The sequence below is a fragment of the Leopardus geoffroyi genome, chromosome C1 (genome assembly GCF_018350155.1).
Source record: "Leopardus geoffroyi isolate Oge1 chromosome C1, O.geoffroyi_Oge1_pat1.0, whole genome shotgun sequence".
NCBI classification, from domain to species: domain Eukaryota; kingdom Metazoa; phylum Chordata; class Mammalia; order Carnivora; family Felidae; genus Leopardus; species Leopardus geoffroyi.
In genome coordinates this window covers 187,023,075-187,165,439 of record NC_059328.1, presented here as the reverse complement: position 1 = coordinate 187,165,439, position 142,365 = coordinate 187,023,075, and the positions used below count along the sequence as shown (strand labels likewise).

The 142,365-nt window shown below is 40.6% G+C and overlaps 2 protein-coding genes across 6 annotated transcripts; both read right to left on the bottom strand.

The window, feature by feature from the left end:
* Positions 1-21,280: 21,280 nt before the first annotated feature.
* On the bottom strand, positions 21,281-37,322 carry BZW1 (basic leucine zipper and W2 domains 1). Of its 5 annotated transcripts, none has more exons than XM_045480678.1 (12): positions 37,001-37,322; positions 35,757-35,830; positions 33,822-33,998; positions 31,750-31,844; positions 30,701-30,766; positions 29,950-30,085; positions 29,172-29,281; positions 28,857-29,027; positions 28,230-28,376; positions 27,733-27,871; positions 26,226-26,348; positions 21,281-25,800 (listed from the first exon to the last, which is right to left on the bottom strand). In XM_045480678.1, exons 2-12 carry the CDS (start codon positions 35,818-35,820, stop codon positions 25,769-25,771), a joined length of 1,260 nt encoding a protein of 419 aa, XP_045336634.1. In that variant the 5' UTR covers positions 35,821-35,830; positions 37,001-37,322; the 3' UTR covers positions 21,281-25,768. The 5 variants fall into 5 exon arrangements, with proteins under 5 accessions (XP_045336634.1, XP_045336632.1, XP_045336633.1 ...); XM_045480676.1 differs by having other exon boundaries at positions 37,038-37,322; XM_045480677.1 differs by having other exon boundaries at positions 37,034-37,320.
* Positions 37,323-53,366: 16,044 nt separating this feature from the next.
* On the bottom strand, positions 53,367-140,747 carry AOX1 (aldehyde oxidase 1). Its single transcript, XM_045480674.1, has 36 exons — positions 140,504-140,747; positions 138,484-138,541; positions 136,897-136,993; positions 135,545-135,653; positions 133,836-133,962; positions 130,492-130,553; positions 128,014-128,103; positions 125,593-125,673; positions 123,333-123,477; positions 118,788-118,880; positions 114,474-114,625; positions 112,398-112,491; positions 110,283-110,392; positions 108,475-108,659; positions 107,679-107,853; positions 106,063-106,155; positions 104,748-104,917; positions 104,026-104,140; positions 102,341-102,463; positions 100,487-100,583; positions 99,891-100,015; positions 98,852-98,985; positions 96,352-96,439; positions 93,381-93,467; positions 92,806-92,997; positions 89,952-90,179; positions 85,527-85,622; positions 81,114-81,242; positions 79,324-79,398; positions 78,518-78,570; positions 76,481-76,595; positions 72,818-72,883; positions 72,517-72,705; positions 68,774-68,941; positions 56,276-56,351; positions 53,367-53,718 (listed from the first exon to the last, which is right to left on the bottom strand). Exons 1-35 carry the CDS (start codon positions 140,555-140,557, stop codon positions 56,298-56,300), a joined length of 4,029 nt encoding a protein of 1,342 aa, XP_045336630.1. The 5' UTR covers positions 140,558-140,747; the 3' UTR covers positions 53,367-53,718; positions 56,276-56,297.
* Positions 140,748-142,365: the final 1,618 nt, after the last annotated feature.

Genomic DNA, 142,365 nt, shown 5'->3' with positions numbered 1-142,365 from the left:
GCTCTAAAAATCTGAGCTCTGCCTATTATCTCTTCTTCCCCTTCCATACTCTGGCAACCACCAATCTTTTCACTCTGTAGTTTTGCCTTTTCTAGAATGTCCTATAATTGGAATCAGTATTTGGCCTTTCAGATTGGCGGCTTTCACCTAAGTAATGTGCATTTAAGGTTCCTCTCATCTTTTCATAGCTTTATAGTTCATTTTTTAGTTCTGAATTAGTATTCTATTATCTGGGTGTAGTATAGGTTATCTACTCACCTACTAAAGAACATCTTCCTAGTTTGACAATTTTGAATAAAGCTGCTAAAAATGCCCATGGACGGGTGTGGGTTTTTTTGTTTTTTTGGACCTAAGTTTGCAATTCTTTTGGGTAGAAAACAAGTGATTGCTAGATTAAATGATAAAGATACATTAAGAGTTCTTTGTAAGGCACCTGGGTGGCTCAGTCAGTTGAGTCAACCAAGTTGACTCTTGGTTTCCATTCAGGTCATGATGTCAGACTGCATTCGAGCCCCACATCCAGTTCTGCACTGACAGTGTGGACCCTGCTTGGGATTTTTCTCTCTGTCCTTCCCCTGTGTGTGCATATGTGTGGTCTCTCAAAAATAAACAACAACAAAAAAAAAAGTTAACTTGTAGATTTGGGATAAAGTCCTTTATTAGACCTGTGTTTTGCAAATATTTTCTTCCAGTCTGGCTTGACTTGTTCTCTTGACCTTTCACAGAGCAGCAGTTAATGTTTAGAGAGTCTAGATTGTCAGTTTTTTTCATGGGCTATGGCATTACTGTCTCTAAAAAGTCACCATACTCAAGATCATCTAGCTTTTCTCCCTAGGAGTTTTAAAGTTTTGTGTTTTGCATTTAAATCTAATCCGTTTAATTTTTGTGAAGGATTAATCTTTGCATGTGGATGTCCAGTTCTTGCATTGTTTGTTGAAAAGAGTTTTGGGGTTTTTTAGAAATTTAAAAATAAAATTAACGCTAAGAGATTTTAAGCAGATTTTTAGGGCGTAGTATAAATTTTTGTTGCCAGAATAAGGATCTCAACTCCAGGTCCATACTATCTAGATTGAAAATTAGCCCTTACTATAAGCTGCATGACTTTGGAATGTCACTAAGTCTGTTCTTGACTATATTATTTGTAAAACTAACGAATATTACGGTATTTATCTCAGAGTTACAGGTATGTTTAATAGATGAAAATCACAAGTGGAATAGTGGCCTGGATTATACAAAAGCTATTAGCTCTGGAAGGAGTCACATATTCTTAACTGGTATTTTGCATGTTCCTTTGGTCCCCTGCAATACAATAATCTTAGGGTTAATCCGCACTCAAAAATTACATTAAGGTGGCCTGTGCAGAGGATTTCTCTGAATTTTTTCTTAAGAGTACACTCTAAATGATAGTACATTTTAAATAAATTGACCTTAGATAATCTCAAATTACATACTGTAGTCCTAGTTTTTGAGTTACATAAATTTTGCCATTGCAGATGGTGACCTGCATATTCAGTTGTACTAATTAACAGCCTTTAAGATGTAAGAAAAGTGGATTGGTTACATGTTTGAAAGTGAGATGCATTAGATTGAATGACATAAACCTTTAAGGGCCTATAGATCTTTGGGGTGCCTGAGTGACTTGGTTAAGTGTCCAAGTTCAACTCTTGATTTTGGCTCAGGTCATGATCTCACGGTTTCGTGAGTTTGAGGCCTGAATCGGGCTCTGCGCTGTTAGTACATAGCCTGTTTCGGATTCTGTGTCTTTGTCTCTCTCTGCCCCTCCCCCACTCGCAGTCTCTCAAAATAAATAAACCTAAAAGAAAAAAACATGGGTTTAGATATCTTTAAAAGCAAGGCAGTTCAGGCTTTGAGGCTTACCCTGCCCCTCGGGAATGGCGTCCTAGGGCCAATTGCTAATATCCCGTTGGTCAAAGAAAGGCATGTGGCTGGGTGCTAGCATCTGCATCGGAGGATATTACAAGATTACATGGCAAAAGGTGGGGACAAAAGCAGTGGTAGAGAATTTGGACCATCAATGGAATCAATCATCCATCTTAACTGTTCCCAGTCTACAAATAAGTCAGAGTGAGCCTGTTAAAACTCAATGTCAAGTTACCCATCTCAAAAGCCAAAGGCTTCCATATCAGTCTACCAAAGTCGTTATAATCACCTTTACGATATCTACTGTCTGGGACGCCCGGGTGGCTCAATAGGTTAAGCGTCTGACTCTTGATTTTGGCTCAGGATGTGATCTCGTGGTTCGGGAGATTGAGCCTTGCATCAGGCTCCACACACCATACACAGCCTGCTTGGGATTCTGTCTCCCTCTCTGTCCCTCCCTTGCTTGCTCTCTATCTCCCTTCCAAAATAAAAAAAAAACAAAAAACTTTAAATAGATAATGATATCTTCTATGCCACTACATCTTTCTGACAACAATGCCAGCTACTTTCTCTTCTGTAGTTCTGTGGCCTCACTGGCCTCCTTATCCTCAAACATACCAAGTATAGTCCTTCCTGTTCTGGATATGCACATTTCACTCTCCTTCAGATGTTTATTTCAGTGAGTCCTTCCCTGACTACTTAAAATTGCCACAACCTCCCTTGTTAACACCATATTTCCCTTCTCTGCTGTTTCTCTCTAGGAGTTTACTTTTACACCTTTGAGAGGTGAGCTCCGTGATCCCAGAGATGTTTTAATTTGTTCACTGCATATCCCATGAACCTATAACAGTGCCAGGAAGATTGAAGGTGCTCAGTAAATATTGAATAAATAGGTAACTTTTTTTTTTTTTTTTTTTTTGGAGTAAAATTCTTAGGAAATTAGGGAGAGGCCCATGTAGATAATAACCCAAGGAAGATTATGCAAGCAGAGGAGATAGTAATTGCCACAGAAGCAGAAGCATCCTTCGTATGTTCATCGTAGAGCAAGGAGACCAGTATAGTTGAAGCTGAATGGGTGTTAGAGTGTTAGGAAATGAGGTTAGAGAGAGATCCAGGGGCTAGATTATGTAGGGCTTTGTAGATCATTGGGGGGGGAGGGGGGTGTTAAGATTTTATTTCTAAGTAATCACACCCAACGTGGGGCTCAAACTTCAACCCCAGGATCAAAAGTCACATACTCTACTGACTGAGCCAGACAGACACCCCTGCTTTGTAGATTATTTTGTTCTGGATGAGATAGGAAGTCACCAGAACGTTCTGAATGGTTGCAAAAGTGGTTGCTTGCAGTCCTGGATTATACTCTACTAGTGGAAGAAAGAATATTGCCTCCCTTTCAACAGTTACAGGAAAGGATTCCTGGAAAAGTTACCGTGCCTTGGTTTTGCCTTAGAATAATCCCAGAGGGGTTGGGAGAAGCAGAAGGGAGGAGAGGGGGAGTATAGACCAAATAAGATTGGCTGTGAGATAATAATAGTTGAAATTAGGTGATGAATCAATGAAGGTTCACTGTATTTTTTCCTCTATATGTTTTAAGCGTATATGTTTGCTATCGTAGTGAGAAAGTAGGTAACATGTAAATAAATGAATGGGTGTCACTGCATTCTAGTAAAACTTTACAAAAAGTAGTGGGTGGCTGGATTTTCAAAAGATGTTTAACTATGTGTCTTAGTATATGTTCTTTGGGTTTATCTTTTTTAGAGATGCATTCAGCTTCTCAAATCTGAAGGTTTAGATCATTTGCCTAATTTGGGAGTTTTCAACCATATGTCTTTGAATACTTTTTCGGCCTTGCCCACTTCTTTCTTTCTGGGACTCTTGACATGAATACTAGATCTTTTGTAATAGTTCAAAAGGTCCTTGATCCTCTGGTCATTCTTTTCCCATCTGTTTTCTGTTATTTAGATTGGATAATTTCTATTATTCAAGAATACCGATTTTTTCCCTCAATTCCTTCCTTTCTACTGTTTAGCCCATCCCATGGGGGGTTTTCCCCCCAACTGTCGTGTTTCTCAGCTACAACATTTCGATCTGGTTCCTCGTGTCTCCTATTTATTTGCTGAGACTTTCTATTTTTCCTTTTTTTTTTTTTTTCAAGTGTTTTTGTAATTGCTCATTACAGCATTTTTCTGATGACTGCTTTAAAATCATCGTAGGGGGGCACCTGGGTGGTTCAGTCAGTTGAGTGACCAACTCTTGATTTCGGCTCAGGTCATGATCCCAGGGTCATGGTATCGAGCCCACGCTCAGTGTGGAGCCTGCTTAAGTTTCTCTCCTTCTGCCCCTCTCCCCCAAACTCGCTTTTTCTCTAAAAAATTCAAATCAAATCAAGTCATCATCGGGTAATTCCAAGATCTGTTATCTTGGCATCTTTGACATTTTTAAATTATATTTTCTTGATTCTTGGTCTGACAAGTAATTTTTTTATTATTATTGAAACCTGAGTATTTGGGGCATTTATAAGACTCTGGGTCTTACTTAAATATTCTATTTCACTAGGACTCCTCTGATACTACCCTGGTGGGAAAGGCAGGGGAATGAGGAGTCCAGGATCTCCACTCAGCTTATGTTAACACCCAGGTCAGAGAGGAGTTCCACCTCACCTCTGGGCAGAGTTGCAATTCTGACTCCACACTAGGCCTCCAGCCCTGCATGGGAGGGGCAGGATTGCTTCATTACCTATTACCTCAGATGGCCTGACTGACCTTGAGTGGAGTGGCCTCAGTCCATGTTGTCTGTGGACAGCATGAAAGTTCTGACTCTCCACATGGCCTCAAAATGCCACACCAGCAGGAAGAGGGAGGGGTATCTCATTACTACAAATGAGGATGAAAATCTCCAGATGGATACAACAGGGAGGAGTGTTATCACCCAGCAGAGATGAAAGCCTTAGCTCCCTACTCAGCCTTCTCTGGTACCACCTAGTCAGAGGTTGAGTAATTTTGTCAGAACCTTGGTAGGGTGGAAATCTCAGATCCCCACTTGAATTTTGCTAGCAGAAGTGGAAGTAGAACCATGTTTTTTTCTGTGGTGTTTGGCTGGAGTAGAGCAATCAATTGTATTTTTAAAAGTTTTCTATTAAGGGGGCGCCTGGGTGGCTCAGTCAGTTAAGCATCTGACTCAGGTCATGATCTCACAGTTGGTGAGTTCAAGCACTGCATCCAGTGAGCTAAAGTCCCGCTTCAGATGAGCACAAGCCCTGCTTTGGGTGAGCTCATGCACCACTCTGGGTGAGCTCTCTCTCTCTTTCTGCCCCTCATGGGATTCTGTCTGTCTCCTATTCTCTCTGCCCCATACTCACTTGCACCCCCCCCCTAAAATAAAGTATTGGGGCACCCGGGTGGCTCATTCGGTTAAGCCTCTGACTCCTGGTTTCGGCTCAGGTCATGATCTCACAGTTTTAAGATTGAGCCCTGTGTTAGGCTCTGTGCTGACAATGTAGAACCTGCTTGGGATTCTCTCTGTCTCCCTCTCTGTCTCTGCCCCTCCCCCATTTGCTCTCTCTCAAAAATAAATAAATAAACTTTAAAAAATTTAAGCGAAGTGTCTGGTACTCAGTAAGTTGTAGCAATTACTAAAAAAAAAAAAAAAAAAAAAAAAGTTTTCTGTCAAGGGGCACCTGGGTGGCTCAGGTTGAGTGTACAACTCTTGATTTGGGCTCAGGTCATGATCCCAGGGTTGTGCAATCAAGCCCTGCATCAGGCTCTGCACTGTGGAGCCTGCTTGAGATTCTCTTCCTTTCTTTCTCTCTCTCCCTCTGTTCTTCCACCATCTCAAATTTGTTTTTGTTTTTGTTTCTCTTTTTTTCTTTTCTTGGCTGCTCTTTTCCTGGCCCTTTGGCTAGAGAGAGCAGACTTTATTGAGGATTTTTGTCTGTGCTTATTGATGTTTCCAGGTTGCCAACTTCTCCAGCATCAATTCTAGGATAAAGAAAAGCCAGGGAAAACTCACAACCATGTCATTCCTAAGATCCAGATAAGGTCTTCTTACTTTTGTTTTATATATAATGCTTAGGGATTTTAGTTATACTTAGTGGAAGGAGCAAAGTACTTCAATCTGTCTTTCTGGAAAGGTCTCTCATACTCTTTACATTTCTGATCTCCATGTTTCAATTTGGGGATTTTCTTCTGGTCTGTTTTCCAGTTTACTAATCCTCTTTAGTTTGTCCAGTCTGCTGTTAATTTTATCTATTGAAGTCTTAATTTCAGATATATTTTCCTCTAAGATCAGGAATAAGATAAGGTTGTCCACTCTCACCACTTTTATTCAACATAGTACTGGAAGTCATAGCGTCAGCAATCAGAGAAGAAAAAAATAAAATGCATCCAAATTGGTAAGGAAGACATGAAACTCACTATTTGTAGATGGTATGATAATACATGAAGAAAATCCTAAAGACTCCACCAAAAAAAAAAAAAAAAAAAAAACCTACTAGAACTGATAAATGAATTCAGTGAAATCACAGGATAAAAAATCAATATACAGAATATTGTTGCATTTCGATACACTAATAATGAAGTAGCAGAAACAGAAATTAAGAAAATAATCTTGGGGGCACTGGCTGACACCAGCGGAGCCATCCAACTCTTGATCTGGGGGCAATAAGTTTTAGCCCCATGTTCAACGTAGAGATTACTTAAAATCTTTTTTGAAAATCTCATTTACAATTGCACCAAAAATAATAAAATACCTCGGAATAAACTTACACAAGGAGGTGAAATACCTGTACCTTGAAAACTATAAAACATTGATGAAATAAATTGAAGATGACACAAATGGAAAGATATTCCATGCTCATTGATTGGAAGAATACTGATAAAATGTGCATATACCCAAAGCAATCTATAAATTTAATGCAATCTCCCTCAAAATACCAACAGAATTTTTCATGGAACTAGAACAAACCACACTCCAATTTATATGAAACCACAAAAGACCCCAAATAGCCAAAGCAATCTTGTAACAGAAGAACAAAACTGGAGTTATCACAATCCCAGATTTCAAGATACACTACGTTGGTGTAGTAATCAAAACAGTATGATACTGGCATAAAAATAGACACATAGATCAATAGAACATAATAGCCCAGAAATAAGCCCACAATTATATGGCCAATTAATCTTCAACAAAGGAGGCAAGAATATACAATGGGAGAAAGACTGTTTCTTCAAAAAAATGATAATGGGAAAAGTGGACAGCTACATGCAAAAGAATGAAACTGGACCACTTTCTTACACCATACACAAAAATAAACTAAAAATGGATTAAAGGCCTAAATGTGAGACCTGAAATCATAAAATTCCTAGAAGAAAACATAGGCAGTAATCTCTGACATCAGCCAAAGAAACATTTTTCTAGATCTATCTCCTTTGGCAAGGGAAACAAAAACAAAATTAAACTATTAGGACTATACCAAAATAAAAGGCTTTTACATAGTGAAAGACACCACCAACAAAACACAAAGGGAACCAACCCACTGAATGGGAGAAGATATTTGCAAATGTTATATATGATAAGGGGTTGATATCCAAAATATATTAAAAAAAAAACTTATATAACTCAACACCAAAAAAACAAATAACCCAATTAAAAATGGGCAGAAAACATGAACCGACATTTCTCCAAGGACACCCAGATGGCCAACAAATGCATGAAAAGATGCCCATCACTCATCATCAGGGAAATGCAAATCAAAACCACAAAGAGATACTGTGTCGCACCTGTCAGAATGGCTAAAATCAAAAACACATGAAACAAATGTTAGTGAGGATGTAGAGAAAAAGAAATCCTTTTGCACTATTGGTAGAAATGCAAACTGGTGCAGCCACTGTGGAAAACAATATGAAGTTCCCTCAAAAAATTAAAAATACAATTACCATATAATCCAATAATTACACTACTGGGTATTTACCCAAAGGAAACAAAAACGCTAATTCAAAAAGTTACATGCACCCTTATTTTTGCTGCAACATTATTTACAATAGCCAAATATGAAAGCAACCCAAGTAACCACTGATAGATGAATAAAGAAGATATGGTACATACACACAATGGAATATTATTCAACCATAAAACAATAATGAAATCTTGCCACTTGCAACAACATGGATGGATCTAGAGGGTATAATGCTAAGTGAAATATCAGAGAAAGACAAATACCGTATGATTTTACTCATATGTGGAATTTGAGAAACAAAACAAAACAAACAAAGAAAAAAAGAGACAAGCAACAACAATAAAAAACCAGATTCAACTACAGAGAACTGCTGGTTACCAGAGGAGAACTTATGGTGAACACTGAGTAACGTATGGAAGTGTTAAATCACTATATTGTACACCTGAAACTAATATAACACTGCGTGTGTGTTAATTACACTGGAATTAAATAAATAAATAAAAGAAACCTTAGCCTCAAGTGAAAACCAAGTGGTAAACAATTGCAAACTGTTAAACCACAATTCTTTAGATCAGAAATTTATGAATACATTTTATAATTTTTTTTCATAGCACAACTTTCAGTAAATCACAAGCAGGTTTACCAACAGACCCAAGCATCCTCAGTGTCTGTGCAATAAGAAGCCAAAAGCAGACAAACCTATGTTCAGTAATCAATGCTTTAATATTCTATCCTATTTGAGAAAGACTTAGCCAATGAATTCAACCCAATTCATCATTTAGCTTAGCAAAACTCCAAAATTTCAAATTTTGAAAGCTTTAAATAAAACTTATTACTCAACCTCCTTGTTCTTTTTTTTTTTTTAATTTTTTTTAACGTTTTTTATTTATTTTTGAGACAGAGAGAGACAGAGCATGAACAGGGGAGGGGCAGAGAGAGAGAGACACAGAACTGGAAGCAGGCTCCAGGCTCTGAGCCATCAGCCCAGAGCCCGATGCGGGGCTCGAACTCACGGACCCTGAGATCGTGACCTGAGCTGAAGTCGGATGCTCAACCGACTGAGCCACCCAGGCACCCCACAACCTCCTTGTTCTTAACAATTGTCCATGAAAACTTTAGGAGATAGACAAAACTATCATTTGAAGTCATCTTTTTGCTGACAAAATGCAACACAAGTAACACAAGTTTATTTGACCTTTAGTAAACTTGATAGAATAAAAGTTTAATTTTAATGCTGATAACTCTAAAGACATGTCTATTTTAAGTAAACCAACAAACTTAAATTACCTTTAATACCGAATATGTTGCACCTGTGTCCACTAAAAATCCATTATTCCCCACCATCAATTTCATTTGGGACTCCTGTGGGGAAGTCTGAAGTGGGTGGTTTAAAGCTGGGGAACTCTTGGGCCCCTTCATGTTGACTTGAGAGGAGCTACAGTTTGAACCTCATAAGGAGGTGGCCCAATGGCTTGGGGTGCATTTTGCTTTTTGATAGTGAGGGCAAGAAGCAGGAGCTAATGGCATGGGGGACACTGAGGACTGTATAGGAGGGGGCAGAGCCAGGCATGCTGGGGGTGGAGCAGGAAGTGGCAGGAGTGGGGGGCAGAGGTGGCAGGGGGTTCAGGAGCAGAGCCCAAGGTAAATTTAAAATTTGGACTAACATTCCTTTACTTCCATCTACTATCTTTCCCTCCTGCAAAACAGGCTTTTTCTCTGGTTGTTTTTCAGCCCTCTGCACCATCTATTCAAAATATGTCCTAATGACTTTAGTTGGGGACAGGAGTATTCCCCATCTTCCTTGTCAAAAGTTAAGAACAAAGAAACAAATCTATAACTAAGCCCAGAGTTTCGCTGCTAGCATTTGTTCTCCCCCAAAAGTCAGGAAGCCTTTATCAACTGAACCAAACAGCTTCCTAGACAAGCTAAGAGAGCCAAACCCAAACCCCCTGTTTGGAGGCAAGTGAATAGAAGGAAGAAATCCAAGAGAGCCATTCATGGCCATTCTTTCCTCTGAGCTTAACACATATATAGACCAGCTGGTATTCCAATAAAAATCATTTTCCTCTTGGTCATAAGTTTATAACTAAAAGTAGACCAGTCAGTTGATATTCTCTCTCGGGGGCTTTGGGAGGGGATAGAACTAGCATTCCCTATTTCGTGTATACAAACGCACACAAACACAATTCCAACAGAGATCTCCCCAAAGCGACCCTGGCTTCTCGTTCACCTCCTTCCTCTTTCCAATGGTACCTTTACAAATTACAAGGGCTCCTGCCACAACTCAAGCTATGCTAGCCTGAACAAACAGATTATGAAAACCCAGAACAAATGGTTCAAAAGAACTCAACAGCAGGAAACCAAGCACCGATGGGGTCCAATGTGCAATTATCAGGGGAACTTACCAGGAGTCAGATTTCTAAGGCCCGCCAATTCTAATTTGTTTTTCTGCTTCACCAAATGCTGCTAAGGCAGTCAATGCCGGCTCAGGGCAAGCAAGCAAGTCCTCCAAACACAACAGGTTTCAGCAGCTGCCAAGGACTTCTTTCTGTCCTCCCCATCCAGGGTCAACTAGCAAGGAGTAGCTGACTCTGACCTCTCAGGGCCACTAGCCTGAGAAGCAAATGAGTGAGCCCTGGTACGCAGCTGAGGCCAACTGCTCCCTCCAGGGAATCCCTAGTGGGCTGGACACATGGAAAGCATAGCTCCTGCCTGGCTCCCCAAAAGTGTAGCGGGGCCATCTATGGCACTTAACAACAAAATAAGCCTCAGTTTTTATAATTATCATTGCCACCTTTCAAATGCCAGTGATGTTGTATAAGCCAGCACATCCGCCCTAACACCTGAATTCTATCCCAGTTCACAGGTGAGAGTCTTAGTGGTGGTGCCACAGCATTCCGGGGATTGTCAGCACCCTACATATGGTCCTTGTTAACTACCTGGTCAGTGATCCAATCAAGAGTCCTTTCTTGGAAACCCCATTGTGTAGGACCATTTCTTGGCCCAAATGCTTTAGTTTGGGGTTTTTCCAGAAGCAGAAGCTCTGAAACATGATTTCAAATACAAGTAGTTTATTTGGGAGGTGATTCCAGAAGGCACCAGTAAGAGAGTAAAGTGAGCAGGAAAGGGATGGCATCCAAAAACAGAATGCATTATCAAGGAAGTTCCTATTGTGAGTACCTGGAACTTAATGCCTCTGTGGACTTCTGGGAGCTCCCGAAGAAGAGCCTCTAATTATTCTACCAAAGGGGCAATGCTGAGGACTGCTAGGGTGGAGAGAATAAATTCTTGGCACTTCAGCCTGCCAGACCTAGAGTGGGCTCTGATAGCTTCAGACAAAGAAATGCAAATGAGATACTGGTAGTTGGAAGTTAACCTCCATTCACTGTAATGGGAAGGCCTGAGGGAAATGGGCAGGGCACCAATGGTATCTGCTATAGGATCCCAAGTGAAAGACCTGGGGTCCTCCTTGGCAGACTTTCACCACCCATTTCCCTCTCAGCCCATGCAGCTACCTGAAATTCTGCTAAATCTTTCAATTTACTAGTGGTAAATTCCCTAATACTTTGAAGGGTCACTTCTTTGGCCCTCCCTCTTCTTTTCTCAAGGATGTTGGCCCCTCAAATCATCACAGCCTTGATAACTCTCCAGTGTTTGCAAACTTACATCTTTTACAATTTGTTCAGGTTTTCTAGTTATTATTAGAGAGTTTGTTGGGAATAAGTTTTCCTGCCTTTGCCAGAAGCAAAAATCACAGCCACAAAATATTGGAGAGAAAAATGAGCATGGGAAGATCCTCAGACTTTGTTTAAACCAACAGAAACTTTGGTACTTTCTTCTAAACAGCAAAACTTAGGGTTTTCATTTTGTATGTAGATAAGCAACTAAACATTTGTAAATCTATATTGCCCACTGTAAATTCTTAGTTTTCTTCCATCATGTGAAATTTATTCTACTGCTAGGTTTGCAAATGTGGTAAGTGCCAAGCATGGAATAACTCCCAATGCTCTGCCTTTACAAAGAGCTTTGAATTGCAGGTTCTAGAAAGTTCCCTTTCATATTGCTCATATGCCTCTGAAAACCCGTTTTTAATCCCTGAGTCCAAATCAATGGCATTATGTAATGTCATATATGTGTGCCTCTCTTGATCAGATGGGGGCCACCAGATGTGGGGCAATGATGAGGTGGGAGCCGGTGGTGTGGGCAGTAAAAGAATTCACCTGAGGCAGAACAAAGGCGATAGAAGTTTATTGAATACACAGCAAAGGAGTGGCAGGAGGATGGCAGAACAGCAAAGCAGAGACTGTCAGCCAAGAGGTGGGGGCTGTTTTTAAAGAAGGAAGGTGAGGAGGTATGGAACATCTGGAATTTTCCCTTTTTTGGTAAGTGTGCCAGGTTCTAAGTAGCCCACTGGTTAGTTAGGGCCTATGGATATTTTGAGGTGGGTTGCCTGATGGGCCTGTCTTTATTTAGCTAGGTGGTCACTGTGGGCCCTTTTGACTTGATAAAGTTAAAAGCAGCCTCCACAATATACACGTTGCCTTAAATTACTCTTTTGTCTGATAAATTGAAGGCATCCATATATTAAGTAATTTATTTAATATTTTTTTAAACTTGTTTTATTTTTTAACATTTACATCCAAATTAGTTAGTATATACTGTAACAATGATTTCAGGAGTAGATGATTTAGTGCCCCTTACCCTGCCTCCCACAACCCCTCCAGTAACCCTCAGTTTGTTCTCCATATTTACGAGTCTCTTCTGTTTTGTCCCCCTCCCTGTTTTTGTATTTTTGTTTCCCTTCCCTTATGTTAATCTGTTTTGTCTCTTAAAGTCCTCATATGAGTGAAGTCATACGATTTTTGTCTTTCTCTAATTTCACTTAGCGTAATACCCTCCAGGTCCATCCACGTAGCTGCAAACGGCAAATTTCATTCTTTTTGATTGCCGAGTAATACTCCATTGTATCTATATCCCACATCTTCTTTATCCATTCATCCATCGATGGACATTTGGGCTCTTTCCATACTTTGGCTATTGTTGATAGTGCTGCTATAAACACGGGGGTGCATGTGTCCCTTCAAAACAGCACACCTATATCCTGTGGATAAATGCCTAGTAGTTCAACTGCTGGGTCATAGGGTAGTTCTATTTTTAGTTTTTTGAGGCATCTTCATACTGTTTTCCAGAGTGGCTTCACCTGCTTGCCTTCCCACTTATTTATTTATTTATTTATTTATTTATTTATTTATTTTTTCCCCCATTTATTTTTTTTAAGAGAGAGAGAAAGAGTATGAGTGGGAGAGGAGCAGAGAGGGAGACACAGAATCCGAAGTAGCCTCCAGGCTCTGAGCTATCAGCACAGAGCCCGAGGCCGGACTCAAACTCATGGACTGCGAGATCATGATCTGAGCCAAAGTTGGACACTTAACCGACTGAGCCATCCAGGTGACCCTGTATTACACCATTTATTAAAAACTGATATTTTCAACATAGATATTTTATTATGCAAATAATAGATTAATAATTCTCATTGTAAAAGATTCAAACAATATAAAATAATGTAGATCAAAATATATGAAAGCCCAGCTTTACATATCTTCCTCACCCCCATCCCTGAGATAACTGGTATAGATATCCCATTTCCTTCCAGTTCTCTCTGTATGCATTTGTTTCTGTATATATGTACACATTTTAAAACTTTACAAATAAGATTGTGCCTGTTGCTTTTTTTTACTTATCAAATACAAGTTTTCTATAAGATAGGTGTGGCAGATTTTTTCTAAAAATGTCTTCCACAATATCTCCAACTCCACATGTTCTTTGGAACTGATAACTGCTTCAAATAATAGACAATAGCAGAAGTCACACGAGGTCAATAAAAGGTCATGCAGCTTCCATCTTGTTTTCATCAAACACTTGCTCTCAGCAGCTCCCTCTTGAGAGACTACCTTTTGGAATCCAGCTACCATGCTATGAGAAGACAAAGTCACTGAGAAGGGCCAGACACATGTAGGTGCTCCAGTCAACAACCCCAGTATCCAAGTCATCTGAGACCATCTTCCAAATGTTTCCAGACCTCTGTCATTTGAGTTACTTCCCTCTCCCAACTGTTTGAATTTTCCTGGATTAGGAATCCTAGACATGAGATAGAGGCAATTGGTCTCTACTGTGCCCTAATTCCTGAACCACAGAATCTGTGAACATAATAAAAGTTGTTATTTCATGTCACTAAATTTTGGGGTGATTTATTATATAGCAATATATAATGGAAATAAATTCCTAGGATTGGAACAGCTAAATCAAAAGATATGCTTATTTAAAAATTTTATTATAATGCCAAATTTCCTTTCACAAATAACTAACTCAAGAAGAAACAGAATAGGAGTACCTGGCTGGCCCATTTGGTAGAGCATGTGACTCGATCTCAGGGTTGTGGGATCAACCTCCATGGTGGGTGTAGAGATTATTTAAAAATAAAATTAAAAAAAATTCTTTTTAAAACAAAATATTTAAAAAATAGGATAGAAGAAGAAATAACTGGATAAATTTATAGCAAGAGATTGAATTAGTAATTGAAAACCTAGCACAAAGAGGGGTGCCTGGTTGTCTCAGTTGGAAAGGCATGAGACTCAATCTTTGGGTCATGAGTTCAAACCCCCATGGGGACAGAAATTACTTAAATAAATAAAACTTAAAAACAACGACAACAACAACAACACTTTGCACAAAGAAAAACTCAGGCACAGATGGCTTCACTGGTAAATTCTACCAGTGTTTACAAAATTACCATCAATCCTTTGCAAACTCTTAGCAAACACAGAAGAGGGCCACTTCCCAACTTATTCTGTGAGGCCAGTGTTAGCCAAATACCAAAACCAGACAATGACCTCACAGGTGAAGAAGACTACAGACCAATATACTTTATGAATACAGATGCAAAACTCTCAAAAAAATACTAGAAAACCAAATACAGCAGCATATGAAAGGATTGTACACTGTGACCAAATGAGATTTATCCCAGGAATACAAAAAATATGGTTCAACATATGAAAAATCAATCAATGCAATACACCAAATTAATACAATAAAAGACAAAAAATACTTGATAATCTCAATAGATGTGGGAAAGGCATTTGACAAAATCCAACACCCTTTCATGAGAGAAACACTCAATAAACTTGGGATAGAAGGAAATTCCTGGAATATTATTCACTCAAATAAAAGAAGAAAATCCTGCTATTTGCAGCAACATGGATGAACTTGGAGGACATTACACTAAGTGAAATAAGCCAGACACAGAAAGACACATATTATATGTTCTGACTTATATGTGGAATCTAAAAAAGTTTAGCTCCTAGAACCACAGAGTAGAAATCGTAGTTGCCAGGGAATGAGGGATAGTGGATGCAGGAGATGTTGGTCAAAAGATACAAACTTTCAGGCATAAGATGAATAAATTCTGGGGATCTGCTATGCATCATGATGACTATAGTTAATATTACTATTTCAAATACTTGAAATTTGCCAAGAGAGTAGATATTAAGTATTCTCACGACACACACACACACACACACACACATACATGCTAATTATGCGATGTGATGGATGTATTAATTAACTTGATTGTGGTAATCATTTCTCAATGTTTACATATACATTATTTAAGTTTTTTAATGTTTATTTATTATTGAGAGACAGAGAGAGACAGAGCACAAGCAGGGGAGGGACAGAGAGAGAAGGAGACACAGAATCCGAAGCAGGATCCAGGCTCTGAGCTGTCAGCACAGAGCCTGACACGGGGCTTGAACTCACAAACCGTGAGATCGTGACCTGAGCCGAAGTTGGAAGCTTAACTGACTGAGCCACCCAGGCACCCACAATGTATACATATATTAATTACTTTGTACACCCTAAACACATACAATTTTTTTTTGGTCAACTATACCTCAATAAAGCTGAAAAAAAAAGGAAAATTCCTCAATCTGATAAAGGGCATCTATGAAAACCCACAGTTAACATTGTACTTACTGATAAAAAGACTAAAAATTTCCCTGTAAGATCACAAACAAGAAAAGAATGTCCAATCTTGGCATTTCTATTCAATAATGCACTGGAGATTCTATCCAAGGCAAACAGGCAAGTCTTCCTCAGAAAGGAAGAAGTAAAATTCTCTATTTGTAAATGATATGAACATGGTATGTGTCAAGAAAAATCCTAAGGAATCTACTGAAAAAAGTATTAGAACTAATAAATGAGTTCAGGAAGGTTGTAGGATACAAGATCAATATATAAAAAACAATTGTATCTCTATGCACTAATAGTGAATAATTTGAAAATGAAATTAAGAAAATTTCATTTACAATAGCACTAAGAAGAATGAAATATTTATGGATAAAGTTAACCAAAGAAGTGTGAAGCTTGCACACTGAAAACTACTAAAATACCATTGAAAGAAATTAAAGACCTAAAAAAGTGGAAAGACATTTCATATTCATGGGTTGTAAGATGGCAATAGTCATAAACTGATCTAAGATATAACAATTCTTACAAAAATCTCAGCTTCCTTTTCTGCAGAAATGGAAATGCTAAGGAACCCAAAATAGCCAAGACAATTTTAGAAGAGAACAAAATTGGAGGACTCACACTTCTCAATTTCAAAACTTACCACAAAGCTACAGTGACAATCAAGGCTGTATGATACTGTCATAAGGATAGACAGATCACTGGAGTTGAAATGAGAATCCAGAAAGTGGGCAATTGATTTTTGAAAAAAGGTGCCAAAACAATTCAAAGGGGAAGAATAATATTTTCAGGAAATGTTGGTAAGACAACTGGTTTTCCACATGCAAAAGAATGGGGTTGAATCCCTACTTCACACCACATATAAAAATTAACTCAAAATGGATCATATACCTAAATGTCAGAACTAAAACTGTAATACTTTTGGAAGAAAGCATAGGAGTAAATATTTTCTTTTTTTTAATGTTTATTTTTGAGAGTGAGAGTGCACATGCATGAGCTGGGGAGGGGCAGAGAGAGGAAAACAGAGGATCTGAAGCAGGCTCTGTGCTGACAGCAGATGGCCCGATGTGGGGCTTGAACTAACAAATCAAGGCAGGGCTCAAACTAACAAACCAGTGCAGGGCTTGAACCAACAAACAGTGACATCATGACCTGAACCAAAATTGGTTGCTTAATGGATTGAGCCACCCATGTGCCCCAGGAGTAAATATTTATGAACTTTGATTAGGTGGTTACTTTGATATGATAACAAAAGTGGGGTGCCTGGGTGGCGCAGTCGGTTAAGCGTCCGACTTCAGCCAGGTCACGATCTCGCGGTCCGTGAGTTCGAGCCCCGCGTCGGGCTCTGGGCTGATGGCTCAGAGCCTGGAGCCTGTTTCCGATTCTGTGTCTCCCTCTCTCTCTGCCCCTCCCCCGTTCATGCTCTGTCTCTCTCTGTCCCAAAAATAAATAAACGTTGATATGATAACAAAAGCACAGGGGATAAAAGACAAAAGTAGATAAATGGGACTTCATACAATTTCAAAAACTGGTTTTGCATCAAAGGACAGCATCAAGGGGTGCCAGAGTGGCTTAGTCAGTTAAGCTTTTGACTCTTGATCTCAGCTCAGATCTTGATTTCAGGGTGTGAGTTCAAGCCCCACATTGGGCTCTGCGCTGGGCTTGAAGCCTACTTAAACACACACACACACACACACACACACACACACACACACACACACACCAAAAGACAGCATTAAAAATATGAAAAGACAAACTACAGACATAAAATATTTACAAACCATATATCTGATAAGGGAATTATGCCCTGTATGCAGAATATGTAAAGTGTTATGACTCAATAATAAAAGGTCACACAGTTCAAAAATAGGCAAAATATTTGAATAGACATATCTCCAAGGAATATATGCAAACAGCCAATAAGATTTGCAACATTATTACTCATCAGGGAAATGCAAATAAAAACCAAAATGAGATAATGCTTCATACTCACTAGGATGGCTATAATCAAAGAAGTCAACAATAAGTGTTGATGAGGATGTAGAGAAATTTGCTAGTGGGAATGTAAAACTTGTGCATCCATTCTAAAAAACATTTGTGTCCTTCTTCAAAAAGTTAAGCATAGAGTTGCCATGTGGCCAAACAATTCCATCCTAAGTATATACCCAAGAGAAATGAAAACATACATCCACACAAAATGTTGTACACAAATACTCATAGCATCATTATTCATAATAGTCCAAAGGTAGAACCATCCCAAATGTTGATCAACTGAAGAATGGATAAACAAAATGTGATATATCCATACAATTGAATATTTGGCCTTTTAGAAAAAGCAATGAAATACTGATGCATGGCACAACCTAGACGAAGCTTAAAGCCATTATGCTAAGTGAAAGAAACTAGGTATAAAAAGCCACATATTGTATGATTCTATTTATGTGAAATAATGTCCAGAATAGGTAAAGCCATAGAGATAGAAAGTAGGTTAGTGGTTGGTACAGCTGATGAGATGAGAAGGGGAAATGGGGAGTGACTGCTAATGGTTATGGGGTTTCTTTTTGGGATGATGAAAATGTTCTGGAATTCAGTAGTGATGATGGTTGCACAATTTTGTGAAGGAATTAAAAAGCAATGCATTGTACACTTAATTTTTTTTAGACCTAATGTATTTTTTACCTGAATAAACCAAATTCCTTTTTTTCCCAGCCTTTTGCACATGCTCTTTCCTCTTCAAGGAACGCTCTTCTCCATACCTTTCCCTACTCCTAATCCCATGTAAGAAATGTAGTCTGCAGAGCTCCAGCCTCATCATCACATAGGACAAGAGTGTTTGAAACAAGATAATAACTTAAAAAATGGCACACCTACCACTTGATTTTTTTTTTTCCCTATGAGGATTGATCTATTCAGCTTTTCATCTTGAGCCTATTTTGAGTCTGTCCCTTTTGCTATTTCTCTTTATATTTCTAAACAACTATTTAGGATTACATTCAGCTGCATGTAACAGGAGACCGAAAATAAAAATAACTTAAACAAGATATTTTCTTTATCATCTGAAAGAAGTCCAGACATAGGTTGTCAGAGATGGAACACTGAAAAAGTTTGTGTCAAGAACTCAGGCTCTATTTTGTAGCTTTGTAATGCTCAGCAAATCATCCCTCATCTTTATGGTCCAAGAGCCCTGTTTGATCTCTAGTCATCATGCCCATTTCCAGCTATAAGAAGGAGAAAGGGAAGGAAGAAGACATGGCCTCTTCAAAGGCACTGGAAATAGCTCATCCCGCCATCTAGAACTTAATCATGTGGCCACACTTACAAGGGAGGCTGGGCTGGGAGATGTATTTTCTTCTTCTTCGTCTTCTTTTTTGAGATGTTTTTTGAGCAGTCATATGTCCAGCTAAAAGTTGGGGATTCTAAGAAAAAGTCAGAGAATAATATCAGGGACAATTGTTAATCTCTGCCACACAGATGTATAATGCTATGGATCTGCCGATTTTATTAATTTGTTTTTTGCATTTTAATATAGTATTATTACCTGTGTCTGGTATCCACCAGTCCATAGCCCCAACTTCTTTCTGCAGATGGTAAACCTTCTGTTTTCTGCTGAATTTAAGTCCAGTCATGTGGCGGTGTAAGGTAAGGGGAGTGGACAAAGGCGGCTACTCCTTTTAAAGACTCCGATAAACTCATGTTTTCCACCCTGCTCCTCACTCCCACCCTTAAAAGAAACCAGTGCCCCAACTTCTGAGCCTTCCCTTAGACCTGCGGTATTGAATTAAGTTATGGTTAGCTCTCTGCTGCACCGCAGGGGCTTAGCAGAACAGACAAAGCTAAAACCCCGCCAATTGGTCACCTATCTGCTTTCCTTCTCTCAACAGAAGATGCTTATCATATGCCATTAACCTTTGTGGAGTTATAACTTTTTTATTTTTAGAATGGAGTTTGGGGAAGACACTTGACCACATGCACACAAAACATGACTTCCATTGTTACTACCAGGTCATGACGATTTCAGTTAATCTTGTGTCTCTTTCTACGGTTGCTAAAGTAAAAATATCATGTCAATGGTTTTTGGGACTTTCATTACCTTCTACTGGTTCAAATCAAACAGGAAACCTGTATTCAGGGCTTTAGCAGTGTCGGTGGCATTTAGTTCCCCCACAAACACATCCTTGACAACAGCCACAGTTCATGGAGAGATTCTTCTGATGAGCACTGTTTAAGTACCTTCGTTTAAGTAGATTATTGTAAACTTCTCAATCACTCCACGAGATAGGCATCAGTCATAATTCTTATTTACAGATGTAGAAAACAAGGCTCAGGGTTGAATTATTTGCCCAGCCACACAGCTAATAGAGGGGTATCTTTCTCCAACTGTTTCACATGCATGGTCTATTTGTTCAATGTTAGGGACTTGCAAACCATGTTTTGAGTGTGATTTGTCTCTCATGGTTGTTTTAAGGGTTTACAGACTATGTAAGCCCTGAAACCAGATGCTCCAACCTGCCAGTACCTACCATGCCTTTGGTTTTGCTCTCACCTGTGATTAGCTCCCTCCTGTAGGCCTGAATTTTGGCATCTAGTCCTGTTTGTTACCACAGTGCTAAAGCTCAGCAGAGCACCTGACAACACACATTTACGAATTGTTGACAGGTTCTTAGTCCAGCCAGGTCACATCAGTCACAGCAATCCTTGCCATAGAACAGAAGTATCTTGGATTCAACCTTACCAAAGTTGCTTCTAAATATTCCAAAATCACAGAACAACTTTCATTGTACATGCAAACATCCATTCTAGTTTTTCACATCCTCAACTTCAGTATTCTGACTAGATCCAGGAAGCACGGTCGTCCCTGTTCTCATTTCTTCACTTACATAATATTTAATGCTTACTACTTGACAAGTACTATCGGATGCTGGGCACTGAGGCGGGGGGATGGTGTGTGAATAAGTGAAAAAGGAAGATTTAGCTAAAAAATCAATCACACAGGTCCCTCCAGCAGAAAGGTCTTAAGTAGTTTTACTTGAATTTAAAGACTACTCCGGCTGTTAATAGACACTGGTGGCATGAATTAGCGTTGGAGTTGAAATGGACAGAACTTGACCCATCAGATGTGAGGGCTGAAGGGAGGGGAGCTGAAACTTTCCAGGGAGGGTAGATGGCACTAGTATTTCATGAAAAGAAATGATTGCAGTTTTTGAGCATTTGGAGAAGTTTGAAGTACATGTGAGCCAAACAACAGCCAAAGTGGTCCAGACAAAAAAAAAAAAAAAGAGGAATAGGCCTTTCAATGGTATTCAAAACGCCAGGGGGAAAACTGGAAGGACTAGGACAAGGACTGGAGCCAGAAGCAACTCCAGTGCTTATAGGTTATTAGCATACAACAACCAATGCAACAATAGTCATTGCTTCTCTAAGTTAACAAGGAATCTCATGAAATTTTATTCAACTTCAAGGGTACAGACAAGAAGCCAATTTCACAGTTAACACAAATAATGCAGCAATGGAATTACTGGTTTGGATGGCTGGACTGGAGGTGGTCCAACAACTATCTGTAGTATCAGCTATCCAGTTTTCTCCGCTCTTCAACTGTTTGCCATGCCGGGGTCCGTTACTCCTAACTAGAATGGAAATGAGGTGTATTTACAGAGAAAATATTCTTAAGATGCCAGAGAACACAAAACAGATTTTTGAAGTAATAGAGGCTGCAGTCTGTAATGGGTCACACAATAGGTTTACCTCTAAGTCAAGTGTTTAAGCACAGCCTTCGAAATTTTAACTAAAAAAGAAAAAAAAAAAAAGGTTTAAACTTTTTTCCCTTCAGTATTGTAAAATGGTCACACAGACCAGAAACTCCTGAAATGGAACAGCTCAACTGTATCTGATAACTTTGTAACACCCCAAATTCACTGTATACACTTAATGCATAGTTCCCAAGCCTGCACTAATACAACCATAAACATTCTGATCATAGTTTGAACAAGGTCTTGGTCCCTCTAGACAGTCTACAAAACAAAGGACTTGGCAGATTTTTTACTAGTGTTTCCTCTAGGGCACTACAAACAGTTGAGCTTTTAATTTATATAAGGTTTTTAAAAGTTACTAAATTGACAGTGACTGAGTGCATCTGTAAAGTATCCTCATCCTTTTTTCAATTATTGGGAGAGAGGAGACTATAATTCTAAAGAAAAAAATATAAATGCATGGAAATCAAAAAGGTTGGATTTGATATGGCTGCTAATTGCCCAGTTAAAACGGGGGGGGGGGGGGGGGGAGGGGGAAGTAGGGAAGGAAAGGGGGTTGGGAAACCTTTCTGATCCACACCAAGTTTTGTAGTTATGTATAACTGTATGGGTAAGACTGGGTTTAGGTCAGGGGTGCCTGGGTGGCCCAGTTGGTCAAGAGGCTGACTCTTCATTTTCAGGTCAGGTCATGATCTCACGGTTTGTGAGATTGAGCCCCATGTCAGGCTCAATGCGTAGACAATGTGGAGCCTGCTTGAGATACTCTCCCTCTCTCAAAATAAATAAAAATAAAACATTAAAAAAAAAAGATTGGGTTTAGCTCATATCCACTGCAATTCGTTTTTAAACAGAAGCCAATTATAAATTCATTATTTTGAAGTCAAAAGTACTTATCACATCTACTAGAGTCCACCTAAATAAAGCCCACTGAACAACCTATTATTTAATTATATTTTAAACCTTTAGGCCTCAGTAAGCTGATAAACAGAAACACTTTATATCAATACTAAAGGACTACTTACTACTTTACATAAAAAAATCATAGCAAGGCAATTTACCAGAACTCTCACAAATGCTTTACCTATTTTACATGGCACCTGTATATAGCATCTGAGGAAAATTTTTACAAAGGTCATTCAGTAGTCCAAGTAATACTGCACACTAAAATTTTGGCATCTGTTACACTTAAAGCCAATCAACAGTTCTGTCATTTCCTGAATCTCCTGTAGTTTCATCAGTAAAATTTCAATACCATTATCTAAGCATTATGCCTAGCAACTTTAATTATAAACTGCTACACAGGGTTTTAATTCATTTTTATAGATTAGAATTCCAAATGATTCTACTTATGATACAGTTACAATCAACAATCTGTTAAAATCTTCAAAACCAATGGGAAATGATTAAAATACTGCCTCAGGATATGGATACACATAAATATATATCTGCCAATGAAAATGTTTATCTTTAGGTCCCCTCCCTTTTAAAAAGATACATTAGGTCACAATAGGGGTGATACCACCCGAGAAGGGCTCCTCCCCAATCACCCTTATTCTTTTTCATGTACAACGCAGATACATCTCTTAGTCACACGCATTTCCTCTCCCCACCATCACTATGCTATGTCAAAATTTCCTGTGGCATTTTTGTTTTTGGAGTTTTTGTAAGAACAAACAAATATCTCTAGGATAATACTCCCAGAATAATTAAGAAACTTAGGATCAGCTCTAAACATTTAATTATGGCACTTAAAAGACGACTTATCCTTGGAAACTGACACCAAGTTAGGAAAATCAGCTAACATTATCCAATTATAATTACAAGTACAATTTTAACATCTAGATTAAGCAGTAAATATTTGAGGCCATAGGTGGGCATTGGCAGCCAAGTTCCAAAATTCCACTTATAATTCAAAATGAAAATCTGTAGTCTTTAGGAAGCATTCCCTTTCTTTATACTATCACAGGTGATTTATCCATTTACTATAACATTGTAGTAAGTAAATACTACTTTGTCATTATGAAGAAAAAAACTATGATCAGACAAAGATCATAATGTAGTTCTGGAAGACTACACACTCTTTCACTATACACAGTATATAATAAAATAGGGTACACTTTGTACGACAGTAACATGCAATGGTTTGGCTATAGAAATATTAATGTAGTTTCTGCTACACTGGAATTCTGTGTGGGTGTTACAGTTAGGGAATCATGGGATGAAAAGGATGATTATTAAATGCTTGCACAGTAGAGACGTTGTCTGAACGCATAACGTACAGCTATTCCTAGGTATAAACATGGAATACACCAAAAAAAAAAAAAAAAACAAAAAACTAAAGAAGACTGACCTATAACCTAGGCGTAAGGATGGACTTTATTATTTTTGAAAAAAAGTCTTTTGAGGACTACAAATTACAAAGTAAAAGCAGATCACTATGTAGAAACCTAGTGAATACATTTTGCCTGTGCATTAAAACTATCAAAGTTATTCCTTTAACAATTTCACCCCATTCATAATGGTATCAGTTATGTTCTTCATAAGGTCACTACACCTTTACTTCAAATTATATTACACATATTCCCTCAAGATGAACTTTTAAACACCGAATTCTTGGCTCCTAAGAACGGCACCTTTGAAAGGGGCAATTTCCATTCAGTCTGGTGGCATCATTCTAAGTTGGTTTCTTTTCCCAACAAAAAAAAAACCCTTTCAAAATGTTCACTTTATTAATATGAAGTCTCTCCACCAAAGTGGTGGTCATTTTTTGTTTTCTAATGACTACATATTTATATATATATTATATATATAACACATATATATATATAACATATATATAATATATATATGGGTAGCAGCAAGAAAAGAAAGATGGAAATTAAAAGGCAGCCACTGAAATAAATGGATCAATTGTATATAAGAGATATTTGGCTCATGGCAATTTAAAAAGATGGAAACTAGGGTATGTTAATAGCCAGATGCTTGAGTTATTTAAAAGGATGTCAAGAGAATGAAGTTGATCCAACATGATCAAGTGGGAATGTATGATCATTGCACTTCATTCTTTACAACAAATACTCTAAGGCAAGAGGAAATGAGTTACATTTAGAGTCTCAGAACATGCTGACCACTTAATATTTAACAACTTCCTGGGATTTGATAGTCACTTTCTTTACTCATACTATTTTTATTTTTTTTTAAAAAGTAATCTCTGCACCCAATGTGAGGCTCGAATCCATGGTGAGATTAAGATTCACATGCTCTCTTCTAACTGAGCCAGGTAGGCACTCACATTATTTTATGAGTCCCTTTCCTTTCAATCTAAGTGCATGACGAGTGTAAAATACTTTAAATGACAAGATTTTTCTAAGGTACATTTGAAAATGGCTGTATGAAAAGAATATCCATTGGTTTTGCCTGGAAAGATACAAACTGAATGCAAAAGTTTTTAATGAGAACAAGCTCAACTTTCTTCTTCCCACCACCTCTGTCATACACAATTTCCCAAACAACTCACTTTCAAGCTTGTTCTCCATGGCTTTACTAAAGAATAAAAACCAGAGAGCAAACAATTGAGCTCAAGGACGTCCAGGGTTAAAAATGCAAGAAAATACCAACATGCAAGCAACGGTCCAAATACTCAAGATTCATGTTAATGAATTCAATTACTGTATATGAGATTTTCATTGATGAGCAGGGCTTTGGGCATACCAAATTATCACACAAATCATTGCCTTTTGAGACTTTGGACACTTTTACAGTTTAATTTGCAAACAGAATTTTTATAACAAATTATTTTTAACCAAATCATATCTTGAAAACTGTTTATATAGAAAACCCAGGGAATAAAGTGAACTGTTCATTGTGGAAGGCCTTAAATTACATTATTACAGTAGAAAATACAGGAGGTAGAAGATAACTGAAAAGACTAATGCAACATTAGATTCAAATCTATAGCTCCTGTAGCTACTTAAAACATGGTTTTAGAAACTAAACCCAACATTTCCAGTAACCATAGAAACATTTAAAATAAAATTTGCCATGAAAGCCCTTATATCATGCTTGATATAGGGAGGTAGGAAGATGTAAGAACCAGGACACATGAGACATGACATTTTATCTACAACTCCTGTTTGCTTTACTGAGGGTGTAGTTTCAAAATTCAGTCACCTTCTTCAGCTTCAGACTCAGATTCTAGAAAAGGGGAAAAGATGCAGTCAAGCATTATATAATAAAAGAAAACAAAAGTCCCCATTTATAACTTTGAAGATTTTTAATATAATTAAGATATATTATTAATAATCCCCCACTTATGAGGATATTCACAAGCCTTCATTTATAAATCTCAAAATTCATGAATATTAAATAGTCTCAATCTTTTCAATTTTCCTCCTCAGAATGTCTAATGGCCACGCCATCAAAATACTTCAATATTTAAAGTCAAGCTCTCCCTACCTGCCTTAAAGTAAATGAGTATTTGCAGATCTGTCAGAAATGAATGAAAGTCTGTATTCAAGGTACAAAATGGTATATGAATAAAAAAAGGTGGCATATACAATGGCCACATTAAAATTAGTTCTCCGGCTTACCAAACAAACTGCACCAAGTAAAAGACTTACCTTCTTCGGCATTTTTGAGCCACTCTACAAACTTTTTCATTTGCTCAAGGAAGACACTTTTCCCCTTTGCAACATGAGCATCTTTATACCACTTCAGAATGGGCTCTTCACTCAGGACTTCAGCTAGAAAGAGAGTCATCATTACATCTGGGAGTTTTTCAGGCAGAGTCAGATGCCACGTAAGGTACAGATGTGTGCATGGTAAAAAATAGCCTACTGAAGTCAAGTAAAAACAATAATTGTATTCAGAACACTCAACTGGTTTCTTCAATTTTTAAAGAAAAATAGAAAAGATAAAATGAGAAACCTACATAAAGAAATGTTTTGTCAACTTCTTGCCAACATAGGAACCTACAGCTAGGAAAAACACTCACTAAACCAGTGACTTTCTCAACTGAAGGCAACTTTACACACCCCATCCCCGTGCTGGGACATCTGACAATGTTTAGAGACATTCTTGATTATTACACTGAGGAGAAATGCTACTCAATAGTCTATAAGGCACAGGATTGTTACGAACAAGAGTTAAATGGCACAAAATATCTGGAATACGAAGGTTGAGAAACCTTGTGATTAAGTAATCAGTGATACTTGATCAATAATTCATTAAACTCAGCAGGTTAAGCATCTGACTCTTGGTTTCAGCTCAGGTCATGATCTCATAGGTTCTGAGCTTAAGCTGATGGCGTGGAGCCTGCCTGGGATCCTCCCAGCTTGCATGTGTGTGCACACTCTCTCTCTCCCTTAAAAAAAAAAAAAAAAACAACAAAAAACACCAAAACCCAAAAAACAAAAAAAACAGGGGTGCCTGGGTGGCTCAGTCTGTTGAGTGTCCAACTTTGGCTCAGGTCATGACCTCAGTTTTTGAGTTCAAGCTGTGCATTTGGCTCACTGCTTTCAGCACAGAATCCACTTCAGATCCTCTGTTCCTCTATCTCTGCCTCTCGCCCGCTCACGAGCATGCTCTCAAAAACAGATGTTTAAAAACACCCAAACATTATTAACAACGATAGTAATCTACATATATTGCAATGGGCTCTCTCCCAACAAAGTCCTTATCTTTATCAACCACTTTAGATCAGTTTTCTGAAATAGGGATCACAGAAAAGGGAATAATAACTGAAATAGAAGGTTTCACCAGAGCATTTTGAACTGATCTTGAAGGACAAGATGGCTAATGGGGTAGAGTGAAGAAGGGAAGTCAACTTGTCATGGGCCAAAGACTACAGAGATGTGAAGAGTGTGTCTGGGGAAGAGAACTGGTAGAGAACAGGAGACAAAGTTTGAGGCCACACCAAGAAGGTTTTAGATTTTAACTTATTAATAAGGTTTAAAGATGTTTTGGATATTAATACACTAAAAAGCACCCAATTCAATTAGAGACAATTCAGTCCTATGATTAGAGTAAAATATTTTATGGAGCTAATGTTCAGACTCACTGAAATTATTAGAGGAGTATTTTAGGATTTTTATTAAATGTATTCACAAAATCCAAAATTTAAATTACCTTTATAAAAAAGCACCACTATTTTCTGGAAGGCTTTCATGAAATGAATGTTGTCATAGCAATACTCCTGAATCTTCAGTAACAGAGTCAGCTCAGACTGACCTTGAGTAGTAAAGGCAGCAAGTAGAGGGCTGTATTGCTTTTAAGGGGAAAAGAGAAAAAATGTAGTCACTTCTTACAATGACCAGCCATTTCAAAATTCCTAAAATACAGAACATAACAGATCTTTCAAAATCACTGTAAGTTATATTCTATGTAATGGAAACTTAAATTAAGCAGAAGGCTCTCTAAGCAACTAAGCCAACCAAGCTATACTGTCTGCACCAGGGATTCCGGACAACTGTCAATACAATGTTAATATTTTAGAGAATAAATAAGGAATGCTCATATTTTCCAATACTCCCTCAAAAGCAAACAACAAATTTCAGGCCAATGCTATTTTTAAACATGTATTTGTTTTTAAACCGTGAGCCAAAGAAAGGTGAAGTCAGACTTACCTTCAAGTGCTTGATGGCTTGCTCCGCTACAAGCTCCTCCTTTTTGTTCCATTCCACAGTGCTCATTACGCTGGACCAGACTATTCCAATGACAACGGGTTCTGGGATGTTGTTTTTTTTCATCTCCTCCTTGACATACAAAATTATCTGCAAAAAGAATCCCAATTTAGTAAATCAGTTTTGATATGTATACTCTACGCATCAATCTTAGATACATAAACATAAAAACATAAAAACACAACTGGCAATGGAACCACACGTGTACCACATATAATCAGAGAACTTTTAGAACTGGAAGGGATGGACCTCTAGTCCAAGCCTTAATTTACACACAGGCAAACCAGCTGGAAAAGGATGGAGATGGAAACATAAAACCTATTCACTGGCTTGAACCCTACAAAATCCCCAAGCCCTATAATTTCTGGGCACTAGTAAAGCATTAAATGTGAAAAAGGCTAATGAAAAGCCCCAGCACATAATTCAACAGCCACTAATTAAAACTCACTCTGGTGAAATGCCTTAAAGCTTCTCAAGTGAATAAAAAATCATAGAGATGGCTTATTTTTTCCAAAATTTTATTTAAGTTCTAGTTAGTTCGTAAAGATAGTTTAAACAAAAATATCTTACATCCTTAAATGGATCACCACGGGACATCTGTTCTTGAAGTTCTTTCTGGAGTTCCTTTCGAGCTCCTATGGTTTGTTGATTCCGAACATATTCTGAAAGTTCTTTCAAGCCTGCCTCAGTAAAATACTTCGTGAAGTGTTCAACACTTTGTTTATTGGCAGGAAAAAGTTCCTGAAAGGAGAATTTAATCTGGTCAAGTGGTCTTTAAATCGTATCAATAAAAAACCACTTCTTTTCACAGATTAGAAATGAGAAAGTTCCCTTGTTACACTTTAAGTGTTGGCAAGAAGGGGAAGAATGAAAAAAGTTACAAACCATCAGTCTGTTATCCATGCTGACTTTCCGAAGACTTGCAGCTACTGCATTGATGTCTTTTTCATTTATCCATGATTTAAAGAGCTTTACAGCAAAAGCTGCTGAAACCCCTGTAGAACAAAAGAGCTTACTTAGCAGAAACAAGTGGATTTCAACCATTCTATCTCCCCATTTCAACCACAGACTTACTCCCTTTATCCCCAAACTTCCCTCTGCCACTAAGCTGCTTACCATTTCACTCCAATTTCTCTATTGTCTCATTTGCTAGTTAGGTACTTTTAGTTATTAAACTGCTTTCTAATGTGTAAAATGAGTGTAACAGTTCTTACACTTGACAGGGCTGTTGTGGGAAATAGGGCACATTAAGCACTCAGTAGTCTAGTTTTAAAAAAGTTTTGTTTTTATTTTAACAGAATTATTTAACTATGAAAATTACATCAGGCAACTTATTTTCTTTTTGGCTTGACATTTTCCCTAAAGTCACTTTCTCTGACTTTCCCAAGTCTCCCAATTGGAATTAATCTTTCTGGGTTTCCCTGGCATTTCTCTTTTTAAGTTATAACCACATCTGGTATATACCTAAAGATAGCCAAAGGTATATATTAAATATCTAATGAGTTTTATTTTATTAAATTTAAAGATAGTTAAAAAACTTAAGATTACACAAATTAAATCTATGTAAGTTATATCCTAGTTTTTATATCAGTACATCTTTCATGCTCTTTGGTATCCTCACCTTCACACAACTAAAGACAATTCTTTACTAAAGGCTGATTACCTTCTTTAACCAAATTCTCATTATAAAGGCTATTAAGAATGGATGCATTAAGTGTTCCATTAGCCAGAAGAACACCAGTCAACATAGCCAGCTTGTTCCTCTCCGACTCTGAAAAACCCTTTAAGAACAGCAGCAGCTATAAAAGTGAATAGTTAAAGGTTAAAAGAGCAACTGTATTATATAAAGAGACATAGTAAAGCAACCTATACTGATTAAAAGTGTGGGCTCTGGGGTCTAACCATCCAAGTTTTAGTCTCAGTTATAGTAACATTAGCTGAGTGATCCTGAGCAAGTTACTTATCCGCTGTGCCTCAGTTTCCTCACATATATATATGTGGATAATAAAACTTGCCTCACAGGGTTTCTGTATTACATGACTTAATAATTAGAACAGGTTGAAACCTGATGTTACTATTAACATTACTACATTTTTTCATCTACCTATATACAGACTATCTAAGACTTTAATAGCGAGTATGCTAAATTTCTTTCTCAATCTGCTTAGCTCTGATCTTACTGTATCTTTTGAACAAACCCCATTTTGGTCTTTAGTTTTTTGCCACTTGTTTGGACACAAAGCTAGGAAACACTGTGTAGCAAATTAAACTAAATGATACACCCCCAAATCACATTTCAATGACAGTCTACCTAAATACCTAAAATCCTCTCAAATCTGTGGCAAAATTAAGATTTAATGTTCCCCTCTTTGACCCCAACCTTCTGTATCCACAAAGCATACTGTTGTTCATACCTTTTTTACCTCATCTTCAAAACCTTTCTCCAGGTATTTGTAGCGCCTGATTAACTTGTTAAAAACCTATGAAGAACAGTAATGAAATTTAATAACTTGATATCTACAGATGCAAGATTCCTAAAAGATCTGAGTTATCTCATAGTATCTTTAGAGCATCAAAGGGAAACTTCCACTGGATATAAGAATTTACAAGCTATTTAAAAAGCCCACTTGGGAAGAATCTGTCAACTCTCAAAACTTACAATATAACACTTTAATAGCCACCCACGATAGATTTTTATTGCCAGATATTAAAGCAAGGACTATTTATTGCTTAAATACAAGTCATTTACCCATCTGTAGGATTATTAACAGAATAAGATCAGAGAATATAGTTCTACTTTCCCAAAGACAGGTAACAAATTTCTAGGTTAGGAGCACTTGAATTCTTTGCTTACAATAACACAAACTATGTATGAAACCTTTGAATGAAATTTTGATTGGTAAGCTAATCTGCCTATTAACTCATTTAAAAAGTTACAGGCAGGGGCGCCTGGGTGGCTCAGTCGGTTAAGTGTCCGACTTCGGCTCAGGTCATGATCTCATGGTTCGTGGGTTCGAGCCCCGCGTCGGGCTCTGTGCTGACAGCTCAGAGCCTGGAGCCTGGTTCAGATTCTGTGTCTCCCTCTCTCTCTGCCCCTCCCCTGCTCATGCTCTGTCTCAAAAATAAACACTAAAAAAAATTAAAAATAAAATAAAATAAAATAAAAAGTTACAGGCAGAAATAATTGAATGAAATGACAAGGAAATGATTTTCCTTTTCAGTTTGAGGGTATTCCTTAAAAATGGATTAATTCCAAAGGGACAAACAGGAAAATAATTCAATCTTTTCTACTTTGTTTTCCTCAACACATTTGAAATTTCTAGTTCATTAATATTACACCAAAAAGTATCTCTAAATCTTCAGTTCAGATTCCTTCAACTTTCTATTTGCAACCTCTTAAAAGCAGACTACTCCTATTCAGACGGATAATAGCTAACTGAAATAAATATATAGTTTCATTTACCTGAGCAAATGCTTGCATGGTTTCTAGGTCTTCTTGTGCTGCGAACACACAGACATCTGTACGCATCATGTCATCTGCCAGTGTACCACCTGGGGCTAAGGTATATTTTACAAAAAATTTGCAGTGACCTTCATTTAAAATTAGTAATTATTTCAATCTTACTTTCTGGAAGGATTCTCATTAGAAAATAAAATAATACAAATTCTAAAAGATGATCTGAGAGCAAAGTCACTATCTCAAAAGCAACATGGTTGGTTGGTGAATAAAGTGAAACAACTTGAGAGAATAACCCCCTTCAGCAACCCAGTTAAACTCACTGCATTAACCATTCAACAGTACCAAATCTGTCACTCAAGTGGAGATGTTTTAAGTTGCTTTTGATAACGTAACTTTCCATACAGAAAACAACCCTTCAAGCTTCCTAAGAGGCTGGGCCATAAAAACTTACAAGTTAGTCTTTATCTTTCATATACATTTGTAAGTATTTATGGATAAAGTGAGTCTGATATACACTTTGAAATATGGGGGAGGGGGATGAAGTCAGGGGGAAGACTGTTAACAATTAAGTAGGGTAACAGCCAAGAAGTTCATTTTACTATTCTCTTTAGGATATATTTGAAAATTTCCTTAGTAAAGGTTTAGAAAGGACTTTAAGAGCAGATTTAGGGTTAGTATTGTAAGTAGAAAATAGGTATTTCTTACTACAAACTGCTAATATAATGGAATATATTAGAACATATGAACATTAAGTTCCTTGGTTCCACCACTGAGTAATTATTTGACTGCATGTAAGTTACTGAAGCCTTTTAAGCCTCCATTCTGCAGGCTTACAAATAAGAGTTCTGATTCTATCAGCTTGGCCCTGAGGATCAATACCATATCACTGTGAAAACATTTTGAAATGTCTTAAAGAGCTATGGAAATGAAATTATCATCATCATTTGAAGATATTTAACTAAATGGCACATTCTTTTAAGACATCCTGAGCTGGTGAGGGTGGAGGTGGAAGTTAGAGCAGTGCTGTGCAACAGAAACATAATGTGAGCCACATGATGTAATTTTATATCTTCTAGTAACTTCATTAAAAATATTAAAAACAGGGACACCTGGGTCACTCAGTTAAGTGCCCAACTTTTGATTCCGGCTCAGGTCATGATCTTGCAGTTTTAAGAACCCCACGTGTGTCAGGGCTCTCTGCTGGGCGTGGAGCCTACTTAAGAGTTCCTCAGAGGGTGCCTAGGGTGGCTCAGTCAGTTAAGCGTCCAACTCTTGATTTTGGCTCAGGTCATGATCTCACACTTCATGAGTTTGAGCCCCACACTGGGTTCTGTGCAGAGCCTGCTTGGGATTCTCTCACTCTGTGCCCCGCCCCCCAAAAGATAAATAAACATTAAGAAAACCTGTAAACTGTCTTAGTTATTCCTTATAAAAAAATGAGTTTCTCTGCCCCTCTCCCTGGCTCAGGCTCTTTCTCTCCCCCCCTCCCCCCCCCCCAAAAAAGGTGCAATTTTAATATACTCTAATCCAACATATCAAAAATATTGATTCTAACATTTAAGTATTCAAAATATTATTGACATGTCTTACATTCTTTTTTATATCAAGTCTTTAAAATTCAATGTATATTTGACACTTATAGGACATCTCAATTTAGATTAGCCACACTCTAAGTGATTGTGGCTAATGTACTGAAGAATGTAGGATTAGTCCTCAGGCATACAGAAGTAGTATTTCATAAGACTACATAAGAGGCTAAGATTTCTCCATTAATGGAGAGTGTTCAAACACAGTTTGGAAAAATTACTGATTGGGGATGTAGTAGGGATGTACATATCAGAAAAGTCATCTCCAAATGTTATGATTTTCTAACAGATTTCAACTATAAAGCTAGACAGAGCAAGATAATTTGCTAAACTACTATGACCTGGGGGCGGGGGGAATGGAAAAATCCTAAGAAAGTAAAAAAGCCAAAAACAAAGCCACCCCAATTTGACAGGTTTGTCAAATAGTCCATGTTCTGGATTCCACATAATCTCTATACATCACATTTCCCACAAAACCCAGACACTTACCCAGCATTCCGCCAGCCACCAGAATGTCAAAGAGTGTTTCTGCATATCGGCGGTAATCAAGTTTTGCTCCAGAAGCATCAAGAAACTTTGCTACTGCTTCCAAATCAGTACCAGTTTCAGTTAAGCCTTGAATAATACAGTCTTGAAACTGAGTAGGGTCAAACCTCTCTTTTTCATCTGGGGGGAAAACCCCACAACATTTAGTTTTAAAAGGCTTACCAAAATGCCATGAAACCACCACCTTATGAAAGTGTAACTACTGAATAAGTTAACCACATGTATCACAATCTCATTTATTTCAACACCTGAAAAAAACAAAACACAAAGCTTACCCAAGACCTGCAATGCAAGCAGACACAATAAAAGACTACACATATCCTCTGCAAATGCAAGGCATGACTGCCTAGTCACAAGAATTGCGTGGCTTTTCTCCTACTATTTTTTTCACACAAGTCTCATAAATGATGAGTTAAATGAGCTAGTGTGTTCCTACTGCCAGGAGGCAATTTCTACTCCAAATGCTCTCCTATTGCCTCTGGGCTCTTCTGAAATTTAGGACATCCTCTAAACTTCAGGTAAATTTTATTCTTGAGTGAAATTCTGTCTAAATGCTGGAGCTCTTGATTCTTTTCTTTAAATGCCCATAACACTTTATGTTTGTATGTTTGTTTTAAATCATTCATTTGGTACTTAACAGTGCTTTGGGGACATACCCAGCTTTGTTGACTTCCCTATCTAGGTTAGATGCTACCTTAATTTTCACACAGCCCTAGAGTGACCAACTCCTCCCTGTCTGCCCAAGACTTTGTGTTAGCACTGAAAAGCCTAGGTCCTGGGAACTGTCTTCAGTCCCAGGCAAACTGGGATGATTGTTCATGCTACCCAGGACCCCACCATGAGGAACTAGGAGGGCATGAGTTATCTTAATGTGGAACTGGGGAAGTGACACCTCTTCCTGATGCTAGTAACAATAAAATGACTTGGTATCACCACATCCTCAAGGGGATACAGACTTTTCCCTATTACTGCTGAATTGCTCAGTTTCCAACTCCTCTTCCTCCTCTTGAGAAAATTTATTTAGCAGGTTAAATCTAAAGAAATCTGGAAAGACTAAAATCACTGTTTAGTCTCCCCACTACAAGAGGACAGTCTATGATCAAGGATTACAAAAGATTATGTAATATATATCTCAAAGTGTCTGTTACCCAGGGTAGAAAAAAACAATTTATAACCTGTAGCTGACCCAGTTCTATTTCCTCAAAATCTCCTGTAAAATAAGGTCAATATGGCTTTTGAACAATAACACTGAAAAATCCTGGTGAAAGTATTAAGCCCAATACAAAATATATCTGAGACCACACCCCACTTAACTTTGTGTCACCAATAAGTGCTTTGCTACAGAATATTCACCTAACTACCCACTAATAGAGAGAAGCAGTTAACAGAATTCTAGTACTTGTCTGTGAGAAATATTTAATTTCAAAAGACATTACAGTGTGAACTCTGTATCATAATTAGCTTCCATGTGTAAAGTCTGGTTTTTCTCTCAGAAATCTTCACAAAGTTTGGGAAAAACCAGCAATAGTATTAGGAGCTCCCTTTCATAAATTAACTTTTCCCCTCAAGCAAGTCTGCTTAAATAAAATTTAGCTAGTGAAAATGCACTCCATACTTAAAAAAAAAAAAAAGGTACTTTATCCTCAAAATAAAAAGACCATTCACTATAGAGATATATATGTTGATACTAAAAACTAAAGGCTTAGAAAAGCAGTAAAAATAGTAAGGGTATATCTGAAATGGCAGTCAACTAGAAATTCAAGTTCCTTTCTGATATTTTTCTCTCAAAAGATTTACTATTAAGCAATTGCCTGGCAGAAAAACCAAGATATCAAAGTTGTTCTGGAAGTTTGGAGAGAGACTTTAAAACATATTTACCTCTTTTTCTGGTTTTAAAACGCTGGCCTGATAGCGTTGGCTTTTGCTGCTTTTGATTATTCATAAAAGACACCCTAAGAAAAGGAAAATAAAGCCTTAAAAATATCAGTGCCATAACATTTTGTTCTAAAAACAAAACATCAAACCTTGGTGTAGTCACAATATAAATCAAATATAACACTTTCAGCCTGGCAGTACCTGGGGCAAACACCAAGAATTAATGTAACTTCAAATCCTGCATTTCTCCCTACAAGAAACTCTGAAGATGTACGGTGAAGTACACTTTTAAAAGACCTTATAGCAGCACCATAGTGACTAGGGGCAAATCACCCATCATAAACATAATTGTTTGGTTTCCTCCTCGTTCCTCTTTGAATTCGCCTGCATATTCCACTACTTCTAAGCACCACAGAAGTCTAAGCGAGATTGCCACCATTGCCGCGAGGTATCCAAAACGTGTACGTCAATTTTCAGACACCGTCAAAGGGTGAATCCTTTCTACCGTGGGCCTATGAGCAGCACCACCCTATGAAGTTGTGCCCGTGACTGCAGCGGCCGCTTGCACCACTCCAGCCTGCAAAATGAACTGAGAGCCGGCCTAGCCTCCTTTGCCCCGTACCCTGCAATCCAAGTCTCCTCCCCGAGCACGTGTCTCTCTATCCACACCCTTCCTGTGTCTGCCGCTCGAACGAGATAACCCACCCCCCACCCAGAACCCCCTCGGCCCCTGCGGGGCGCCGCAGGGGCGAGCTCTCGGCCCGCAGCCCCTTCTTCACTGACCCCGTCGCCGGTGGTGGCGGCCGCCGCAACGAGCGGACCACAGGCGCCGAGGCGCTTCGCGCCGGGGGCCCCGCCGCCCCGTACATCCGCCCGCCCTCCAGCGAAAGCAGCGGTGGTGGAGGCGGCCGCAGAGGTGGTGGCTGCTCCCCCGCCCCTCCCGCCAGAACCCCCCACGCGTACATCACCCAACAGAGGCCGCAGCGGCTTTGTTACCCAGGCCAGGCAAGGCCGCTGGGGGGAGGGGGGTCCCTCGGTCTCTGGCGCCGCAGCGCACCCCCGGGCCCCACGTCCCGGTCCGGGCCGCAGACCCTCGACCTCCCTGCTGAGGTGGCGGCAGTGGCCCTCGAATCCAGGCCCCGGATCCGGCCTGGCCTCAGGCGGCGGCTCAGACCCATTCAAGCCGGGCCACACCAGACCTGCCGGCCCCCACCCCCCTGCCCTGTCTGGCGACTGAGGGCCACAACCTCGTCCCGGGACAGGCGAGCGTCGCGCCTCACCGACTTTAAGGCGAAGAGAAAAGAGCCAGAAATCCCCGATGTGGCAGCAACTGCGGCGGTGTCTCCTCTGCGACCGGAACTAACGCGAGGAGGAGGGAAGAGGTGTCACCCCCGCCCCGGCCGGCCTCCTATCGCGAGATTTCTTCCTCAAGCGTCCTCCCCGCGTCCCCCCTAGACGAGGCCTTGAGACTCCGCCTTTTCCATTCCTTGGGATTCGGGGTGGGAAAGTAGGAAAGGACAGGGAGAAGGGTTTTCAAGTCTTCTTTGTTCCTTTATTAGGTTCAAGGTTTTGCGGAAACTTATCCTATCCTAGCCTGTCTTTCTTCCTTCTCTGCCCCTTGCGGCCTCGTAGCACACGGAGGGGTTAGAAGAACAAATACCCCGCCCCCCATCCCCGCCAATCCTGAAGAATTTGGATACGGCCGCCCGGAGTCCCTCCCAGTAGACCCCCCCCCCCCCGCCGGAAGTCGAAGCCTGAGTACTTGGTGCACTCGGGCCCTTTCTAGGGCGGTGGCTGAGCTTGGCCAAGGGTCCTTAGCTGACCTCCGCTCCCGTTGGGGTTGGTAGAACTCGCTCAGGCTAGTCCGAAGCGGGGCGACTTTGCTTTGCGGTGCTGCTGGCTGGCTGGGGTCGTGCACTGCCTCTCTTAGGAGGTTGGGAGATCCAGATGGAAGGTTCAGAAGAAAATTCTGCCCTCCAACTGTGGCCGCTACTCCTTGCAGCGGTCTTTTGTCGTTTTCTCCTGAGTGTGGTCCTTGCGGGGACCTGGAGAGCCTCAGAATCCCTTGGAGGACTTTTTAAAACACAGATTGCTGGGTCTAACCCGCACAATTATGTAGATCTGTTGTAGGACTCAAAAATGTGCTTTTCTAACAAGTTCCCTCTGATGCTGATGATGCTGGTCTAGGGACTACACTTTTGAGAACCACTGAATTAGAGGATGTATCATCAGAGAGTTGAGGGACAAGGTAACGCGTGTGAAAAGCACTGTGGGCATTAAAACTGCAGAGATGCACAATGTCTCCAAGATCTAGCCTCATGTTTTTATTCCGTTTGTATCTTAGTTTGTTTGCCTCTCCATTGTTATTATCCTTCTACCAAAAAATCCCACCCAAACCCTAAAAACAGGGTCTGTTGCTACAGTCATCTTCCCTGCACTCTGTTTCTCTCCCTTATCAAACATTTTTGGTAAATCAGTTTATATTAGTTGATTTATTTAACTCTCTGACCTTTGCTGCCTTCCCCTCTCAACATCGTGGACAATTACTCTCTCAGAGTTCTTCCTCAGAAATATTGCCAAATCCAGTGATCCTCATGTTCCTTTCCTCCTCTGAGCATTTAGAACATTACCCATCTCCTTAAAAACTTCGTTCCAATTATCCTGGTTACCTCCCTGGATAGTCCTTTGCAATTGCTGTTCCTCTTTTCTGTGCTCATTCCTTTTATCTTATTCCACCTTGCTTTCTTACCTTATACATTCATAGGGATTTAACTTTGATTTTTTTATTTTTTAAATTAAAAAAAAAAAGTTTGTTTTTGAGAGAGAGCATGCATGAGCAGGGGAGGGGCAGAGAGAGGGGAGACAGAATCCAAAGCAGGCTACAGGCTCCTAGCTGTCTGCACAGAGCCCAACACGGGGCTAGAACCCACAAACAGTGAGATCATGACCTGAGCTGGTCAGACACTTAACTGACTAAGCTACCCAGGTGCCCCTGGATTTAACTTAAAAAAATTTTTTTTCTAATGTTTATTTTGGAGACAGAGACAGAGCATGAACAGGGGAGGGGCAGAGAGAGAGGGAGACACAGAATCTGAAACAGGCTCCAGGCTGTGAGCTGTCAGCACAGAGCCTGATGCGGGGCTCGAACCCACGAACTGTGAGTTCATGACTTGAACCGAAGTTAGACGCTTAACCAGCTGAGCCACCCAGGTGCCCTGGAGTTAACTTTTCAAAGAATGCCAAATGCTATTGAATCATTACATATTTGTCAAGGCTCTCTATCCTTCTAGGCTGAGGGAATGACAGTGGGAAGTTCCTGAGGTAGGAAAAACCTGACCTGTTGGAGGAACTGAAAGGGGCTAGTGTGACTGGATCTTGGTGGGAGATGGGAGGACTATGGGGAGCGCAGAGAAGTGGCAAGAGTCAGATTCCTCAGTGTAAGCCTTTTCCCCAAGGCCTATCTGGTAGCTCCACTAAATGCCAAACTAAACACTCTTTGTACCCTTACCCCTAAACTGTTTTTCTCACTTCTGAAGTTCTGTTAAAGGCACAATGTTTTACTAATAAGAATAGTTACTGTTATGTGGCAGATATATGTGTCATGTATTCTTCTAAGCACTCCACCTTATTTAATCCTCAAAACTACCCTATGATTGGGGCACCTGGGTGGCTCAGTCAATTAAGCATCTGACTTCGGCTCAGGTCATGATCTCTTGGTTCATGAGTTTGAGCCCCGCATCAGGCTCTATGCTGACAGCTCAGAGCCTGGAGCCTACTTTAGATTTTGTGTCTCCTTCTCTCTCTGCTCCTCCCCTGCTCATGCTCTGTCTCTCTTTCAGAAAAATAAATAAACATTAAAAAAAAAAAACCTACCCTATGATCTAGACTCCATCATTAGCCCCATTTAATAGATGGGAAGACTGAGGCATAGAGAGGTCAAGTAACTTACCCAAGGTCATATAACTAGTAAATGGAAGAGCTTAATTTGAACCCAGGCATTCTGGCTGCACTGCTGTAGCATCACTGTCTTGCCACCAAGATCTTATTTATCCATTCAACAAATAGTTGCTGAACCAAAGACCACTAGAGACACAGAGGTAACAAGTTAGACCTCTGACCTCACAAAGCTTATCTTCTATATTTGTCACATTTCTCAACTCAATCATCTTTTTCCAGTAATATCTTCATTTAGGCCTCTATTACCCCTAAGTAACTGGGGCTTTTGCAATAACTTTCTAACTGTGCTATCCCTTTCTCCACCCTTCTAGAATAATCTTCCCAGATGCCGCCTGAATCATATCTCTTCACTATTTACATGCTGTGGTTTGTACTCCAGATCACCCAGGGATAGTTCTGACCAATGTTTTTCACCTTTACTTCCCATCACACTGGTGGTTCTTAACCTGTAATTGCCATCCATCGTGGGGTGTAGCAAGCATTTTTGACTAAAAACTATATTAAATTTAGCAAGTGATTTCCTTTAAAAAGTAAAGCAGATGGAAGATTATCTATTATAAGGTCATTCTCACTCATTTGCATGCTGATATATGTTCCTGGAAGTGAGAGAGGGAGGGGGTCATTTGGAATCGTATATGGCAGGCAGCCTAGTTTACCTATGCCCTTGGGAAATGTTTATAAACTGTATCTCGAGCAGAAAAGTTTCCAAACACCTGAACTCTATGCTTTAATCAGACTGAGATGTCCTTTCCTCATTCTTTACTGTCAAAATCCCATTTATTATTTCAAGGCTTATCTCAAATACTACCCTTCCCTTAAGCCTTTCTTAATCACTGCAGCTGATGTAAACATATTCCTTTTCTGAACTTTGCACTTTGTGCTTTCTGATATTCAATCTACTTTTGTATTTGCAGTTGTCTTTTATTCTATACTGAAATTCTTTATGGCAATGGCAATTTCTTACTCATTTTAGTAGTGCCTCACTGTATAGCAAGCATCATGCTTTAGTAAGTATGGGATGGGTTTGGTATAGCTAGTACTTCTCCTGGAGGAGACCTGACCATGGAGGAGAAAGAAGGGTGAGAAGGAATTTCAAGCTGGTTTTCTTTTAGGGATGCTGAAATACAGACATTTATTTTTATTTATTTTTTAAAATATTTATTTATTTTTGAGAGAGGGAGAGAGAGAGAGAGAGAGTGTGTGTGTGTGTGTGTGTGTGTGTGTGTGCAAGTGGGGGAAGGACAGGGAGAGATGGGGACAGATGATCTGAAGTGGGCCCTGTGCTGAGAGCAGAAAGCCTGATGTGGGGCTTGAACCCACGAACTGTGAGATTATGACCTAAGCCAAAATTGGACCCTCAACTCAACCAACTGAGCCACCCAAGTGCCCTGCAGTATAGATATTTAAAGGAGAATCTAGTCCCTGGGTGTTTTTGAGATTTCACATGAGTCACTTAACCTCTCTGTAAAATGTGAGTACTGATACTTTACATGATAAAGACCCTTCGAATGCTCATAACTGGGGTTCCATATCTTTTAGTAGATTTGTTATTTGTCCTTAAACTGAATGTAGTTCCTAACAGTGTACTGCATGCCTACTTGATAAATGCTGTACTAGTGTAACAATTTAAGGAGCTTAAAGTGTTAAGTTTAAGGAGCTTAAGGTTAATGAGCTCAAGGAGAGGAGGGATAAATCAGATCTTTGAGGAAATGCCTCATAAGACAAGGCCCAAGTCTGCCTTAAATTGCCTTTTGTTTTGTTAGTGCTGTGCAGGACTTTGTTATTCAGACTTTCTGTGCTCAGTTAAGAATCCTGTAATGGCTAACCTTGCAAACTCCAGCATGTCAATAACAAAGTTTTGGGTAAAATGTCAGCAACATTCAGGACAATGTCTTACAATAGAAGTATTTTGGAACTTTTTTTCATCATTATTAGGCCAAATTCGGTTCCCTACTTACCCCCTTTCTCCTTTCCTTTCCTTTCCTCTCCTTCCTTCCTTCCTTCCTTCCTTCCTTCCTTCCTTCCTTCCTTCCTTCCTTCCTTCCTCTCTCTCCATCCCTTCCTCTCTTCCTTCCTTCGTTTCTTTCAGCTCCATGCCCAATATGGGGCTCAAACTCAGGACCAAGAGTCACATGCCCTACTGACTGAACCAGCCCGGCATCCTTGGGTTCCCTACTTTATAATTTTTTTAATTTATATTATTATTTTTTAATGTTTATTTATTTTTGAGAGAGGGAGAGAGAGAGGGAGACAGAGCATGAGCAGGGGGAGGGCAGAGAGAGAGGGAGACACAGAATCTGAGGCAGGCTCCAGGCTCTGAGCCCGACATGGGGCTTGAACTCATGAACCACAAGATCATGACCTGAGCCAAAGTTGGACACTTAACCAGCTACTCAGGCACCCCCCCTGGGTTCCCTACTTTATTTTATTTTATTTTTTTCAATATATGAAATTTATTGTCAAATTGGTTTCCATACAACACCCAGTGCTCATCCCAAAAGGTGCCCTCCTCAATACCCATTACCCACCCTCCCCTCCTTCCCACCCCCCATCAACCCTCAGTTTGTTCTCAGTTTTTATTTAAAAAAAAATTTTTTTTTCAACGTTTATTTACTTTTTTTTGGGACAGAGAGAGACAGAGCATGAACGGGGGAGGGGCAGAGAGAGAGGGAGACACAGAATGGGAAACAGGCTTCAGGCTCTGAGCCATCAGCCCAGAGCCCGACACGGGGCTCGAACTCACGGACCGCGAGATCGTGACCTGGCTGAAGTCAGACGCTTAACTGACTGCGCCACCCAGGCACCCCTGTTCTCAGTTTTTAAGAGTCTCTTATGCTTTGGCTCTCTCCCACTCTAACCTCTTTTTTTTTTTTTTTCCTTCCCCTCCCCCATGGGTTTCTGTTAAGTTTCTCAGGATCCATATAAGAGTGAAAACATATGGTATCTGTCTTTCTCTGTATGGCTTATTTCACTTAGCATCACACTCTCCAGTTCCATCCACGTTGCTACAAAGGGCCATATTTCATTCTTTCTCATTGCCATGTAGTACTCCATTGTGTATATAAACCACAACTTCTTTATCCATTCATCAGTTGATGGACATTTAGGCTCTTTCCACAATTTGGCTATTGTTGAGAGTGCTGCTATAAACATTGGGGTACAAGTGCCCCTATGCATCAGTACTCCTGTATCCCTTGGGTAAATTGCTAGCAGTGCTATTGCTGGGTCATAGGGTAGGTCTATTTTTAATTTTCTGAGGAACCTCCACACTGTTTTCCAGAGTGGCTGCACCAATTTGCATTCCCACCAACGGTGCAAGAGGGTTCCCGTTTCTCCACATCCTCTCCAGCATCTATAGTCTCCTGATTTGTTCATTTTGGCCACTCTGACTGGCGTGAGGTGATACCTGAGTGTGGTTTTGATTTGTATTTTCCTGATGAGGAGCGACGTTGAGCATCTTTTCATGTGCCTGTTGGTCATCTGGATGTCTTCTTTAGAGAAGTGTCTATTCATGTTTTCTGCCCATTTCTTCACTGGGTTATTTGTTTTTCGGGTGTGGAGTTTGGTGAGCTCTTTATAGATTTTGGATACTAGCCCTTTGTCCGATATGTCATTTGCAAATATCTTTTCCCATTCCGTTGGTTGCCTTTTAGTTTTGTTGGTTGTTTCCTTTGCTGTGCAGAAGCTTTTTATCTTCATAAGGTCCCAGTAATTCACTTTTGCTTTTAATTCCCTTGCCTTTGGGGATGTGTCGAGTAAGAGATTGCTACGGCTGAGGTCAGAGAGGTCTTTTCCTGCTTTCTCCTCTAGGGTTTTGATGGTTTCCTGTCTCACATTCAGGTCCTTTATCCATTTTGAGTTTATTTTTGTGAATGGTGTGAGAAAGTGGTCTAGTTTCAACCTTCTGCATGTTGCTGTCCAGTTCTCCCAGCACCATTTGTTAAAGAGACTGTTCCATTGGATGTTCTTTCCTGCTTTGTCAAAGATGAGTTGGCCATATGTTTGTGGGTCTAGTTCTGGGGTTTCTATTCTATTCCATTGGTCTATGTGTCTGTTTTTGTGCCAAAACATATTTTTTTTTTAAAAGTAATCTCTACAAGCCCAATATGGGGCTTGAACTCACAACCCCAAGATCAAGAGTTGTATGCTCTACCGATTGAGCCAGCCAGGTATCCCTCTTTTATGCCATTTCTTTCATTTGCCGCATAGAATGATTTCATTAGTTATTTGACTATTAATAATATTTACTATTATTTACTATTAATAATATTTGTTATGATCAAGATTATGAAAAATAAAAAAATAAGCATTAGTAATTACCTATTTTAATAAAATTTGGTAAATAAGCTATTCTTTTCTTTTTTAAATGTTTATTTATTTTTGAGAGACAGTGCACACAAATGGGGGAGGGGCAAAGAGAGAGGGAGGCAGACGGTCCAAAGCAGGCTCTACTATCTGTGCAGAGCCTGACACAAGGTTTGAACCCATGAACTGTAAGATCATGACCTGAGCCAAAGTCAGGTGCTTAACCAACTGAGCCTCCCAACACCCCAGTAAGTTATTCTTTTAAGACACCTTCCCTTGAAACAGACATCTCTTATTTAGATTTTTGAGGCTTAGGCATTCAAGAAACCTGGCATTCATTCTCTTTCTCTCCACATAGGAATGATGGTAGGTTAAGGTGAAAACTCTTTGCTCCTGTAAAGTGCTTATTCAGAAAATAGTTTGAGGTAATTTGCCAAGTAAGTAATATTTTGGATGAGCATAATTGCTGCATTTTAAGTTATGTAACATTCAAGGCATTTATTTATTTTTTTTTCAACGTTTATTTATTTTTGGGACAGAGAGAGACAGAGCATGAATGGGGGAGGGGCAGAGAGAGGGAGACACAGAATCGGAAACAGGCTCCAGGCTCTGAGCCATCAGCCCAGAGCCTGACGCGGGGCTCGAACTCACGGACCGTGAGATCGTGACCTGGCTGAAGTCGGACGCTTAACCGACTGCGCCACCCAGGCGCCCCTCAAGGCATTTATTTAAAGAAAAGCAAACAAGGTTAACTATAATGGCATATGGTATAACCGTTAGTTACAGGATTATTTAGGAAAGGCTGTTTATTGCTTATCAAGTCTTATCTCTTAATATATTAAAATTCATTTAAAGAACAAGAAATCTTATTGATGACCCAGATCTAAATGTCTCTGTGTTAGAAAATTATCTCGAATGTATGTTGAACTATTGCCTGACATATTTAGATGGCCATCTTTCTTTGCTCTCTTTATAAACACAAATTTCACATTTTAGGGTCAGTGTGTGATATAAAGTTATTAGCCTAAAATGAGAAAGCAAATAAACTAAATAGAACTTAGTTGCTGCTTTATTATTATTGTTGTTAGTAGTGGTAGCAGCAGCAGTAGTAGTAATAACTACTGCTGATAATTAGTAGTAATAGAATGGTCTTTATAGGCCTTCATTCAGAGAGGATGTTATTGTTTACAAAATATTTTCACATGGATTTTAGAATTCTTCATAGAAACTTTGTGGGTAAGTAGGGCTGTTTTACTTTCAAAGTAAGCTAAATATATTTGATGATGATCATTCTTCCAAAAGAAGGCCATGGACTACTTATTTAGGAAATCTATTGCCAATTTATCTGATGAGAAAAGTACAACCCTTTTACTCATCATGCATTTCCAATTCTACTCTTAAAATGTTGTATTAAAACTGTCTTGGAGGATTTCCTAGGTCTTTCTGGGACAAAAATCATTTTCTTTTAAAACATAGGTTTATTTTTCAGAACCTAACTAGTACAGGTGGTGGTAGCCTTAGAAGGCTTTATACAATTAGGCTTGCCCACAACAGAGGTTTTCAGCTTTTGGTGAATCATTATAGGAAGTGCTAAAACGAAATTCTGCATCAATTCTCTACACCTGTTACTTTGAATGTAAGTCACATTTTAATATACACAGATTCCATGAAGAGTTTTTAGAACCCAGGTAAAAAGTGTTATGAAATAACATTAAGAACTTTGGTGTTTTATGACATTTTGAGAATCACTTTCCTAGAAAGAACAACATATATGCAACAGATTTGTCTCTCAGAAATGGCATTTGCTGAGAACAGTTAGGAAGGTCTCTGCTTTTCTTTGGCAGAAAAGAGGTAAAAAAGTGAAATGCTCTAGGACCTTCACTTTTATCTTCTACAACATGTATCTACTAAATACCTACTATGTGCCTGGTGTCAATGGCGGTCAGAAGACAATGAATTACGGTTCTTATCATGTGCCCTGTCCAATGATGGGCACAGATGATAATGACAAGTACAGTACAGTTGTGAAGGTATAGATGGAGAGGTTTGCACTAGAGGCCATTAGGAGGTGGATGAGGCAGTGGGCACATCCACAGGGCTGGGAAGGAAGGGGTTTCCAAAGGATTCTGAATAGGAGATCTCCAAGTGGGTCTTGAAGGAAGAGAAGAGGTTGGTCAGATGGAGAAGTAGGGGCAAGAAGCAGCATGTGGAAAGGCCAGAAAAGTGATGATGGCTGCCAAATTCTAAGAGCAGGGAGCAGCTTGGTGTGTGTTGCATAAGAGTGTGTGTGTATATGCATGTGTGTGTTGGGGAAGGGATGGCAGAGATGAAGGGGAGTTTGGTCTTAATCTGTGTGGTTTTCTGTGTAGTAATTTACTTTACAATACTTTAGATATTTAGTAAAAACGATATGATATATTTAAGCATATTTAACTATTATCTATGCCCTAGATGTAGTCAGTTTCCACCCTTTTTTTAATGTTTATTTATTTTAGAAAGAGAGAGAGACAGTGTGAGCAGGGGAGGGCAGAGAAAGAGGGAGACACAGAATCCAAAGCAGGCTCCAGGTTCTGAGGTGTCAGCACAGAGCCCAATGCAGCTCAAAGCCATGGACTGCAAGATCATGACTTGAGTCAAAGTCAGACACTTAACTGGCTGAGCCACCCAGGTGCCCCAACTTTACATTTGGAGAATCCAAATCATGAATCTGACCTTCAAAATTGTTTCCATAAGCATTTCAAATAATTTTCTAAAACTTCATCATAAGGTTTTGTTAACTGGTATTTGGATAATTGGATGTTAGAAATAAGGTAAATGGTAGGCTAGAAAGGTTATATTCATCCTGTGAACCTTATCTGAAGAAGGTGGAAGAATCTAGTAGGCAGTGCTGGGACAGGGCTGTAGGTCTGGAGTGCTACTGGTCCTGAGTGCCTTCTTCCCAGGGGATGCTATCATTTTCTCAGCTAGAAGGTTAGAAGATTGTGCCACCAGAGTGTTGTATCCACCCAGTATGAACCTACCATGCAAGACGTTTGACCTATCTCATGGTGGCTATAGATATTTATTAAAGAGCCAGTCAGGGGGTGTCTGGGTGGTTCAGTCAGATAAGTGTCCAGCTCTTGGTTTCAGCTCAGGTCATGATCTCATGGTTTGTGAGCTCGAGCCCCATGTCGGGGCTCTGTGCTGATAGCACGGAGCCTGTTTGGGATTCTCTCTCTCCTTCTGTCTCTGCCCCTCCCCCACTAGTGTGCTGGCACATGCTGTCTCTCTCAAAATAAATTAAAAAACTAACACACACACACACACACACACACACACACACACACACCAAAAACAAAAACAAAACAAAAAAACAAACCCAAAACCCAAGAGCTAGTCAATTGCCTAATTGCCTCAGGTCAGTTTGTGACAATCTGATCAGCAGTGGAAACTACTGAAGATTATTATAGTATGACACCAGTGGACCGTCAGCATTTTAGAAAGGTCACTCTGGGTTAAAGGAAGCTGTAGTGGTCTAGAAAGTGAGACCTTTTGGATTCTGTTTTATCTAACTTGATATACCCACCTACAACCTGTGTTTTGTATACTTGCTTCTCTTCCTCTTCCTCCTATAGATTTTTAAACTATGCAGATTCTGGCAATGCCCCTCTGGGGTAGTGTATCAGGATAGAGTAGTTGTGGGCAGCTGGGTGTGGGAATTTTGAAAAAGCTCCTTAGCTGATTCTGATATGTCTATGTCTGCTTCTTCCAGATGGAGGATTTAATGGCATGGAGAGAAGAATGTCAGGGCTAAGGAGAGAGGACAGAGGGTTTGTTTGTTTGTTTGTTTGTTTTTAGTTTTTAGTGTTTTTTGTGTGTATGTTGGGGGGTTATTTTTGTGTGTACACAAAAATATGTCTTCAATGTTTATGGATTGTGAGCAACTTAAGAGGTTGTGGAATTTGAAATAATAAGCTACCAAACTTTGATTCATCTAGTTTTTGGTTAAAAATATAAATAACCATTGGTCACAATGGTGTTTGAAAGGCTTAGGGGAGGAAAAAATCAAGTACTTTGCTTTTTCAATGTACTGGTCTCTATAAGCCTTGGAGAACATTGATATTGCAGCAATTCCTTGAGCACAAGGAACAAAGAGACCAGACAGGTGGGAAAAGGTCTTGTTGAAATTGGTACAGGCTCTGTTTTTGTTATATTTGCAAAAAGAGGGAAGAAGTTTGTTCTTAGTTATATTTGTTCTTAGATACATATTTAGTGTTAATTATGTTGGGTTGTTTGTTCAAAGTTAAGGCAAATTTTTTTTTAAGATTTTATTTTTAAGTAATCTACATACCCAATGTGGGACTTGAACTTATGACTCGGAGATCAAGAGTCACATGCTCTACTTATGGACCCAAGCAGGTGCCCCAAAGTTTTGTTTTGTTTTGTTTTAAATGCCACTAACCATGAAAGATTTATTTGCTCTCTTTGAAAAACAGTACACAGAGCTTGTTGTTGCTGTTTTTTAAACTAAACTCTACACCCAATGTGGGGCCTGAACTCATGACCCCAAGATCAAGAGTTACATGCTCTACTGACTGAGCCAGTGAGGCGCCCAAGACAAAGTTCTTTATATCTTCTCCCTGGAATGTAATTGTCTGCTGGTTACATTTAGTCAAAAAATTATATTTGTTGTAGAATATCAAATATATTCACTTAAATTGTAAACTAACTATATTAATCAGATTCACCGCTATATAAATTGTGTAGGCTTTTCTGACATTTGGAAAAAATCTCAAAGTTCTATGTCTGTTTTTTCTTGATGCATATCAGCATCTAACTTTGAAACTATTAAACTATGGCTGTTATAATATATGGTAAGCAAGTGTCAAGGATACAGTCAATGAGGTAGCCAGGATGATAAAGCAAGTTCCGAGGAAGAAATAAGAAATCGTTATGGAAAAAAAGAATGTCAGAATAAGGTTGCACAGCCTAAAAAAACAAAACAAAACAAATAAACCCCAAAATAAGCAAACAAACACCCAAAAATCAAAAGCCAAAAACTAAAACAAAACTGGTTAATATCTTACAGAGTGAAAAAACTAAAACCTTTGGAATTATCTTTTCAACTATACCAGACATCATTTGCAATTTATCAATGTTCTGCAAGTTAACACCTATATTAGTTTCCTACTGCTGCTATAAAAAATTACTGTAACTAGAGAGCTTAAAACAATACAGATTTATCTTACAGTTCTAGAGGTCAGATATCCAAAAAGAGTCACACTGTATTAAAATCAAGATATGAGCAGGGCTGTGTTCCTTCTGGAGATTCTAGAGGAGAACCTATTTTATTGCCTTTTCCAGCTTCTAGAGATTGCCTACCGCAAGACCTGGCTTTTCAGGAGTTCGAACCCTAATAAACAGTAAGTATATAAATTTCCCTAGAGTAATATTGTCCAATATAACTTTCTGAGATGATGAATATAGTCTCTTCTGTGTCTCTTCTGTGTTGTTCAATATGGTACTCACTGGCCACACGTAGCTAGTGAGTACTTGAAAGGTGGCTAGGACAAATAAGGAAATGAATTTTTTATTTAATTAATCAGAATTTAAATTTAAATAGCCACATGTGGCTAGTGGCCACCATACTGGACAGAGTATCCCTAGAGCATCAGAATACTCTAGAATGGGCTTATTAAATAGTACTGAAGTATGACATTGAAAGGTCACACAGTATTTTTTCCCCCTCATTTCCAGGTGTTGGAAAGTTTTTCTTAACATATGTAAGTAAAATAAATAGTGACTCTAACAGATTAAAATTCAATAATAATAACAATAACAATAAAATCCAATTTCAATAACAATGTGATTTCTTTGTCAAAGAACTATAGCTTCCTTCCTTTTACTTTTCTTAGTTCTGGCTCCTGGGTTTCTGGGTTACACAGTATAGGTTTCATAAATACTTTGAATAGAGCATTTCTGTCTGCTTTTCCTTAGTCAAAGATGTGCAAGTATCAGTTTGAGATAGAACCTGTGGTAAAGGATGAGTAAAACATAGTTCCTGCCATCAGGCTAGAAAGGGAGGATACACATGTAGACAGATAGATGGTGTGATAGACGAACCAGTTACAATACGGGTGGGATGGAGAAAGGATCACTTCCACCCAAAACTGTGTCTGTTAGCCTTAGCAAGAAGGTTTGTTGGCATAGTGGGTTGAATAGTGTTCTCCTGAAGTTCACGTCTACCTGGAACCTCAGAATATGACTTTGTTTGAAAATAGAGTCTTTACAGACATAATTAGTTAAGAGGATGTCATACTGGATTTGGGTGGGCCCTAAATTCAATGGCTGGTGTTCTGCTGAGAGAAAAGAGAAAGGGAGATGGACCCAGATACACAGGGAAGAAGGCCATGTGACAATGGGGCAGAGTTTGGGATGATGTAACGACAAGCCAAGAAATGCCACAGAACTCCAGGAATCACCAGAAGAGGCAAGAAAGGGTTCTTCCCTAAAATCCGTGGCCCAGCTAACACCTTGATTTTGGACTTATAGCCTCCAGAACTGTGAAAGAATAAATATTTAGGCCATCTAGTTTGTGGGAATTTGTTATGGCAGCCCTAGGAAACTAATAAACCTGGCAAGATACTGGCTAGCCTATGAAATTGAGGGCAGAACTGAAGAAGCAGGCCTTGAGATGCACAGGGACAGGGGTGCCTCTGAGGACCTAGCAGCAAGCTTGTGGACTTGTTCCCCATAGCTGGCCATCCAGGCAATCTGTTCCAGTGGCCTTTTAACCTTGTGTACCTTCCTCAAGAGTCTAACTCTCAGGAGACACTCAGACCCAGCTTCATCCTATGCCTTTCCCAGTAGCCTTCTTGGAACACATGGAGTAGAAGATAAGAGACTTCCCAAAGGAAAAGACTCCAGGCAGATAAAAACAAGTGTTGACTGCTACACAAATTATAGTACAGTTCTTTTTGGAAGAAGAAACTGTCTTGTTGAATGGTACTCTTTTACTCAATGAGGGTAGGTGGTTACAGATGTTGAGAGAGATTATCCAGGAAGCTATGTGCAGAAGGGTTTGGAGCAAGACCAGGTAGACAGCTGGTAACATCATCTAAATATGAAGATAAGGAGTGTGGAGACATCTGTCCTACTATGGTGGCTATGCCAAGGAAAAGAACATTCTTGTTTTGTACTCCATGATATCTTGGTATCAGCTCATTCAAGGTTGTGTAGGGAGACTGAGAAAATGTCTTTATTTTCTGTCTCCAACTATATCTGCCTGATTTTCAAACTCCTTTTTGGCATCTTATGAATCAGAAATCATATCTTTCTTCTATTTGTCTACCTAATTATACAAGACAGATCAAATATTAATTTTCACTGTTCCAGAGGTAGAGCTGGGAGCAGGTTGCTTTTCCTTTACACGAGAGAACACCTGCTCAGAGAACTGAGGTTAAAAAGGTCAGAGTACAAATGCTTCCTGTGCCCCAGACCCATGGGAGAGAAACAGGAGGATCCACGGAGCAATGGTGGGTGTAAAGGGTTATATTCCTCACTGTTACAGACACTAGGGTGCTGCTGACATGGGGAAGGGGGTAGACAGAGATGGGGGACTAGCACCTTACTCAGTGGGTCCAGCATTGTAATCCAGGTAGAAACCAGGTGCTTGTCCTGACACCTTAGACTTCCCCTACCATCCTGACATTTGGTCATTATGTCCCATGCCTGTGTGGAACCAGCTGAGAGTAACTTTAATCTTGACAAGAGTGGCTGGGCATTCTGGGACCTTCTATTCCTGAAGGAAAAAATAGTAGCTAATAAAAGTGGTTACATTTTGTGCTTGTGTGAGAATTGGCTGGATGGGGATGGTATGAGAGTTAGTCCTTGTACTGTATACCTTTTTGTATTTTTGAATGTATTACTTATTTAAAACCGTTAGTATCCTTTAACAACACTTACTGAGCCCAAAGAACTGATTTCAAGTATGTGGTTTCAACTATGCCTTTTTGAAAAAGTATTTGATTGATATCCATGCAATTAAGATTTTAGTGCATCAACTCACATAAATAACTTTTCTGCAGACCCCTTTATGTTTATTCCTTCATAGTTCTCAACTGTGGCAAATAGAAAATAAATACCTAGTAACCATCCGTAGTCCTGACAGACCAAATTTTACAAAATATGAATTATATTTACCATTGTTTAAAATGATAGAGATGATAAAACAAATTTATCATTTCTTATTACTTTCTTCTTTAAAACATTTTTTAAAAATGTTTATTTATTTTTGAGAGAGAGCAAGAGATAGCGTGTGAGTGAGGGAGGGGCAGAGAGAGAGGGAGACACAGAATCAGAAGCAGGCTCCAGGCTCTGAGCTGTCAGCACAGAGCCTGATGCGAGGCTTGAACTCACAAGCCATGAGATCATGACCTGAGCTGAAGTCAGATTCTTAACCGACTTAGCCACCCAGGTGCCCCTCATTTCTTATTATTTTTAATAACTTTTGAATCACTTTGCCCTGGCTACTCCCACTAAGTTCCCCAGCTCTTCTGCTCACAAAAATCTTGCATAATTTTTTTTCCTGCCCATGACCCTTCTGTTCTTGTCTCTTTTCTCTTTGTGCTCCAGTCCCACTTCCTCCCTTAGGCTCCTGTGGCCTAGTGGAGTCTCCAAAGTCAGCATAGAGGCCTGTGGACAGGCCTGTGGACAGCCGTGTTGTGTCTCAGTCCCTGCAAGCAGATTTACTCACTGCCTCCAGTGACCTACAGCCTCCTGCAGGCTGTACGACAATCCTGATCTTGGCCTTCACTCCCAAGCCACCCAGCACTCTCAGTCAGCCTCACCTCAGTCACTTCAGGAGTCACTGTAGACAATGGCTTGGAGAGCTTTATCACATGAGTTCTGGCTGACAGAGACTTTCTGGTCAAATAAGGCCCAGTTCATATTCCGGTTTCTCCTCCTCTGAAGTCCTCCAAAACTCAGATTAATGGAATTTGGTGGATACTGCATTCTAAAGTACAACATCGGGGTGACTACAATTAAACTTGCGCTCTGTGTTTACCTACTTCAGAATATGGGAAGTTGAGCAGTGAAGTATTTCTGAAACTGATACTAGATTGGATGTTTTTTATAAACAAAAAAATTAAAGGGTTTTATGATACATTGAAAATGTTTTTACATTGCCCTTTATCTCCAAATTCCAAAAGAATGTTAACCAGTTGAATAGCTGATCTACATGAGGAAAATACAACTCCTTTGTTGTCCAATGCCCAGACATGGACGCATAGCTAATCCACAGTAAGAACAAAACAAAATTGTAGATCTCTTGTGGTGTCCCTACCTGTGGCCACCCAATCAAACACATCCTTGAGGAAAGTAATCACATGTTTATTTACTGAGAAGTGTCTTCCACTCTAGGATCACAACCTGTATTACTAGTCAGTCCAGTTAGATTGGAGGGATACACAAAGAAAAAAATTTACTTTTAGAGCAATATTTACGTGATGTCTTCACAAACAAATCAAACTTAAACTTGGCTACTGTGGATATTGCAATGCTTATCTGGTGACCTCTAGGCTAAAATGTCTAAGCAAATAATGATTTATCTTGTTAGCCTAATCAGGTTTGAATAATGTTTCTAAAATTTGTCTTTTCTTCCACAACAGTGTATCAGTTTGGATTAACAAACCATCTTTTCACTTGTGAAAAACTGAAACACCTGGAAAAAAAAGAAAAGAAAGGAGAGTAATTATAAAATGTGCAAATCCCCCAGCTTTTGCATGCAAGGAAAACAATAAGTAGTTGAAAACTTGGATTGGTAAGCTTTACGGATATGAATAAGAATGTTTAGGTAGTTACTTATTCTTCCTTGGCCTCCATGTCTTCATTTATAAGAAGCTGGATGAGCTCAAAGGTTTTCACACATTTTTAGCAAAGGTTGAAAATGTTATGGGAAAACACCCACACATATATGATTTTAGTGTGGTATAAATTTAATGTCAATGTTTAACACTTGCTTATATAGCAAATATGTGAAAACGATAATGCTACTTTGAAGAATGCAAAAACCTGAAATGGCAGGTAAAGATTGACAGTTAAAGACTCAGAATGCAATTTATATCTGCATTTTATTATTTTTTAAGTTTATTTATTTATTTTGAGAGAGTGTGAGAGAGAGTGTGTGTGAGCACATGAGCAGGGGAGGGGCAGAGAGACACAGAGAGAGAATCCCAAGCAGGCTCCATGCTGTCAGTGCAGAGCCCCACGGGGGTCCCAAACCCACGAACCCATGAGATCATGACTGGAGCCAAAACCAAGAGTCAGACACTTAACCTAGAATCACCCAGGTGCCCCTGCATTTTATTTTAATTGCACAGCATGGAGATAATTCTGACACACAAATAGTTGTAAGTGGTAAAGTAGCAAAAGAGATTTTTATGGTTTGGTTTTGATTTTTGTTTTTTAAATTTTTCTAGAACTGTGAGAATGGTCTTTATTTTGAAGTTTGTACAAAAACTTGACAATCCAGTTCATTCATTGGCGGTCTCCAATTTGTTAAAATTTGGCATTTAGCTGGGGCGCCCGGGTGGCTAAGTCAGTTGGATGTCCGACTTCAGCTCAGGTCATGATCTCACAAACTGTGAGTTGGAGCCCCGCATTGGGCTCTGTGCTGCAGCTCAGAGCCTGGAGCCTGCTTCGGATTCCGCATCTCCCTCTCTCTCTGCCACTCCTCTGCTCTGTCTCTCTCTCTCTCTCTCAAAAATAAATAAACGTTAAATTTTTAAAAAAAAAAAAAAACCATAAAATTTGGCATTTAGCACATCTGAGTGTGTATGTGTAGCTTTCCTTTAGTGAGTACGGTGTCAGGCATGATGCTGAGTACTTTATAAACCTTGTTTTATATAGGGATTAGAGTGAATTTGCCATCACGTCCACATTGAATTTTAACACTTGAAAAGAGAGAGGTAGAGAGAGAGAATAAAGAACTAGATAGACATTCTGCCTTCTATACATGGGTATATGTGCTTTCATTACTATTTTATAATAATTTAAAATATAGTTTAAAACATTAGCTGTTTTGATTTTTGTTATTGTGAAAGGAGAAACAAAAATATCATCAATTATTTAGTCTGATTTAGCAAAACTATCCATGCAAGTTCTTATGTGACAAGTAACAATGGAATTAAACATATATCTGTTAATATGCATGGGTTGTTTTAGACATTTAATTGGAAAATTAGAGTTTGATGAAAATGTTTTTTCTCTGAATCTATGACATAGTTCTCTTCTGCTTTCATTTTTTCTAATGTTGCCCAGTAAGTGTGCACAAAAGCAGTTTAGTTTTACAACAATGAAAATTTCTTTTTGTCAGCAGACATTTCCCAGGCACTTTTGGTGGCCACCCTCCAAAGTCTTCAGTGCTCTGAGTTTTGTGTTAAGCTGCAGTACAAAACTGTAGCAGTTAAACACAACAAATGCAGCTAGATACCTCTTTTGTTTTATTTTATTTTTACTTTTTAAAATGTTTATTTATTTATTTATTTAGAGAGAGAGTGAGCAGGGGAGGGGCAGAGAGAAATGAAGAGAGAGAATCCCAAGCAGGCTCCACACTGCCAGCACAGAGCCTAACACAGGGCTCAATCTCATGAATGATGAGATCATGACCTGAGCTGAAATCAAGAGTCAGACCCTTAACCATCTGAGCCACCCAGGTGCCCCCAGATACTTCTTTAAATAGCACTAGTTCATTATAAATGCAGGAAGCAATAGATTTTAATGTAGTGCTTTGTACTCAAGACATGATTCTCAAAAGAATTAGGGAGTAGGATCTTTAAAATATCTTAATCCACAACGTTCTTGTTTTAAATTTTATTTTAAAATGAAAAGAAAAACTGGTGCAGGTGCCTGGCTCAGTCAGTGGAGCATGCGACTGTTGTTCTTGGGGTTGTGAGTTCAACTCCATGCTGTGTATAGAGATTACTCAAAAATAAAATCTTTAAAAAGATAAATAAATAAAATGAAAACAAAAGCTGGTACTATGTTTTTCTTGGGTAAAATACCCTGAATTTCCTTGTCAGCATCCAAAGCCATGTATTGTTTAGTGTTAAAAAATTAAAATGTTGAATAAAGCTTAAAAATGAAACTAGATTTATACATTTGTGCAATCCTAAATTTCCATAGAACACAGTTGGAAAAGCTACTGGACTGGCTCATCTTTTTTTTTTTTTTTTTTCCTTTTCTTTCTGAGTAATTATGTTTCAGCTTAATGATCTTACCTTTTAGGAAATGACAGCAGTGTTACGCTATAGGGATAGACCAAGGTTTAAATGTCTTAGGGTCATCTCTTGGGATCTAAGAAAGAAACCAAATTAGATACTTAATGTTCATAATGCCATTGCAATATTTCATGAGAAGAACAAAGTTTTGAAAATCCTTAGGTTTTGAAATTTTTTCTGACAGAAGGAGGCAGGATTTTCCTGAGGAATGGGACGGTACCATTCCTTTCAAGTGATAACTCTGAAGAGACAGGGATTTGGTGTTGTGATCTCTGCTACACTTAAATGTCGTTTAAGAGGGCACTTCGATGTTACCTATTTTCTTTGCTTCCCAGATGTGAATCCCAAAGAGAATTCCAAATCTTGTGAAAATGTTTGGGGGAAGACAGTGGGAAGGGAACAGTGGGTAGGCTGAGTTACTTGCACTGGAGCCTACAGACTTGGTCTCCTCTGCAGTGATTTGAGAACAGCTCTGTCTATACCTTTAGCCAAATGATTTGTGTGGTTCAGTGCCCTTGCTAATTAACTCCCAGGCTCATTCTACTATCCTCGGCTACAAGCCCCCAAGACTTTGACCTGTTTATCTTCCTCCTTGTGGTCCTCAGTTCCTGTCTCCTCTGCTGGGAATTCACTCCCTTACGTCTGGCAGTAAGCAGATATTCCTTCCCTCTGCTGTTGTCCTGTTTTTGTTTGAAGAGTTGACTTTTATTACAAAGGTGTTAAAAGAAAAAACAAAGTTCCCATAAATAATGAAGAGTTATGAAGATTCCAAAAAGCTTTTCTTCTAATATTTCTTTCACAAAAATACAAAAAGAAGACAAAGAACAAAAATGAACAAAAAACCTCAACTCTGTAACCTGTATCCTTACAAATTCTGTTCTGTTTGTTCTTAATCTGTATTGAAATGTAAATGGGGGGGGGGTAGGTTTGCTGTTCTCAAAGGGCCTCCCTGCATTCTTTACTTAACTGGGGCTCAGGGAGTTGCTTGGCTATCTTGTTTAGAATCAGCCTGTTGCACCTGGGCAGGGCAAGACATCGGACAAAGCGCCTCAGTCTGGTCTGAGGTGATTTCAGGTCAGCTCCTCTGCTAAAGGGAATGGAATTTTTAGTCTCTTCCAAAACCTACTTCCAATTCTTTTCACCAGGCCTGGGCTTCTGGGGTGCCCTTCTGCTTTGGAACACAGATCAGTAGTTATTCCCAGCCTTCTTGAGTCTCACCAACTCCCTAGGTCCTGGAGTGAGGACTTAACCTCCTTCCTTCTTCCCTTCCTTCCTTCCTTCCCTCCTCCTTCTTCTTCTTCTTCTTTTATTTTTATTTTTTTTATTTCAAAGGTCCCAGGTATGGGACTTAAGCTGCTCTTCCCTGGCTTTTGGTGATCTTCCCTTTATCTTCTCTTTTGCTTGGTGCCCTCATCCTTTTCCTTCTCTATTCTATTTCTCCCTGTTGGTTCTCTACAGCTATAATTAAGGCAATTTTCACTATGAGTATCAAGACTGATTCTGCTTTTCATTAAGTCTCTGCTTCTGAGATCTATCTGACCCAATCTCTTTGGTCCAAGGTCTAGTACAATAGATAGTTGCCATCAGTTCAGGAATTCATCATCATCATTGTGCAGTAAAGGATTAAGTCAGCAGGCCTGGGTAGTCCAAACCCTGCATATTCCAAAGAAAGTTTTAGCTCCTGACCAGCTCCTGGGAGGTAACACCAAAGCCCTAGCAATCCCACCTGATAAGATGTCTTTGTTTACCTGGGGCCTTGTGTCATGTGGTATCATTTGACCTCTGGAAGAGCTGGACACTGAGTAACTAAGATCAGTATGCAGATAACTTACGCCTACACGACTGATCTCTAATAAAAACCCTTGACACCAAGGCTCAGGTAAGCTTCTTTGGTTGGAAAAACCTTGTGTATCTTCTCATACATCATTGCTGGAGAATTAGGTGTTGTCTATGTGACTCCGCTGGGAGAAGACAACTGGAAGCTTGTGCCTGGTCTCTCCTGGACTCTGCCCTATGTTCCTTTTTCCTTTGCTGATGTTAACCTCTATCTTTTCACCATAATAAACCATAACCATGAGTATATCAGCTTTCCTGAATTCTGTGAGTGCATCTAGTGAACCATCGAATCTGAATGTGGTCTTGTGGACTTTTAACTCAGTCTTCTTCATTATCATCACCATCATCATCCTCACCGTCAATGTGTGCATTGACCACTTACTATGTGTGACAACTGCAAAATGCTTTTCATGTGTTAATTTTTTTTTTTTGAGAGAGAGAGAGAGACAGCACATGAGTGAAGGGGGGGACAGAGAGAGAGGGAGGAAGGAGAGAGAGAATCTTAAGTAGCCTCCACACCCAGCGCAGACCCCAACTTGGGGCTCCATCTCACAACTGGAAGATCATGACCTGAGCTGAAATCAAGAGTCAGACATGTAACCAACTCAGCCACCCTTGTACCCCACCATGTGTTATCTTAATCAATCCTTACAACAACCTGGAAGGTAATTCAAATTATTCTCTTCACATACCTGTCCCCCAGTTTTATAGATAAGGAAACCAAGTGATCAGAGAAGTTAAATAAATCATCAAAAGTAGAGCTGGCCTTCTAACCCACATCCTTCTGACTCCAGGGCCTATGTCTTAACCACTAAGCTAAAAGGGTACATCGTGACTCCTTTCCGTTGCTAGTTAAGTGGCTGCTTTTTTTCCTGTTTCACATTCTGCGTTGCTTATTCCCTCTTTTCAACAGCTTTGCCCTGTTCCTTTTTAGGTGCTGTCCCTACCTCTTCCCTTCCCCTGCTTCTCTCAACTAAAGGAGTAACCTTCCAGAGACCAGGTAGGAGGGTTTTTAGGTACAAAAACATACATTCAGTAACCGTGTCAGGTAATCCCCCTTCATAGTAAGAAAGGCCACTCTGTGAAATGTCACCAAACGTTGCAGGGAACAGATTCAGTCCCTGCACCCTGGGGCAAGCATGCTCAACATGGAACCAGTTTCATAGCCTATTAAGTGCTGGTGAAACCTCTTCCAAGACAGCGTGAGAGGCAGGGAGGTGAAGAATGTGATGAAGAATGAAAGAGCCTGCGCCTGTCTGAGTGTGTGTGTGCATGTACATGTATGTATGTGTGTGTGTTTGTGTGTCTCACAGGGACAGAATGATAGACAGCATTCTGACAAAGGCACCATGGGAGACTTCACTCTGAGTCACCTCCTGAGTCGTGCAGTTTGTGTCTGTGCTCCATCTCAGAATCCGTGGGACTGAGGTGTGTGTGTGTGTGTGGCTTTTAAGGCCTTGCCAAGGATCTGTGGCTTAGCTTCCAGCAGAACTGGGTGCAGAATGCATGTTTCTACGTGTTATTGGGGTAGGTTCCAAAACTATAAAGAAACAGAATGCAATCTTGTAGGACTGCCAGTACCTCTCCCTCTGCTCAGAGAAATGCAAAGCAGTGCACAGGGTGTGGGGTTAAGGACTAGTGTTTGGGGGCCAACCAACCCACACTAGTGTAGGTAAACCTGGCTGCTTCACGGCACAGGAAACGTTCACGTGTCTCTCCTTCATCTGGCAGGGACAGCTCCCTTTACTGAACTAACAGGTGGCACTTAAAAGTGCCATTAAAATGCTGCCAACTCTGAGTCTGGGCATCCAGAACTGTGAACGAAGCAGGAAGGCAAAATGGAACATGGGGGTGGCAAGGCAGTGGCAATGCGGAGGGAAGAGAGTAGGTGGGAGGAGGCTGCATTAGGGTCTGCACGGCAGGGAAGGTAAAGGCCTTCAGAAACTGGACACCTGTCAACCGTACAGAACATGGATGGGTGTCGCCACTGGAATTGGGCGCTGGTCTAGAATGAAAGGACGGCTTCTCAAGGAGATACTCTAGAGCCAGGCCTCAGCCCAGCACATGACACAACCACTTGTGGTGGCTGCAAGTGTTCCTTGTGAGTCAGCATTATGAAGCTGCCCCTTCCAAATGCCGGGTGAACTGAAACCTGTTTGCAAACTTGTTTCTAAGCTGAAGGTCTGATTTTAGCTTCCAGGAGATGGAAACTGAATCTGCTTATTTGCTTTATGTGGCCTCCCGCTAGGTCAGCCCCCACACACCATGTTTTTGTAGTTACTTTATATACATATATATATGTGTATATATATATATATATATATATATATATATATATGTATGTATATACATACATATATATATACATATATATACATATGTATGTATATATATATACATACATATATATACATATATATATACATACATATATATACATATATATATATATACATACATATATATATGTTTATTTTTGAGAGAGAGACAGTGAGCACAAGCAGGGGAGTGGCAGAGAGAGACAGAGAGGGAGACACAGAATCTGAAGCAGGCTCCAGGCTCTGAGCTGTTAGTGCACAGCCTGATATGGGGCTCAAACCCACAAACCGTGAGATCATGACCTGAGCTGAAGTCAGACCCTTAACTGACTGAGCCACCCAGGTGCCCCTTGTAGTTACTTTAATAAATACTTTTTGCCGTGAGTGATAACAAGGTGTTTGTATTTGCCCTACTGTCAAATTCTCCAAGGAAGTATTTTTCTTTCTTTCTTTCTTTCTTTTTTTAAATGTTTATTTAGTTTTGAGAGAGAGAGAGAGAGAGAGAGAGAGAGAGCAAGAGGGAGAGGGCAGAAAGAGAGGGAGACACAGAATCCAAAGCAGACTCCAGGCTCCAAGCTATCAGCATAGAGCCTGATGGGCAAACTCACGAAATGTGAGATCATGACCTGGGCCAAAGTTGGATGCTTAATCAACTGAGCCACCCAGGTACCCCACCAAGGCAGTATTTTTCTAATTTTTACGACTGTGGAACTCTTCATGTCTCTGAATCCTAAAGATTTTTTTTTTTTTTTTAGGTGAAATCACTGTTTCTAAGAAAAAGTTCTAATTTGAAAATGTTAGGTATTTTCTGTGTATCTTTAAAAGAAGTTTCCTTTTTTTTCCCTTGTGGAATTTTAAATGACTGTATAAAACACATTTCCAAGAAATACATTTTTCTTTCTCCCATCACCAAGAAAGAGATACATAGAGATGATATTTTTGGGCATGTATGGCCGAGCCAGGCTGCTCTGCTGGGCTCAGAGCAGAAACTACCACCAGCAACACCATTGTAACCAAGTGTTAACCACCTAAGAAAGGGCACATGGGTAAAAACCACAATCAACAGCTCTGATCAAAGTAACCAAAGACACAGATGTAAACAACCTTTGATATAGTAAACGATTGTTCAAATAGAATTTTTTTGCCTGCTTTTTGTTGCAGCTTGAAACTAATGATCTGCAAAAATGAGGCTGCTAGTCTTTTTTTTTTTTTTTAAGTTTATTTATTTATTTTGAGACAAAGAGTGCACTCACAAAAGCTGGAAGGGGCAGAGAGAGAGGGAGAGAGAGAATCCCGAGCTGGCTCCCCACCACCAGCGCAGAGCCAGACTTGGGGCTCAATCCCATGAACCATGAGATCATGACCTGAGCTGAAACCATGAATTGGACACTCAACTGACTGAGCCACCCAGGCACCCTGAGGCTGTAGTCTTAAGAGTTGTTTTTTGCTGTCCTTAGCAGGTCAACTCGATTTAATGTGGAAATCTTTTTAAGCCCTTTGGGAGAGGCATATTTTGAAGAAAGTGATTAATAGTTACGGGTATTTGGTGGAAACTTCACTTTAATATTTACAGAGTGACTTATATTTACATAATATTTTTACATGCGTTATTTTATTTAATTCCAAAGGAAAAGTACTGAGGGTTTGACCATCATTTCTGTTTAAGAAATAGTTATAGGCAGGCAGTTATTTACCTTATGGTTATAAGGAGGTTATTAAAAGAGGAGGTTTTAGACTCTCCAGTGCATGTTCTAGTACACAGAAATTCTGAACCTCTCGCCTTCCGACTTGTCAGAGCAAATTGTGTTTTGACAACAGTATTCAAAGGCCAAATACTAAGGGTGTTAATTATCTGTTTCTCAAAAAATGTTTGTTTTTGTTTTTTTGCATAGTACAGTGTTATATGCCAGTGTGAATCATTATATACAGCTCACCCTTTAAAATTTTTTTTTAATGTTTAAGAGAGAGAGAGAGAGAGAGAGACAAAGCATGAGTAGGGGAGAGAAGAGAGGGAAACACAGAATCCGAAGCAGGCTCCACGCTCTGAGCTGTCAGCACAGAGCCCGATGTGGGGCTCAAACTCAGTGGACTGTGAGATCATGACCCGAGCAGAAGTGGAATGCTTAACTGATTGAACCACCCAGGCGCCCCTATGCAGTTGATCCTTGAACAACATGGGGGTAGGGGTGGCAACCCTCCGTGAAATTGAAAATCCACTTATAATTTTGACTCCCAAAAACTTAAGTACTACTAACCTACTGTTTACTGAAATGAACTATCTTATTGTAACATAGCTGATTAGCACATATGTATCATATACTGTATTCTTATTATAAAGTAAGATAAAGAAGAGAAAATGTTATAAGAAAATCTTAAGGGGACACCTGTGTGGCTCAGTTGGTTAAGTGTTGGACTCTTGATCTCAGCTCAGGTCTTGATCTAGGGTCGTGAGTTTGAGCCCCGCAATGGGCTCCACACTGGGCATGGAAGCCTACTTAAAAAAAAAATATCTTAAGGAAGAGAAAATACATTTACCATGCTGTACTGTAATAAATCTGGGTATAAGTGAATCTGCACAGTTCAAACCTATGTGGTTCAAGGATTGACTGTATTTCAGTTAAAATAGCATGTTGTAGTTTGTTTCAAGGTAAATCTGATACAGGCTCAGATTTGTTTCAAGATGCTTTAAAGAGACTGGTCTGTGTGAGGAGCCAGGCTATGAGAACTTTAGGAGGCTTATTGTGTGAATAAATCATAATTTCTAAAGAACTGAAGATGGAGACTTGGATTGTGATAGAAGCTAGATGCCAGGGAAGCTGGAACAAAGATCATTCAGGTTTCACCCTCCTGATGTGAAGATAAGTGGTATGGCCACAAGTTTTTATTTGTTATCTCTATGCCAGAAAGAACAACAAACAGCCTGTTAGTTACAAGTTTTTTCTACCAATATCAGAGACTTACAAGGTAAGGCCATTAAAAAAATTTTTTATGTTTATTTATTTTGAGAGAGAGAGGGAAAGGACACGAGCGCAAGTGGGGGTGGGGAAGAGAGAACAGGAGAGAAAATCCCAAGCAATCTCCACACTGTCAGCACAGAGCCTGATGCAGGGCTCCTTCTCAGGAACCGTGAAATCATGACCTGAGCCAAAATCAAGAGTTGTACACTTAACTGACTGAGCCACCCAGGCGCCCCCAAGGTAAGGCCATTTTTGAGGGCTACTTGGTCCCATTTTACTTTGAATCTAATGAAACTGCCACAGGGCCTTTGCACTAACTGTTCTCTGTCTGGAACATACCATTACCAGCTTTATGCTTGCTCCTTCCTCAGCTCAAAGGTCAATGTCCTAGAGAAAATTTCTCTAATAGACCATCAAAAATAATCTAAAATAATCTTTCCATCACATTATAGCCCCCTATTTTTCTATTTTGCTTCAGAGTATTTCTCACCACCTGAGATTGTATTGTGTGAATGTGAGCTCCATGTAGGCAGAGATTGACTGGCTCACTGTTTCTTTAGTTCCCCAGCAGTGTCTGGTGCATGGAAAAATGAATGAATGATTGCATGATGAATGATCAGAGCTGGGGCCAAATCTATGACCTCTTTGACTTTAAGAAAAGGTTAAGGCTAAATTAGTAAAGTTTTGTTCTATTGATGAACAGGCATCATCCGGAGTCAGCTAAGTACTTATAATTCACAGTAGTTGTTTGTCTTCCTCCCCTGCTACACCATAAACAACTTGAGAGCAGATACCAGTGAATCTCATTCACCAGTATACTCCTGGTACCTCAAAATATGCAAAAAGGAAAGTATTGAATTAATTTCTTGAATTTGATTAAAATATGAAAGGTAAGTAGGGATTAGCCAGGTGAGGAAAAGGAGGAAGATGGTTTCAAGCAGAGGAGAGAGCTTGGTGGAAGCCTCTGTCCTTGATATGAGGAACAGACAGAAGATGGCAAGTGTGGAGAGAGAAGGCAGGGTAGGGTGCCATGCATAGCTGGAGAAGTGGGTGAGGCCAGCCATAGGGGAATTTGCAGGTTTGTAGGCTTGGCGGGGCAAGTTAAAAAGTTATATCTTTATCCTAAGAGCAATGGGAACTTTTTACCTGTGTATATGCTAGAGTGACATGACCATATTTGTCACAACACAAATTTTTGGCTGCACTGGGTACTGTGAAGTCAGCAATGAAGCTGCTTTGACCTAGGCTGGAGAGATGTGAGGTGGACTTAGGGTCTCTAGAAAGTAAGCTCCACAAATGTAGAGACTGCCCTCTGTTTCATTCACTTCTGAATTCCCAGCACCCAGAACAATGTCTGGTACCTGCTTTGTGGTACAATACAGATAGAGGAGTATTTGCATTTCCTGTGACAGGAAGTAGCAGATGAATCTATATTTTATGTGTTTCTGGTCCTCTTTGTTACACCAAGAGTCAGGACTTCCTCCTCTCTGCTTCCCTTGGGAGGCCCCACGCAAGGCTGGCTTTTGGTTATTCTTTTTCTGTTGGTGTACAGCTGAAGGGAGGGGGTCTGGAGGTGAGAATGGAGAAAGTTTTTTTTTTTAAAGTTTTATTTATTTATTTATTTTGAGGGAGACAGAGACAGTGTGAACGGGGGAGGGGCAGAGAGAGGGAGAGAGAGAATACCAAGCAGGCTCCATGTTGCCAGCATAGACCTTGTCCTGGGGCTCAATCAGCTATCAGCTGGAGCTCAGAACCTATGAGATCATGATCTGAGCCGAAATCAAGAGTTGGACGCTTAACTGACTGAGCCACCCAGGTGCCCTGAACAGAGAAACTCTTGAATCCCTGAAGTCTTGTCAAGAATTTGAAGTCACTCATTATGAAGTCACTCCCAATTATACGGTTCAAACCTTTTCAAATATTAATGTCAGGGATATCTCAATTTTGGAAAATAAATATGTAAACAAGGTAAATTGTACATACAAATAATTACAAATTAAAAGATGGTTATAAGTGTGTGTGTATGTATATATAAATACCAAAATTTTTATGGTTATTTCTGATTAGTGGGGTTATATGGCTGATTTTAACTTTGATCTTACACTTTCAACATTTTCTTATTTTTCCATAATGGACATGTGTTACTTTTGTGAAGATAAAAAATAATACATGTTTAAAAATGAGGTTTATAATATCAAACATAGATTATAACATGTGGTGCTATTTAGATGTATTTTAGAAAATGTGAGGTTACTCTCGCATTGACCCTGAGCATTTGATTGATGGGTATACAAATTATTTGATGATTTATATCCACGAATATATATATTAAATTACTGTTACCAAAAAAATCAGACTTGGGAGAAAAACCTGGACTCATGCCATGAACAAGGTAGCTGGCAGGTGGGGTCCCAAATGGTGAATGAAATCAGAGTCATTCACTTCTTTACCATTGCATATGACAGAGTGACTTTGCCAGATAACCCAACTATTAAAAATGGCCTAAAGCCTTGGAAATGAAGGAATTCATTTTCTGGGAGCCAGGCCATTTTGAAGACCGAAAAATGTGAAACGTGGGCAAGAAAGGAAGAGTAGAATTGCTGCTCCGAGTTTTTAGTTTCACTAAAATGGCCCATTTTGGGAAAGGATATTTATTACTGTAAAATACGATTGAGAACATTTTTTTGAAAGGTTGAAAGTGGAACGATTCGTGTCGAGATCACGTGATTCTGTAGTCACCACGTGACCACTGCTGTGGTCTGGAGGGGCGGACTTGACCCTCCAGTTCCAAATCCACCCAGAGAAGGTGTTCCTAGCAGTGGAGGAGTGCTGGTTTCCTGGCCCTGCCCCTCTGAGCAGGACTGGCCAGAGGTGGGTGACTACAACCCTTCTGTGGACAGTGCAGTCAGGTGAGGGGCAGCCTGAGGGGCAAAGCTGTTGCTGGGACACTTGGAGGGAAATACAGTGTGGTGGGTATTATTGGAATAGGAGAAATGTTGAGTCAGCCTTGGGGATCGGAAGAGGAATAGATCATTTAGGGGAAGGAAATGAGTAATTATGACACTTGTATTTTTCTTTTAAGTTGTATTGTTTAATCTCTATACCCAATATGGGGCTTGAACTCATGACCCCAAGATCAAGAGTTGCATGCTCTTCTGACTGAGCCAGCCAAACATGCCTATGACACTTATTTTTAAGCAATATTCCCAAGTCCTGGGTCATGTTATTCTTTCACTCTATGGCTGGATATTTTGAAGAGGTCAGTTAAGTATTTGAGCTTCTTTTTTTTTTTTTTTTTTTTTTAATTTTTTTTTTTCAACGTTTATTTATTTTTGGGACAGAGAGAGACAGAGCATGAACGGGGGAGGGGCAGAGAGAGAGGGAGACACAGAATCGGAAACAGGCTCCAGGCTCTGAGCCGTCAGCCCAGAGCCCGACGCGGGGCTCGAACTCACGGACCGCGAGATCGTGACCTGGCTGAAGTCGGACGCTTAACCGACTGCGCCACCCAGGCGCCCCTTGAGCTTCTTTTTTTAAAAAAATATATCTTTTAATGTTTTTATTTATTTTTGAGAGAGAGAGAGAGAGAGTGGGGGGGGGGGGGCGGGGGAGAGGCAGAGAGAGGTGGAGACACAGAATTGGAAGCAGGCTCTAAGCCCTGAGCTGTCAGCACAGAGCCCGATGTGGGGCTCAAACTCAGGAACCACGAGATCATGACCTGAGCCAAAGTCCGACGCCCAACTGACTGAGCCACCCAGGTGCCCTTGGGCTTCCTTTAATATAGATATGAAAAAATACAAATGTCTTTTAAGAGGTAGAGAATCAGTTCTTTTCTCTCTAAGAAGCAATATACTATGCTGGAGCCAGACAGTCTGGGTTTGAATCTTGACCTTGGGCAAATGACCATACCTCAGTTTCCTCAATAGTAAAATGAAAAAAATAATACTAGTTACCTGATAGAGTTTGACTAATGAGATATTTCACTAATGTGAAATATTTAGTATGGTGCCCAATCAATGCCAACTACTGTTACTATTTATATTAGGATGCTATGAGGAGATGGGCAAGGTGGACTCAGTGACCTCACTGGGGTTGCGTAGCTGCAACATTCAGCAGGCTGGCCTTGCAGCAGGCTGCATCTAGCAGGTAGCTCCCCAGTCTTCCCTCTCCTGGGCTGGGTGGCATTGTTATAAAATGGAATGAAGTGGAAAAGCAGCCACTGTTATTTCTTTTCATTTTCTTTCAATGTTTCTTTCTTTCTTTCTTTCTTTCTTTCTTTCTTTCTTTCTTGAGAGAGAGAGAGAATCTCAAGCAGGCTCTGTGCTGCCAGCATGGATGTGGGACTTGATCTCACAAACTGTGAGATCATGACCTGAGCTGAAATCAAGAGTTAGATGCTTAACCAACTGAGCCACTCAGTTGGCACTCAGATGCTCCAAGATCATGTTATTTCTAAATGAAAGCTAGACTGTGTACCCTGTGTTTGTATAGGGAGCATGGAGAGTGTGTAATCAAATATAGCTACATGACACATGGCTTATTTTTATGTTTAGTTTTCTTGAAGAGTAGGATAGATTAGATAGGATAGAGGGAGGAAATATAACAGCTTGATGAAATCATTAGTTGTTTAATATTTAGCTATTAGTTTTTGTTTTGTTTTCTTTTTTTTAATAATTCTTTTCTTATATTTATTTTATTTTTGAGACAGAGAGAGAGCAGGGAAGAAGCAGAGAGAGAGGGAGAGAGAGAATCCCAAGAAGGCTCCATGCTGTCAGTGCAGAGCCTGATGTGGGGCTCAATCCCATGAAGCATGAGATTATGACCTAAGCCAAAATCAAGAGTCTGATGCTTAACCAACTGAGCCATCTGGTGCCCAGCTATTAGTTTCTAAAGCATGATAAATTACTCTACTTCAGGATTGCTGAGAAAATCAAATTAAATAACAGATAGGGATGTGCTTTTTAAAATTTTTAAATTGCTACATATACAAAAGGTATTTGTGTGATTTCTTTTTATCATCTTATATTTTATTAAAAAAATTTTAAATGTTTTTTATTTATATTTGAGAGAGAGACAGAGAGAGAGAGAGACAGAGCACAAATAGGGGTAGGGCAGAGAGACAGAGACAGAATCTGAAGCAGGCTTCAGGCTCTGAGGTGTCAGCACAGAGCCCGACACGGGGCTCGAACTCATGAGCAGTGAGATCATGACCTGAGACGAAGTGGGATGCCCAACCTACTGAGCCACCCGAGGTGCCCCTATCATCTTATATTTTATAATTTGACCTTATAATTTGATCAGATTAGGTTATGAATTTTTACCTTACTGGTCTAAGAAGCAAGAGATAGAAAAATCACCTTTTAGGAAAGTAAACAATGATTCCTTACCATCTCTGTGAACCGATCTGCACAGGCCATTCGAACTTGTTCCGGGGTTGCTGGACTCTTCACTATGAAGTCCTCGACTATGTCTCTTTCTTTGCATGCTGCGGCCACAGCATCAGTGATGGCAAAGAACACAGATGACCCCAAGAACATCCCAGACTCCCCCAGGCCCTGCAAGAAAGCACATTTGTTTTAGAACCTTCTATAGTAGATTACAAACTATATTTCAGGGCCCAGATCTTTATTCTCCATTGTGTCCCCAACTCTGAGCAAGTGTCTCACTCACAATAATTCTCAATAAATGTTTGTTCACTGATTTATTGACTGAATGAAACTTGAATACTCTTAAAAATCCCAGTATCACCTGAGCTTCCCGTATCTGTAATACTGTCTAGGTTGAATATTTGTTCTATAGGAAAGGAATGTGTCTACAGGAAAGGGGGGGGTTACCCTATTTAGGGAAGCACAATAAATAGCCAATGTCATGAGCAGAGAGAAAAAATGCCTCATTATGTCTGCAGAATCAGGGAGGGTAGGGTACTCTAGAAGAATGAGTATAGACTTTGGTACCAGATAATGGGTTGAAAGCCTATCATCCACAAGGAATAGTCAGGTAATATAAAGGGGGTACTGTGGGTAGTTGAAGGACAGTAAGGAAAAGCGGGAATCATGGTGAAGTAGAGATACCCCCAGGTCCTGTCTCAAGGGGCAGCTGTTTTTCAGTTCTAGCTAATTTATGCCTTCTAAGAATGTAGCCAAAATTACCAGATCATCCAATTTTTCAAGAGAATTTAGATGTTCTTATTTTAATGTACAATTCCCTGATACTTAAAAGCACTGTAGGTCACAGAAAACACATCTGCAGCCTAGATTCAGTCAGTGGCCCTCCAGTCTGCAGCCCTAGATATTAAGTTTGAATCCTGGCCCTTACTCCCTCTGTTTTTCTGGGTGAGATTCTCTCTCCAGCCTCTGTTTCTTTATTGGTGAAATTCAGGCAATGGTATCTACCTTACAGGGTGCTGTGAAGTTCAGCAAGTGCAAAAGCACCCAGCGGTACTTGGTAGGTCCCTGTTATTATTACACAGCACCTTCCATGGGGCCCCTGTAAACCCCTGATTTTCCTGAGGGTCTGTGTAAGAGTGGCTGGCCACAACCACAGGACTCAAGCATCCTGCCTGTCCTATTGCTCTTAGGATCTGAAAGCTGCTCTCTGTGGGCTCTGAGCTTCCTTTTGCCTTTTCCTCTTTGAGTGATTTCCAGCCTGATGAGAATCCAAGGGTGCTGCTGATTGCCCTTCCTTTCAAACATGCACCCCCCCCCCCACCCAAGTGTCATCACCACACACTAGAGGAAGTTCCTGGGATGAAAGTGGGCTCCAGTTTGGCAATGATAAAATTCCAGCAGATATATGCGGACTCGTTTTCTCTTATATCAATTTGTCACCCCTAGTAAGAAGTTTCCTAAAAGACTTGAAAGAAAATTTAAAAAAAAATTTTTTTTAATGTTTATTTATTTTTGAGAGAGAGAAAGAGAGAGAGAGAGACAGAGTGTGAGTTGGGGAGGGTCAGAGAGAGGGAGACACAGAATCCAAACCAGGCTCTAGGCTCTGAGCTGTTAACATAGAGCCCAGTGGAGGGCTCGAACCCACAAACTGAACTGTTAGATCATGACCTGAGCCGAAGTCAGTAGCTCAATAGACTGAGCCACCCAGACACCCTGAAAGAAAATTTTGACAATACATCTCAAACCTAAAGGAAATTTCTACTCTGAGATGATTTTCATGTAATCTGCATACAGCAGTGCAAATAAATGCTGACCTTTATTTTGATTTGCAGTTCCACGACTTTAGCAGTTACTAAGGGTTCGTGTCTTTGGTTCCTGACACTATTGACATTTTGGGCCAGATAATTCTTTGTTGTGGGGGCTGTCTTGTACATTGAAGGCTGTTTAGCAGCATCTCTGGCCTCTCTAACCAGAGCAGTGACATCTCCTCCCTCCAGATGCTGGTCCATCTCCAGACATTGTCAAATGTATCCTGGGGACCATTTGAAACCACTGTCCTATATCCATTTCTGCGTATGGATGAGGACCCTGAGCTCCCAAGAGGGGAGTGATTTGTCTATGATCAGAGGGAGCTGGTGAGGCTGGGGTGAAAACCCAGCTCCACTGAGACCTGAGTCCAGGATTCTTCCCATGCTGCCATGCTTCCTAAGATTTTAGTTAAGTTTCTTTTCTTTTTTTTTTTTTTCAGTTGAGGTTGCTTTTCTTTTTAATTTTAAGTTGTTTTATTTTTTATTTTTTTAAAAATTTACATCCAAATTAGTTAGCATATAGTGCAACAATGATTTCAAGAGTAGATTCCCTAGTGCCCCTTACCCATTTAGCCCATCCCCCCTTCCATAGCCCCTCCCGCAACCCTCAGTTTGTTCTCCATATTTTTGAGTCTCTTCTGTTTTTGTCCTCCTCCCTGTTTTTATATTATTTTTGTTTCCCTTCCCTTATGCTCATCTGTTTTGTCTCTTAAAGTCCTCATATGAGTGAAGTCATATGATTTTTGTCTTTCTCTAATTTCACTTAGCATAATACCTCCATTTCCAATCATGTAGTTGCAAATGGCAAGATTTCATTCTTTTTTTTTTTTTTTTTTTTTTTAAATTTTTCAACGTTTATTTATTTTTGGGACAGAGAGAGACAGAGCATGAACAGGGGAGGGGCAGAGAGAGAGGGAGACACAGAATCGGAAACAGGCTCCAGGCTCTGAGCCATCAGCCCAGAGCCCGATGCGGGGCTCGAACTCACAGACCGCGAGATCGTGACCTGGCTGAAGTCGGACGCTTAACCGACTGCGCCACCCAGGCGCCCCTAGATTTCATTCTTTTTGATTGCCGAGTAATACTCCACTGTATATATATACCACATTTTCTTTATCCATTCATCCATCGATGGACATTTGGGCTCTTTCCATACTTTGGCTATTGTTGATACTGCTGCTATAAACATGGGGGTGCATGTGTCCCTTCAAAATAGCACACCTGTATCCCTTGGATAAATGCCTACTAGTGCAATTGCTCGGTCATAGGGTAGTTCTATTTTTAGTTTTTTGAGGAACCTTCATACTGTTTTCCAGAGTGGCTGCACCACCTTGAATTCCCACCAACAATGCAAAAGAGATCCTCTTTCTCTGTATCCTCGCCAACATCTGTTGCTTGAGTAGTCTTAAGTTTCTTAAGTGAAAATATTATTCCATCAAATCAGAGCTTTTCACCTGGAAATTTAGAGTTTCCAGTGAAAGAGGATATTAATAAATAAAATCTCTAGCCGAGGATGGCCATTGGACAGAGATCATTTATCCTCTCTGAATCTCACTTTTCTCTAGGTGATTCACCTCCAAATTCTTTTTTTTTTTTTTTTTTTCAACGTTTATTTATTTTTGGGACAGGGAGAGACAGAGCATGAACGGGGGAGGGGCAGAGAGAGAGGGAGACACAGAATCGGAAACAGGCTCCAGGCTCTGAGCCATCAGCCCAGAGCCCGACGCGGGGCTCGAACTCACGGACCGCGAGATCGTGACCTGGCTGAAGTCGGACGCTTAACCGACTGCGCCACCCAGGCGCCCCATCACCTCCAAATTCTAACAGTCTATTATGATTTGGTTCTGATACAGGTTGACATGTATTCTTTATTTTTTCCACCTGCTTGATTTACCATGCTACCTGCATTGCATAGTAGTAGGTTTGGGTGCTTACCTTGGATGAATAGATGGTTAATGGGGTTCGTGATGATGGCAACAAGGAGACATTGAACTCCTCTGGGACGTCAGTGATGGTTGGAATTTTATATTCATCTGGGCCTCGAGAGTACAGAACACCTTCTGGGGAATATTTTAGCTCTTCAGTGGTATAAAGGCCCATTCCCTGAATAAAGGAACCTTCAACCTGAAAGGGGAAAATGTCAAGCTCTGTGATACTGTATGTTTCTTAGAAGGCCTTTACCTACCCCACAGTGGCTTTCAGGAAGTGGCAGCTATCTAAGTGGGCCAGTACCTACCTGCCCAATATCAATGGCGGGATTTAGGCTGCAACATGCATCCATGATGATGTCCGTTCTGATTTTCTGCCAAAAATTAAAATTAGCTCATCATAACAACTTAAAAATATTATATGAAGGTTTATTTAAATGGTATCCAGAACTCCTATTGGTTAATTAACACTGCACTGAACCTCATTAATATTAGAGGTGGTAAGAAATCTGCCAAATTCTTCAATTTTAGTGCTACGACTGGCAATGACCCCAGAAGATCTTTCTATTTTGACTTCTCTTTTTTTTTTATATCAAACTTCTTTCTTTAATTTTTTTAAATGTTTTTATTTATTTTTGAGACTGAGAGAGACAGAGCATGAGCAGGGGAGGGGCAGAGAGAGAGGGAGACACAGAATCCCAAGCAGGCTCCAGGCTCTGAGTGGTCAGCACAGAGCCCGACAAAGGGCTTGAACTCACGGACTGTGAGATCATGACCTGAGCTGAAGTTGGACGCTTAACCGACTGAGCCACCCAGGCGCCCCTGATTTTGACTTCTCTTAAGTGACTCCAAAGTCCATGGTATGTTAGTGCCTTTGAGTGTCACTTAGTAAATAATTGAGCCTGGTTGTTCTTCTGATTCTAAACCTGGATTTGTTGTTCTTTTTTTTTTTTTTTTTTTTTTAATGTTTATTTATTTTTGACAGAGAGAGAGAGACAGAGCATGAGTGGGGGAGGGGCAGAGAGAGAGGGAGACACAGAATCTGAAATAGGCTCCAGGCTCTGAGCTGTCAGCACAGAGCCTGATGCAGGGCTCGAACTCACAGACCGCAAGATCATAATCTGAGCCGAAGTCGGACGCTCAACCGACTGAGCCACCCAGGCGCCCCTCGATTTGTTGTCCTTATACAATTCATGAGCTCATCTAGTCCTCATGATGATTTGATGTAGATAGTTTTTTTTTAAAGTTTATTTATTTTTGAGAGACAGAGAGAGAGGGGGAGACAGAATCCCAAGAAGACTCCATGTGATCAGTGCAGAGCCCAACCCAAGGCTTGAACTCACAGTGAGATGATGACCTGAGCTGAAATCAAGAGTCAGATGTTTAACTGATTGAGCCACCCAGGTGCCCTGATGTAGATGATTGCCATTTTACTGAAGAAATCATGTAGCCATAGTGGCATGTTTGAAATTAGAGATTTGAAAGATATTGGACCATATTATGGGAAAATGTTGAGAATATCTTTGACTTTGCTTATCCACTTCGTTGGATAAGAACGGATGAGAATTGGATGAGAAACATCACAATGATTTGGCCCTTATGTTTTGGAACAAGCATGTGTAGACAGGTTGTTAAGGAGCCACAGAAAACCCCTAGGTGCCTGTAGTCTATCCAGGAATATCTTTGGGCTTTCCTTCTGCCCTCACATCCCATGCTTGTTCTGACAATATCATCATTCTCTGTTGAGGCACACTAGCTGGGCTACCTTCTATCTAGCTTTTTGGATCAGCAGCTCTCTTTTGACTCAAATGTTGACCTCTCAGACAACCTCCTATGTTCATTCTCAACAGCTAGGGCAGGACGTTGGACACACCTCAGGGTGGGCCTGTGACTGGCAGGTGTTTGGATTCAGCAACCACAAATAACTGGCAGCAGTAGGCCTGTCATTTAATTTCTCTGATTTCCCTTTAATTAAAAGAAATTTTGCCTCTTCAAGGAATAAGCTATTTTAAGGGACTGAAGTAATACCAAAATGACTGGACCTTAACCAGTAATAAGGAAGCCATAGGGACAACCAAATTTTCACTGTTCTGGTTCCATAAATTCTGGAAGACCCCCATGAGATTTCTTTCTTTAGGGATTTATACCAAAGCCCTCTGATAGAATCGCCAGATAAAATAGGTATGTCCCCAACTCTGCATTGAACATATTTGTACCAGAAATTTATTTGTTGTTTTTATCTGAAATTCGAATTTAATCAGGCATCCTATATTTTTATTTGCTAGCAACAAATCTGGCAACAACACCTTCAGGGTAGAGGATCAGAAAACTAGTTGATTTCTAAAAACAGCTTTTCTCTGAGTATGGAGTCTTGAATGGGTTACAGGTATGTCAAGACACTGACACTTGGACTTTTGCAGGGGTCTGGGCCAGGATTTTCAGGTTGGTCACCTGCCACCATGGTTTCCTTGTTTGCAAAAGTGTGCTGGGCAAATATTATCTATGTGTGCCATTATGTGAAAGACATTAGGAAATATACTTTTAAAATAATTATATAAGCAATCTATGATCCTGATTTCATGAGTTTACTTCCTCACAATGATCTAGAATGAAAATGGGGACATAATGTATCCTAAGGAGGAACCTGAGTGGAATGTGAGGGCAAGTGCTCTCCAGACATCCCTTCATTTACCGTCTTTTCTGTATAATTTATATAAAATCTAAGTGATGGACAAATTTACCAGCAATGGGGCAATAAAAGACATTTTGATAAGATTTGCAAGTCAATATTTCCAATTTCCTTCTTATTTTACATAAACTGACCATTTCTAGTTTCAGGTAAAATGGTTCAAGATGATGTTGGAATAATCTGTGTATGGAATTTAGATGTGTCATTGGTCCATTCTGTAGATTTCCTAACAATTTCCATACTTTGGATATAGTATATTCTCTTTAAGGTTTCTGTAATCTCTCTATTCCGAGAATGATATCTGGGGTATATTCATAGGTTTACCTTTTATGGTGGAAATTGTTAACTTTTGATTACATGTGACTCCCTGATTCCAGAAGGATGCTCAATTAAGTAGCAAGCACAACAATTATTTTCAGACCTCCTCTCCCCAGCCCCCCCAATCTTTTTTGTTAGGGACAGTAGTACCTTTGGGATAACTGACTTTAGAGAAACATCACAGTGCTATCTGCTCTCAAATATTTACTGAAGACAATTTATTAAATTACCTATTCCTTCAGATTAGATAAATTGACCTTACTTTAGGAACAGAATCTTACCTCCAGTTTTTTTGGAAAAACTTTGAAAAGCAACTTTGTTGTATGAAATAGGATAAAAAAACAATGCACTTTAGGCTGTCATGAACAATTCTGTTTTTGACTACTGCTTTAAAATTTTTTTTAATTAAATTAATTTTTTATTGAGGTATAATTGACATACAACATTATATTAGTTTCAGGTATACAATATTATTTGATATTTGTATATATATCAAAATGACCATCACAATAAGTCTAGTTAACTTCTACCACCATACATAGTTAAATTTTATTTTCTTGTGATGAGGACTTTGAAGATCTAGTCTCTAAGCAACTTTCAAATATGCAATACAGTATTGTTAACTATAGTCACCATTTTGTACTTATTCCCCATGATTTAATTCTTTTATAACTGGAAGTTTGTACCTTTTGACCCCCTTTTCTCTCTTCATCCCCCCCCCACCCCCCACCTCTGGCAACTACCAACCACTGTTAGGAGCAATTCCTTTTGACTACTTCTTTTTAAGTGAAAATTCAGAATAAGCCTGGATCTCTAGATATTCCCAAGGAATTGAAAAAAAAAATACTGTTCTTATTGTACAAGTAGTACATAATGAAATTGGGCTATTTAATGTGCAACATAATTTTGTTGTTGTTGTTGTTGTTGGTTTAATTTGCCAAGAGGAAAGTTATATTTGGTTTACCTTGTGAGCACCTGTCAGGCAGTCAATTTCAACCTCAGAACAGGCTGCTCCATAGACATAGTATGGAAAAGGGTCTCCTTCTCCCTTCTCCCAGTCCATGTCAGCCTTGTATCCCCTGATGGAAGAAATAAAGCCCATCAGCTTGGGGCAGTGATAGCAGTGAGGTTGCAAACAATGTTGACTCATTTTAAAAGTTATTTAAGTTTTAAAGTGTCCAGCTCAATGACTGCACGTCTGACGAGAAGGAACCAGAGGGGCCACAGCAGTGGAGAAAGAATGTGCAGAGTCTACACTCAAGTATTTAGAGGCAAAGGGTCACAGTGTATGCAATTTGCTTTCAAATGGATCAGAAATAACAATATACAAGGAGAGAGAGGGAGGGGGGAAATGATAAAGCAAATGTGACAAATTACAGTAGGTACTTCTGGATAGAAAGGATATATAGTATTCCTTCTACTATATTTGCAACTCTTCTACGAATTTGAAGTACTTTCCAAATGAAAACAAAACAAAACAAAAAACCAAAACAAAACAAAAAAGTTATTAAAGTTTTATGATAGCATTTCATCTTACTGATACTTCAACTGCTTTTTAAGGTTTTTTTTTTTTTAAGTTTATTTATTTATTTTGAGAGAAAGAGAGAGAGCACAAGCAGGGAAGGGGCAGAGAGAGAATTCCAAGCAGGTTCTGTGCTGTCAGCGCAGAGCCCAACACAGGGCTTGATCCCAGAAACTGTGAGATCACGACCTGAGCCAAAATCAAGAGTCGGACACTTAACCGGCTGAACCACCCGGGTACCACTCAACTGCTTTCTAAACTCATTTAAACTGCTACTTGTATTTGCAACCTAGCTAATTATAGCAGCACTGTCATGTGCCTCCATTTAAAAAGGATACCCTTTGTGTTTCAGTTAAGAAGCCAAAAAGAAAGAATCCAACAGGCTGTTTTGGTTCTACCTCCCAGTGTGTCTGTATTCACAGTGTAGAGTTTGAGCTTTTAGCTCTGTGGATTGAGAACCTCAACTGATTTTATCAGCATTCCCAAAGGAACCCTCTAGACTGTGGTAACCAAACTCATTGGGGAATTGATGGTAATTCAGAGCTGGTAAAGTAGGGCATGTGATTCAATGCATTAATGTACAATGGAAGATGTACCCAGCTAGATGGCTGACTTGCTCTCTTCTTGGGTAACGGAACTCAGAAATTTAGAACTCACGTGCAGGGCACTGGGCTGGGCTATTACCTGCCTCCTTCCTTCCTTTTTCATGAGAAATTTCTTGACGGTTCTCTGTCTCTGTGTATGTGTGTGTTTAGTTTGGTGGTTTGTTTCACTACATTGTAAAACTGCTGTCATACACTTCCTGAATTTGACCATCAGTTCTCCTCTTTGTGTTTCACTCAATTAACATGAATTGACTGAGGGCCTCCCACTGAGAGACACTGTACAAAGAGAGGAGCTTCAAACAGAAAGCTTTTATGGTAAAGGAGGGACGATTTGTAAAATTGAGTTGGAAGTTATTTCCAATGATATTTTTTTACTATCCAACAGTGAATAGTAAATAGTGATTAGATGTTCTAAGTCATGTTAAAAAATTAAAAAAAATTTTTTAGATGTTTATTTTTGAAAGGAAGAGAGAGAGCGCACACACATACAAGAGTGCAAGTGGGGAAGGGGTAGAGAGAGAGGGAGACAGAATCCGAAGCAGGGTCCAGGCTCGCAGCTGTCAGCACAGAGCCTGATGCAGGGTTCGAACTCATAGACCGCGAGATCATGACCTGAGCCAAAGTCAGACACTCAACCAACTGAGCCACCCAGGTGCCCCTAAAAAATGTTTTTTACCCAATAAGGGTATTTTTTATTATTTAATATTTCTTTGGATATAGTTCAAAGGCTTACATAAAATCAATTTTAGACTGAGAAGGGACCTCAATGATCACATAATAAAAACTTACTTTACAAAAAAGGGAACTAAGGCCCAGAACAATTGAGTTACCTTATATTTTCTCAGCTAAGTCCAGACATTATTGTAATTTTTACCTGAAGTATCCAGTGGCTGAAAGACTGATTCTTTGTTCAAAAGCAGCTTCTATCTGAAGAATGGGCATATTTAGTCAAAATAAAATAAATACATCATCTGATAGGTGAAAATGAAGGCATTCCCTATATCAAAATTGACATCTGGTTATTGTTGCTGGTGTTTTGTTACCAGTAAAGGAACACATTGTAATATATTTTTTTTCCCCTTAGCTGGTACATTAACAATTTCCTTCTGATTGAGTTGAAATGTCTGAACTAAATAAGGCAGAATCCTGCCACACATCTATGATGTAGGGGCTTAGTTCCCAAAGTATTTTGGGATAAAGTTCTAAATGTTAGAACTTTAGTTAAGTGTGCGTGTTAGTGTGGGATAAGTGTTCCGATGAGATAAGAGAAAGGATGTTGTAAAGTTGGATTAGGTGAGTCATTTCCTTTGAGACATGTTTAATAGCAATTAGGCCTTTTAGTTTTCTTTCTTCCCATTTAAGACACCTTTTTCTTTTTTTGGTGGCTTAGGAAGGCTTGGTCTTTTCCTTTTCTTATTTAAGCAGAGTGGGTAAGGCCTGCTGGGTATTCTTCATGTATTTCCATTCCTCCCCTCAGTGATGCTGTTCCCTGTGTGCTCTCTCACACATACCTGGTTTACAGCATGGAGCAGCTGTCTCAACCTTTTGCGATCCTGCCCTTCTGCAGAAATCCACGCCCAGAAAAACTCTGTGTGGTGCAGCTGTACACTGCCACGATGCTCTCAGCACTGTTTAGGACTGCTTTCTCATTTGTAGTAACAAACAGAGTGGAACACTTACCCAGTCCTCCCATGTACCTCCTGGATTTTTCTTAATGATGGGCTCGAGGCGTTTCAGAAGGATCTGACATGCATTCTTGAAAGGGTAAAGAAGTGCATTCTCATTAGAGAAGAGCCCAATGGTTAGGATTTGTGTGGAAGAATAGTAATCGATAATTGATTAGGTCAGTGAATGTTTATGGAGTGCTTGATACTGATACATTGGGAACACAGAGACAATAACAACACAGTCTCTGACCTTGAGGAAGGTATCAGTTATTGCAGGTTTTTAAAAAACTTCCCTGGTTCACTTCCTGTGAAAATATGGGCTCAGCTGAATTTCTACTTTCAGGTCCTCTTTCTAAGAATATTTGTTTTGTGCTCTTAATTCCTTCTCTTTTTCTACATTTTTGACTTACATCTTCTTTTGTATTTTCCAGCCATTAAAATAAAAGGAACAAAACATCTTATTTTCATTCTACTCTGTGCTTTCCTATCTGCACCAATAACATGCCAATATCCCTCTGGATCTGAAATATTATTCAACTCTCTGTCCATCTTTCCATATGTTCATCCATCCACCATCAAACTACTGCAGTGAAGGCCTTGGCTTTGGGTGTGAAGTGAAAAAATAACTAAATTTGTCTTTATAATAATCTAGATCTGCAAAGTTTCTGATCCTTAACTAAACCTAAAACTCTAGAAGATGGATTAATCTTAGTTTGGGTTGACAACTCCCATACACGCTGAGTGATTCTTATCTTGTGTTTGATCCTATCCAAAATTGGGTCTCATGAATTTGAAGTTTCCCACACATTTGTTCTGAGGGAAAGAGCCTCTGGATTTTAGCCCCTAACAAGTATCCCCACAAAGATAAGATGGATTTGAAAGTGATGCCTCTTGGTAGCATAAGTGCAGTGTTCTGAAAATATGCCTCCCCACAACATCCCAATGGAAAAAGTGGAACGTTTATAACAGAAACATGACAAATAGATATTACTTCAAAAGTACATGCAATCAGATATCTTAATTAAGGAATAGTGAAGTCATAATCTATTCTGAAGTAGTGAAAAAAAAACCAATCAGTTAGAAAACAAGTTCAAAGGATAAGCATGAGTGCTATGGTAGAATTCCACTCACGTAGACACTTTAATTGAACCATATCTACTTGGCTGGGGTTCTGCCTGCTTACCTGCCTGCAAGAACTTGTTTGTGTCAGAGGAAATGTGCCCAGTGCTGAGTTGCATGGTATACCCAGATTTCTTCTTTCTGTGTCTACCAGGGACAGAGACTGCTTGTTCACCAACATCTATTCTCCCCTTCTTCCATAGTAGCTGGGCATGTGGTGCTTCACTACTCCACATTTCCCCAACCTCCCCTGCAGTTAGATGTGGCCTGAGCCTGGTTCTGCTAGTGGATGACCAGTGGAAGTGACTTGCATCACTTCCAGGTGTGATCTCCATGCTTTTTCCCTGATGATGATGCTCAGGGCAACCTTGAAAGCCACATGTTGAAGGTGGAAGAACAGCCATTAACCTCAGAGTACTCTAATGACCAAGCTCTCTCTCTGGACTGGTAGGTATGTAAAAAAAGGGACTTTTGTTGTGTTTGACTCACTGTATTATGTGTCTATTTGTCACCTCAGTTTAGCCTACTCTAACTGGCACCCTCTCCTGATATTTTGGCTATCCTCAGCCTATGTTTAGTGACACAGATGACTTCTCTGAACCCAACAGCTCATGTCTGTATCCAGCTAAGAGAACCAGCAATATGGAAAAAGTGCTGAAGGGAAAGACAGACAGCAGGAAGCACCTGCACGGCTTTGCCATTGACGTCCGAACCAATGGAAGCTGCTGTAGCAATTGTATTCGGTACCGTGGCTGTACTTGTTTCACAGATGTGCATATAAGACATGGGTAGTTTTAATTCACGGCTGGCCACCTATGAGCAAAAGAAATATTTTCACGTCCAGCAAAGTCTTTTATGAAGATTTTAGTCATGTTTTAAATGAAAAAATACTACCATTCTTATTACATCCATGATATACTTGAAAACCTAAAATAAAAGTTAAAACCACTTTTTAGTAGAGCCTTATGCTGGTTATTTATTTATTTAATTTTAGAGAGAGAGTGAGTGGGGGGTAGGGTCAGAGGGAGAGAGAGAGAGAGAGAGAGAGAGAGAGAGAGAGAGAGAGAATCTTATGCAGGCTCTGTGCTCAGCCTGGAGCCTGACACAGGGCTTCATCCCATAACATTGGGATCATGACCTGAGCTGAAATCAAGAGTCAGATGCTCCACTGACTGGGCCACCGAGATGCCCTGCCTCATGCTGATTTTTAAAATGTTTTCTTGGCAATATTATGTAGTGGTTCTTCCATCCAAAATTAGTGTTTAGATGTTAAGTATTTCCTTAACATCTTTATACTTACACTTAGATATTAATTATTTTTATTTTACTTTTTTTTTTTTTTTCATTTTACATGGCTGCAGTGACAGGAAGAGAGAGATTGGATTGACTGGTTCAAAGGTTGGTCTTAAATCTGTTGATATCAGCATCAGATGAATTTGAAATGCCCCTGAGGGCCTGTCTTCTCTCTAGCCCTCATCCCCACTTTAGCTTTGGATTCCCCCTTGTCTTCTATTTGCTCCCTCCTGCCATACTCCTCTAGTATTTGCTGTTCACTGTTTTCTGTTCTTTTTCTTTCAGTTCCTCTAGCAGACACATGTGGAAAGAAAGGCATTTAATCACAATAAATGAAAAAGAGAAAAAGCATTGTTTTGTTTTTTGTGCTCTTTTAATTTTTACAAAACCACTTTCTCCAGATGTCTGCAGTTATGTACTTGTCCTCAAGTGCCAATCTACAGATTAATGCTGTTGTAAAAGTGAGTTTCCCCAGAAAGAGGCAATATGATAAAAAAGAAAAGGACAATTTTGTTGTTTGTTGGTGATGAAGAGCCAAAGGGAATTTATTGCGTCCTATAAGTGGGAAGGACAGAGCCCGTGTCATGTATATCTGTATCTAAGTCTTTATGGTTTCATCAGGATCCTCTTGCTGCCTTACACATTTGTTTTTCTTTCTATGATGGCTATGTTATTTCCAAGAGAGACATGCTTCCTCTATGGCACAGGAAAATTGCCTCTGACAACCCCTGGCTTATAACATAGGAACTAAACAACCACAAGAGAATGATAGTTCTTTTCTACCAGGACCTACACATCAGTCCCAGGAAAGGATCTCGGTCTCATGCCTTCCTCCTGGACCCATCCTTGCAGCCAGTGGGTTCAGGCACCATGACTAGCCAGACCTGGCATGTGTACCCATATCTGTGCAGTTGGGGAAAAGAGGGAGATGGGGCTAAAAGGTACCAGAATTGAGGAGGCCTTTAGGAATATATGGAATGTAGGTCCTGTATTCCAAAGGAGATAAGGGGCTGGATAGTCAAAAGCTGTGGATGTGTACATAATAATCTAACAAGTTTGTCAATTTATTTATTTAATTTAAAGAATTATTCTTTTTTTCTCTTGATTTCTCTTTTTTTTCTCAACTGCATGATGGCAGTTGATGAAATACTTGTCCTTACTTGTCCAATAGTGTATTAGCAACCTAATATTGTCGTCCAAACTTTAAAAATCATACATACTGGCCTCAAAATAGAAATTCCGACTCTAGTAAGCCTGCATGGCACAACTACCACAGTGTTCCAGGGGCCCATTAGTGATGTTTTCACTAACAACAATCCCCACCCATAAAGCCTGGCCAAGCTCCAGGTCTATTTGTACATGCATGGAATTTCTGCCACCTCAGACATTCTATTTGATATGTACGAAGCTTTTCAACCAAATAGTCAAGATCTTAGGGCTTGAATACAGGGGCCATCATATATCTTAAAATTAGTGCCACATGTCATTCATGTCAACAATGTATAGAGAGATTAACAACTGACTTTCACTATTTGTAGACAACACGATACTCTATGTAGAAAACCCAAAAGGCTCCTCCAAAAAACTGCTAGAACTAATACATGAATTCAGCAAAGTCACAGGATATAAAACTAATGTACAGAAATCTGTTGTATTTCTAAACACCAATAATAAAGCAGTAGAAAAAGAAATCAGGGAATCAATCCTGTTTACAACTGCACCAAAACCAATAAGATACCTAAGAATAAACCTAACCAAAGAGGTAAAAGATCTGTACTCTGAAAACTATAGAATACTTATGAAAGAAAGTGAGGAAGACACAAAGAAATGGAAGAACATTCCATGCTCATGGACTGGAAGAACATTGTTAAAATGTCTAAACTACCCAAAGCAATCTACACATTTAAGGCAATTCCTATCAAAAGACCACCAGAAATTTTCAGATAGCTAGAAAAAACAATCTTAAAATGTGTATGAAATCACAAAAGGCCCCAAATAACTAAAGCAATCCTGAAAGAGAAAAGCAAAGCTGGAGCAATCACAATTCCAGACTTTAAACTGTATTACAAAGCTGTAGTCATCAAGGCAGTATGGTACTGAGACAAAAACAGACACATAGATCAATGGAACAGAAAAGAAAACCCAGAAATGGACCTACAGCTGTATGGTCAACTAATCTTTGCCATAGCAGGAAAGAATATCCAATGGAAAAAACGATAGTCTATTCAACAAATGGTGTTGGGAAACCAGACAGCAGCATGAAGAAGAATGAAAATGGACCACTTTCTTACACCATACACAAAAATAAATTCAAAGTGGATGAAAGACCTAAATGTGAGACAGGAAACCATCAAAATCCTAGAGGAGAACATAGGCAGCAACCTCTCTGACCTCGGCCATAGCAACTTCTTACTAGACATGTCTCCAGAGGCAAGGGAAACAAAAGCAAAAATGAACTATTGGGACTTCATCAAGATTAAAAGCTTCTGCACAGCAAAGGAAACAATCACAAAACTAAAAGCCTACAGAATGTGAGAAGATATTTGCAATTGACATATCTGATAAAGGGTTAGTATCCAAAATTTATAAAGACTTATCAAACTCAACACCCCCCAAAAAACAAATAATCCTATGAAGACATGAATAGACATTTACCAAAGAAGACATCCAGATGGCTAACAGGCACATGAAAAGATACCCAACATCAGTCATCATCAGGGAAACACAAATCAAAACCATGATGAGATAGCACCTCACACCTGGCAGATGGCTAAAATTAACAACACAAGAAACAACAAGTGTTGGTGAGAATGCAGATCCCTCTTGCACTGTTGGTGGGAATGCAATCTGGTGCAGCAACTCTGGAAAACAGTATGGAGATTCCTCAAACAGTTAAAAATAGAACTACCTTGTGATCCAGCAATTACACTACTAGGTATTTATCCAAAGGATATGAAAATACATATTTGAAGGGGTACATGCCCCCCAATGTTTATAGCAGTATTATCAACAATAGCTAAACTATGGAAAGAGCCCAAACGTCCATTGACTGATGAATGGATAAATGAGATGTGGTGTGTGTGTGTGTGTGTGTGTGTGTGTGTATATATATATATATATATATGTATATATATATACATATATATATAGTGTATTATGCTAAGTAAAATAAGTCTGTCAGAGAAAGGCAAATACTATATGATTTCACTCATATTTGGAATTTAAGAAACAAAACAGATGATCGTATGGGAATGGGAAAAAAAGAGGGAGAAAAGGAAACAAACTATAAGAACTCTTTATGATAGAGAAGAAACTGAGGGTCAATGGAGTGGGGAGAGTGGAGGTGGGCTAAATGGGTGATGGATATTAAGGGGGGGAATTACAGACCTGTCATGTTGAGCATGGGTGTTATACATGAGTGATGAATCAGTAAATTCTACTTCTGAAAACAATACTACACTATATGTTAACTACAATTAAATTTTTTTTAATATTTATTTTTGAGACAGAGAGATAGACAGAGTGAGAGCAGGGGAGGGGCAGAGAGAGAGAGAGAGAGAGAGAGAGAGAGAGACAGAATCTGAAGCAGGCTCCAGGCTCTGAGCTGTCAGCACAGAGCCCACCGTGGGGCTTGAACTCACAAACAGTGAGATCATGACCTGAGCTGAAGTCAGATACTTAACCAACTGAGCCACCCAGGCACCCCTCTAACTGCAATTTAAATAAAAATGTGAAAACAAAGTAGTAAGTATAAAAGCAATTTTAAAAACAGAGAGATTAAGGACTTAATTTTATTGATCTTACCTGCAGCATTTTGGTGTGAATACCTTGTCCCAGTTCGTTGCCTCCATGTGTGACCAATACAGACCCATCTGTGTAGATATGAACAAGTGCAGCTGCCTAGTAAAACAACCCAGAAGGCACAGCTCAGTGCAAGTTTAGTGAGGTTCAATTTAAAAAATGAGTGGTGAAATACCAGTCTCACAGAGTGAGGAGGGTCACAGAGGCAGGCTTTCCTGGTGGGATTCTGAAGCTTAGTTCTGTTTTGTGCAAAAGTCACCTGTAGGGGCGCCTGGGTGGCTCAGTCGGTTGAGCGTCTGACTTCGGCTCAGGTCATGATCTCGCGGTCTGTGAGTTCGAGCCCCGCATCGGGCTCTGTGCTGACAGCTCAGAGCCTGGAGCCTGCTTCAGATTCTGTGTCTCCCTCTCTCTCTGCTCCTCCCCTGCTCATGCTTAGTCTCTTTCTGTCTCTCAATAATAAATAAAAACATTAAGAAAAAAAAAATTAAAAAAAAAAAGTCACCTGTAAAGAACGTTCCTATTTAGGAAACTTGTTTTAATAGGAGCCCCTTTGGATACCCAGGAGTTATGAGTATCGGTTCCAACTATTTGAAAGTCGATTCCCTGATTAAAATCTCTGGCTGACCACTCAGCTAACTAATTAAACATTTGTTAGGTACCTGACACGTGTTATGTGCCAACCTGTGCTCAGCTCTGGATGTACACAGATGGGCAAGATGTGGTTCTTCCTCAACAGTGTAGTAGCTCACACTGTAATGGGGGGACAGGTTGGAAAGCAGGTCATTATAATGCAGAATGATTTGTGAGATAATGGGCATGGCATAAGGGGCTCTGGGGACCTGGGAGGACAGATCCAACTGCTTTTGAGAAGCTTGGGGAAGGAATTCCCCAAAGAGACAACTGAATGGAATCATGAAGGGAAGAAAGGTTCATCACTGGGCAAGTTGGGCAAAAATTCCCCATTGTCTGTAAGGGAAAGCATAGCTCTTTATTACAATATGAGGCCTTTTAGGATATGGTCTCTTGTACTTTCCCAATTCCATTGTCGTCTTTTCCTGCTTTGGCTTACCGCTGCTCCCTCCTGACCTGTGCTCATGCTTATGCTATTCTTACTTCCTGGCCCGCTCCCCAGCCTTCAGATCCACACCTATAGTCTCGGTTCTGTTAAAGTTTCCCCCACATGCTTCTCATTCCCATCTTGGAAGGACCAGTTACCTGCTTCTCTGCACTTCCTCTTACGGGGTGAACTGGGTTGATTAATGTCTCCTGCAAATTCCTGTCCACCTGGAACTTCAGAATGTAACCTTATTTGAAAATATAGTTTTGCAGATATAATCAGTTAAGATGAGGTTATAGTGGATTAGGGTGGGCTCTAAATTCAATGGCTAGTGTCCTTATATAAGGCTGTGTGAAGACACACAGCAAAGAAGGCCTCATTAAGATGGAGGCAGAGATTAGAGTGATGTGGCCACAAGCCGAGGAACACCAGGAGCCACCATAAGCTGGAGGAGGCAAAGAAGAGTTTTCCTCTGGAGATTTCTGACGGAGCATTGCCCTCCTGACACCTTGATTTTGAACTCCAAGCCTCCAGAACTGTGAGAGCACAAAAGTGTTGTTGTAAGCCACACAGTTTGTGGTACTTTCTTGAGGCAGCCATAGGAAATGAATACAGGGGGGTGACAAGCTCTTCTGTGTGAGTCTCATGGTGGAAGGGCACCTGGTCTCATTCAAGTGTGTGTCCTATAGAGAACTTAGAGCAAGTCTGAATCACAGAGGCACTAAATAAATGTTTGTTGAATTGGACAAATGGAAATGTTTCATTTCAGGAGGAGGAGGAGGAAAAGGGGGAGGAATTAGGACTTTGTTCTGTCTGGAGATGCCTGGAGGCCCAGAATAGCTTGGAGGAGCTTTGGGGCACCCAGGCTTATAGATGCTAATAATAGTATTTATCACCATGGGCCTTTTGACTCCCTCTTGATAATGCTCCCAATGCCTAGTTTGGAGAGTAGGTGTTCCAACTTTGTGAGTCATCAGCTGCCCTGAAATAATACATTTCAACTCCTAGCCTGGTGATTCTTGGGTGCATCAATTTGGAACTCTGAAGAAACTGGAGACCTTTCAAACAGAGCTTTAAAATCATTGCTTGGTTTAAGGATTTGTTGTATGTGTGGCAAGATGAGAAGTTGGCTCCCATGACTGATGGTGGAGAGTAGACTGTGTTATAGACGAGGGGCAGCCATAGAGGTGCGGGGAGGTGTTTTCTAATACAAAATAAACATGTGGTCTTTGTCTCTGATTTTTGGCACAGAGGTCCTAAAACCCTGGGAATTTATTATTTTTTGTTTGCTGTTCAGATGATTCTCTGGGGAAACATAGACAGCCTGTGGGGGGGGTGGTGAGAATTGTTGCCAGAAAAACCAAACATGTGGTTAGAGGGTTCCAGCCTTCAGCCCCCACCCCTACCTTCAGGGAGGGGGGAGGGACTAGAGATTGAGTTCAATCACAATGGCCAATGATTTAATCAATTATGCCTATGTAATGAAATCTTCATAAAACTCACAAACAATGGGATTGGGGAGCTTCTGGGTTGGTGAACACATCCACAAGCTGGAGTGAGAGGGCATAAAAGCCCCACACCTCTTCTCCCACACCTTGCTTTATGCATCTCTTCCATATGGCTGTTCTTGGATGGTATCTTTTGTAACAAATTGGTAATAATTGTAAGTAAAATACTTTCCTGAATTTTGTGGTTGTTCTAGCAAATTATCAAACCTATGGGAGGTGGGGAGTGGAAAACCCCTGATTTTGTAGTTGCCTGGGCAGAAGTGTGAGTAGCTTGGGCACCCCACTTTCACTGGTGTCTTAAGTGGAGGCAGTCTTATGGGACTTAGCCCTTGATCTGTGGGGTCTGTGCTAACTCTGGGTAGTTAGTGTCAGAATCGAATTGAATTGTTGTATGCTCAGTTGGTGTTGGAGAATTGATGCAGAAAAAACACAACATTTGGTGTCAGAGAAAAAAATCACACAGGCAGATATCTAGAATCTTTTACACTCCAGCTGTTAAGTCAGTCCCAGCTTGTAAGTGTGACAGTTAACCTTCCTGCACCTCTGTAGAGAATGGGCATGCTGGACCTGAACAGTTCTGTGACTCAGGAGGCCAGGGAGTCTCATCCTACCTGCTGGAGGAGTCCCAGTCCTGAGAGGTGTGCCTGAGATCTCCTGAGGGAGAGGCGTGGGCTGCCTAGAATAACTACACAGCGTTTCAGGAACCCTGCCAAGTGCTTTATATTTATTAGCTTTTTGAATCCTTATCAATCCTAAGAGAAAGGATTATTATTCTCATTATATAATTAAGGAAGCTGAGGCTCAAAGAGGTTAAATAATTTGCTTGATATCACTCAGCTAGTAAGTGGCAGGGCAAGGATTTCTCAGGTCCACCTGACTCCAGTTAATTAGGGTTTGGAGGCAACTTCTTTATTCCCTAAGAAGGATTTCCTTGGACAGGGCAGCTTTTGTGGTGTGTGCATGTGTGTGTGTCTATTGGCTGCTAGTAGTTGGATGTAAATGGAAACATGCTTTCAGTGGTATACACATAAGGGAGATCTAGTGCATTTTTAGATTTAGATTTAGATCTAATGCATATAAGATCTCTTCAGTTGCAGAGTCTCTGCTTCTGGTGGAAAATAATGGGAGGCAACATTTCCCAGTTTTCTAGACAGCTTTCCCATATTTGACCCATTGGGATTGCTGGGAAGACTTGTCTGTACCAGTCTTGTGTTATTTAATGGTCTCATCTATTTGCCACCTTTCCTCCTCACCTTCTGGAGAGGGCCTCTGAATGACCTGCCTCTTCCTTTTGCAAACCTACCTGGAAGGATTTTTGGACCACACTTCCCTATTTCCCCATCAGAAATGACACATATTCCTGGGAGAAGTGGCTCAAAACAGCCAGCTGGTCAGGGCAACATGCAGTGACTTCTCTGCCTAGACTTGGGGGCATTGAGGAGAACTGAGATATCTGGGGGCACAGACCAGGAGAGGCCTCCTTCCTGCCTAAGCCATAACCCTGGGCTCAGAAAGCTCAACACAATGGGCCTTGTGGGCTCTTGTTCCCTTTAGAATAGGGATGATTCAGGGTTGGGTAAGGTGATGGTCATGGTCACTGCTGTGCCTTGGCAGTTATGCTGGGGCAGTTCTCAGGCTTGCTGATGCCATTTTCTGCCACTGAGACATTTTTCTACTGCACTGTGTTGAATGTGCTTGCAGAGAGGGGGCTGCTCAGGAGAGTTCTGTACATTTCTCCCACGTGCTGAGGGAGGGAGGGGCTCAGTGCCTGGGACATATGACACTCTCCCAAAATCACCAAGAGCTGATTGGGGTAGCAGTGCATCTGACATGAGGGTTATTTTCCACATATAAAAGCTTTACCTGATGATAGCTTGTTGCAGCAAAGCCGACTGAAAACTTCATGGGGATAATTGCAATGCCTTTCTTTTTCCAATAATTCTTCTTGTTAAACTCTTCCACTTGTATTCTTCTGCTATGAAAGGAAGACTTGTCCAGACACTCATTCCAACATCTTATTAGGGTCTCAGGGCTGAATGCTTGTTTGTAGATGGTTTTATCAACTGTTTTGTACATGTTTTTCTCCCTAATCTGAAATGGGTGAGAAGCTGAGTCAATAGTTATGGTAAGATAGAAACTGACTGCAAAATAGATACTTGAAAAACTTCCCCATTAAAAAGAACAAACTTTGGTGGGGAGAAGACAGGGTGTATCTTCTTTCTTTGAACAGCATGTGGTTTTGCAAAACTAATGGGGGTTATTTCTCATCTCTTCTTCAATGTACCAGTCAGGGCTTCTCCCTACCTGAGGTTAGGGGTAGTAATTGGCCCCTGAAGGGCAGTAGGAAGGAGGGGCTGAAAAAAAGCAGATATTCCTTTTTTTCCTACAATGTTCAGAGGATGAAGAAGAGTTGGTAGATTGTATATAAAAGCAAGGATTTATTGTCATAACTGAAGATTTGTTCTGATAGAGAGGAATTGCATTGCAGCTAATAACAAATGGCAGATCTTCTCTAAGCCTTCTGATTGACTTTGGAAGGTATGGTCAAATCTTTTTAAAAATGTATTTGAATATGGGTGTGTCCTATGTCCTAGAAGCCTGCAAGATTTGACAAGGAAGGCAGCCTACTGAGATACGCTCAGGAAATTTTCATTATCCGCATTTCACTCTAGTAACAATAAAAGAATTATTATTATCAACGGTAACATTAGAATAATACTATCCAGTTTATGAAAACAAATACTATTCAGTTTATGAAAACAAATACTATCCAGTTTATGAAAACGAAGTGCTAACTCATTTGATTCTTGCAGAAATCTATGTAGTGAGTCATATTGTCCTCATTGTATAGATAAGGAAACTGAACCACAAAGAGGTTGCCTTTCCTTGTTCAAGTTGTTGCATTTGCCTGGACTACCTTCCCATTATCTATGCCTATTATTCTTTAAGGCCTATCTTAAGTGTCATCTTCTCTGGAAAGTTCTTCCTGACTCTCCTCCCCTCAAGCCAAAGTGATGTCTTCCTCCTTTGTACCCATAGAACACTTTATGTGACTTCTCTGAGGATAACTATTGTCTTCCTTGTAGAATATATAGGTGTTCTCTAGTGTGTAGAAGTACCCTGATAATCACAAACCCAGTCGTCCTCTCTGTTGAACTTAGTGGCAAAGGGGTTCAAAGGGCATTATATAGAGAGTGCTTTCTGGAGCAGATGGACTATATTGGGGAAATGAAAAAGAAGCATAAAATGTAGGCTGGGGTCTACTTGAAATGTGTGAGGGGCAAAAAAGTGTTATTAATAATTATCTCAATTGCCAGTGGCTGCCTCTCTCTGGCTTAGCATCCTGTATATACTGTGCACCTTCTAGGATACTGTACAAAATAATATTTTTAGAGGGCATTCTTTTGGCAGTGTATCTCTTCAAAGTTTTCAATAAATTTATCCTAAAGATATATACAATGGAGCAAAAATACATCTATATTTTGGTACGTGTGTACCAAGATGTTTCTTGCAACATCATTTCAATAGCCAAAAATGGGTGACAACATAAATGTATATCAATAGTGGGGTGCCTAAATAAATCACGGTAAGTCCACATTACATAATACTATTCAGTTATGAAAAAGAATGAAGTGGTTCATTCTCCTGACACAGGAAGATGCTCATGACCTACTGTCAAGCAGAAAAAGTAAGGTGCAGAATAATATGTTTATCATAGTTTCATTTTGGTAAATAACTGTCTATGTACATATATATTATATATCAATATTTATGTTTGTTTATGTATGTGTGTATGAATACAGAGGGCTGGAAAAATAAACATAGAACCATTAACAATGGTTGTCCTTGACTAATAGGGATGATGGAATGAAGAAGGGGACATTCACTTTTTACTTTATTTATTTACTTTATTCTTTTTTAAAAGTTTTTGTTTTTTTTTTTAGTTTTTAAATTTTATTTACTTATTTTGAGAGAGAGAGAACATAAGCAGGGGAGGGGCAGGGAGAGAGGGAGAGGGAGAGACAGAATCCCAAGCAGGCTCGGCACCATCAGCACAGAGCCTAATGTAGGGCTAGAATTCACGAACCATGAGATCATGATCTGAGCCAAGATCAAGAGTCAGATGCTCAACCAACTGTGCCACCCAGGTGCTCCCATTTAAAAAAAATCTTTTTAATGTTTATTTATTTTTGAGAGAGAGAGACACAGAGCATGAGTGGGGGATGGGTCAGAGAGAGAGGGAGACACAGAATCCGAAGCAGGCTCCAGGCTCTGAGCTGTCAGCACAGAGCCCGACGCGAGGCTTGGACCCACAAACCACGAGATCATGACCTGTGCTTAAGTCAGATGTTTAACGACTGAGCCACCCAGGCGCCCGTAGGTGCCCCCACTTTTTGGGCCCCGGGTTGGGCTCATGCTGACAGTGCAGAGTCTGCTTGGGATTCTCTCTCTCCCTCTCCCTCAAAATAAATAAAATAAACTTTAAAAACAAAAAGTAATTATTTTTGTACAAATTAGCAAAAAGAAAGAACCAGAAAGCTTTTTGCATAAGGAGGTAGGAACATAGTGGAGTCATTTCCTTCAGGTAGCACTTAATTTATATTGAATTCTGAACCAGGACTAATTTGAGTGGTTCTTCTATGGTTTTTCTTTCTATGGTTCCCTACCTCATCTGATTCTTCACTAACCTTGGTTACGACCTTGATTACAAGCTTACCTCTTCTGGCAGAAGGCCACATTTGGCTGCCACAGCTGTGATGCAAGATTCTGTTATCAGGGTTCCTTGTGGGAAGCCAAATCCGCGAAAGGCCGTATTGGATGGTAAATTTGTCATGCATGCCCGGCCCCGGAATCTAAGGTTGCGGATTTTATATGCATTTTCCAGCTTTAATATAAGAAATTCTGTTACCTAAAGTAAAAGGAGATATTTATATTTATATATATATATATATACACACACACACACACACACATATATGTATATGGCATTGGTATATATACATATATATTACATATATATATGTAATATATATGTAATATATATATGTAATATGTATGTAATGCCATATATATATATATATGGCATTGATATATATATATATATATACATATATATATATATATATATATATATATATATGGCATTGCTTTTTTTTTTTTGTAAAAGTCAAGTATAGTCTAACTGTTTGTGGAACTTGATAAGTACTTGAAGAAACATGCTCCATAAAGACTCACCTAGAAATTCTGCATTCTATTCATGATTAGGGATGGTGCTAGTTTCTGATCACATACCTGCTCAGAGTCATCCAGTGTGCATCCTCCATTAATGAAACACTCAATGTCTAGAGCTTTGATTCGCCCGTTGTTCATGAATCCCACCTGTCACCAGATGATGGACATTTTATGATCTGTTTAAAATTAACATGCCAAGTTCAAGTCACAGCCCAGCTCCACTACTGGGTGGGATTGAAGACAGACTCTGCTCCTGTTTGCTTGGTGGTGTGCCACACCTGGCTATCCCCTTGATTTTCAGTGCTTGGCTGATAAAGACCTCCTCTGATCTGGACTTTGCTGAGCCTATCCTTTGAACATGTGATTTCCCGGCTTTGCAGTCAGTGTGGAATTCCAAAGTCCTTGCTTGCCTCCTGGTATATAATTGCTACCCTCTTCTTCCTTATTTCTGGCAGATTCTCCTTCACTTTTTACTAGTTTTCCTTCGAATTTAGTCTGCGGTTTCTCCCCCTTGTGGAAAAGTCTCTGTAATTCCAGAGTGCGTGGGAATGAATCACAGTGCATCTCAGAAGCAGATGCTGGGGAATGGATAGAAGAATGGCTGCTGCCATTTTAGGGAGCTGAGGAAGTGCTTTGTGATTGGTTAAGGATGTAACAAATGTGAACTAGTTATGCTGTTCTTTTTGGGACTCACAGAAGCACTCTGTATTTTTCTGAAGTTGTCATTCTCTTCCCACCCACCTAGACCAGTTGGTCTGCACAGCACAGACTGAAAAGACTGTTGTAGTTCTACCAGAAAAGGATTGGCCCTGGTCCCTTTGCCTTTCTGAAAATGGGCACAGCTTTTTGGTTACTATCACCTATGGAAATACTGGATAACAAACCTGAGCACATGCAGGAAAATCCACAAATTCAGAATTCACGGTAATTTTGACAAATGCTAGGCTGAAGTTTACCTTTTACTTTTCATGAAGAAACAATTGCTAAGCAGAATAGCTCTTAGACTATTAAACTGTTTAAAATTTTTAAGGATTTTGGAAGAACTTGTTCACACATAAACATCTATTATGCTAATTTATGAATAGCTCTGAAAAACTGAGCAAAACTGTGTTAGCTAGGTTTGAATGAGGATCTCTATCTATCCATCCATCCATCCATCCATCCTTCCATCCATCTACATACACACACATCACACACACATATATTACTACATTGAAAGTAAAATTATATTTCTCTAAAAATAAAATAAAACTTGGATTTTCCAAAGTATATTTTCCTCATTTTAGTCATATTTTATATTACCATAATTACCAAAATATTCAACATCTAGAACCTTCTAAATAAGTACTAGTACTAAAACAGTCTCACAACTGTAACATAAATAAAGCCTGATTTATAATGGGCCAAAACCAAAGAACTCAACAACCACCATAACAACACAAACTGCCCCAGTCCCAGAATGTGGCTCTACATTGTTCTTGGTACTAGAAGATAACAACAGTTGTGAATATTCATTTCTTTGCATTTGAAGGCCAATAAAAATTTTAATGGCCAACTGTGTTCCTTTTCTCTCTAATTATAAAAATTACTAATGCCAATGGAAGAAATTAAATGATGCTGTGGTATGGATTTATAATCCAGGAAATATAATAATTTAGTAATCTAAGGCAATGACAACCTCAGGTAGAAAATCTAGCTATACATACACTATAAATAATTCCCAGATAGAACACATTTGAATAGAAACATTACATTAGAACTATCCTAAAAACTCAGTCACAGATTTGAAAAGTACTATTGTTGTCAACTAGATGTTAACAGAATTTTTTAAAATATTTTATTATTTTTATTTTTTGAGAGAGAGAGAGAGAGCAAGAAAGGGGCAGAGGGACAGAGAGAGAGAATCTTAAGCAGGCTCCATGCTCAGTGTGGAGCCCTACATGGGGCTTGATCTAGCAACCCTGGGATCATGACCTGAGCCAAAATCAAGAGTCCAATGCTCAACCACTTGAGCCACCCAGGCACCTCAAATGTCAGCAGTGTTTTTAATGGTATTTATGCCATAGTTGTATAAAATGCAATGAGCATGGTTTGAAACAATTTAAAATTATTTCATTGTTAATGGATACTTTTTTTCCCATTTGCAAGGAACTTTTGTAACACTTTCATAACAATTTGGCTGAAACACTTGTAAAAATGATTATGTAGTTAAAATGGTAAAATTGTTTCCAAACATTTCAAATGCAAAATATTTTAATAGTCAAGAAGTTTTGGTATAACAAATGTTTGTAGCTTCTTTCATTTTTTGTCTTTGGGGAACCACTAACAAAAATCTTATTCCTCCATGAATGTTTTTATCATTTGAAATTGTATTTTTATCATCCAGTCTATACTAGATGTATTAAAAGTTCCTCATAAAATTTGTGAGAATTCAAATGTTTGAGAGAGAGCGAGAGAGAGCGTGTGAGCAGGAGAGGGGTAGAGAGAGAGGGAGAAAGGGAGAGAGAGAATCCCAAGTAGCAGAGCCTGATGTTGGACTCTATCTCACGAACCATGAGATCATGACCTGAGTTGAAACCTAGAGTCAGATGCTTAACCTACTGAGCCACCCAGGTGTCCCACTCATTTAATATTTTATTTTATTTATTTTTATTATTTTTTTCATTTAATATTTTAGATAAGATTATTGTTTGTTTTTAGAATTTAGCAAAATCAAAATAATAGAAAATGATAAAAACCACCAAAATAAAATGAGGTATTTTTAAAATCTTTTTCTTATTATTATTTTATTTATAATTTACATCAAAGTTAGTTAACATATATTGTAATAATGATTTCAGGAATAGAATTTAGTGATTCATCACTTACATATAACAATCAGTGTTCATCCCAATAAGTGTCCTCCTTAATGCCCCTTGTCCATTTAGCCCATCCCCTTACCCAAAACCCCTCCAGCAACCCTCAGTTTGTTCTCTGTATTTAAGAGTCTCTTAAAATGAGGTATTTTAATAGTTTCAAGTTTAATACTCACTTTATATTTTCCAAATAATGGGTGTCTTCCCCCAGTTATTAACATATCATCTTCACGATCAAGAACAAGACGAATGGGACGACCAGTTCTAAAGAAAACAAATCTTAGATTCTCTACCCATTCCACCCACCCATTCATCCATTCCCCTATTCATCCATCTACCCATCTAGCACCCACCCACCTATTTATTCAACCCCTCACTTAATTATCTACCCAACCATCCATCTATCTACCTTTCTGCCCATCCATCCTGCATGCATTCTCCCACCCATTTATCCAGCCATTCATTTAACCATCCATCCATCCCATATATATATTGAGCCTATAACTCAATAGTTGGAGATCTAGCTAAAGTGATTAATGTCACATGCCAGTTAACTTGTGTTCTTAAGGCTTCAGATTTCATGCTCACCCAGATCCAGCCACTTTGCATATCTCCACCATGAGTTACAAAGTTGAAAGAATGTGAATAGATAAATGCATACTTAACACAACTGTAAAAACAAGGCCAAGTACTTGTCTTTAGGATGCTGGGTTAGCATTTTCATTTTCACCCAGGAATGCTATTATGCTGGACAAGTTGGGCCCTTGGATAGCTAGGAGCTTCAGCCTTTCTGTATCTCCAGGGCAGTAGTTCCCATACTATGGAGTGTAGAAGAATAGTCTGGCATGCTGACAAAAATGCGGATTCCTGAGCCTTAGCACTAGGACTCTCATTCAGTACATGTAGGGAGGGGCCCCAGAATTGGCATTTTTCTCAGTGATTCTTTTTTTTTTTTTTTTAACGTTTATTTTTGAGACAGAGAGAGACAGAGCATGAACGGGGGAGGGACAGAGAGAGAGAGAGACACAGAATCGGAAACAGGCTCCAGGCTCTGAGCCATCAGCCCAGAGCCCGACGCGGGGCTCGAACTCACGGACCGCGAGATCGTGACCTGAGCTGAAGTCGGACGCTTAACCGACTGAGCCACCCAGGCGCCCCTCTTAGTGATTCTTATGAGCTACTTTCAGGTACATGTTGAAAACTACAATTCTGGCACAAGGTTTCCTGTTTTTTTGTTTGTTTGTTGTTTTTTTTTTTTTTTTTTAAATGGTGACGACTACCTGGAGCATCAGTTAAATGTAAAGTTTCTGTGTCTACTCTCTGGTGCTTCTGATTCAGTGGGTCTGGGGTGGGGAGGCAGGAATTTCTACAAGCATAGGAGGCATTTATTATTATTATCATTATTATTATTATTATTATTATTTGAGAGAGAGAGAGAGAGAGAGAGGCAGAGAGAGAGGCAGAGAGAGAGGGGGACAGAGGATCCGAAGTAAGCTCTGTTCTGACAGCAGCAAGCTGCAGGCTGGACTTGAACTCACAAACCACGAGATCACGAGCCCAGGACGTTCAACTGACTGAGCCACTCAGGCATCCCTAGGAGACTCTTATTATCACCAGTCTGGGAACACTACTCTGGGGACTACTTAATGCATGCCAGATGTGTGCTAAGGTGGGGTTATAGCTTAAGGCACTGGTTGCCACACTTGGCTGCACAGTGGAACTACTGGGTTAGTTTTAAACTATACTGATGCCCGAATTGGATGGGACAGCCTAGGCACTGGGACTTAAATGCTCACCAGATGACTCTACTGTGCAGTAATGCTTGAGAAGTCTTAAAGGCACAAAGCCTGTTGGGAGTATGATGAACCGATTAACCCTTCTGGGTACTTGGTGGGTGTGAATAGAGACGTTCATTATGGAAAGAAGTGGAGATGGGATTCAGATCTTGTGATTTCCTGTCTCTCGTTGCAGAATGAGACACACATCTGAGTGCTTTAGGACCTAGCTTTGAACTACACAGAATTTGTCAAAGGAAGCAGGACCTTTGAACTTTGCAGGCTGATTGGGGCTCTGACAATACTTTGTAACTACCAAGAAACAGCCATAGAAAATGAACAAGAAACAGAAAAGCCAGCAACTTGAACAACATGAACAGCAAAGGAGCAAGCCTTCTGGTTGAGTTAGCCTGGGAACTCTCTTTGAGGATATCATCTATCATTAAGCAAACATTGACTAGCCAGCCCTTCCAGGTGCAGAGAGGCAGAGGGTGGGAGCCTTTCTTTCCTCATGCCACCCTGACTGCAGCTAGAGTAGGAAGGGAAAGTGGGGGAGGAGCCTCCCCCTTGGCATTCCACTTAGGCAGGAGACTTGCCCCACCCCTAAATAGGTCACCTTTCCTGAAGCTCAGGGACAGGGCAGCCTCAGCCTTGGAGCTGTTTAACTAATAATATCACTTTTCTTTTTTATAGCCTGTGTCAAGTCCTAGGTGCATTTGACTTTTCCAATCAATCTAGGAAGGTGAGTATTAGATCTATAATTATAAAGAAAAAGAGACAGAAGCCTGAGTTGCCCAAGGACACTCAGGTAGTTATGACAGCAGTCAAGTCACTCTCAGTCCACGGATTTGCCCTTAGCTCTGTACGTTTTACACCCTCTTGTGTCCCCAAGTGCACTTACTTGATAGCACCCACAGCAGCAATAGCCCCAAATACAGCTGGTCTTCCTACTTTTCCGCCAAAACCTCCACCCACCCGCTTGACATGACAGGTGATCCTGTTGATGGGGATATTTAAAGTAGAGGACACTGTTTTCTGTGAAAGATAATGAAAAAGTTTTACAAGAAATGGCAAAGAAGCCTTTTGTTGCCTGAAACATCACAGCAATATTCATCCACACCTACTGTCAGAACACAAAAACAAAAACAAAACCCAAACTAAGATAATGTAAATCTGTGTTGCAGAGAGCTCTGTTGAGTTCATAAACATCATCAATCTTACAGGACAGCCTTTCTAGCAGAAAAATAGTATTTTCCAGAAAGGAAACTGTCAGAGTCCTAGATTCCTGTCAGAGCTGGAATCCTAGCCAAATGCCTAGACGTAGTGAAATGCCAACAAAGTGAAAATCAGCAAACTCCTGACAAGTTAGTAAAGAAGATGTTTGCAGCTAAAACCTAGAGCACTTTGAGACTGGGATAATGAAAATGTACTGTAAAGGGATGTGTTTACTCCAAAGGCTATCTGTAATGATTATTTAGAGGAAAAGCAAGTGCAGATATAATTTAGTGTTATCCAATCACAGAGCTCATTTAAGCATGCTGCAAATGAATGTATTCTTTAAATCTGAAGTGACTGTGGTTGTTCTTTTTCTTTTTTAAGTTTAATTTTATTAATTTTATTTAATTTTCATTCCAATATAGTTAACACAGTGTTACGTTAGTTTTGGGCATAGAATATAGTGTTTCAACAATTCTATACATTACTCAGTGGTCACCAGGATAAGTGTGCTCTGAATCCCCTTCACCTCAGCTGTTCTTATACTTACTTGACAAGACCAGAAAAAAATAAAAGAATTCTGGTATCTTAGCTGTTCCACTGATGTCCAATATTTGGACATCAAGTTTCTACAGGAAAAATGGCTACCAACTGTGAGCCTATGGGGATCGAGGGCCATGACGAAATTAGGAAATTGGGAAGGTAAGGGCGATCCTGGGCCTCACCTGCACGTGGGCTGGATCCTGTGTTGATACATAAATGTCCAGTTCTTTGTCCTCTGCCTTTGGAATAACAATTACTCTTTGTGTTTCCATGTAGAAATGTTCCTGGCCTCCAACATGGACCTCTCCTGTTAAGTGCAAGCAAAGGGAAATTCCTGAGAGTGTGTGTTGATTGGAAACTACCATGTTGAGGAATTCGAAAGCAAGTAAGATGTGGACTGACCAGTCTGGATTTGTCCTGACCAAGGAATTGATGGATCAGGCATTTGTTCTGTGGCAACTAAAGGCAATCTGTTTCAGATACCATAGTTTTGTATAACAAGTTGGAAGGGTCTGGCTCCATTCCTCTGTCCTTAACTAATCAAAGTGCTAAGGATTTTTCTTCTATTTATTCTGTTGCTCCCTGCCCCCACCTCTAAAGGCAACACACATAATACCCCCACACCCGCACTCACAATTTGAGAGGAGGAGATATAAGAGAAATTTGGCAAAGAGCTGAGTCTTTAGAGGATGCCCTTTCTTAGGAAATCACATGCTCTCAGTGTCTGCTTTGGAACAGAATCATGCAAAGATTCTATTAAATATCCTGAATTGCTTACCTTCAACAATTTGATCGACTTTTTCAAATGCCTCCTCAATGTTTCCTTGTTCAAGTTTTTTTTCAGGGCATAGGAATGAGTTGTGCTTTATGGCATCCTAAATGATAGGAATAACCCAATTAAAATTTTTTTTTCTTCCATTGACATTTTGTTTCTTAGTCAAAGGCCAGTAAACTCCCCAAAATAGCCATCTACTGGGACACATGAAGGGAGTCATCAAGCAAGGGAGTACTGGAGTAGTGGGCTCATGGCAGAGACAAGATGGGTGTCTGAAGGATGTCTTCTAAAGTGCAGGGAAAACCAACAAGGAGTAGAGAAATGTTAAGAATTGAGATCTGGGGATGCTATGATGGCCCATGATGATAAATATTCATGTCTCATTTTCAGTGTGGATTTCCAGGGAACAGGTGATTATTAGTATTATCCCCATTTTACAGATGAAGAAACCATGGCTTAAAAAGGTTAATGAATTTACCTAAGTGATGCAGCCAGGATTCAAACCTAGCAGTTTGGTTCTAGAAACTGTACTTTTAGCCACTACCCTTACTGCCTCTCATACCTACAGTCATTTAAATAAATGAATTAATGGATGGGTAAACAAATATTGGTATGTATAACTATTTTGTTATATACTCTATTCACAAAAGAAATTTTTAGCTGACTCTGGACAGTCCTATTCTGAGAGAACTGCAGATCTCTAACCATTCTGAATCCCAGGATATTTCCTGGTTTTTCTTCTGGGTACTATTTCCCCCTTGAGGAAATGGGATTAGGAATGAAATCTCAAAAACTGATGTTAGGATCCTAGTACAACCCCAGGAGGGATACTGAGCCAAGAAAAATGGTCTGGACTTCTTGCAAACTTGGCAAAATGGGAATTTGGAACAGAATTGATTTGGTTTAGAAAGATCAAGAAATATGACCTTTTTAACACTTTGACTATTGAGCAAGTTGTGCCTTTTAGGCACATTTAAAAAATGTCAAATGGTTCACTGGGGCCTTTGAAAAAATTTTACTTTCTATTACAAGTGCACAAATAAGAAAGCTTTTTGCAATTCAGTTACTCTGAACTTTCCCTTCATTGAGTTAGAACCTGAAAATCCCACTCCACATCTGAATTTTCTATTCTAACTTCATTCTTTCTGCTTTGGTAATAGCATTTGCATTCCTTCAGCTAGACCCAAAAGTAAGAATTGAAATTTCTGTGGAATTCCATCATGAAAGTCCCACTGTTTTGGAGGCCCACCTTGAAAACATGATTGTTCTCAATATCCATTCTCATCATCTTCCCCAATTTTTAGTGGTCATGTAGTCACTTGGGATAAAGTCTACATTTCCCAGCTCCCCTTGAGGTGTGGTATCTGACTAGGTGCTAACCAGTGAGATTATGGGAAGTGTCCTTAAAGGGATGGGATATACCCTTCTTCATCACCTCATTCTCTTTGCTGTCTGGAATGTGAACTTAATAGCCAAAGCTTCAGCAGCCATTGTGGAGCAAAGTGTGACCTAGAGGGTAGAAACCATGCTTGAAGCAGTGACTAGATAGAAGGATCCAAGATCCCTGACACATAGAACCCTACATAAGCCCTGGACTGATCTTTTCTAGACTTTGTGAATGTGAAAGAGAAAGAAACTTCAATTCTTCATTTGTTTCTCCACCCCACCCCACCCCTGTCATTTCTTAGAGCCAAAGCTAATTTCAGTTCATACAAATAATATCTTCCAGAGGAAGCTGATCTTTCCAGGGCAAGCCAGTGGCAAGAAAAAATTAGAATTAGTCTTGCATTAAGAAATTTACAAGGGTGCTTTTGATTCTACAACTTTACAGGAAAGAAACAAGCCAGCACTGCTTACATTGATGGTGAAGATTATGGGCTCCAGATCTTTGTAGGTGATCTTTATCTTTTCAATTGCTCTCTTTGCCTGTACATCTGTCTCTGCAACCACAGCACAGATGATCTGGCCCACGCAAAGCACCTGTGGAAAGTACATGCATGAAGCAGGTAGAAAAATATCAGTAGGAATAGTCTTACTTCACCCTTATCAGTGGCTGGTATCTTTGTTATTATTGTTTGTCAATAAGGCCACATTGGAGGTCACATTCAACTACATGTGCTTGGCTTAAAATGTTTTAATTAAAAAAATAATTTAAAGAATACAGATGATTCCGTTGGCCATTTTACTCAATGAATGTAAGCTCCAGAGTGGATGTGAAATTGGTTGTGACCTGAATGTGCTGTGTCCTCTGTCAAGCTTGGTTCACATGTATAATATTTATGGTATCATTTATCATTTTAAAATTTAAAGATAAGGAAAGTGTTTCTTGTACAATATCATCCCTGTTATGAGCTGCACTGTGTCCCCTCCTTCTTCCCAAATTCAAATGTTGAAGCCTTAATGTCCAGTGTGACTGTATTTGGAGATAGGGCCTTCAGTGGGGTAATTAAGATTAAATGAGGTCATAAGGGTGGAGCTCTAATCCAATATGACTGTGTCCTTATAAGAAGAGGAAGAGATACCAGGGAGGCTCATCCTCAGACAAAAGTCATGAGAGGACACAGTGAGGAGACAGCCACCTGCAAACCAGGAAGAGAGGTCTCAGGAGAAACCAAAACCTTGATCTTGGGTGATAGGCCACCAGAATTGTGAGAAAATGAATTTCTGCTTTTTTAAAAGTGGCCCAGGTTGTGGTATTTTGTGATGGCAGCCTGAGCAGATGATATAGCTCTTAAATAACAACTGACCTCTTCATCTGGAGTTCAACCAAAAGAACAGTGAGCCATTTCATGGCTGGAGGAGAAACAGTCTGTGTGACTCATTGAGAAGTGACAATAATAGCTAACACCTACTGAAAGCTTTCATGTGCCAAACACCATTGTAAGCATTTTACATGCATTAACTCTTTTAGATCCCACAACACCATGGGATTGGTGCAGTGATTGTTCCCATTTTCCAGGTAATGATACCCAAAGGCACATGGCTAGTGAGTGGTAGAGATGGAACATGAACCAAATTAGCCTGGCTCCAAAAGCAAGTATTCAGTGAATGTTTGTAGAATTGAATTAAAATGTCAAAGGTGGGAAAAGCAACTTTATTACAAATGGAATGTGTAAAAGTAAGTGAGGGGTGGGGTGGGGGTGTGTCTGCATGGGGTTGGTTTAGGAAAGGAGGGAGTTCAATACAGAAAACAGGGAGTGGCTGTATTTTTTGCACTCTCCTTTTTAGGTCTTTCTAGCATATTCTATCCTGATACAGGTCAGTTCCTACATTTATTCTTTAGACGAGGGTAAATTGACTCAAGAGCACACAGTGGGAAAACTAGAACTTGTTTTTCTGTATGTTTATTATTTCCCTTTTACTGTGTAATTTCCTGACTCCAGAAGATTTAAGTCTGTCTGAATAAAGATGTTAGGTGTAGAGAGAAGCTGGAAGAATCGGCACTTCTGTCCTGCAATGTGGGGGGCGGGATTGAAAACCAGCTGGAGGTGGTACCTTTGTGATTATCTGCACAAAGTCATCTGAGAAAGCATGCTCTGTACCTCATCTACAGCCAACAATTTGTCATCCTCGGCACCATTGGTGCCTGGAATGTCCTCAGCTGTTATCACATCAACCACCCCAGGTAGTTCGAGGGCCTCAGACAAATCAATTGATCTGAAAAAAGAGAAATATTTAAGAAGTAGAAATCAGCAAGCTTTGAGGGCCCCAGACCTGAGGAAAGGATAGAACATGGTTGAAAATAAAAAATATATAACAACTGTCCAGCATAGGTCCCGACCAATAAAAGCTAACCTGCCATATGGTCCAGAAGGCTGCCTGCTGGGTCAGGGGTAACACTTTAACTATAGGAGAGGAGCTGGGGGAGGGGCTGTGTGGCTGTGGCAAGGGACATTCTTAGGAAGCTTAGGACAGTAGGCATTAGACCTTCAGAAATGCAGTATTTCAGGGTTTTATCAACAGCTGAGTATCAGCCCTACTCAGAATTACTCCTTTGAGCCATGACTGAGGCTACAGCAGGGAGATGAGGTGTAATGAGGTTAGAAGAGAAGCAAGGAGCCCATAACTGCTATTTTTGTTCTCTCTTTCATAATGGTCATTTCCAGATACCCTCTATTCCTCCTGCTGGGGATGGTGCCCTTTTCTTTCTTCTTTCAATTTTAGGTTCTTTGGGTTTAGGACATGGCATAACAGGTACATTCCTCAGAGGGAATCCACAGGTGTGCTTTTAAAAGTTTTTTTTGAAAGCTTTCCATTTACTTACATGATTTTTGCATGGGCTTTTGTACTGGTCACCAAAACCATGAAAAGTTCTCTATCCACCATAGGGATGTCATCACAAAATATGGCTTCACCTGTAGCATGTTTAAGACCTGACAGGTGCATGATGGGGCGTCCAACTGGATCTTGGAGGGACTGGTGAGAATCCACACTCTGCAGAGGGAGACAAGAGTTGCCCTGGACAATTCGAATCTTCACAAGTGGCCTGGCTGATTACCAACACTCTTGATCCAGGATTGAGAAATCAGTCACCCTCAGACCACAAACACTGGAGTGGGTCAGATGATAAGTGCAAAAATTCAATGATGTCACTAGACTGGGGAATTGTCCTGTCAGTTATGTAGCAATGCCAACTTTTTGGCAGAACTGTGAAGTAGGTGAAAGGGCATCCTAGCCTCTCCTTTTGGCATTTTCTTTTCCCGAGTTGTGCCCCTGTACTGCTTTCTTCTGGAATTCAGAGGTTCTCCTTGTCCAGCTTTCTTACCTTTTCCATGACCAAACTGTTTACATAGAAAGTGATCAAGATGATGAAGTCTAAAGTGATATAATTCCAGAGGGTGGGGGACCAAAATCTAAGCTAAAAGCTTGAGTGTCAACTTGAGTAGTTCCTGGGGCAGGGGAGAAGGGAGGGGAGCAAATGGCAATGGAGTCCACCCAGATCTAGACCACAGTGCCTTGGTTGCCCCTGTAAGTGGCTCAAAAACATCACTGGGAGGATAAGAAATTGGAGAAAGTGTTTATTTTGGAATTCTTTTCAGGGAAGCTCTGTGGGGTGTGTGTGTGTGTGTGTGTGTGTGTGTGTGTGTGTGTGGTATGTGTGGAGATGGGGTGGGAGAGGGGCTTTGTGCTAACAGATAATAATAGATACTTTCTAAATTGTCCTTCAAGAAGGGTGGGTTCAGCTACTGGCAAGGTCCTTGTTTTGCTGACTGGAGATGAGATATTTGCAACCAGGGCTGGAGGCTGAAACTTGCTACCCTCTTATTCAGTCCTTCCCCCATACCTGGCTTGGGTGCTCTTCAAACAAATGCCCAAAGAACATGCATTCCAGGATACTATCAATGATTAGTCAGATGGTCAAACCATTCCAGGTTGCTTCAGCCTTGAGTGTGTGTCATGGTAGCTCAGGCCCGATCTTAGATCCAGCATCTCCCTGACTTGGCCTAAACAAAGGGCAATGTGCCAGCCCAAACTAGAAAGTCAGAACTATGAATCACAACTCTGAAGTGCTTGCTTTGTTCACATAACTATAGCTTATCTCTTAGTTTCTAGGTTCCTGTTAAATTATACTCACTGACCTGGTACCTTTGGACTCCCTGGGGTCCTGTGACGGGGAAATCTTCTAGAGCACTTAGGAATTTGTCTGAAATTTCAGGATAATGATGACTGTCCTGAAAGACCATTCAAAACAATAAAGATAAACCAATTAGTCTATGATTAAACTGGGCTTTGGCTTGTGTGAAAATGACTTGGTTGAGGTATCCAAGAAACTGCAAGGCCAGGGTATCCTGGAAGACCAAAATCTACATCATCTCCCCGGGGTCTCCTTTTTTATGAAGGTGTCTTGCCCTCCCTCCCTTTCCACATACTGAGGAACTGGATGGACTGGTTTGAATCTGATCCCCTAGCCACCCAGAGGAGGGAGAGGCCTGTCAGTGAGCTGGGTAAAGGCAGGACAAGCTGGAACACTGGGGGACAGCGACGCCATCCCAGAATGAGCTGGAGTTCACTGTACACAAAAGAGCCCACATCCTGCTTGTTTTTCTCAGCAACTCAGCAGTTCATCAGTAAAATTGAGAAGGCTCTCTGGGTGTCTGAAACATACCAAGTGTCTTGATTCCGAAATTAAATGGCAGTGATTATTACCCTGGTGAATGTGGTCGGTCAGGGTCTACGTCCGCGTAATGAAAATTGAACACTTGAGGTGACTTGAGGAGTGTTGGGGTAGGGTGTGGTTTGAAACAGGGGGTACGAGGTAGGGCGAGGGTTATAATCCTGGTCTGGGAAGGAAATAGAGAGTGAGAGAAAGAGAATGTTTTGCCTTGCTTAACTTATTCCAGAAGTATACAAACAAAACAATCTAGAAAGAAGCCACTTAAATATTTACATACAAATAAAATTTTAGTATGTTTTGAAAAATAAAATTTTATTTTACATTTTATGTTGAATATTAAATTTTAGAATAGGCAAACCTAATCTGCCATGAAGCAGATGAGTGGTTGCCTGGGGGCAGGGGTGGGAGGCCAAAAGGTACTTTTTGGGGTGATGAAAATGCTTTATACCTTGTTTGAGGTGGTGGCTACATGGGTTTACACATTTGTTAAAACTCATTGAGTATAAATAGGTGCATTTTATTATATGTAATTATATTTCAGTAAAGTTGATTTTATTATTTTTTAAATTGTTTATTTATTTTGAGAGGGATTGAGAGAGAGAGAGAGAGAGAGAGTAAAAGCAGGGGGAAGGGGCAGAGAAGGGGGAGACAGAGAATCCCAAGCAAGCTCCGCACCTTCAGCACAGAGCCCAATGTGGGACTTGATCTCACAAACTGTGAGATCATGACCTGAGCCAAAATCAAGAGTCAGACGCTTAACCCACTGGGTCACCAGGTGCCTCCAGTAAAGCTGATTTTAAAGGAAAAAGAAATCGCACACTGGAGGCAGGGGCACTGTAACGTTTCATTGCTCAGGGCATGTAGTGAACATCTGTGAACTGAAGACAGTGTGGCATCCTGAGCCTCATGTGGTAGCCCTTCAGGGCTGAATCCCTGAAGGAAGGAGGGCTGGGAACTGACAAGGCCTGACTCAGAGCAGGTGACAGGTCATGCACAGGCTGCCCTCAAGACAGTTTGCAAAAGTAGTGGAAAAGCTGGGAGCTATGGCTGCAAGGGGCACATAAAAGCCAGAACACTTACAGACACTTTTACAAGCTTCTTCAGTTCCTGCAGAACTTCTAGGTAGAATTTGAAGAAGAAGCTGACCACCAAAGTCCTCTTGAATTCCACTCTTCCCCCTGGAGCCCAGCCTGGGAGGGAGACCTCTTCCAGAAGCAGCCTGCAAGCTTCCTCCAGCATTGGCTCATTCCAGGGCCTGATGGGGTCGGAGGTGGGAAAGGGACAAGTCAAAGGGCAGTCTCGATCACACGGCATGTGCCAGCTACTGGATAATAACAATTTAGAGAACCTGGAGTCTCCTTTTATGAGTTGGAAGGGAACTCAGAAATCATCTAACCAAGCCCTTTAGGAAAATCGAGGCCTGGGAAGCTGCATCAAGTGGCCTGAGGGTCATGGCAGGGTGAGGATGGGCCCTGTTTCATTGCAACATGAACCAACAGGGCCAATTCCATTATGAACCGGACCGGCCTCTACTGAGGAAGAAACAAAAGGTCCCTGCACAGCAGCAGCACTAGGTACACTTGGACCCTGCCTGGTGTGGGTCTGCAGGAGTGCTGATGTGCACATGAGAACTGGGGCAGAGCACAGTCATGGGTCATTGTTGTCGTGGCCTTCCCCCAAGGAGCAGCCCCTATTTAGTCAAAGTCAAGTGAGGTTTGCTTTATTAGCAAAATTGCAGAAAGAACAAGCAGTGATTCTATATATAGGAGTTCACATCTTCCCAGGGCATTAACAACCCTTGCCAGAGCCAAACTTCTACTTGTTCTTTGTTTTTGATGTCAAGTTTCACCTTTGGGGTGCAGGGTTCATCGCTTACCTCCCTATGAGCTGCTGGCAGGATTTATGTGCACCAATTGTGGCTTCCCCAACCCCTCCATAGGAGAGGCTCAGCTCCTTGATGGTGTCTGTGGCTTCTTCAAGAATGACTCGCATGCCAGCACTCACATCGGCCAAGGCATTTTGCTGGCACTGAGCCTGTCGGAAGGCTGACACAAATTCCCACTGTGGACACAAGAACCACTTGGGGTTACTTGACATGTCAAAAGTGAGAGCATGGTTCCTGCTTCTTGGTGCCACTAATTAATCACTTAGACTCCATCTAACGGGGCACAAAAGACACTTGGCACAATTAGAGGACAAGTTGGCTGGCTTCTCATTCATAGTGAGAATGGAATCCATCCCCAGTGTCCAATGCCCTTAAGGAACAGGGATCACTGTGCACTTTTCCTGAGGCCAGGATACCTGGATCATTTCCAGGTGCTCTTATTTCTAGGTGCTCTTGCCTCTAGTCTTCAGATGCCTCTGTCCTCATGAGGATGCAGGAACCCTCCCAGCACAGGCATTTTTAACATTCATTTATTTTTGAGAGACAGAGAGAGACAGAGCACAAGTTGGGGAGGGGCAGAGAGAGAGGGAGACAGAATCTGAAGCAGGCTCCAGCCTCTGAGCTGTCAGCACAGAGCCTGATGCAGGGCTCGAACTCACAAACTGTGAGATCTTGACCTGAGCTGAAGTTGGAAGCTTTAACTGAGCTACCCAGGCACCCCAACACAGGTGCTTTTAAATGTGATTTGCTTGAAGTGCGAAAGAGACCCACTACATTTTTGGTTTGTAGAAATGACTGTTTTTCCACTTTGCAAAGGTCATAAAAGAGTTGAATAGAACTTTGACAGTGCACTAGGGAATCTTGTATCAGGAATGAGAGTCGGGAGGGTAATGGCTGCCCCACTGGGGTCTTTGGCACTGTGACCTGCTGATGTTGCAACATGAGGTTAATGGCGAAGGCCTATGCCTCAAGTGTGTTTCCATCTGTGCGTCCACCAAGGGTCCTGTGTTTGTGCCTGCCTGCTTTTCCGTCTTGGGCCTTCCCCGATGCACTTTGGATTAGAACACATTTCAAAGTTTCCATTCCAAAGGAAAAATAAATGAAGATCATACACGCTGAAAACATGACTTAACATGAGACCTCCCACATAACTAAGCTAACTCCTGGCTTTTCACCATTGTGTGCGTGTGTGTGTGTATGTGTGTGTGTGTGTGTGTGTGTGTGTGTGTGTGTGTGTTGAATTGCCTCTTTCTGGGGAGACCATCCTCTTGGATTCGGGTATGGTTTTGGGGAGGGACACAGAGCATTGAGTGAAGACAGAGGCCCCACTCAAAAGCCAGCTGGGTGGCCACATCAATCCCAGACATCCTGTGTTAGCAAACATCTGGAGGTCCTCTTGTTCCTGTGAGCTGTTGGGGTTAGCTAGAGTGGGAAGCGGGGAGACCCTGTTCCAGCTTCCACCTCTTTGTGGGTCAGGCGGAGAAGCTCATCTACAGCCAGAGAGCTTTAATTTCTGCCTTCCAGAGTCAATCTGTAGACATAAAGGGGTGTGGAAGCACAACCACATGCCCTCAGCAGGCCCCACCCCACAGCTGAAACAACAACCCCAAATCACAGCCCGGAGCTGCTTGCCCGAGGGTGTCTGAGGGCCTTGGTGCTAGGCCAGTCCACAGTGGACAGGAAACAGATTTTCAGGGCAGTCATTTTCCTTCCATCTGTTTTCAGATTTCTGAAGATGACTGCTCTCTGTCATGAAAAGGGAAAAACAAACTCTTAAAAGCAACCAGCAGAATTCTTACCTTTTGAGAGTGCGGGATGTACACAGATTCCAAAATTTCCTCTGGCTTAAGGTCTGCACTTGCCAACCCGGCAAGAAAATGGTCATTTAGAGGGATCTGCCGTGTACCTTCTGTCGAAGAAAATGACATTTCTGCACGGTTGCAGTGAGGAATGCCGGATTATTCTGTACTCTTAAATGTCAGCAGCAAGGAGGAAAAGGTCACCTCCCTCTGCACAGAGTGATGCAGTCCAGGGCTCCCCCACTCCCCTGCACAGACAGGACTAGCAGGGCCTCTTGACATTTACTCGTCTCTGCATACGTGCTATGTGAACAGGGTCTCCTGCCACCTCCAAGGCCTGTCATGCCTGCACCATTTTCATCTTTAGGCAGAAGCTGGTTAACTAAATCTAACTCATTGACTACTGTGATCAAGGTAAGGGCATGGCTTCAGTGGAGACAGAGTTTATTTCCACTATTAACAGAGCTCAAGTCATTGCATTTCTTTTTGTTCTTGCTGCTGCTGTTGGCATCTAAACTGGAGACCTACATCTTTCAAACAAAATGAGCAATTCACAAACCCTCCGTTTGGCCCAGTGTTATAATTTAGTGGTCAGAGCAGGGCCCTCCGGTTTTAAAAAGTGGTTTGCGGCTCCGCAGCAGGTGCCATGAGGAGATCAAACTACAGCCCAGCGAATCTGAGATGGATTCTGTTCATGGCAAAAGAGGCAAAATGCTGATTGGAACGTAGGGGTAGTTGAGAAGGAAGCAGGAGAACCCCAGATGGAGCCCCTGCTGACCTTTGCTGGCCTGCCCTGCTGCTAGGTCAGTGAGCTCATCTACCAGCACCAGAGAAACATTGCGCTCAGGGTGGAGGTGGCTTTGGCAGAGCTGGAAAACACAGACCTTAAGCCAAAGGTAACCACCAACCTCCAGTAGAAGAACACTACTGCTAATGTAGTAGAAGGCCCTGCATGCAGGCCAGGATATCCTTGCTATCCTGATGCCCCAGATTCTTGGCTTCTTCTTTTCTGGTGTTTGGGGGTCAGGTTGGGGTCACATTCAACCACAGGCGGGGAGGACTCAGGAAAATGGCTGACCAGGCCAGGCCAGGCCAGGGTGAGGCCTTTCCTCTCCCCCCTCCTAGGCGGGCCCCATGCAAAGCTGAATAAGGGTGTGCGAGCTTTTCCTCTGCACAAAGGCTCTCCCAGCACTTCCCACCAGTTAGGGATGGGATCGTATTATGGCCAACAAACCCCTTGGGAGGGTTACATTGCCTGTGATATAATTCCTGGTTGGATACACCCCTGAAGTTCATGTGGGGAGCAGATTGTGATTGCTTCCCTGCACCCTAGTGCCTGGGTCTGGTCCACCCATAGGAGGGGTAAATGACTGGCTGGCCAAGTGGGAGGGACAGAAGGAGTGTATAGTTGATGGGTTGTGGGTGAAGGACCAGGAGAAGTGATGGGAGGGAGAGCCAGAGGCCCTGGAGAGGGAGCCTGATGCAGATGATGGTTCCCATCCTGTGCCTGTCTCTACAAGTGAGAGCTGGGTGGTTGGTTGGACTAGTCATGCTGTGTATAAGATGTCCAATACAGCCTGGCATACAGTTAGTGCCCAGTAAAGGGGTACGTCAGCATTCTTGGAGCAGTGGAGGCAGGGAGAGAGCTGAGTGTTTCCAGGAAGACAAGGGTAGTGTTGCATGGAGCAGCCCCAGGGAATGATCCTTTCAGCCAGCATGTAAAATTCATCATTGTCTTCCTTCTGTCCCTAGAGGGCCCATGGTGTTTCTTGTGTGTCTTCCCCAGACTTGTGGCTTCTCACACAGCAACTGAGGGAAATAGGAATGAAGGAGAGTAGACAACAGTCCTCAGACAGCAGACAGCCTTCACCTCAGCCTCTGCACACCACCCCTGGCTGTCACACGGCTATGGTAGGGTGAATGTTGTGTGTACATGGGCAGTGGTGCCAGAAGGAAGCACTAGCCACTCCCTTGTATCAGTGTGCCTTCCTCTAGGAGCCTGAGCTTCCCATGGTGGATTAAGAGCCAGAGATCAGTGCTCTGACTTATACCAATTCCTTAAAAAGAAAGACAAAAAATCTTGGGTGCAATCTAGAATGTTCTGGGGTAGCTTACCTTCTGATATCAGATTGAGGGTAGCATTGCCCACAACCAAAATTGGATTCAGATCCGAATAGCAATGTCGGCTTATAACATGTCCCCCTAAGGACTAAAAAGAAAGAGTTATTGCCTTGGTCATTCTATTCCTCAGATCCTAGGCCCCACAGGCACCTGCTTAAGGTCCTCTTGTAGTGAAAGTGTCACAAGGGATCTTGGTCCTCTTGGTAGAGAGACTCCATTCAGACAGTCTGGAAGGAACCTCTCACCCACTACTTTGGACGGGACAGGAACTGATAGTAACCAACACTCACACAGCATTTGGTATGTTCTACTTCTTTACACACATTTACTTACTTTTTTTTAACCCAGTGAGACTGATGCCATTGTCTCCATTTTTCAGCTGAAGATACTCAGCACAGAGAAATGATGAAATTTGACCATGATGTCCCAGCTAGGAAGGGGCAGGACTGGGATTCCAACCTAAACAGTGGGTCTCCATGTCCCATTCTGAACCACCCCCTACTCAGCCTTGGCCACAGCACAGATGGCTGTGGTATTAGCTACAAGGATGCCATCCTGCCTTGGGTACATAGGACCTCAGCCACATCTAACTCTGCCCCTGAAATGGCCAGACTTCATACAGGTGTGTTGGGGTTCTGGGCATCTGAGAGACAGTTGCCCCTTCTTAGATCTGCTTGAGCCTATAACATCTCAGAACTTGGGAGAAAAATGGCCATTCAACCTAATACTCTCCTCCCCACATAGTGATGGAATCTACAGTGACCACCTTGGTTGCTGAGGGCTGGGCTGGAACATGGGTGAAGAAAGGGAATCCCCGATTCTCTATCAACAGCTTGATTTTAAAGTTCTTGTTTCCACTTAGCTGAATTCTGTCTCCCTGGACTTTCCCCTATCAGTCATACTTCTACCTCTACCCTTTGTGGTTATATCAAATAAATCACATCTGTCTTCATGAGTCTATAAGTATTTGAAGGCAGGGGGTCTGGGTGGCTTAGTCAGTTAAGCATCAGACTCTTGATTTCAGCTCAGGTCACGATCTCATGGTTTGTGAGTTCGAGCCCTGCATTAGGCTCCATACTGACAGAGAGGAGCCTACTTGGGATTCTCTCTCTCCCTCTCTCTCTCTGCCTTTGAATAAACTTAAAAAAATATTTGAAGGCAGCTCTCATGGTCTCTCTGACTGTCCCAACCCCCACCATTCCTCTTTCTGATGTGGTTTCCAAGCCCTTACTCTCCTGCCATGATCTCCTTGCCAGGCTGCAAGGTGTCAGAGTTCTTAACAGGAGGAGAGAACATTTTGGAATCATTTGAAGAGCTTTTTCACGGAACTGTCTCTTCCCCTGATTCCTCATATGCCAAGGATCTCTAACACACCATTTGGGGTATGTAGAAGAGGGAGCATGCATATTTTGAAAACCTATGTCTCTTTTGGTTTCTTCTGAGGTCAAAACCAGCCAGACTTCAAAGTGTGCCTCCCAGATCTGTACGTTATTCTCTAGCTGTGGTCTGAACAGTATGGAGTAGAGAAAGCTACCCTCTTTATTTTAGGTATTATACTTCTGTTAATACAGCCTAAAACTAAATTAGTTTCTTTGACATTCTTATCATGAAATGAGCAAAACTGTGATCTCCTTTTCTCCCACCTACATTGTCACTTGGCTATTCTACTGAACTTGATTTAGAGTCGTCTTTTAAATATATTTTTAATAATGTTTGTTAAATATTAAACATTTATTTATTGTGCCTGTTGTTTCAATCTGCTGAGACCTTTTTGCATAATGATTCTGCCAGTGCTTATTTCAACATTTCAGTGAGATTAAGAAATAGGTGTAGGGACACCTGGGTGGCTCAGTTGGTTAAACGTCCAACTCTTGTTCTCGGCTCAGGCCATGATCTCGTGGTTTGTGAGTTCAAGCCCCGCATCGGGCTCTGCACTAATAGCACAGAGCCTGCTTGGGATTATCTCTCTCCCTCTCTGCCCTTCCTCTCTCTCTCTCTCAAATAAATAAACTTAAAAAAAAAGAAAAGAAATAGGTGCAGTGTGCCCAATGATTGGCCCAGAGGACATACTGCCATATTCCGGATCTGCTGTCCTGCCAGACTCTTCAGGTGCTTTAGGAGGGCTCGGTATGTCTGAGTTTTCTCCTCTGGGAGCTCGGAAACTTGCTCAGCCAAAATGTCCTTCACTTGGGCCAGACTGCAGCCAGCACCTATTGTCAGTCCTAGAAAAGAAAAGTTTTTTTAGGTGACATTGGAGAAGCAACTGAATTATAATCCTGGTGCTGGGCCTTAGTGTACAGTTGGTACATTGGCTCTCCACACTGGCTGTACAGAGAATCACTGGGAACTTAAAACAGCACCAATACTCTACTCCCAGATCAATTAAAACAGAATTTCTGGATGGGGCTCGCTCTTTTTTTTTTTTTTTTTTTTTCAACGTTTATTTATTTTTGGGACAGAGAGAGACAGAGCACGAACGGGGGAGGGGCAGAGAGAGAGGGAGGCACAGAATCGGAAACAGGCTCCAGGCTCTGAGCCATCAGCCCAGAGCCCGACGCGGGGCTCGAACTCACGGACCGTGAGATTGTGACCTGGCTGAAGTCGGACGCCCAACCGACTGCGCCACCCAGGCGCCCCAAGGATGGGGCTCTTTCAAAGTCTCCCCAGTAATTCTGTGCAGCCAGGATTAGGAGTCCTGGGCTGGTCTATACTCTCCTTTGGACAAATGCAAGGAAAGAGAGGCTAGAGAGAAGGAATGACAGTGACAAGTAGCAGGTGGCAGACTCTACTAGAGCTTTCCTTGACCCCCCCTCCTAACTAACCACAGTGAAGCTATGCAAAGCTGTTTTGTGATTAAGGGGAATAAATCTGACGGCATTAAAATAATTGCAAAGGTCTTTCAATTGCCCAGATCATTGTCTATAATTAATAATGCTTTGACTGCTGATTTCCACCTCTACAGGTAGCCTTGAGACTCAAAGTCTTTTACAGGAGGGGCACCAGGTAATCAGAATGAACATAGCCTCTGGGAAGAGCTTCCCCAAGTATTATTTTGGGTATTATTGGGTCTCAGGACATTGGGAGTCCCCAGGGAGGGGCCAGAAAAGCAGGAGCGATGGGAAAGCATCCAGAAGGATTGGGGCAATGCTATGTGCCACCTGAAAAAGGAAGTAATTAAAAATTAACAGGTGTTGCAGGCATACTTGTGAGTATAGGCAGGATACTAGCACCAGCTTTGGGGTTTCCCCACAATAGGTATGAAAAAAGTTCAGATCAATCTTTGAAGTGAAGCAATCACCCAAGTCATCAGGAGATCACTTAGTTGGCCTTCTGAAATTAATCCTTTACTTCCTCAGGTTTGTAGAATGAGTTGGTCTCACATACAGTCTGATTGGACATCACTTCCAGGGCTGGGTTCTAATTGCAGTTAGTCTGTTTTCATAATGTCACAGGCTATGCTTTGAGTTTTCTCTTGTAGATTAATCTTTGAGAATATTTTACCCTCCCATATAGCTTTATCTTTTATCAATATTAAAAATGTACTTGGCACAATACTTCCCCCACCTTTGCTAACATACCCACATAACACATAACATACCTGTGACTTCAATAATCACAGCCAACCTAATTGATTAGGGAAACTACTCTCTGTTCTTTATTATCCTTATACTAAGCAAATCTTGCCTGAAGGTAAATAAACTGCTACTCCTTCCTGGAATGTCTCAACCTAGAGTCCTTACCCTATTGTGGCCCAGTGTTTCATAAAAGGCACTCTGCAACATAGGAGCCCATTCCAGACCCATCAGCGATGGTCTGCTGCTTCCTCTCACCACAGGGTCCACTGGAGGTTGGTCTTTAACTTCTGCAAAAATCCTGGCCATACTTTTGCTCACAGGAGCACTGAGAAGACCAAGCTTGATTCCTGTCATACAATTCCTCCTACCTAATAGACCCAGAGCCTTATTAGTAGGGAAGAAGTAAAAAACAAAAAGACATTATTTATTTATTTATTTATTTATTTATTTATTTATTTAAAGGTCAGAAGCATCATACAGACCAGCACAACCATCTTTTATTTGATGTAGGTAAAATAGGGCAGTTCAGCCCCAGGGGAGAGTAAAAGTCTAGCTGTCTGCTCTGCTCTGATTCCACTGCTCACATTACCCCCTGGCTTTGGGTGAGCCATGGCATAGCTGCACTGAGAAAATTGTATTTACTGTACTATTCGTATTTTACTACATCTTTGGTCATAACACCTAGCTTATATTCCAGTAGTTGGAAAGAGCTTTAACTTTGATTCTGAGAATGTGGGTTTTGTTTTAACTTCATGCTTTTCAGAGTTCATGGGTCTATGGGATAAAGATTCAGGGATTTTCTGGAGCATTTAATATACTAAAGATTTTGAGGGAAAAAAATGTACACTAAGTCAAACATGTATGTGATATGGATTAGCATGCAAAATTTAAACAAACATAAGCTGTCACAGAGATTTAACTCCTGTGGGAGGGGGTTCTGGGAGGGGGAAACACACACACACACACACACACACACACACACACACACACACCTGGCTCCAATGTACCCCTCCCTCACCAGTGTCCTGCATTCTTCTGGGCCTTAGGAAAAGTTCAAGAATCCGGAGAAATATTCCTGAAGGAACATTCTGCCACTAGAGGGTACTCACACTTTAATTTTAAGAGGGCTTGAGGAAGGCATACTGTTTCCTCAGATTTCAGAATCTGGCTCTACTTTGCAGATCCAAACTGAGCAGTCCATTTGAACAACCAATTGGACAGGCCCTGGGGTGGGCCTGGAGGATGAGGAAGGGTGCTAATGGAAAGGGTTCTGAATTGGAAATGGGAGATATGTGGCTTGGTGACCTGGCCACCAGCCAGTTCAGGGACCTTGGGCGAGTTTACTTTCCTTTTGCATCTTGGCTTCCTCATGAGGAATTCCTGAGATGAGGGACTGCGGTTACACTGAGGGATATGAATTGTGCTCTGAAGCGTTCTCTCAGGCATAGACACAGGGGTCCAGAGACAGAGGGATGGTGAGAAGTCTCCCCTTTCCTTCAAACAGAGCATTTTATTTTCATTTACTTACTCTATTTCAGATTTTTTTGAGGACAAGGTTGTGGACAGAGATGTTTGAAAGCGGTAGGTTAAATGATGCCTGGGGTGAAGGTCAGGGGTTTTCCTGTCTTAACCTTCTGTTTGTACTGGTCACCTCTGCTCCCAACCCACCCATGCTGCTCTCCCTCTTCTTTCCCTTCTGCCTTCACCAAGATTTTGAGTGAGTCTAAGCACATTTCCCTCATTTTTTGAGTGGCATTTAGGTGTGCTACTTGAACTGTCCCAAACCTGAAGCTGTGAGGCTGCAGTGCTAGGCAAAACCAGGAAGGGTCCCCCTCCTTGCAAATGGGTGGGGTGAGGTCAGGGAAGGGCATGCTTGCTGGTCTGCAGCACAGTCTAAGTTTGGCTGATGATGGTTAGAAGCCAGGAAGGCGGGACTCCTAGATGGCAGTGATACACCCATGGTAGGTCCCCTGCCCTGCTTACCAGTGATGCCCACAAGCACACAATGGCCAGTAAGTCTTGACTCAAACTTTCAGTTCTAACTCCTTGTTGTCTAAGTTAAGAAAGTCATTACTACCACTGCACCCCAAACTCAAGTTCCTGGCCCACCCATTCATTCATTTTTTTCCCACTCTTCATTTGTCAGTCATTGAATTGAGCACTTATATGCATGTACTTACATGCTAGGAGGTCTGGGGGATGAGGAGAGGAGTGAAATAAGGTTCCTTGTAAAAGAAGGCAAAGTCCTGCATGCTTTCTTACTACTTTGTGAGTACCACCTTGCCTGATGTAGTAGTATTGGCAGGTAGTGGGCCCTGAAGGATGTTGTAAGTGACTAGAGGTGTTTACCTGGGCAGGTCTTTGTCTCATTTTACCTCTTGCCATTGTCCATATGAAACAAGTAGCATTTGAGTGCCTGATGATATTTCTCCCACTTTCCCCTGCAAACATCCTCCCTCCTAGGAATTGACTGTTCAACCAATGGATGGCACTAGTTCTCTCACTGTCTTCCCATCAAAATTACACTGCAAATTTATTGTCTTTTGGTCACATAACATTTTATAGGCAAGAATCCTGCATGTGACTAGAAGGTCTTGAATAATATCATCTGAATACCTCATATTCTGTGCAAAGATTTTGATGGCAAGGTTTTATGGAAGGGATATTATATCACATCAGAAAAATGATGAAGAGCTAGAAATAGGCCAGACAAGACAAATGTATGAGGAGGTTTCAGACTACTTGGTAAGTGTAAGTTTAGTGCAGGGGTTGGTTCACTAATGCTTTACTAAGAACATCAGGAACTCACCATCACTTGTTTTAAATACCATACTGAGCTCAGAAATCCTAGCAGGAGAGAGGAGAATTGGGTGAACACGTCCTTGAGATTTCATTGCAGGTCCTGAAAAGTGAATAAATAAATATATATGTATTAGACAGATTTAGGAAAGAGAATATGCCTTTTTTTTTGGTACTGAAAGTTTCTCATAAAAATATTCAGATACCATTTTTTAATTGGTAATAATTGTGTATAAATATGAAAGCAATGGCCATATTTCCTGCAAAGTGAATTTATAGGGATGTTCTCCCAGTACATGTATTTACTTATTTATACATTCATTATATGTTTATAAAACCAGAAAATAAAATGGATGGGAGGTTCTTAAAAGCTTTTGCACATTGACACCAGGAGACATATATAAGAATGTTCATCATAAGAAACATATAACATATATGAATATTCACCATAAGAAACATATAATCTACTAAAACTGAAGCAGGAAGAAATAGAAAATTTGAACACACTGATTACCAGCAATGAAATTGAATCAGTAATAAAAAAAACTCCCAATAAACAAAAGTCCAGGGCCAGATGGCCTTATGGGTGAATTCTACCAAAAATTTTTTTTAGTTTTTTTTCTTTTTAAAGAAAGAGAGAGAGAGAGAGAACGCATGAGCAGGGGAGAGGGACAGAGGGAGAGAATTTTAAGCAGGTTTCGTGCTCAGCACAGAGCCTGATGCAGGGCTTGATCCTATCATTCTGGGATCATGACCTGAGCTGAAATCAAGAGTCAGATGCTCAACTGACTGAACCACCAAGGCATCCCTACCAAACATTTAATACCTATTCTTCTCAAACTATTCTAAAAAATAGAAGAAGAAGGAAAACTTCCAAATTCATTCTGTGAGGCCAGTATCACCCTGATAGCAAACCAGATAAAGACACTACTGAGAAAAAGAACTACAGGCCAATATCGCTGATGAACATAGATCCAATAATCCTCAACAACATACTAGCAAACTGAATCCAATAGTACATTAAAAAAATAATTCACCACAATCAAGTGGGATTTATTCCTGGGATGCAAGGTGATTCAATATTTGCAAATCAATTAACCTGATACATCACATCAATAAGAGAAAAAATAAAAACCATAGGATCATTTCAATAGATGCAGAAAAAACATTTGACAAAGTACAACATCCATTCATAATAAAAACTCTTGACAAAGTAGGGTTGGAGGGAACATACCACAATATAATAAAGGCTTTATATGAAAAACCCACAGCTAATGTTATACTCAATGGAGAAAAACTGAAAACTTTTCCCTAAGGTCAGGAATAAGACAGGGATGTCCACTTTTACCTCTTTCATTTAACATAGTACTGGAAGTCATAACCATAGCAATTAGACAACAAAAAGAAATAAAAGGCATCCAAATTAGTAAGGAAGAAGTAAAGCTTTCATTATTTGCAGATGATGTTATACTATATACAGGAAATCCTAAAAACTAATCCCCACCCCCAAATCATAGAATGGATAAATGAATTCAGTAAAGTTGTAGTATATAAAATCAATGTACAGAAATCTGTTGCATTCCTATGTACTAATAATGAAGCAACAGAAAGTGAAATTAAGAAAACAATCCCATTTACAATTGCATCAAAAACAATAAAATATCTAGGAATAAACTTAACCAAAGAGATGAAAGACCTGTACTTTGAAAACTATAAAATTTTAATGAAAGAAATTCAAGATAACATAGAAAAATGGAAAGATACTCCATGTTCATGGGTTGGAAGAACAAATATTGCTAAAATCTCTACATTACCCAAAGCAATCTACAGATTGAATGCAATCTCCATCAAAAGTGTTAGTATCTAAAATAAAGAACTTATACAACTCAATAGCCAAAAACCAAAATACCAACACCATTTTTCACAGAACTGGAACAAACAATCCTAAAATTTGTATGGAACCACCAAAGACCCAAAAATAGCCAAAACAATTTTCATGAAGAAAAGCAAATCTGGAGGTATCACAATTCTAGACTCCAAGTTATATTACAAAACTGTAATAATCAAAACAATATGGTACTGGCATAAAAATAGACATATAGGTCAAGGGAACAGAATAGAAAACCAGAAATAAACCCACAAGTGTTTAGTCAATTAATCTTCAACAAAGGAGGAAAGAATATCCAACGGGAAAAAGACAGTTTCTTCAGCAAACGGTGTTGGAAAAACTGGACAGCTACATGCAAAAGAATGAAATTGGACCACTTTCTTATACCATACACAAAACCAAACTCAATATGGATTAAAGACCTAAATGTGAGACCTGAAACCATAAAATCCTTGAAGAGGGCACAGGCAGTAATGTCTCTGACATTGACTGTAGCAACATTTTTCTAGATGTCTCATGAGGCAAGGGAAATAAAAGCCAAAATAAGCTATTGGGACTACATCAAAATAAAGTCTTCTTCACAGCAAAAGAAACAATCAAGAAAACTAAAAGGCAACCTACTGAATGGGAGAAGATATTTGCAAATGACATATCCGATAAATTGTTAGTATCCAAAATAAAGAACTTATGCTACTGTATAGCCAAAAACCAAATAATCTAATTAAAAGTGGGCAGAAGACATGAACAGACATTTCTCCAAATAAGACACATAGATGGCTAACAGACACACAAAAAGATGTTCAGCATAACTCATCATCAAGGAAATGTAAATTAAAACTACAGCGAGATACCACCTCACACCTGTCAGAATGGCTAAAATTAACAACACAAGAAATAGCAAGTATTGGCGAGGATGTGTAGAAAAAGGAACCCTTGTGTACTGCTGATGGGAATGAAAACTGGTGCAGCCACTGTAGAAAACAGTATGCAGCATCCTCAAAAAGTTAAAAATAGAATTTTCCTATGATTCAGGAATCACACCACTGGAAATTTACCTCCCAAATACACTAATTCAAAGGGATACATGCACCCCTATGTTTATTGCAGCATTATCTACAATAGCCAAATTACAGAAACGGCCCAAGTGTCCACCTATTGATGAATGGATAAAGAAGATGTGACACACAGACACACACACAGAGATGCGCACACGTGCACACACACACACACACTCTCTCTCTCTCTCTGGAATATTACTCAGCTATCATAAAGAATGAAATCTTTCCATTTTCAATGACATGGAGGTAGCTAGACATCATTATACTAAGCGAAATAAGTTTGTCAAAGAAAGACAAATACCATAAGATTTCATTCATATGTGGAATTTAAGAAAAAAAGCAACAAATGAGCAAAGGAAAAAAAGAGAGAGACAAACCAAGAAACAGACTCTTAACTATAGAGAACAAACTGATGGTTACGAGAGGGGAGGTGGCCGGGGTGGGGGAGGTGAAATAAGTGAAAGGGATTAAAGAGTACACTTCTCATGATGAGCACTGAATAATGTATAGAATTGCTGAATCACTATATTGTACACCTGAAACTAATATAACACTGTATATTGACCATACTAGAATTAAAATAAAAAACTTAATAACAAAAAAAGAATATTAATAATAGGCAAAACTTGGAAATCGCTCCATGTACTTCATTAGTAGAATGGAGGAGCAAATTGTATGTAGTTACACAATGGAGTCTAGCAGTTACCTGCAACACTATGAGTGTATCTCAGGTCAAGAATGTTGAACAAACAAAGCAAATTGAAGAATAATACTATGTCACTCTATGTGAAGTTCAAAAATATGCTAAGGCAAATGACATATTGCTTAAAGGCTCAAATATATGTGGTAAAATTGTAAATACAAGAAAGTGACTGACCACCACCATTCAGACTAATGAGTGCTTCTGAGAGGAAGGGAAGGGAAGGGAAGGGGATGTGGTTTGGGAGGGCTCCCGGGCCTTCAAAGTTCTTGGTAAGGTGCTCATTCTTAAACTGGGTGTAGCTGGTAACTGGGTGTGCACTGTTAATGTACCCATGCATATTTTACAGACTTCCATTATATCTACTCACTATTTAACAAAAACAAAATAAAAAAGGACAAGATAAATTAAATGATAAAAAAGAAAAAACCCCTCAGGGTGCCTGGGTGGCTCAATCAATTGAGTCTGACTCTTGATTTCACCTGGGGTCATGATCCCAGGGTCATGGGATGGAGCCCCACATTGGGCTCCACACTAAGCATGGAGCCTGCTTAAGATTCTCCCTCTCTTCCTCTGCCCCTCTCCCTGGCTCATGCACTCTCTCTCTCTCTCTCTCTCTCTCAACACAAAAACAAAAACAAAAAAACCCAAATTACCCTCTAATATTTTTCCCCCATACCTCAGGGGGTCATGCTGCATACTCCCAGGGTACAAAATTATATAATTAGATAATCATATCATATGATATACAATGGTATATTATATATGTTTTATAATATACTATTATATTATTTTTATTATAAAGGTTGAGGCTTTTATCCTTAAAAAGTAGTTTTTATAGACTGAGAGCAAAGTAGGGGACAGGAGGACCAGCTTGGCGGTGAGAGGAGAAATGCTGTAATCACTCACCCAGTGAAGTGTTGCCCAAGACGAGAGGGGCCTCAGGATGTTTTGCTTTCAGCTCCAGGAGATCCTTGAGGGTGCCAGGGGAGATCCAGGTAACTCTCTCTCCATGGAAGGTCAGGGTTTGTTTTTCTGGGTTCTTTGCCATTCTCTAGGTGCAAACGAAAATGTGGATGTACATGCGCACACCTGCCATCCTGGCTTATGTGAGATCCAAGTGGAGGTATATTCCTCCAGAGAGATTTCAGGAGTCCTGAAGTCCACTTGACTAAGAAGATACTCACTACACCCACTGACTAATGCCTGAACTTCCATAAATAGATATTTACTCCTTTAACTTAAGACTTTTGATATATAGCTCTTTGTAGGCAGGTGACAATATAAGCTGTTACCTGTCAATGACAATTCAGTATAGATTAATTGAACATAATTTAGTATCATGGCCTTAAAAATCATAATTATACTAATGCTCCTAAATTAGTATTTTCAGCCCGGACTCTTACTCTGAAATCCAAACTCATATATCTGAATGAGAACTTGATGTCTCCTCTCAGATGTCTAATAGGCATCTCAGATTTAACATATCCCCAAATGAGCTCCTCATATCCCCTTCTTTTTGAAGCTCCCAAAAAGGAACCCCCACCAAAAAAATGCCCTATTCTTCCTGAGCTGTTCCCCTTCTCTGTAAATGGCCACTCACCTTTCCAGCTGCCCAAAGTGTCAGAGTCAGTCTCTCCCCAGAGACAGTCTGTCTCTCTCCCACACACCATATCACAGTCAGCAGCAAATCTCATTGGCTCTCCTTCAAGCTATATCCAGAATTGACTCTCTTCTCACCACCTACATGCAGGCCTCCATCTCTCAGGATAGCATTAGCACTTTGACTAAGCTCGAGTTGTCAGCCCAGAGCCTGGCACGGGGCTCGATATCTCATGACCCTGGGACCATGACTTGAGCCTAAATCAAGATCAATCAATCTTAACTGACTGAACTGCCCACAGGCCCTGAGGTTTTTTGTTTTTTTGTTTTTTTTTTTATCACTTATCTTGTCCTTTTTTATTTTGTTTTTCTGAGGGGCACTTTGATTTTGGCGCAGGTTATGATCTCACAGTTGTGGGATGGGGCCCTCCATTGGGCTCTGTGCTGAGCGTGGAGTTGGCTTGGGATTCTCTTTTTCTCCCTCTATCCCTCCCCCACTTACTGCTCCTTACTGTGCTTCTCAGCAGGCTATTCCCATCCCAGCAGCCAGAAGGATCCCAGATCCCATTACAACATTAATAGGAACTTGCCCCTCCCCTGTCCAACCTCCCTAATCATTTCTCATTTCTCATTTCTCATAGGGTAAAAGCCAAGTAGCCTAAGTCCTCATGGTCTGCTTCCCAGTGCCTTTCTGATCTCATTCACTGTGCTTCAGCCAGGCTGGACCCTGCTCTCTCCCTTGACTGTAGCAGGCATTCTCCTAAACTTGGCACCTTTCACTTGGTGTCTGCACTGCCCAGACTGCTTTTCCCCCACATCTCACTGAGGCTGCTCCCTCAATTCCATTAGAACTTTTTTCAAAGTTTTGAAACTTTTTCAGAGAAATCTTCTCTGGCCCGTATCCAATCCCTCTTTTCTGCTTTATCTTTTTCCTTCTTAACCCTTCTCACTGGCTAACACACTGTATCTCTTTCTATTATCTTGCTTATTATCTGCCTCTCCTACCAGATTACAACTGCTTGAAGGTAGGTTTTTGTGTTAGTTTTATTCCTTGCTGTCTGTCGATTCAGTACCTAGAACAGTACCTGGCATGTTGCTGGATGATTGAAGTTTGTTGAATGAATGAATGAATGAATGAATGGACACCTCTTTCAGAACCCCTTCAGAAATAAGTATTTTATAGAATGGGACCACTGGATGCCAGAGAGGAAAGAGAGATGCTTATAGAAGGAAAGGTAAGGCATAGGGAGGGCTGGAAGTGCTCCTTGGATTCAATGTACTGGAGTGGCTGGAAGACCAAGTTAGAAGCTGAGCAAAGCTGGATGGCTTGGAAGAGTCAACAAGGACATTGCAGATGACAATGATGACAATAATGATGGAACTTCAGTGAGCATGTCAAGGGCATTAGCTAGGGAGGGTTGATGAGCTGGGTGAGGACAGGCTTCTTGATGTGATCAAATATTTCCACAGTTTGACAACTTCATAGGAAGGAAAGGGTGGTTTTATAAAACTGAGCTTATAACCAGTGACATTTATACAAACACATAAAGCACTCAACTCATCTTACCAAGAGTTCTGGGGGAAATATGAGCTCCTGGGTAGGGTCCAAGGGCTGGAACTCCTCTTCCACAAATAAGTCTGTGCAAATCTGTATAAAGGGCAGAAGATGGCCTTGTCAGCACAGCTAAACTGGAAACTGTTGTAATTCTTTACAATAATTAGGCAAAATGAACATAGTAATAACTTTCCTACTCTCCTAATGCAGGAGTAATGGGAAATAGTTCAAACCAAATAAAAGTGTTTTTTTTTTCTTTAAAGATTTTTATTTTTAGGGGCACCTGGGTGGCTCAGTTGGTTGAGCATCGGACTTCAGCTCAGGTCATGATCTCGTGGTTTGTGGGTTCAAGCCCTGCATTGGACTCTGTTGAGAGCTTGGAGCTTGGAGCCTGTTTCAGATTCTGTGTCTCCATCTCTCTCTCTGACTCTCCCCTGCTCATGTTCTGTCTCTCTCTCTCTCTCAAAAATAAACATTTAAAAAAAAGATTTTTATTTTTAAATAATCTCTACACTCAATGTGGAGTCTGAACTCACAACCCTGAGATCAAGAGTTGCATGCTATACCAACTGAGCCGGCCAGGTGCCCCAAACCAAATAAATGTTTTAAATAAAATCTTGTTGTAAGAGAAATACTCTACCACTGATATGATACTAAGGCAAAGAGTATTCTCTGAAGTAGTTTGAAGAGTACCCTGTGAAACACCAAGGCAATCTATAAGAAACTATCAGAGGTTAATAAGTTTGGGACCTCATCTCCACTGTGCCCCAGCCATTGTTCTGTCACCTGTCAAGTCAGGATTCAAAATGCTAAAGGTTCTGAGAAGTCCTGAAGTTTAAATAAAAATGACTCTAGACATACATGCCTAGGCATAAACACTGCCCCCACTAATTTTAATAATAATAGGTAATATTTATAGGGTGTTACATTCCAAGTGCTTTTATGTATTTTAATAATTTGTTTAGTCTTTGCAACAATTTTAGAAATAAAGTAAACTATCATTTCCATTTTTACCAATAAGGATACCTAAAGCACAGTGAAAAGTTACCCAAACTCTAATGTTGTCTGGAAGAGATCTGCTTTAGCTTTGGAAACACTTATTCCTAGAAAACATTCCTGAAGAGGGGGCAATAATGTGATACATCTCTAAAACCTAGAAATAAGATAGTGTGTGAGAATGAAAATGTAAAACAAACATAATGAATCAGATCTGAGGAATTAAAGTTTCTCTAACCAGGTGTTAGGCCAGGACTTAGTAATGGAAGATATTAACATAGACTTAAGAGAAGGGAGAGTCATGGGACAGACATCTGCCATCCAGCTGGTCCACCCTGGTGGAAGAGAGGGGTATTCTGTGATATTACCCTTAAGATTATCCAATTGCTCTGCATCCATGCTCACCAAGCAACCTCATTATAATGTGCTTTCTGTGTGTGTTTTCCCAAAAGGAAAAAACATGCGGCTCAGTGACCATAAGATCCATTTTAGGATTGCGTTTCTGTAAATGTATATTAGGGCACACTCCAGTTTAAATATCATGTTCTTCGAGTTTGGTTAAAGTAAATCAGGTGGTCCCCAGAGCCCAATCATTGCCCAGATTAACTTCCTGGGCCACAAAATCGAGAATCAGACTTTAAAATGTATTGACCCCTCTGAGGTGCACTGGTCCTCTGTGAAGTGGTTGTGGGGGGTACAGCCGGCCTTCTTTGGCAAAAACCCTGTATTCCATTGCACACCTTCTTCAGACCAAAATGAGGTGGCAGTGGGAGGTCAAGAATGGGAACTAGGTAGGTGTGCAGGATAGAAATAGGTACAGCAGGGGGATGATGGGCTCAGTTTCATCTAAGGATAATTCTGTTCTCTCATATTTCCTTGTCTACAGGGAGCAGACTCTATTTTATCCTTATTCTAAATTCTGTAAGTAATTCCTGTAAGAACTTAGCAGGGTCTTCTGAAAACTAGTATCTCTCAGAGAGCAAAGCCAGAGACTGCAGTGTTTCAGGCTGGACTTCCCAGCTGTGCTAATCATGAACTCACCATGTGACTTTGGACAGGCTCTCCTGCTGAGGTTGCAGTGCCCTCTCTCTACAAAGGGGGACACAGTGATAGAGGACAGCTCTGCCTGAGTCGGGTCAGTCACAAAAACCCTTTTCCACCCAAGGATGGGACTCATCATAGTTGTGGCAGGTCTGTTTGCTCTTGTCTGAGTAGGTTTATGTTTTATTGTTTGATTCTTTCAGAGACTGAAGGGCAAAATCAGAGCCTGATTTTCAATCACCTCATTACTGGGTTCCCAAATGAAAAGTGATTGATTAGTGCATGTGCTTTGGAGATTTGAAAGTGATGCAGAGAATGACCATCAAAACTCACAAGCACAGTAACACTAGGCCAATATTTAGCAATACTCCCAGAGAGGACACAACAGAGACTCACGTCACTTTCCCTGCTGAGTGAGGAAGAATCATTTCCTCCCAGATCCAAGCAGCATTTTCCTGTTCTTTTCTTTTGACAGCCAGTTGACTCCTAGGACAGTGAAATGCCTTGAGATGAAAAACTTTTTATTATTATTATTATTTATTTATTTATTTATTTTTTTTTAATTTGAGGCAGGGGGAGGGGCAGAGGGAGGGAGAGAGAGGATCTTAAGCAGGCGCTATGTTCAGTGCGGAGCCTAACTTGGGGCTTGATACCACAACCCTGGGATCATGACCTGAGCTGAAATCAAGAATCAGATGCTCAACTGACTAAGCCACCCAGGTGCCCCCATTTATATGTTTATTTATTCATTTATGTTGTGAATCTTTTGCTGTATCATTATACAGCAAAGTGTTATACACTTAGATTTTTTCCTACATTGTATAACTGTAAATAACATAATGAACATTTCTGTTCATTACATGGACAGCTATGTGTACATCTCTGAATTTTTTTTATAGGTGAATTCCTAGTAGTAGAATTAATTGATATGATGCCTTTTAGGGCAATGATGATTTATCCATTCTCTAGTATATATATGATTCAACAATACTGAGTGTTATCATTTATATAAGGACCTTTAAAACAAAAGAAAAAGAAAAGAAAAAAATATGAAAAAAAAACTATTTTGGAATTAGGTCTTCCATACCTTTGGGATCTGCATGGGACTGACTGGGAATGAATGGACAATTGCTGACTTTACTTTAAAGCAGGTTTCCATTTACTGGTTCCTTCATTTCCCATTTCCTCCAAACTTACCTCTTGTGTCTTCTACCTTAAATAATTTTTCCTCAGTATCTAGGAAAATACTTTCTTCCAGATATCCCAGTTCTCTCCCCCAAATGCCTCAGGCTGCCACCATCTTCCTAACTCTGTCTAAGAAGCAAAACCAGCTGGGCCCAGTGACCAGAGCTTCCTCTCTTAGTTAGAGCTCTGAGAGTGTCCACGATGGACCATGAATCAATGACAACAGAAATAGTCAGTCTTCTCTTGGCCTGATAGAGAGGAGTCTTGGGAATTCCCACTGGGGCCCAGTTTGTTTTACCCATTAAACATCCTGTAGCCAGTTGGCTACAGGGTGGGTGTCCAACTACATTTTTGCCTTTATCCCCAGAGTCTATGCCTGGGAAAGTGAATAACATCCATACTCCAGAGGGAGAGCAGTTTCCTTTAACTTCCTTTATTCATATTTCACAAGTGTTTCACTTACACCAGCAGTTTGATGGGTTTATAAGCATTCATTTATTTCTCAGCTCTTCAGCTTTGGCTCCCCCATGTGGCATTATAAGTCTGGGACATGTTTACTAACTTGGATGTAAATTAAAAAAATAAATTAAATTAAAGAAATAAAAAAGTCTGGGACATGCACATACCGGGGACCTGCCTGGCTCTGGGAAGAGGGACAAGCCTGCTGGTCCACTTCTAGGCCCACCCCTACTATTTGTGGATCTAGTGCAAGAGTATAAATGGACACTCTGGCCTTGGCCTACTGCCCTCCTCTTCCCACCCTTCTGTATTGAGGGGACTCAAACACCTGTGTGAGCATCCTGGCCTGAATGCCCCAGCTCTGTCCACACCCTCCAGAAACAACCAGTTGTTGGCTACCCTTTGACCTAGGGGTGTATGTGCTGGCTGTTATGATCTGCTCTAGGAAGATGGGTTCAGGAAGAGACTGGTGTCAGGCCGAGGAATGGGGTCGAGACCATATCTGGAGCATGGTCTAGAAAAGGGTGAAGGGTCCAACTGAACAAGTCACCTTGGCTCCATTGCTTCCTGAGAATGGCTGGAGGAGGACCAGCAAGGGGCCCTCCCAAATGTGGAATCCCTCTTGCTTGGGTATAAGGGCAGTACTGCCCAATTCCATCCTGCCTCAACAGCATCCTCAATAACAGTAGCAACTAAGTGCCCCCCATGACTTTGCTACATTCTTTGCCCATGATTTCTTATTTGATCTTGATACTCAGTGAAGTATCTTTTGTAAAGGAAATTTCCTGTGCTCTTGTACTTGAGGTGAATTTTGGATTCTACTCTACATATTCGGCTTCTTTACTTGCTCACACTTTTCTAGCCAATCTGGACTCTTGGAACTAACCTTGTCTCCCCAAAGCAAATTTCATACCTTTGCTTGTCTCTTTGGGTTTGCTGGAGCCCTCCTACATGTCCTGCCTGATGCCTTGTTTAACTATTCGTGGAAGATATCTGGATGCCAGGTTAGATCACCTGACCTCCCTCTGTGGTGGGTTGTGGAACATCAAATGTGGTATAACTTTCACCCTGTCCTTAACAAATAGCTAAAATTCTTGTGAGTCAGTTGGAACAAACTCACTTGGTCTCCCTTATAGTCTGTTTAGATGATCTAAACAACGCAACCCCTGTATTCCCAGGCTTGACCAGCTCTCCCTGTCATTCTTGCTCTGTAGGATGTCACCTACTTACCACACAGAAGGTCCTTCCACTTTCGAGAATTGGCCGATACCCAGTACAGCGGCATAGATTACCTAGTCAGAGAAGAAGCATGCTTATCAGTAGGTTTTATTTTAACTGGTTTCATTTGACAGTTAAAACTGACTTAGGGTTTTTTTTTTTTTTTTTTAGAGTGTTTAAGTATCTGCCAGACTATTCAAACCTTTTTCTCTTCTTAGAAGATGAACCTTCCCACTACTTCAATTCTAGTTTTATTCTCTGCCCTAAAGATGATCGTCTGTCTGGTGAGCTCACTTGCATCCATCTATTAGTTTATTCATTCATTCAACATGTATCTGTGTAAGATACAGGGGATCCTAAAACAAGAAAATATAGGCCATTTCTAATGTACAATATGATTTTCTATAATGGGACAAAAAGAGTAAAGGAAGAGTAAAGGAAGCAACTGCCAGCAAATGGCAGATTAGGGAGTATGTCTGTGCTCCCCCTTCAGGTATCAATCTAAGATTCTATACATTTCACAGATGACTTGTTTAGGGAATTGTTGACACCTGAAAATGATGCTTATTGATCAATATGTACTTTTCTTTAGTAACTTAAATGCATTGCAAATTCTAAAGCATCCTTTCAATATGTGAAGGGCTCTATTATGGGTTGAAATGTGTCCCCCAAAAAAGATATGTTGAGGTTCTAACATCTGGAACATGTGAATGTGACCTTATTTGGAAATAGGACCTCTGCAGATATACTCAAGTTAAATTGAGGTCATACTGGATTAGGATGCGCTCTAACCCATCAAAATTGGTAAAGATGAAGTCAAGCTTTCACTTTTTGCAGATGACATTACATTACACATGGAAAACCCAATAGACTCCACCAAAAGTCTGCTAGAACTGATACATGAATTCAGCAAAGTCTCAGGATACAAAATTAATGTACAGAAATCAGTTGCATTCTTATACACTAATAACAAAGCAACAGAAAGACAAATAAAGAAACTGATCCCATTCACAATTGCACCAAGAATCATAAAATACCTAGGAATAAACCTAACCAAAGATGTAAAAGACCTGTATGCTGAAAACTATAGAAAGCTTATGAAGGAAATTGAAGAAGATACAAAGAAACAGAAAAATATTCTGTACTCATGGATTGGAAGAATAAATATTGTTAAAATGTCAATACTACCTAAAGCAATCTACACATTCAATGCAATTCCAATCAAAATTGCACCAGCATTCTTCTTGAAGCTAGAACAAGCACTCCTAAAATTTGTATGGAACCACAAAAGGCCCTGAATAGCCAAAGTAATATTGAAGAAGACCAAAGTGGGAGGCATCACAATCCCAGACTTTAGCCTCTACTACAAAGCTGTAATCATCAAGACAGCATGGTATTGGCACAAAAACAGACACATAGACCAATGGAATGGAACAGAGACTCTAGAATTGGATCCACAAAAGTATGGCTAACTAATCTTTGACAAAGCAGGGAAGAATATTCAATGGAAAAAAGACAGTCTCTTCAACAAATAGGGCTGGGAGAACTAGACAGCAACATGCAGAAGAATGAAACTAGACCACTTTCTTGCACCATTCACAAAAATAAACTCAAAATGGATGAAGGATCTGAATGTGAGACAGGAAAACATCAAAACCCTAGAGGAGAAAGCTTGAAAAAACCTCTCTGACCTCAGCTGCAGAAATTTCTTACTTGACACATCTCCAAAGGCAAGGGATTTAAAAGCAAAAATGAACTATTGGGACTGCATCAAGATAAAAAACTTCTGCATTGCAAAGGAAACAATCAACAAAACTAAAAGGCAACCAATGGAATGGGAAAACATATTTGCAAATGACATATCAGACAAAGGGCTAGTATCCAAAATCTATAAAGAACTCACCAAACTCCACACCCAAAAAACAAATAATCCAGTGAAGAATTGGGCAGAAAACATGAATAGACACTTCTCTAAAGAAGACATCCAGATGGCCAACAGGCACATGAAAAGATGTTCAATGTCACTCCTCATCAGGGAAATACAAATCAAAACCACACTCAGATACCACCTCATGCCAGTCAGAGTGGCTAAAATGAACAAATCAGGAGACTATAGATGCTGGAAAGGATGTGGAGAAATGGGAACCCTCTTGCACTGTTGGTGGGAATGCAAACTGGTGCAGCTGCTCTGGGAAACAGTGTGGAGGTTCCTCAAAAAATTTAAAATAGATCTACCCTATGACTTAGCAATAGCACTGCTAGGAATTTACCCAAGTGATACAGGAGTGCTGATGCATAGAGCCAATTTATGGAAAGAGCCTAAATGTCCATCAACTGACGAATGGATAAAGAAATTGTGGTTTATATATACAATGGAATACTGCTTGGCAATGAGAAAGAATGAAATCTGGCCATTTGTAGCAACATGGATGGAACTGGAGAGTGTTATGCTAAGTGAAATAAGTCATACAGAGAAAGACAGATACCATATGTTTTCACTCTTAGTGGATCCTGAGAAACTTAACAGAAGACCATGGGGGAGGGGGAGAGGGAAAAAATTACAGACAGGGAAGGAGGCAAACCATGAGACTCTTAAAAACTGAGAATAAAATGAGGGTTGATGGGGGGTGGGAGGGAGGGGAAAGTGGGTGATGGGCATTGAGGAGGGCACCTGTTGGGATAAGCACTGGGTGTTGTATGGAAACCAATTTGAAAATAAATTTCATATATATATATATATATATATATATATATATATATATATATATATATATATAAAAGGATGGGTCCTAATCTAGTGACAGGGTCATTATAAAAGAAAATTTGGACACAGGCACACAGGGGAGAAGGCAATGAGAAGACAGAGGCAGGGACTAGACTGTGATGCATCTGTAAGTCAAGGAATACCAGGATGGCTGTCAAACACCAGAAGCAAAGAAGAGGCAAGGAAGAACCTTCCCCTAGAGCTTTCAGAGGGAACACAATCCTGCTGACACCTTGTTTTCAGACTTGTAGCCTCTAGAACTTTGAAAGAATAAATTCCTGTTGTTTTAATGCACCTAGTTGGTGGTACTTTCTTTTGACAGCCCTAATGAAGGCAGACAAATAAGTCACTGGATAGAGAACTGAGGTGTCAATACGGGTGTGTGGTCCACACACAGTGTGTTCCATGCAGGCTTCTCCAACAAGTGCTCTGCCATTCTTCCCTGCTCCTGGGTGAGTTGTAGCTACTTTAGAAACAACCAGGGGGTTCCCTGAGCAGGGCTGGGATGACTTGTGAGAGGGCTGGAAGAGCCTGGGGCATGTTTCCCACCTGGCCTCAGGCAGGTGGTGGGTTTTTTCCATGTCAGACCTACCCCCCAGGGCTTCCATGAGCTGCTCTTCTGAAGGCTGTAGGTGGTTCCTAAGCAGTGTGTACATGGACATCACCATCCCAGGGGTGCAGAATCCGCACTGGGTGCCGTGGCTCCTGGCGATCCTTTCCTAGAAGGACACATGCATGGTCACAGGTTTCTGCTGTCAGCACCTCTCACCGAGGTCCACACCTGGTACCTCTCTTATCATGGTCAAACCCAGTCCCTAAGCAATGCACTCCTCCTCTTGCCCAGAGATGGCCAGCGTCCCCTTTCCTATGCTGCTCTGGTGGAAGTGACTCGGAAGCCATATGCTATCGTCACAATCATCTCTCAAGCTCAGATGCTCAGATACTTCTAACTGGGAATTAGCAGTGTGCAGCTTCTATTCTTAGAGTGAGAATTCTCCAGAAATCAGTAATTACAAGGAAAGTATGTTTAAGTTTCAAAAACAATTTTCTTGAACACCTCTACGTTTTGCCCAGCTTAATTCTGACCGTGGAGCTGCCTCTTTTTGATTAATTTGGAGACTATTTACTGTTGACCTCACTTTACTTCTTTAAATTCTTTTGTGTTGGCTCAAAAGGAGTTCTACTTTCAAAGATCCAAGGTTTTGGTCTGTGTCCTAGATGCTTGCTATTTAAAGTGTAGCCTATGGACCAGTGGTGTTTGTTCCACCTGGGAGCTTGAAGGAAGTGCAAAACCTCAGGCCTCTGCTCCAAACTTCCTGACTCAGAATCTGTATTTTTAACAAGTTCCCAGATGATTCTTTACACATTAAAATTTGGGAAGCCCTGCTCTAGATTTCAGAGTGTAATCCTCTCTGATCTCCCTAGATAGTCTAGTAAATCCTGTTGGGTCCTTTGCTTTTGTTGACCTTTCCTGGAATTGATTCTCATGTTTTGAAACCCAGAGACCCTCTGGGCTTCTCCTGCCTGGAAGGACTTGTAGTATTGGTGGATCTGGACCTATGATTGTCCAATTCTTTGTCTCCATTCTTTGTGATAATGACAGAGGAGTCAGTGTGTTTTCTGCCAATGCATGTGACAGTTCTCTTAAAACCAGCCTCTGTGTCCCAGCTTCAAGTAAAACTTGGAAAGGGGCACCTGGGTGTCTCAGTTGGTTAAGTGTTCAACTCTTGATTTCAGCTCAGGTCATGATCTCATGGTTCATTTGGATCAAGCCCCTGTCAGGATTGGGACACAAGTCTGCTTGGGATTCTCTCTCTCCCTCTCTTTCTGCCCCTCCCCTATGTGCTCTTACTCTCTCTCAAAATAAATAAACAAACTTAAAAAAATGATTGTGTTTGTGGTCTGGTATAGTCAGCCTTGGTTCTAATTTTACTCCTAAGACCTCCTATGCCACAGGGAATAATCCTGAGTTTTATCTTGTTTGCCTCTGACATTTTGGCCTATGAATAATATCTTTTGTACAATATTTATTCTAGCCTATAGTTACATAGTTATTAATCAATGTTTTGATAATCCTGCTTATCATTCAAGTGGAAAAAGTAAGAAAAAAGATGATCATCTAATAAAATGTGGATGGATTTACAGCTTTCTTTAAATCACTTAGATGTTATTATCTTGATCAATATGCATCCAAAGCTTCTACTTACCTGATCACAACCTAGAAGCTCCAGGCAGCACAGTCAACACCGTGTTGGTTAAAAAGAAAAAGTTAAGAATGAGAAAATTACAACGTGCTCTTACCTGCACAGGGTGAAGCCTGGTGTTGATACTTCCAATACCTTCTACAGTGGTGACAGCAGCCCCATACAGAGAGCAGATGGGCACCAGACATGCAGTAATGGAGAAGTGTCTTCATATGAGGAATAAAAGGAAAATCAAGGAGTATAACACAGTTCTTCCCTTTTGGGAAGCAAGAAGGACATCAAAAAAACCAAAAGAAAACAAAACAAAAAACCAAGCCTATCATTCAGCCTCAGGGATGGGGAACTGAAGGGGAGACAGGGAGGATGAGTTTAGAATACTCTCTGCTGAGCCTGTACTATCTGTAAGAATTGGGGATTCTTAGAGGGAACTTGGGCATTCTGAACTTCAGAAAAACTTAAAAAAAACTTTTTAACATTTATTTTGAAAGAGAGAGAGGGAGAGAGGGAAGGATAGAGAGAGAGAGAGAGAGAGAAAAGTAGAGAGAGAAAGAGGGAGAGAGAATCCCAAACAGGTTCCATGCTCATCTAGGAGCCTGACTTGGGGTTCGATCCCATAACCATGAAATCATAACCTGAGCCAAAATCAAGAGTCAGACACTCAACTGACTAAGCCACCCAGGTGCCCCTCAGAAAAACTTTCTAAGTCCAGAACAGACTTACTTGGCCCTGGACACAATGGGAGAGGATTCAAGTTACCAGGAGTATAATTGGACCTCAACTAGTATTCATTAGGCTATTGACCCCATAACAAATTAAAGGCATACTTATGTCTTCTATGTCTACATTTGAGATTTTTTTTTCTTTTGTTTGTTAATTTAAAACTTTTTGGATAAGGTCATTCAACAGTGGAATGGAGTGTGTTCTGAGACCATTTCTTGATTTTTTGGGGCTAGTGGATCTGGGAGCAGCCCAAATCCTGGAATCCAGCTCTTAATTAAAGCATGCAACCATGAGCCAGGTCTGTGCTCTGCAGGGTTGGTCCAGCCCAGCAGAAGAGGCATTATCTTCAGAGCCAGAAAATGTGGGTTCTGTAGATCAAGTCCTTGATCTACAACCTTGTATGACTTTGAACAAGTCACTTCATCTCTTTAAGCTTCAGTTTCTTCATCTGTAAAATGAATGATTTGCCTAAATTGGGGTTTCTTAACCTGGGATGCATAGATGGGCCTTAGGATGTCTGTAATCTTCCTGAAAGTGTGTGCAAAATTTAATCAGTTTATGTACCTTCTGAGTAGGGGGCTCAGAGCTTTTATCAGATTTTCAGAGGGGTTGAAGATCTAGAAAGGGTTAGAATCACGAGATCTTAGGGATCTTCTGCTCTGGGATGAAAATAAAGCCTGGCAAAGAAACAAAGGCCACTTCTGGCCTCTGAGATTCTGGGTAGGATACCTTATCTTCGCAGACACTGGGTCATGCTTGGACACCATCACAGTACAGGCACCGCAGCCTCCTCTTCCACAGGCATACTTGGTTCCTGTGAGGCGTACTAGAAGGGGGTGGTCAAGGAAAAGATGCCACATGGATATGTTACCCCCATTATAGCTGCCTCCCTCAGGTATTGCTAGTGAGGAAGGTCTTTGGGGGGTGAAGGACAGGTCTGAGAAGTCATTCGCCTGCCTCCAGCTCTCAGGCCACTCTAGATCTTATTAGCTGTGTGATACTGAACATATTAACCTTTCCCTGCCCATTTTCTCACTTGCAAAGAGGGAAAAGTAATAGTTACTTTATATTCATAGGCTTATTATATACATCTTGTAGGATGATGGCTGTAAAATTCCTTTGAAAAGTCCTATTTCATTATAGGTATTCTGGGTTCCAATCATGTAACTGGAAGAGAAGATCTTATTTTTAGCAGTTCAGCGAATTGCTAGTTTTGTCCATTTGTATTGCATTTGAAAACAAATGAGTGAGCCTTTGAAGAAAACTCCCATCCTTACCTTCAGATCCCACCTGGAGTGTCCCTCTGCTCTCCCTTGTTCTGAGTCCAAGCTCAAATCCAGGCTCAGTCTCTGTGCCTCTCTATTTAGTCATCCTTCTCCCTAATTGTGGTCCATTTCCACCCAGTTTATGAGACTGGATATAATTCACTAGACTGGCTACAAAGATTTCAGAATCACTGACTTTTTTTTTTTTTTAAGCCATAGGGCTTGTTCACCTAAATTAAGTCATAACCTCAGATGATTATCAGAGAGGACATGTCAATGAGTGGAATAAGCTGGAGTGTAACTGGAGAGCTTGTGCCCCTTTCTAGACAGTCCCTACTCCAGTTGGCTAGACTGCTACCCACACATGAATGACTATTTGCTCATTTTTCATGAGAAACTGAGAAATGTTGATTTTCTAAAATATGAGATTTCCTCATTTTCAAACATCGACAACTAATTAAAAACCATGTGGGCTTTTAAACAAAACTTGTCCATGGGTTGGCTCCACCAATTTATAATTTCTTCCATTTCTTTATTTACTTTTTGGTTTCTCTGAGAGATATATTAGACCTACCAATGAAAATGGTTGTCATTATGAAGATCTAAATTTCAGAATATAAAATGGTAGGGAACATCTGCCATAAGAAAATGGATATAGGGAAAGGCAATCCTTTCCTATGACACATGCTCTTCCTGAATCTGGAGAATGTGGTTTCCCTCCAGGGCATGGTACATGCAACACAAACCTCTATTATATAACCACCCTCCTGGGAATTTGGAAAGCCCTTAAAGGAATAATTAGTGCTGAAGTAAAGAGCTTAGCTTCCATTTCATTGCTATTAAATCGAGATATAAGAAGCTCTGGGGAAACTTCATCCTCTCCAAATAGCCCAATTAACTTAATATCCTTAAAACCATTGCCAAAAGCAAAGAGAGAAGGGCCACTGGGGCTGACTGGGGATGGAGAGGGTAGATTAGTTTTCATAATCACAGCAGGCCTAGAGTTTTAAGGCAAACATAGACACTGCCCAGACTTTGATCAAAAGGGTCCAGTTCTTTCGTAGAAAGTTCAGCAGAGTGACTTCTGGGTCTGCATTCCTCTCTATCACCTGCATTGGAAACAGAAAAGAGATTATTATGGGGATCAAATTGGTGACCCAGTGGAATGTCCGCAATGGCCTGCTAATGATTTAGGGACCAGGGCATAATACTTTCATTGCCTTTTGTTTTTGTTTTTGTTTTTTTTTTTGTTGTTGTAAAGGCAAACGAATTTCACATACATTACAGAGCTGGAGACTCACCAAGAAAGTGGCACAACAATGTTTTTATATGTGATTAGAGTGGGGAGCCACCCCTGGGTAAGCCACCCCTGGGAGCTGTATTCTTCATGTTTTGCTCCACCATTTGTTTTTGTGGAATTTCCAACTCAGTCTTTTTTACTCTTGGAATATTTTAAATTGGGGAGAGACTTGGATGGTGTGTGTGTGTGTGTGTGTGTGTGTGTGTTTACAATGAAGGGTCCTAGAAGGAAGAAGTCTGGATAGGAAGGGTTTCTCATCTGGCACCTCTGAAACACCTCCAGCAGGGACTACATTTGATAACATGAGGGATCTCAAGAGTTGGTAGCAGAAAGGGGAGGTGGGGAGAGTTGCTGTCATCCTCAAGGGATCTCTGAGTGTGCTAGTCCCTTCAGGCAGAGAGGCTGATGGTGAGACTTGTTGTCCAAGCTCAGGACCCAGGGTGCCTCTGGTGGAACACTAGAATTCCTCCCTCCCTTTCCTTGACAAGTGGGGGATTATCACTCAGAAGCCTGGAGGGATCATCTCTGGCGCTTCTTTCCCATTTGCTCATTTTGTAATATTTCCTTTGACTTTACCTTTGAGTTTCCTGCAAACACCTTAGCCATTCTGTTGCACCAGAGGAAAGGAAGAAACAGTGAGCTATTCATATTAGGTTCTTCCTTTCTCCCCAGAAGAAACATATGAATTTCTGTAGATCCCAAAGAATAACTCTGGGCTCGTGACTCAGAAGGGGCTTGGAACAGAAAATAGAGGAAGAAGCCTCCAAAGTCTAGGCCAGTGGAACAAATGAGTTAGGACTCAGCTCTGGAAAGCAGGTTTGGAAGAATGTATGGTGGCTGCTGGCTGTGGAGACTGGAGACAGGAGACAGAGTTACAAGGGACATGATGAGAACTTAGATGCTCTCTGTTCTATTTCCTTTCTTGGGGTGGGAGGGTGGACACGGAAAAATCCCAGTTAGGTTTGTGGGATCGGGTAGCCAAGGGGCCTTACAGGAGGTGGAAAGATGCCAAAGAAGCCATATGCCTTGGGAACTACATACTGGTTCCTTTGAGGGAGAGACTGAGGCTCATGAGCAGAGTGGGCCTGGCAGAGGGCACTGAGGGTCAGCCAGTGGCCTGTGTGGACTAGTGGTGAGAACCAAAGAGGGGATTCTAGGAGAAAGTGACACTGGAAGAGCCCCTCTTCTTGTCACATATGTTCCCCCTAGAACTTAGTTACAACCTGGGAAAGAGGGGATGGATTGAAAATTGACTGCAATTACATTTCAACTAATTCTGATTAATGGAGTCTCAACAGAAAAATTAAGTTGATAAAAACAAAGGAAGTTCTATATCTGGTCATCCTGAGTTTGAGGATCAAGATATGTTACTAGATACAGTGCTTCCAGTATATCAGGCCCAGTGCTAAGTGCTGTATAAGGGAAAAGGGGGTTCCTAGTCAATAAAAGGAGCATTTCTCTTTTAATCTTTTTAGGAAGTAGATTCTAGAGCTAGGTAGTCTGAGGCTCAGGGAGGTGGAGTAACTTGCATAAAGACATACAGCAAATGCAAGAGCTGGATTGGAACAAGACTGCTTGATGCCAAGGCATATGTGATTAACCCTAACGCTTTACCACCTCCCCATATTCTCAGAAGCCGAGTCTTGGCTGAGTGGGGAAGAGGCCAAATTAGTATGGGTTCTTCACCCCTGGCTTCTTGTCCCTGACTGGACAAGAATTCCCCTCAAGCTAGTAGTCTCTGCAAGCCACAGTAGTATCACCCAACACTTACCTTCCTCCCATTCACAAAGAAAACCAAGTCATCTGATTTCGGTGGGCAAGACATTTCACCTGTAAATAAGTTTCACCTTATAACTCTAGATGCAGATGTTCTTTGGCGCCAGAGAAATGAAAATATAGCACTAAGCAACAGAAATCCCTCTCTGTGCAAGAGCAGGCAGCTCAGAGCCCCAGAGAGCAGGGCAGGGGGTGGAGACTCCCTTGCTTTGTGGCCTTTTAAGTCTAGGGCACCTGTGTGGCCCAGCCTCTCTTATTCTGCTTCCCACCAATCCTGGCTTCGAAGCTCACTCCATGCACAACCCACCCCTCTTCTTGCTTTCTTGTAAGTTGGAGGGCTGTAGTGTGAAGACCATAAGCAACCATCTAAACTTAAACCTACTCTGCACACTGTCTCAGCCCCGGGAATATATTCTGGACAGATTTCCTTCTTCTCAAAGAGAGCTACAAGTGGGCTTTCTGAGAGATTGCACTTTTCCAACTTTTTTCTTATTTGACTCAGAAGTGTCCTCATAGGAAATCATATGGATAAGTCTACTCTGTGTCCTAAAGTGGAGGTGTGAGGTGCCACAACCACCCAGCTCCTCTATACTCTCCTTACTTCCTCCCCATCCACAGGATTGCTTCACTGGAAAAGGGTGACATAGTCAAGGCAATCACTTTGCAGGTGAATAAAATGAGACCCAGATATGTGAGATCAGTAGCTCAGGGTCACATAGAAACTCAAGTGGCAAAGCACAAACCAAAACCAGGATCTCCTGGCTTAAGTAACCTTAAGTGTATAGATAGATTCTTTAATAAAAAGAAAAATATCATTTTTGATCTTTCTGAACATCTCCAGTTAGATATTAGGGGATAAAATCAAGCAGTTCTTGTTCTTTCAGGTAATGTAATGCCCAGACTTGGCCTCACATATGGGTAAAGCAGGTAGCTGCTCAAGTGGACTGGTTTCAAGAGAGGAGGCAAGACCTCTCTGCTCCCCAAAGCTTCCTTCACAAGTGCATGGAGGCTTGGCACACCATTGTTAGAGTCAACTCTTTGTGTTAAGATGACCTTACCTTGTGACAGGGCTCAGGCAAGAGATGGCAAAGACCTAGCATCCTCTTGACTTGGTTAACTGAGGAAGATCCTCTTTCCCACTCGGTTCACATGTGGCTTCATGATCCTGTCCACCACAGAGTTAGTCCAGAAATAGTCCTAATCAAATGGAGTTAGAAGTTTCCAATTTTGTTTACAATTATTCTTCTTTTTTTTAAGCTTATTTATTTATTTTTGAGAGAGAGTCAGAGAGAGAGAGAGAGAGAGCAAGTACAAGTGGGAGAGAGGCAGAGAGAGAGGGAGCACAGAATCCGAAGCAGACTCCAGGCTCTCAGCTGTCAGCACAGAGCCCGATGTGGGGCTCAAACCCATGAACCATGAGATCATGACCTGAGTTGGAGTTGGATGCTTAACCAACTGAGCCACCCAGTTGCCCCTCTTTACAATTCTAATGCCAAGGTTCCAGGCATATCTGTCTTCCTACACCTGTGGAGATGAGTGTCTCCACACGTGTTTGGGTGCGTATGCAGGTGTTTCACATGTGTTAAAAAGCTGTTGAATAAACCCACAACAGGGTCATGAGAAGAGATGTTGGGGATCATGCTGTGAATTAGGTATGACCTTCAGATCAGTCTTTTTGGTCATCTCACTCCTGCTAAAAATACCCTCAGTAGCTGTCTGAGACCTGGAACATAAGGTCCTAACTCCTTAGCCCACGGTGCAAAGCCCTTCATAGTCTGTCTTTGTTTCTGACCTGAGACTCTTTTACTCTTCAAAAAAGTCTCATGCTCCAGCCAAACTACTCCTCTCATCATCCTT

Coding starts and splice junctions, on each gene's coding strand:
- BZW1 (XM_045480675.1), bottom strand. CDS start 36,718: ATGTACGCGTGGGGGGTTCTGGCGGGAGGGGCGGGGGAGCAGCCACCA. Junction 27,872..28,229: donor AAGCCATCAAGCACTTGAAG/GTAAGTCTGACT, acceptor TCCCCTTAAAAG/CAATACAGCCCTCTACTTGC. Junction 26,349..27,732: donor AGTGGTGCTTTTTTATAAAG/GTAATTTAAATT, acceptor CTCTCTTTCTAG/CTGAAGTCCTGAGTGAAGAG.
- AOX1 (XM_045480674.1), bottom strand. CDS start 140,557: ATGTCTTGCCCACCGAAATCAGATGACTTGGTTTTCTTTGTGAATGGG. Junction 79,399..81,113: donor TCAATGGCAAAGCCGTGCAG/GTGCTTCCTGCT, acceptor TACCCTTTCAAG/AATGCATGTCAGATCCTTCT. Junction 68,942..72,516: donor TAACCATCTATTCATCCAAG/GTAAGCACCCAA, acceptor GCTTTCTTGCAG/GGCCTGGGGGAGTCTGGGAT.